The 122,137-nt window shown below is 55.4% G+C and overlaps 29 protein-coding genes across 29 annotated transcripts; 15 read left to right on the forward strand and 14 right to left on the reverse strand.

Moving 5' to 3' along the window:
- Positions 1–10,158: 10,158 nt before the first annotated feature.
- On the forward strand, positions 10,159–11,813 carry GGS23DRAFT_616568 (uncharacterized protein; the record flags this gene model as incomplete). Its single annotated transcript, XM_051520796.1, has 3 exons — positions 10,159–10,836; positions 10,896–11,213; positions 11,269–11,813. The coding sequence occupies 3 exons, from the start codon at positions 10,159–10,161 to the stop codon at positions 11,449–11,451; spliced, it is 1,179 nt and encodes a 392-aa protein (XP_051367863.1). The 3' UTR covers positions 11,452–11,813.
- Positions 11,814–13,341: 1,528 nt separating this feature from the next.
- GGS23DRAFT_339758 (uncharacterized protein) lies at positions 13,342–14,063 on the forward strand. The gene has a single exon (XM_051513022.1). It carries the CDS (start codon positions 13,440–13,442, stop codon positions 13,881–13,883), a length of 444 nt encoding a protein of 147 aa, XP_051367864.1. The 5' UTR covers positions 13,342–13,439; the 3' UTR covers positions 13,884–14,063.
- A 1,094-nt stretch (positions 14,064–15,157) lies between these two features.
- GGS23DRAFT_587180 (uncharacterized protein) lies at positions 15,158–16,353 on the reverse strand. The gene has a single exon (XM_051517473.1). It carries the CDS (start codon positions 15,759–15,761, stop codon positions 15,474–15,476), a length of 288 nt encoding a protein of 95 aa, XP_051367865.1. The 5' UTR covers positions 15,762–16,353; the 3' UTR covers positions 15,158–15,473.
- Positions 16,354–18,418: 2,065 nt separating this feature from the next.
- Positions 18,419–18,975, forward strand: GGS23DRAFT_339771 (uncharacterized protein). The gene has a single exon (XM_051513023.1). It carries the CDS (start codon positions 18,456–18,458, stop codon positions 18,750–18,752), a length of 297 nt encoding a protein of 98 aa, XP_051367866.1. The 5' UTR covers positions 18,419–18,455; the 3' UTR covers positions 18,753–18,975.
- A 5,817-nt stretch (positions 18,976–24,792) lies between these two features.
- Positions 24,793–26,237, reverse strand: GGS23DRAFT_339845 (metallophosphoesterase-like protein). Its single transcript, XM_051513024.1, has 2 exons — positions 24,974–26,237; positions 24,793–24,893 (listed from the first exon to the last, which is right to left on the reverse strand). Exon 1 carries the CDS (start codon positions 26,046–26,048, stop codon positions 25,044–25,046), a length of 1,005 nt encoding a protein of 334 aa, XP_051367867.1. The 5' UTR covers positions 26,049–26,237; the 3' UTR covers positions 24,793–24,893; positions 24,974–25,043.
- Positions 26,238–27,649: 1,412 nt separating this feature from the next.
- GGS23DRAFT_339868 (uncharacterized protein) lies at positions 27,650–28,350 on the reverse strand. The gene is made up of 2 exons (XM_051513025.1): positions 28,139–28,350; positions 27,650–28,084 (listed from the first exon to the last, which is right to left on the reverse strand). The coding sequence occupies exons 1-2, from the start codon at positions 28,263–28,265 to the stop codon at positions 27,690–27,692; spliced, it is 522 nt and encodes a 173-aa protein (XP_051367868.1). The 5' UTR covers positions 28,266–28,350; the 3' UTR covers positions 27,650–27,689.
- A 2,398-nt stretch (positions 28,351–30,748) lies between these two features.
- GGS23DRAFT_340115 (uncharacterized protein) lies at positions 30,749–31,614 on the reverse strand. Its single transcript, XM_051513028.1, has 2 exons — positions 30,986–31,614; positions 30,749–30,906 (listed from the first exon to the last, which is right to left on the reverse strand). The coding sequence occupies exons 1-2, from the start codon at positions 31,442–31,444 to the stop codon at positions 30,865–30,867; spliced, it is 501 nt and encodes a 166-aa protein (XP_051367869.1). The 5' UTR covers positions 31,445–31,614; the 3' UTR covers positions 30,749–30,864.
- An 809-nt stretch (positions 31,615–32,423) lies between these two features.
- On the forward strand, positions 32,424–36,035 carry GGS23DRAFT_600716 (uncharacterized protein; the record flags this gene model as incomplete). The annotated part of the gene is made up of 6 exons (XM_051519113.1): positions 32,424–33,668; positions 33,720–33,904; positions 34,014–34,102; positions 34,160–34,657; positions 34,832–35,239; positions 35,386–36,035. 6 exons carry the CDS (start codon positions 32,424–32,426, stop codon positions 36,033–36,035), a joined length of 3,075 nt encoding a protein of 1,024 aa, XP_051367870.1.
- Positions 36,036–37,360: 1,325 nt separating this feature from the next.
- GGS23DRAFT_340200 (cytochrome P450) lies at positions 37,361–39,860 on the forward strand. Its single transcript, XM_051513029.1, has 8 exons — positions 37,361–37,367; positions 37,450–38,007; positions 38,065–38,525; positions 38,587–38,647; positions 38,717–38,950; positions 39,021–39,072; positions 39,204–39,472; positions 39,586–39,860. Exons 2-8 carry the CDS (start codon positions 37,696–37,698, stop codon positions 39,709–39,711), a joined length of 1,515 nt encoding a protein of 504 aa, XP_051367871.1. The 5' UTR covers positions 37,361–37,367; positions 37,450–37,695; the 3' UTR covers positions 39,712–39,860.
- A 3,137-nt stretch (positions 39,861–42,997) lies between these two features.
- Positions 42,998–43,429, forward strand: GGS23DRAFT_600718 (uncharacterized protein; the record flags this gene model as incomplete). Its single annotated transcript, XM_051519114.1, has 1 exon — positions 42,998–43,429. The coding sequence occupies one exon, from the start codon at positions 42,998–43,000 to the stop codon at positions 43,427–43,429; it is 432 nt and encodes a 143-aa protein (XP_051367872.1).
- Positions 43,430–44,461: 1,032 nt separating this feature from the next.
- Positions 44,462–46,344, reverse strand: GGS23DRAFT_340067 (actin-related protein, ARP1 class). Its single transcript, XM_051513027.1, has 3 exons — positions 45,882–46,344; positions 44,943–45,713; positions 44,462–44,883 (listed from the first exon to the last, which is right to left on the reverse strand). The coding sequence occupies exons 1-3, from the start codon at positions 46,188–46,190 to the stop codon at positions 44,821–44,823; spliced, it is 1,143 nt and encodes a 380-aa protein (XP_051367873.1). The 5' UTR covers positions 46,191–46,344; the 3' UTR covers positions 44,462–44,820.
- A 949-nt stretch (positions 46,345–47,293) lies between these two features.
- Positions 47,294–49,676, reverse strand: GGS23DRAFT_340351 (MFS general substrate transporter). The gene is made up of 5 exons (XM_051513031.1): positions 49,222–49,676; positions 49,021–49,157; positions 48,495–48,965; positions 47,680–48,439; positions 47,294–47,599 (listed from the first exon to the last, which is right to left on the reverse strand). Exons 1-5 carry the CDS (start codon positions 49,271–49,273, stop codon positions 47,379–47,381), a joined length of 1,641 nt encoding a protein of 546 aa, XP_051367874.1. The 5' UTR covers positions 49,274–49,676; the 3' UTR covers positions 47,294–47,378.
- Positions 49,677–49,834: 158 nt separating this feature from the next.
- Positions 49,835–51,966, forward strand: GGS23DRAFT_340388 (putative monooxygenase). Its single transcript, XM_051513033.1, has 2 exons — positions 49,835–50,815; positions 51,014–51,966. The coding sequence occupies exons 1-2, from the start codon at positions 50,081–50,083 to the stop codon at positions 51,695–51,697; spliced, it is 1,419 nt and encodes a 472-aa protein (XP_051367875.1). The 5' UTR covers positions 49,835–50,080; the 3' UTR covers positions 51,698–51,966.
- Position 51,967: 1 nt separating this feature from the next.
- GGS23DRAFT_340366 (uncharacterized protein) lies at positions 51,968–52,837 on the reverse strand. Its single transcript, XM_051513032.1, has 2 exons — positions 52,484–52,837; positions 51,968–52,376 (listed from the first exon to the last, which is right to left on the reverse strand). The coding sequence occupies exons 1-2, from the start codon at positions 52,666–52,668 to the stop codon at positions 52,304–52,306; spliced, it is 258 nt and encodes an 85-aa protein (XP_051367876.1). The 5' UTR covers positions 52,669–52,837; the 3' UTR covers positions 51,968–52,303.
- A 2,463-nt stretch (positions 52,838–55,300) lies between these two features.
- On the reverse strand, positions 55,301–55,961 carry GGS23DRAFT_340457 (uncharacterized protein). Its single transcript, XM_051513034.1, has one exon. The coding sequence runs from the start codon at positions 55,836–55,838 to the stop codon at positions 55,440–55,442; it is 399 nt and encodes a 132-aa protein (XP_051367877.1). The 5' UTR covers positions 55,839–55,961; the 3' UTR covers positions 55,301–55,439.
- A 664-nt stretch (positions 55,962–56,625) lies between these two features.
- On the forward strand, positions 56,626–57,631 carry GGS23DRAFT_607749 (uncharacterized protein; the record flags this gene model as incomplete). The annotated part of the gene is made up of 6 exons (XM_051520101.1): positions 56,626–56,727; positions 56,782–56,916; positions 56,986–57,010; positions 57,074–57,130; positions 57,170–57,403; positions 57,501–57,631. The coding sequence occupies 6 exons, from the start codon at positions 56,626–56,628 to the stop codon at positions 57,629–57,631; spliced, it is 684 nt and encodes a 227-aa protein (XP_051367878.1).
- Positions 57,632–61,830: 4,199 nt separating this feature from the next.
- Positions 61,831–62,619, forward strand: GGS23DRAFT_340663 (uncharacterized protein). Its single transcript, XM_051513035.1, has 2 exons — positions 61,831–61,983; positions 62,060–62,619. The coding sequence occupies exon 2, from the start codon at positions 62,103–62,105 to the stop codon at positions 62,580–62,582; it is 480 nt and encodes a 159-aa protein (XP_051367879.1). The 5' UTR covers positions 61,831–61,983; positions 62,060–62,102; the 3' UTR covers positions 62,583–62,619.
- Positions 62,620–63,084: 465 nt separating this feature from the next.
- On the forward strand, positions 63,085–66,386 carry GGS23DRAFT_587249 (uncharacterized protein). Its single transcript, XM_051517474.1, has one exon. The coding sequence runs from the start codon at positions 63,655–63,657 to the stop codon at positions 66,100–66,102; it is 2,448 nt and encodes an 815-aa protein (XP_051367880.1). The 5' UTR covers positions 63,085–63,654; the 3' UTR covers positions 66,103–66,386.
- Positions 66,387–67,213: 827 nt separating this feature from the next.
- GGS23DRAFT_587251 (aconitate hydratase) lies at positions 67,214–70,289 on the reverse strand. The gene is made up of 2 exons (XM_051517475.1): positions 70,021–70,289; positions 67,214–69,791 (listed from the first exon to the last, which is right to left on the reverse strand). The coding sequence occupies exons 1-2, from the start codon at positions 70,186–70,188 to the stop codon at positions 67,440–67,442; spliced, it is 2,520 nt and encodes an 839-aa protein (XP_051367881.1). The 5' UTR covers positions 70,189–70,289; the 3' UTR covers positions 67,214–67,439.
- Positions 70,290–71,610: 1,321 nt separating this feature from the next.
- GGS23DRAFT_340714 (glycoside hydrolase family 3 protein) lies at positions 71,611–74,497 on the forward strand. The gene has a single exon (XM_051513036.1). The coding sequence runs from the start codon at positions 72,145–72,147 to the stop codon at positions 74,062–74,064; it is 1,920 nt and encodes a 639-aa protein (XP_051367882.1). The 5' UTR covers positions 71,611–72,144; the 3' UTR covers positions 74,065–74,497.
- Positions 74,498–78,405: 3,908 nt separating this feature from the next.
- GGS23DRAFT_340761 (chitin synthase I) lies at positions 78,406–81,745 on the forward strand. Its single transcript, XM_051513037.1, has 2 exons — positions 78,406–80,680; positions 80,761–81,745. The coding sequence occupies exons 1-2, from the start codon at positions 78,699–78,701 to the stop codon at positions 81,467–81,469; spliced, it is 2,691 nt and encodes an 896-aa protein (XP_051367883.1). The 5' UTR covers positions 78,406–78,698; the 3' UTR covers positions 81,470–81,745.
- Positions 81,746–82,756: 1,011 nt separating this feature from the next.
- GGS23DRAFT_587265 (sec1 protein) lies at positions 82,757–86,281 on the reverse strand. The gene is made up of 5 exons (XM_051517476.1): positions 85,523–86,281; positions 85,234–85,447; positions 84,753–85,138; positions 83,843–84,689; positions 82,757–83,763 (listed from the first exon to the last, which is right to left on the reverse strand). The coding sequence occupies exons 1-5, from the start codon at positions 85,563–85,565 to the stop codon at positions 83,109–83,111; spliced, it is 2,145 nt and encodes a 714-aa protein (XP_051367884.1). The 5' UTR covers positions 85,566–86,281; the 3' UTR covers positions 82,757–83,108.
- A 3,593-nt stretch (positions 86,282–89,874) lies between these two features.
- Positions 89,875–94,690, forward strand: GGS23DRAFT_600729 (uncharacterized protein; the record flags this gene model as incomplete). Its single annotated transcript, XM_051519115.1, has 3 exons — positions 89,875–91,219; positions 91,295–91,437; positions 91,646–94,690. The coding sequence occupies 3 exons, from the start codon at positions 89,875–89,877 to the stop codon at positions 94,688–94,690; spliced, it is 4,533 nt and encodes a 1,510-aa protein (XP_051367885.1).
- A 928-nt stretch (positions 94,691–95,618) lies between these two features.
- On the reverse strand, positions 95,619–97,340 carry GGS23DRAFT_340842 (flavoprotein). The gene is made up of 2 exons (XM_051513038.1): positions 96,567–97,340; positions 95,619–96,442 (listed from the first exon to the last, which is right to left on the reverse strand). Exons 1-2 carry the CDS (start codon positions 96,970–96,972, stop codon positions 95,907–95,909), a joined length of 942 nt encoding a protein of 313 aa, XP_051367886.1. The 5' UTR covers positions 96,973–97,340; the 3' UTR covers positions 95,619–95,906.
- Positions 97,341–99,460: 2,120 nt separating this feature from the next.
- Positions 99,461–101,710, forward strand: GGS23DRAFT_340894 (gamma-glutamyltranspeptidase). The gene is made up of 2 exons (XM_051513039.1): positions 99,461–99,907; positions 100,021–101,710. The coding sequence occupies exons 1-2, from the start codon at positions 99,608–99,610 to the stop codon at positions 101,377–101,379; spliced, it is 1,659 nt and encodes a 552-aa protein (XP_051367887.1). The 5' UTR covers positions 99,461–99,607; the 3' UTR covers positions 101,380–101,710.
- A 444-nt stretch (positions 101,711–102,154) lies between these two features.
- GGS23DRAFT_600732 (glutaredoxin) lies at positions 102,155–102,883 on the reverse strand (the record flags this gene model as incomplete). The annotated part of the gene is made up of 3 exons (XM_051519116.1): positions 102,155–102,345; positions 102,470–102,755; positions 102,857–102,883. 3 exons carry the CDS (start codon positions 102,881–102,883, stop codon positions 102,155–102,157), a joined length of 504 nt encoding a protein of 167 aa, XP_051367888.1.
- A 2,614-nt stretch (positions 102,884–105,497) lies between these two features.
- Positions 105,498–106,658, forward strand: GGS23DRAFT_340993 (MSF1-domain-containing protein). Its single transcript, XM_051513041.1, has one exon. The coding sequence runs from the start codon at positions 105,738–105,740 to the stop codon at positions 106,536–106,538; it is 801 nt and encodes a 266-aa protein (XP_051367889.1). The 5' UTR covers positions 105,498–105,737; the 3' UTR covers positions 106,539–106,658.
- A 700-nt stretch (positions 106,659–107,358) lies between these two features.
- Positions 107,359–109,977, reverse strand: GGS23DRAFT_340986 (alpha/beta-hydrolase). The gene is made up of 3 exons (XM_051513040.1): positions 109,524–109,977; positions 109,226–109,404; positions 107,359–109,109 (listed from the first exon to the last, which is right to left on the reverse strand). Exons 1-3 carry the CDS (start codon positions 109,717–109,719, stop codon positions 107,652–107,654), a joined length of 1,833 nt encoding a protein of 610 aa, XP_051367890.1. The 5' UTR covers positions 109,720–109,977; the 3' UTR covers positions 107,359–107,651.
- Positions 109,978–111,727: 1,750 nt separating this feature from the next.
- Positions 111,728–113,759, reverse strand: GGS23DRAFT_341023 (release factor). The gene is made up of 2 exons (XM_051513042.1): positions 113,508–113,759; positions 111,728–113,406 (listed from the first exon to the last, which is right to left on the reverse strand). Exons 1-2 carry the CDS (start codon positions 113,593–113,595, stop codon positions 112,190–112,192), a joined length of 1,305 nt encoding a protein of 434 aa, XP_051367891.1. The 5' UTR covers positions 113,596–113,759; the 3' UTR covers positions 111,728–112,189.
- Between the last annotated feature and the right edge of the window lie 8,378 nt (positions 113,760–122,137).

Consider the following 122,137-nt stretch of genomic DNA (forward strand, 5'->3'; position numbering starts at 1 on the left):
CAACTCGAATGATTCAGATGCACGACCCGACCGGGGAGGGAAGATGGTCGTGGATAGGAGATCTGGGTGCGAGACGAGAGGTACCTGTGGACTCGCGAGGGGGCCGCCTCGTTTCCCCCTGACGATATACGTACCAACTTCTCTCTCTCCCACACGCTCGATGGGCTCTTTTTCGCATACCAGCAAATCCCGGGGCTGCCGCAAGCGGTTGGAGCAAACCCCGAACAACTCAGCCTTGAGCCACTTATATTATCAGCCCTAGCTGTTATTTCGATGGCACAATGCAGCATTGCGTTCGCCGACCCCATATGCGCAGAGCGGGTGGTTCGCCGACATACCCGCACCTGTTCCGCGGGAAGATGCCTCTGGCAGCGATGCACCCGCCAGCCCGTTCCGGAGAGATGAGCCTCAGACAGACCGAGCAAGGTGACGAAACCTCGTCGAGGGGGGTCGCTCGACACTCCCGTCTCCAGCGACGCAACCTCACTTCCCGAGATAGACACTCTACCGCACCCAGGAGGCGGGCCTAAGCTGGGCGACGCATTAGCAACTTAAGTCCTGGCATCATCGGTGTCGAGAGGGGATCTCTAGGACTTCTTTCCACCAATTAGAAATCGGCCAATTGAGCTCCTCTTTTGGCATGGGTGATGAATTTCCCTGAGCGTGCGAACCGAGCGTTTCACGCTGGCGCCGGCGAACTCGCCTATAGTAGCATGTACACAACATGTATTTTGCCTGGTGGAGAGATGGCTAGCTGTTTCGACCGTTGTGCTGTCAGGCTGTCCGGGGCTGGCTGTCAAAGGCGAAAAAAAAAAACAAATAAGACGGGCTGATCCACAACAGGCTGGGTGGGATGTCTGAACCGGCGATCCTAGCCTACTTGGCGATACTAGACCCTCGTGTAAATCCTAGCTAGAGCTGCACACACTGAACATTGTAGCAGGTCCGATTCTTTTAGGCCTTTAGCGGGGAGACCTAAGTCTATGTGTGTTATTCGTTGGGCGCTTTTCTGTCTTCTAGAACCCACCCGTGTTGTCCACCTTGCTTTGAGGGTGCTACCCCTTGTTGCTCGTCGCAAATCAAAATCTAGTCGTCGATTTGACGATCTCGAATCTTGATTTCTGAATTTTCTTCTCCTTTCCTCCTGAGATTCGCGATGCGCAGGCTCTAACATCGTATCGCTCCCGTAGGGATGGATGGTATTGGTAGTTTGATAGTGTCCGGCGGAGTCCCACTGTTAGGTAGAGGGTCAACCTACCAGGTAACACCAAGTCGCAGAATTGCGTCCCCTGTATGGGACGAGAAATGAAATGCCGTCTCCATTAGCCCCCTCCGATTACACCGAAACCTCGTGTTGACGAGTTGAATATCACGGGCGCCAACAAAAAAAAACGAGGGGGTGAAGCAAACTCCCGCAGCATCATGACACGTATGACCGAGAAGTCGATCGATTCCCTAGGGTTCGTCTCCGCCTATCCCCTCGAGAACCGCCTGGTAGAACGAAGCAGGCAGATGGGACCCATCATCGTGATGTAAATCGGCGTGCAAGCTCGTGAGTGACCCCGAAATGAGCAATGCCGACATTATCTAGGTTCGTAGCTTGACGGAGTCTCGAATGGGCATGCAGAGCCGTTCTTTGGTGAAAAACTCGCGTAGGCAACCCCGAGGCCGTGTGAGCGAGAGTATATTGCGTGAAACCACCACACACTCTCTACCTAAATTGCGCCTAGCTTAGAGCGGTCGGAAATGGGTATCCGGTTGATTTGGTTGGTACGTCAAAAGCCACAGTCCTCTCATGCATCGGCTACGCGAGAATCGGAATCATGATGACCTACGACATAAGATTCGTCGTGGTAACACGTTCGCGGGATTGCTGCGAGGGGAAACCCGCTAACTAACAGACAGCAGCGTTGGCTGGCGGGTTTGCTTGCTAGATCGGACGATGCAGCTTGCCATCATCTAGTCGGTACCGGCAAGAGAAGCCACAGAGAGAAGACACAGCCAAGCGCAACGCTCTGGTCTTGTGCCGTACCATACCCGCAACCCGCGCGCACTGTGTGGTTATTGTTGTAGTGTGTAGTGGTAGTAGTAGTGGCGGCAGGATAGATCGTGAGACTGCCGGTGGAAGGGGGGTGGGGTTGAATACCTGGACTCACGATGGCACAACCTCCTCTCATTCCAAGGGATATTGATCCCGGGCCATCGAGTCTGGGACGTCCTTTGGGGATTTTTCTATCGTCTCGAGATCGGATTGGACGGGAGTGGCCGCGCGTGTACCACAACGCTGATCGTCGAACGAACTTGGATGTAAGATCTACTCATATGTAGTAGAGAGGCTGACAGCATATCGCAACCCCCAAGGGCGGAGCTAGTAACTTACCCCCGCCCCGCAACCGACTTTGGGCAGGCATTTGGACTGGAGATGCGTGCATGGCTTAGGGTGTGCCTCGAAGCCGCCTAAGTAAGGCCTCCTGGGTGTGCGAAACGGTGTGTACGTGCGCCGTCCTTGCGGCGATTGCGCTGTCTACCTACGCCCCTGTCTTTCCCATTGGCGGGACGGCATGCATGCCGGGCGCAGGTAATCGGCGACTCTGTAACGGGTTATAAAACGGGAGATGCTTCGGCTAGTTTTCCCGAGTGCGATCTCACGGCTTTTTCTCCTAGCGATACCGTAGTAGCGACCGCTATGTAGAAAGCCTCCGATGAGCCCGGCTCGGATTGCCAAGAGAGCTCCTAACGATAGCGGTCGCTAATCTATCGAAACAAACCAATCTGGATGCAAGATCTCCGAGGGAAATTTGGTCTAGCAGCATGGGGGCGCAGGCAATCTAGCCGAGAAGGAGGCCTGATCGATTGCACGCTAAGCCGCAGTCGAACGATTTGTCCACATGGTTCTCCAAATCTGACCAAAACGCCGGGATGCGATGGGAATCTAGGATTGGCCGGCCGGCGCCAACTGCTACTAAACACTCGCTGGTTGGGCTCGGACTTGTCCAGATCCACGCTTACACCTGCACGAGACATCTGCCCACCGCAACCTGTCCGGCTGTTGCGTGCAATGAAGGGCAATGCGTGGTATGGGGAATCGCACGTATTGCGTGGGGGTGACGTGAGACATCGCCGACATCGATGATGATTGCTGATGACGGTGATGGCCGGTCTCAGGCGGGATTACTACGCCCTTGTGCATGCATACACGCATACATATACCCAGGCATGTAGGTAGGTAGGTAGGTAGGTAGGTAGGTATGTATGTGTGCGCGAGCGGGCGCGTGAGAGTTGTCAGTTCTGGATGTGCGAGAGGGCGTGTGCGTGTGCGTGTGCGTGTGCGTTGCGTGCGTGTGTTGGCGAGTAGGGAGGATGGAGCGGGACATTATCGAAAACAGGGTGGGATCGAAGACGGGCGTACGAAGTAATAAAGAGGAAGATCGTATGGATACGTTAGGAAGAGGGTTGGAAGATCGAGGTCGAGTTGACGAGGTCATCTGTCATTAGGCGGGATACGAAGTGGAGGCAGCTGCTACGATAGCTCAGCCATTTGGCGCCGACCTGAGGTACCTAATCTAGGAGGAGATCTGTTAGGACGGCGGGTATCTTCGTTGCGTCAGGCGTATGTATGTATACACGGCTGCCGAATCGAAGGGGCTGGCCTGCAAGTCGTAAGCTCCCAGGCCGGAAGGGTTTCTACCACTCCCGCCCTACCTTCTTCCCTCCCTCGTCCCTCTTCCTCCTCTCTCTGCTTTTCTGCTTCGTTTCTTCTGCTTCTCTTCGCTGTCCAGAGCGTACCGTGGGATTCCTCTCCCCTAAGACGTGTCGCAGCCACGTAAATCTGGTTTCCGTCGAAGTTATACAGAGACAGGCTGAGAGTCGACACAAGACAAATGTGTTATTCTCCGATATGCCTGTCCCTGGCGGGAAGGTCTCACACGTGCCCCCAGAAACGTAGAACGCGGGAAAAAAAAAGGGAAAATGATAAGAAGGTGAGGGAGAGAGAAGAGGGAAGGGGGGAAAAGGGCAAGATTTAGCGGGTGCAACGGGTTGCGACCGCTGCGGCTGTTGCAACTCTACTCGCTGTAGACATGCGAGTGAGAAACCACGACTGCCTCAACTGATCATTGTTGAACTCATCCCCGCCTAGATTCTGTACTTGGATACCTTAGGTACCTCCTCTAGGGGGGTGACAATGCCTGAGGTTCTTGGATACAAGATACCCACCTACCTACCTACCTGCGAGATACTAACGTAGTTATGTGTGTCCAGCCTCCTAGTCTAGGCTATATCATATTATATCGTTTCCGCGCTTATCTAGCAGTAGCATCGCTTCCAGTGTTGTCTACTAAACTCGTACGTATTTGCGAGCATAGGTGCGATCCTCGCCTTGTGGGTCAGTTAGGAGCCCCAGGTTAGGAGGTAGGTAGGTAGGTAGGTACCTATGTCTTGTCTGGTTCCCACCTTGGTTGGAGGTAGATGGATTGGGTACCTACCTCTCAAGTACGATGTACGACCGGGAATACCTAGTAGTGCTGCTGTAATGGAATGCATCCAAGCTGTGATCAAGCTGTGATGCTCGGGTTGTCCTCTCTCCTCGCATCGCAACTACGGACGCAGGCCCGATGCTCAGTCTTGTCATATTAGGTAAGTACTTCACCGCATTAGATTAATTACCCTCCAAGTTGTTGTCTACAAATGGGCCATGTTACGTGTTGTGATCCGGCCCAGCGGCGGCGACGGCCTATGACTGTTCCCGCCCGCACGTCAGGGAGAGGGAGTGTTGTCCTGGGACTTCGGGGTTTAACCAACGCCTCAACTGGGTTTCTAGTCAGCTACCAACTTGCGAGACATTGCCGTCGAGGTAAAAGATGACGGGCGGTTATCATCTCCCGTCAGCACAAATCCCCCGAGATCTCTTCGCCAAAACGGTCTTCTAGAACGGTTCTAGCTGCTCTGGGAAGCGTATCCGATCAGGTGAGAAACGATGAACGGTACAACATAGTATTCACGCCGCGTCCTCCGGGCGGGGCGCAGACTAGATTTATCGAATTTGCGGACGACTACGTATTGCCTTTTTTTCTTTCCTTTTTCTTTTTTTAATCTCCCGTTGCGGAATTAGAAGTTAGGAGTGGTTCCACTACCGATGTGACCCGGGCTGCTTGCGGAGTTCTGATATATGAGTTCTGAGAATCCCACTCTTCCATGATTGGATGCGTAGGTAGACAGGCAGGTGAGCAGCAGGCAGTTATCACGAGTGTACGGTGACGAGGCCGGAATGATTATTGCCTCGACGAAGGCCTCCGGTACTCGACGTCAAGTCACTGGCAGGCAGGTAAGGGAAAACAAAAGTCAACATATGCTTAACCAGTGGCTTGGGACGATCTAGTGAGTTCATCTGTCCATAGCATCGACGCCCCTGCTAGAAAAAAAAAGGCGTTCGAGTCTGATCAGGTCGACAAGCCGGGTTGGGGCAGACTCGCGGGCTACATAGTTCCCAAGTTATTTCTATCGCCGCACTATACAGATCGCAAACACCTGATGCAAATTCAAGGGTCGGTCGCTGTTCTCACTGTTGCATCGACGGAGTGACGGGACGATCGAGAGTATCGATGCTTACGATGGTCTTTAAATAAAGGTCATCCGGCGATCACTCCGCTGAGAGAGGCAATAAGAATGGGAATAAAACAAAGACCGGCCAATTCTGGATAATAGGAGGGATTAAATACCAGGTGTCCAGGGCAGACGGGCGGAAAACACAAACATACCTAGGTGTATTTATGTACCTAGGTAGGCTGCAGAAGTCGCGCCTACCTCTAGGAGCCGCCGAGGGTTAGGTACCTACCTACCTATAGGGTTAGTGGGAGATCGGAGGCAGCGCCCTCTAACCTGCCTCCTAGATTAGGTACCGGTACCAGGGAGCAGCCCAGGTACCGAGATACCTACGTAGTCTACGTAGTTATACCTACAGATGGGTACGTGATGCGATGCAACAGTGATCCTTGCCCTAGGCTACTTGGATATCTCCTGCGCGCTACGACACAGGCACCTCATCGTCAGCCTGCATCTGGCCACGAAGTATAGGTACGCAGACACCCTGGGCCGGCAACATACAGCCGCCCTGGCCTGGTTCCTGTCAACCCAGGGTTAGGCACCTACGACTCCCATCAGACGAGGGAAGAGGTACCCGGGTACATCCCGGAGAAGGCAGATTTGGACGGGCGGGCTGCATGGGGTGGAGTGGATCGCTACAGGTAGGTACGTGGTACCTAGGCACGGTATTCAGGGATAGGCACCCTTAGGACGTGCGGCCCAAAGACGCTTCTCCACGGCCCCACCTCTTTTCAATGAGATCCATCTGCATCCACCAGCGGACCCTCCTATGCAATCTAAGCTGCGTACCTCGGTACGTGTGTCCCACTCTGCACTGTACATAAGGCACCTAGCCCATGGGCTGCCCGCCCGGACTGGTTACATTGCCCGCATCCGGTTAGTGCGGGTCGGCACGTCGGTATACTGTACACCCACGCCCGCCTGCGTCTCGCCCATCCGTGCGATGTACTATATACACGTATCTGTACCGAAGATACTGGGTACCTCCCTCTCCCTCCTCCTCCTCCTCCCCCCTGGGACAATGGATCCACCCGCGCGTGGACCCATGCAGCACACATGCTCGCCATGTTCTCTTCCTGTCTCTTGTCACCCTGCTCTGCTTCTCTCCTCTCGTAACCTCGAACCCCAATCCATCCGGTCCCATTTTCACCCCGGTCGCTGAAATCTCACGGCGCCAAAGCAGCAATGATGTTCGCCTGCCGCCCCATATGAGACCTGGCACTTCTGCTGATAGGATACCCGCAGATTTGCTCGCCGCCGCGCCCAAGGACGAGAGCGTAGGTACGTTGCCCGTTCGGCCTGGGCCTCTGCGAATACATACACCCACCGATCCGTGCCTACGTGTGCCTGTCTACATCACATACAACGACACATACAGGCCTACATACGATCCCATCCTCCCGGCCAGACCGGCCAACCAGCTCGCAGATATCTGGCTTACCTACATGCCTTTTCGTCTATGTACTAGCCCAGCCCTAGTGGCCCTGGGTCGGTGCGTCTACATACCTAGGGGAACCCGATGTTTTCAGGAGGACACCAGTCAACAGAAGCGACACCAGCCGTGCGCCGTCTCTGTCCGCGGATAATCCCTCTGTCCTCTCTGTCGCCTTGGGTAGGGATTGGGGAAGGGGAGGGAAGGGGGGCGAGTCCGTCCGCCTGGCCGCCCATCGGTCAGTCATCCGCCATCTGGATCGCGGATTGCGGACTGGGGATTGGAGCCGAGAGATCGTCAAATCGAGGACGATGTTCTTCGAGCGCACCGAATGGTACCCTCAACCCTCCCCCCCAATCAGGAACTCCCGGTATGCGGGACCCCTTCCCACCCACCCCTCCCCATTCCCCCGGTCACCCTACCGCCATCTCATCTTCGATCTGAGCTGCCAAAGGGTTGGCAACGATGCTAGTCGATGGGGTCTATCGCCACCCAGGGCCTGTAACTCTCACCGTCTACTATGTAACAGCCCTGGATCCCCAAAAAGTGGTGCCACCTTATTTCGCTGTGAGGATAATGGCGTGACCTGACAGGTTTCGGAGACTCGTCATTCCCTCTACAAAGTTAGTGCGAGGTATGGCTGCTGTACCGTACCCAAGTCTTGGGCATCGGGAGCGATCCGTTCGCGCTCAGATTCGCCCAGAAGTCCCATGCGACTGGGGCTAACTAACTGGTACTATACATACATACATGTACGCCTGAGAAACAAAAGAGATCGTCATCTCACTACTCCCAGGCGATCATACCCGGCTGTCCTCATCACCGTCGTGGACCTTGCTCGCAGTCGTGCAGGGTAGCGCCGTCCTGCCTCTCTCTCTCTCTCTCTCTCTCTCTCTTTCTTCTCCTTCTCTCCCTCCCCTCCCCCCCTCTCTTTCTTCTGCCCTGTTAGCATCTACCAACTCGCCAAAAGTAGCGATGATCATGTTTGCCCAGTGGACGTTGCAGGCGTGCGACGGCTGAGGGAAGGGGGCCCTGCCAGGCTGGCTGGACAAAAAGCCCCGGACATGACGATGACGATAGTGACAGCGATGCTGTCCCTGCTGCCGCCGCCGCCACTGCCACTACAACGACTATGTACTCTTACTACTTCTCAACGAGAGGGTGGGGAGGGCATGGCGGGACAGGGCAAAGGTAGTGCGTGCACCAATCGCGGGCAAATCTCTCTGCGCTCGCTGTCCTCTTCTCGCGCTCCCCAGGATTCTGTCACGACCGTGGACGGAGACCGCTGTACCAACTGACTGGCTGCGAACCCTGCCTTGTGAGATTCGCACCCTTGTCCTGATTCCTTTTCGTCCCCCGTTTCCCCCACCTCGAGTGACCCAGGTTAAAGTCTCCGTACCGTAGTCACTGTACATGCTGCATGGTAATGTACGGTACTGCTGTAGATACATGCGATAAATTGGTGGACAAGGGTGCCCGTTCCCTATGTACAGGTCCCTTCTTGGGGCATATTTGCCCATTCACGAAGCACTGCAAATCGCTAGACCGCGCTATGTATGGTACATCATACCATCATAGCCATGAAATTAGGAAGGGAAAAAAAAAGATACAGGCCTGTATCGGTCCTGGTCCCATCAATCTGCTGTGCTTGTTTTCCATAACCTCTTAATACAATGCATCGCCCGCGTTTTCGTCACTGTGCTTCTGGGTCTTCTTTTTTTTCTTTCTTTCTTCTCTCTCTCTCTTTTCTTCCTCTCCCCTTTCCTCATCTAGTCCATCTAAGCGTCACGAGGTCCCGAAGGTTGACCCCCCAGCATATCTACGATCAAATATCTTGGTTCGTCCGCGCTCTATTCCGGCCCACGATTTTGGTTGAGATCCTACCGACCTACATACATACATATATACACTTATACCATACCCATACATACATATACATCCATCCAACCCATCCCACCTCTCTACCCATCTTCCCGTCCCTCCGTCCATATACACGTTACCTATTCTCGTCTGCGTAGCGCGGCGCTTTCGGACGTGCTGCCAGCTCACTCGACGATTTCCCGTCACCTGACGCGAAAAGATACCTCGTCGCTTACCGTTGGCGATTCGGGACGGTCCATAAGTTCCCAGCCAGACTTGACAACGACACGCACATACCCGTGGGCCGAGAGCCAAATTCTAACCTTCGGAGTTCGCTCTTCGGACCATATCGTAGACCCACTTGTAGTGGCTACGTCAAAAAAAGGTGAGAATGCTAAGAATGTCGTGAAAGGGAAGAGAAGAGGAGAAGAACGGAACAAGAAGAAAAAAAGAAAAGAGAACACAACCCAACCAACCCCCCCCCCCCCTCCCCATGCCGCTACTCATCGTGGTAGTTCGGTCCGGTCCTGTCTGTATATACAACATACGAGGAGTCCCCTCCCGTCCTCAAGGCCGTCCAGGAGCAGACACACACGAAGCTTCTGCACCGCCGTTCCTACCAATCCCTTTCCCGTCTTGCTGCGTTGCGTGCTTCTGAAGTTTTCTAATCAATTCGGGTCCCAAGATACAGTTTCGACATCCTGACGCCACTCGTGCGTGTGCCGGTCAATAGACGGGACCTTTCTCTGGCCCGAGTCCGTGGGTTCTATGTCACCTTCAGTCTGAAGGTCCTCTCGTCCTCGCAGTTTTGTGGCACCAACAGAAAGCTGCCCCGAGTCGACTCTTCTCCCTCCACCCCTTTCACCTTTCTCCCATCTCCGTAAGGCGCGCAGCGCCGAAGACCTCCAACAACGCCGGCTTTTTTTCTTATATCGGCTACGATCGATCTAGCAAACAACGAGGGGAACCAACGACATCTCCGATGCGTGGGCAGTTCTAAGCTGATCGGTTGGAGAGATTGGTATCGCGACTGGCAGTAGTCCCGCTATGGAAGCGGGTGAATCTGGCACTAGGCAAAGGTCCGTTTCTTAAGTCGAGCTGCTAAGCTCCATAGCGCGTCTGGCAGAAAAAAAAAACCGTCTTTTGGAGCCAAAGTTGATCAGTATACCTTCTTTCGTAGTGGTTTCACCTCCGCTAGCAAGCTTGATACCTACAGCCAGCGTCTTCCGGAACCCACAAGGCGACTTGCACGCGAAGCGCCGACCATGGCCGCCACATCTCTGATAAACCCGGCTCCCGTATATCACCCTCACAAACCGCCGTTTCCTCCCGCCTACCACCAGCCGCCGTCGGCCATGCCCGGCATGATCTCGCCCGGGGAGAGCAGGAGAACATCTAATGAATCAGAACCCTCCCAGCGGCAGTCCCTCCCCTCCATATCAGAAGTGTTCTCGGGCGCTAAGCCGAGCCATTACTCGCCAACCACCCCTACGGCGTTGGCCGGTTCCCACAGCCTCCCTCATCCCTTTAGCTCTTCGGCGCCGCCCAGGTCGGAACCGCCGCCCGAGCCGCGACCAGCGCCGCCTTCGCACGAAGACAAATTCTTTCGTTACCCTCCGCGGCCGGACGTTGGTCCACCGCCGGGCCCGCCCAATTCTGTGTACGCATTCCCGGAGCAGCGCGACCCTACGAAACCTCTAGAGGCTGCGCCCAACAGCGGTCACGCAAACCCTCCGCCCCAGATCCCGTATCCGCCAGGCCAGTACCCGCTGCCCCCGGCACCCATCTCGCCACACCACCTGGGTCCTTCGCTGCCTCCCTACGACCAGCCTCGTCCACCGCTTCACAGCGACGAAGATTATGGGATGCATAGGAGTCGCTTCGATAACACGGCTCTAAATCAACACTTTGAGTCGTGGGGCTACCAGGATACTCTCCGCAAGGTTTGCCCCCCCTCCCCTACTGTCCGGCGCGACGCTCTCCCGACTAACATATCCAGCAGTTGTCGTGGACTTCGAGGACGATCTGCAACTTTGCAGAGGCGTACGGCAAGATTGCGATGGAGCAGCACGGCGGACAGCCGATCCCGGAACGGCTGCCTAGCGAGTCCGAGGTCTCGAGCATGCTCGGCAACGTAGAATACGCCAAGCACGCGCTGGAGAACCTCCGAGAATTAGTGCAGCGGAGTATCGCAACCGAGAAGGCCCGGGAAGGCGGGCGCGCCAAGGGCCCCTACGACGGAGATGACGATATCAGCATGTACGGCGAAGGTATGAACAAGCCGTACGGCCTTGCGCCGGAAATCAAGAAGCGGCGAGGGGTAAGTCATCCATCAAAACGCACGGTGATCATACAGAGCCACTCACCGCTCGTAGCGCGCCGCACCCCCTGGTCGATGTCATAGTTGCAACAGGATCGATACCCCAGAGTGGCGACGAGGGCCGGATGGCGCGAGGACCCTGTGCAACGCATGCGGGCTTCACTACGCCAAGCTGGAGAGGAAACGACAGATGGAGCAGCGCTCTATCCGACCGAAGACTGTGGAGGAGCGAGTCTGAGATGTCCGATATCCGACAGATCAATCTTCCCGCTTACGTTACAGGGCGACACGCATGAGAACGAGCCGCCAGCCAGTTCCTAGAGACCTTTGCAAGCTCGGACTGGGTGGTGGCACGACTTCCGATCGACAGCATCGGCCAGTCGATATTCGAGCGAAGCCAAACCCATATCCTACTGACCTTCGACAACTCCATACCTACAACTAACATCTCTCCCTCTCACCCTTTTCGACATATATACTACCTATAAATACATATATATATACACTTCTACGTTAATTATATACCCAATCTGGATTCTACCTTTTTTTTTTTCCCCCGCCATCCGGTCTCGTCCTCTACTTCGTTAGCTTTCGTTGTATATACCCCCCTCACCTGGGAAAAAGGATTCGGCAGGTCACGTCTTGGCATCGTTCGGCGTCTGGCTCCCCTCACTACGTTTGAATTTTTATTTGTCGTGGTACGCTTTCTGATACTGCTTCCTGGTTCGATTAACGGGATCCTGGTGAAAAGTGCTACGTGCTAGCTAGGAGTCGCATATAGGAGTTGAGCTTGGGTCGTTCTAAGGGGATTGGTACGAGAGCAGCAGTGTAGGAGATAGAACGAGCCCGAGGCGCGGACGTACGCATGGTATGGGTCCGCGGGAGGAAAACAAGAAAAGCGGGAGATTTGAGCGCACAATTTTTGGTGGTGATAGAGAGGGACGGGGTTCGAAGGGATTCATCATTCCACCCCGGCGATGACGACGCAAGTCCATTTTTGTCAGTCTTAGCACTGGTAGATAAGCATACAACCATTACCCAAAAACGCTTATTTTACCGGGTTAGACCTGCTTAAAAAATAAAATATCGAAAGAAAATAGTTTACGATATCGTTAGTTACTGAAGAAGGCGATGTCGGGAGGAGGAGGGGAGGAGGGATTCGTTAGGAGAGTGATTGGCCAACAGGGCTTGACCGGGGCAATATCAGACAAGCGACAAGTGAGCGATCGCTGCTGATCGAGACCCAAATTACAGAATAATCTTCTTCCCTTACGGGACCTCTTAGTACTTCTGGCCGGGGTCCTCCAGCTCCCTGCTGCTCCCTGCCATCCCTTTCCTCTCCCTGCGATTGGCGTCCACAGGAGATAGGTAGACGGGCGAGATAAGAGGTAAGAGGTTAAGAGAGGCAGTCAGCCACCTACACGGTTCACGGCCAAACGTGATGGTATATGGCTATCCGCTTGAAACGAACAGCGCATGCGGTTTCACCACGATGGAAACCCGCGTGCGACCATGGCATCCACAAACACGGCGGCTTGTCAGGAAGCGCATAGAGGAGATATCGCTGGTCTCGTACGCCCTTCGGCAGCCTTCATTTATCGTCGTTGACATTATTGCTTGGCTCGCCTAGAGACTCCCCCCCGTATCTTCCCGCTGCCCGTAGTAACACGACGCGGGGTGGGAAAAGAGGCCTCACCTATGTCCTTACTCGTACCATAGGACCAATGGTAGTAATGATCGGTTCGAGATAAGGATACCAGCTCGACATCCGTTCCCGGTCTCCTGTCTTTCTGTCTCTCTGTCTTTTCGCCTTCCCATCTTCTCCTTCCGGATGCCTTCCCCTGTTCCAGCTCTGCCTCTCTTCCTCCTCCCCATTTTTAACCCTAGAGGGAGACGAAAAGGGTACCTAGACAGACGGTGGGGCAGGAGAGAGATGTGGGCGGATGCGCTGTGCGTCCCTAACGCAGCGCGACGGCACAGGCCCGTGCCGCCGCTCTCGAGCCTAAAAGGACGTGCTCATATGACTTCTTCTCCAAGAAGGCGGAGAGAGCACGGGGGATGGGCGAGAAGAGAGCAGAGCCGGGTCAGGTTTTCGCGTGGGTGTATCAGAGGCTAGCTAGTACGGACACGTCGGCACGTAGGTATGCCAGTATACATTCATGGGCAGGGGGCGGGGGGCTCAAGGTCGTATCGAGTGTATTCTATTCGGATGAGGCGCTCTGGACGATGATGGCAGGGTGCAGTTCCTTTCTGCTGCCGTCTCCTCTCCTCGGCTTGCCCTCGACTCCCCTCCCCCGGCCGACGTCCCCAACACCTACTACATGCTTACACACACCCTCTTCCACGTCTATGCTTACACTCGCACTCACTCTCACACACACACAAGCACCCACGCGGCGGCCTTCTCTGCCGCTCTCCCTCTCCACAGACCAGAAATGCTGTGCGATGCGACATGTCAGATTGATGACATGCCAACCTCGATTTGACGAAAAGGGCAAGAAAAGAGAGGACAACAAAAACTTGCCTCGAACCCCTTTCCTCCCCCCCTCCCTCCTAGGACCTGCTGCTCTCTCTCCCACCCCGATGCCGCATATGGCGCCCCAGGGTCGGAAAGTACATCACATGTGTGTAGTATGTGTCTATGCACGCGCGCACATTACTTACTACTAGTTTTACGTGATTCTACCTACCTATATTCCAAACCATGCCGTGCCGTGTCATGCCGCCTACGCGTACTCTCCCTCCCCGGACTCTTACTCTCGACATGGCGGACCTGCGGCACGTGTGCTTACCTGCCTACCTGCCTGCCCACCAACCCAGAGTGCAGGCCGCGCGCGACGCATCCCATCGTGTCCCCCACCCCCGGGAAGCGCGGGAGCCTCTGTTCTCACTTCTCGAGCTCGTCCCGTTTGGTCGCTGGTTTGGTTGGGCGTACGTAGTAGCAGGGAACCGCGCCGTGCCTCACCTCACTGCCCACTAAGTAAACAACTAACCTACCTATCTACTTGCCTGCTTCCCTCCCTACCTCCTATGATCGTGACGGGTATCGGGTACGTTGCAGCAGCAGCAGCAGCAGCAGCAGCAGCAACAGAAGGGATCCGACGTGGACAGGTCGGCGAGGTTGGGCGTAGCAGGTGGACAGGCAGACAGGCAGGTAGGTTGCAAGCGAGCGGACAGCTAACCTCGATCAGCAGAGATCGGCTCGTGGGATCCAAGGTTGGGCAAGGTTGCGAGACACCTTTTCTTCCTGAGACCCTGAATCTTTCAACCTAACCTCCATACAGAATGCGGATCGGATCCCTCCCTCCTCTGCACACCACGATATGTACTTCTTTCTTTTCTCGCGTTCTTCCTGTTCATTTCCCTTTTCACTACCCCGGTCTTCCCGCCCATCCGGGTCCTCCCCTGCCTCTCTCGTCTAGAGTACGATGTCGAGTAGGTAGATAAGCGTGTAGGTGTGAGTTATTCGTAGTGCATGCCCGGTTTCCCCCCGTCTGCCCTCTCCCTCCCTCCCTGGCTCGCTTCTCGCGGCCCCCCTCGGCGGATGATGTGCCTGCGCGCGCGCGTGTGGCTGGCACGAACCGCGGGCCCCGAGGCCGAACGCACCAATTGCATGCCCACACGCGTTGGGCGACGGCGATGATGGAGGGACGGGAATCTTGTACCCTGGTGCGAGATCATCGTGCCCGCTCGCTGGTAGCTGGGCTAGCGAAGCCCAGTTCTCTCTTACTCAGGCACAAGTGCTTCGTTGCGACCCTACACTAGGCCGTACCCTCCACACATCCAACACGGGCATATACTCGTTCGTCCTTCTCTTGTTCGCTTCCCGCTGAAGGCCTCTCTTTAGATTCCCCTCCCCCTCCAATCCCCCTCCCCTGCCGTGGCGACTGCGCGTCGCGAGGCGTCCTGCAGGTTGCGCATATATATACGTATGTATGTAATGTATGCAATGTAGGTAGGTGGGTAGATATAGGTATATATGTAGGCAGGCAGGCAGGCAGGCAGGTAGAGAGACGTAAGTAGATGATATATAGACATGCATACGAATTATATAGGAACATGCGCCGAGTGACATTCAGATCCCAACCGGTCCACCAACCAGGCCGCGTCTGAAAGCTCGCGACGCCATTTGCACGACCCTCGCCCTTCACAGAACGGCCCAAGCCAGCGGGAAGAAGAAAAAGCCCGTCGAGTCTTTTTTCGGTTTCTTCCCCCCCCCCCCTTTTTCCCATTCGACCCCGGCCCCCCACCTCCCTCCGCCTACGTTGGGCGTCTGCCTACCCGGCAGCAAGCCGACCTACAGGACTGGGGAACGAGAACGCGAGTCTCGGCCTCCCTCACACCGCCGTAGGAAGTCCGTGGGCGGTCGAAGCCATGGGGCGCCGGGTGATAATCAAGCATTAGGCGTGGTGGGCCAAGCAGGGCTCGAGAATCCTGCAGGTGAGGGATAAGATTACCTAGGGGATGGGAGAAGAAGGGGGGCATCGGGAATAAGAGACCGACGAAGCAGAAAAAAAAGAAAGGAGAAAACAAGACCGGATATTTCATTCATGCTCGATTGAAATGAGAAATGATCCGCGGTTTTCAGCTGCTGCTGCGGCGGCGGCTGCGACGGCGGCGGCGCCCTATACGTAGGTAGTATGTGTGTGCGTATAGCCCAGAATGTGTAGGCCTGCACTATATTATAGGTAATACCTACATAGGTTTACAGGCAGGTCGCGGCGCCCGAGGCTCATATATATCTCACAACACGTCCAAGTCAAGGACCGACAGGGCGTTTCTCATGCGGGCTATTAATAACAGGTACCATCCATAATCCCATATATATCTACTAATATATGCCAGGTATAGGCATATAGGTATATACCTATGTAGACCTACACCACCAATCCCACCACATCTGGGTCCCTGGCCTCCCCCCCGCCCCGGCCTACCTCGCCCCCCTTATACATCCACATCTACTTAGATATATGCAAACAGAGATAGACGTCAACGTAGGCGTCGATATAGACTGGATCTCGCGGCCGGATCTGGCCGGACTCAGCAGCTACCTACGTAGGGAGGCGAGGCAGGCAAATGATAGCTAGGCACGATACGAAACACGATTCGAGATTGCCCTCCCTCCCTCCCTCTCACAGACGCCGGCAGCGCGCGCGCGCACGCGCAGCCTACTTCCGTGCCGACGCCGCACGTCACATCATCGTATACGCGGTGGCGCTGGCGCTGGCGCGAAGTCCTGCGACGCCGGCGCCGGCTGCGCGCCCGGGACCAGATCGCCAGGCAGCAGAGAGCGGGCGGGCGGGCGGGCGGCCCAGGCTGTCACGCCCCAGGCCAGGCCAGCCCACTCGCCGCCACGCGCGCGCGCGCCCCCTTTCCCCCTTTCCCCCTTCCGCTCTGCCGGCCCCGTCCGCGTGTGCCCCGTACGTACATCCGCGACGCATGGGGGAGCTGGATAGCTGCGTATACAATAGGCAGGCGCAGCGATGTATGCACGCGCGCGCGCGCGCGCGTTCCGGCTGATTGCATTTCCCGCGTTCGCTCGCCCGCAGAGGGCCTCTGGGTGGCGGTCCGGGTTGCGGGAGCGCGAACAGGAGGAGGAGGAGCCGAGAGGGAGGGAGGGAGGGGTCGATGGGGAGAGGCCCGTAGAACGTAGCTGGCCGGGCCCGGGGAGACAAGGGGGGGCGCAGATGAGAAGGGCGGCGCTACAGGAGCCAGGCGCCTCCGTCCGTCCGTCGCTCCTCAACTGATATGCATACCTGCCTACCTACACGCACCTATCTTTATCCTACGCAGCAGGCGTGTTATCCCGTTCCGCGCTGCGCCGTGGCACGAAAGTGTATCACCGACGAAGAGGAGGAGAGAGGGGGGGGAGTGAATACATAACTGCGCAAGGAAGAGAAGAGGTGTAAGGATGTAGGTAAGGGGCGCAGCGCGGGCTTGGGAGAATAAAAAAAAATCCAACCCAGTTCGCCTCCATGCAGCTAGGCGGGATCTGCATACGAACGCCCTCCCCCTCCCCCCTGTATGTACGCAGGCCGACAGATCTCGCTCACAGGCAAGTATGCGACGTAGCTCGAGCTAACCTGGCCAGCCAGCCCGGCACGCCGGTGGAGGCGGAGGGCGTATGTGGCTGTTATCTAACTACCTGCCTCGACATAATACCTACCTAGAGCGCCTAGGTAGCCACCCACGCAAGCAACCTGGCCTAGGAAACGATGTAGGTAGGCGGGAGAGGGAGGGCGAGCGAGACACAGCCAGCCCGCCAGCAACGAGGCCACGCCGGCTTCGCGTCCGTCGCTTTGCTTCGATACCTGCCTGCCTGCCTGCCTCGCCTACGCGATCTTAGATACCTACAATGCACGGCATGTGTTCACGTCCCACACACACCTCCGTTTTCCCAGCGCACGCGGGCGCGTACGCGTACGCGGGCACTGTACACAGGAGACACAACCCCCCCTCTACCTACCTACACCTACCTAGGTACCTACCTACCTCTTATATGAAAGAATCCCGTACCACCACCCTCCGCCTCTCGCCCGTCCTCTACCCGGCGGCCTCCCTCCCTCCCTCCCTCCCTCTCTCTCCTTGCCGCTGCGCTCCTACCACAGGTTCGTGGCAGACGGGACGGCACGGCACGGCACGGCTCGGGTGCGTGCGCGCGCGGGGGGGAGAGGGGGGGAACGTGCTACGCGCGGCCGCACCCGCCCAGCGAATCGCGTCGAGGACCACGGGTGTGTTAGAGACCTACCTACCTAAGATAGGGTGGGTAGGAAGGGGGTGTGATGCGGGCAGCGCAGAGGGCGGCGGCGGAGGCGAAGCTAGGGGACGCGTTGCCTGGCCGAGAAGGAGAGAGAGAGAGAGAGAGCAGGCAAGGGAGGCCAGACAGACAGACAGACAGGCAGACAGGCGGGCTGGTCGACAGTGACTGGCCGTCGGCAAGCCGCATGCGCGCCCCCCCCCTTTCCGGCCGCGCCACCGCTGGCTCCCGCGACCGGCCGCCGAGGCCCCCAAGGCGCGCTCGCCGGCTCGTCCCCGTCCCGCTTGGGAAGAGGGGGGAAAGGGGGGTGGACTGGCCTGGCCGTGGCCGCGAGATGCCGGCACCGGCCGTGCGGCTGCTGCACGGAGGTGCGGTGTCGTAGGTGGGTAGATAGGAACCTAGGTAGGTAGGTAGGCCAGGGATGTAGCAACGTAAGGACGGGAGAAAGCAAGACAGACAGACAGACCGACAGAAGCGGGCGCTACATGCACACTTTCCGATTCGCCGGTTTCCTCTCTGCTCTCCCTGTTTCCCTCTTCCCTTTTCCCTACTTTTTCTTTTTCTTTTCCGTGTCAAGCAGGACTCTTCCCCCCGTCCCTCCCCCAATTCTAGATACGTATGTGGCTTGCATCTCCCACATGCCTACATGCGAGACATCTCTTTTTCGGGGGGTGTCTTGGGTGAGGTATTACCTAGGTACTTACGTAGCAGAGGCAGCAGCAGCAGCAGCAGCAGCGTCGTCCGGGGTCTCAACACGTAATTCGTACCTAATAACAGGATAGGCCATGCGTAGGTACGTAGGTGGTATACCATGGATGCAGATGGCCAGATGGCCGGTACCGAGACCGAGAAAGCATTGTGGGTATGGATCCTGGAGCGGGTTTAGGGGGAGCTGGGATGTTTCGATGCGTTAGGGTTGTAGCGAACTCCGTCTCGGGTCAGGAAGCTAATCTCCCCATCCCCTTTTCTTTTCTTTTCTTTTCTTTTCCCCTCTCTTCTTTCTTCCTTTATTCCTCTTGACGTAGGTATCGGTGCATGGAAATAGTACGGGCCCGTTGTGTTATATAGGTAATATGTGTACCCTATAAAGGGCGGTTAGCAGCGAAGAGAGAAAGAGAGAAAGAGGGCCAAGTCGGTGAGTTAGTTGGCTGTCCCTTTCTCTGTCTCTCTGTCTCTCTCTGTCTCTATTCTCTCGATTAGGCGGAGACCGTTTCGGAGATTTTAGGATCGGGGTGCATGCCGGGTCGGGCATAATAGTAACGGGCTAAAGCCGTCGATCTCGAGAGGAAGAAAAGCATCATGTCTTCTTGCTTTTGCTTCTTAGCTACTGTATGGCCTGTCAGTTGACATGACGAGAACCCGGTTTCCTCTACCCCCCCCCCTCCCCCCTACCTTTTTTTTTCTTTTCCTTTTCTAACTCTTGTTGGGATATTCCCGCGACGATCTCGCCTATAGCGTTGTGTATCTTTTGGAGCGTTTCTTAGATTACTTGGTTACATAGCGCGTGTGCTGCGTGGAGATAGCCGAGTTCGCCTGGGATCTGATATTATTCTTCTACCTGTCTTACCTGTCTCGCCTGCTCATATCCACCGCTCCGTCGCCACCAGCCCTTTTTTTGCTTTTCTTTTGACTTGCCTTCTCCTCCTCATCCCTCCAATGCGGCCTCGTACAAATCTAAGACCCGGATCGACCCTTGATTCACTCTCCCACGAATTCGTGTCCCGCCCTACCCCGTGTGTCAAACGTGGCACCCGAGATAGTGTGCTTATGCTGGGTCGTGGGGCGGTGGTTTCAGAGACGGAAAAAGAAAGACGGGGAAAATCAGGTCATGGCGTTCTTGTGTCGTCCCCGCGCGCGTACGGGGCGGGTTAGGTTATTGCTGACACCTATTAGCAAGGTTACTACATGGCCGTAGTAAGGGGCTTTTTGCTTTTCCCCATACTTCTTCTTCCTGCCCCGAACTTATGCGATGGGCGACAGGAGACCAAGACGGGATCGTCTGATTCGCATGTAGTAAGGGGCACGCCTCGATGCCTCTTTAACCCGCACACGGGACGTGATGTGGCGTGGTGTATGACCGGCCGGCCCGCCGACTTCTCGCCCATCTTATCCAACCCCCCCTTCGCTAGCATGGACAGCTGGCGAGATGTCGCATAGATAGACAGATACGCCAAGGTACACGGCATGGCCGTACACTTATGATGCGATCCATGCATAGCCACTCCTGCGTAGCGCGCATCGCGAGACAGCAGCGTTCCCTGGAACGCGCCGCGTCTGCGTCTGGCCGGTGCCGCGGGATCTATGCGAGATGGGTTGTCCAGAGACAAATCGATGCTATCGCCCGAAGCGACCCGGGCCGCGTACGGTAGTTGGTTGAGACTTTGTCTGAGGCGGCGGGCCACGACGAGAGGAGAGAGAGATATAGATAGAGAGAGCGTTACAGGTAGAGAGAGGCGGGGGGAGGGGGGGGCAACCCAACTCAGCTCGTCCCTCGCGGTCGCACCGTAGGTGGAAACAATAGGAGGTAGTCGATAGAGGTAGAGGGCGAACCCCTACCGGTATAGGCAGGGGTCCGCTGGCTGACACCTGCTAGTGTCGACCAGAGTCCGTCTCCGTGGGTATCCCTCACTCGGTACCTCAAGGCGCCTACCTTGGGTGCCTACGGTGTCTCTTGGGATGCCTCTAGGTACTAGCAATTAGGTACATTAGGTGCCTAACAGGCCGGAGAGAGGTATGCTAGAGAGGTCTACCCGGAGGTAGAGGTAGGTAGGTACCTGACTTGGGATGGCGAGGCGCCTGTTGGGTCTGGCGCCGCTTGGTCTGGTGGGCTAGCTGGTTTCCTCGCCCGCCAACCTGCGCACCGACGTGCACCGACATAGGTAGGTAGGTTAGGTAGGTAAATACGGCGCTGGTGTGCGCATACGTCTAGGTAGGTAGGTAGGTAGGTTAGGTACCTATTCCGACTACGAGTAGGTGTGCCAGTCGGCATGTACACGCTACCTGGCTTCTAGAAGTGCAGATACCTCCTTCGGCGCCACGTGGTGTCTGCTGCCAGTTTGCCAATCGAGATCTGCCCAGATCCCCCCCAGATCCCCCACCCTTCATCTCGCAGCAGACCGCAGGTTGCTCGGCCGTTGTACCGGTACATGCGCATATTCCCCGTTTCAGGCCCCCCCCCCCCGACCACCACCAGATCCTTCGCCTGCGTCTTCGACAGCCGGCCTAGCCAGGGTGCGCGTCCGCCCCAATCTCATCTCACTTCCCAACCCCATCGCTCCCATCCCTAAGCCACGGCTCTGGGGGGGAAGGGGGACGGTGGCCTGATTGTGGAATCCTACGCGCCAAGCGCCCTCGCTGACTTGAGCGCAGCGCAGATCCCGTCCTCTCGTATAGTCGTCTGTAGCCTATTAGGCCGCCGGCTTATTCTGATTTTCTCCCTCTCTGTGTGTTTCTTTTTTTTCTCCTTTTCTTTTTCGCCGCCATCGCACATCACGTCTCCTGCGCGCAGTGGCTCTTCGTGCTGGCGGCGCAGCTAGCTACCTGCTTGGCGTAGCAACGCCGCTCTTCGGTGCCGGGCTACCGTAGGAGGACGCAAGCCGCATCGCCCGATCGCTGACCGGTCGCCTACTTGGTGCCGTACTCATACGCACTCCTGCGCGTGGGAAGGAATAGATTCCTGCGCAGGGCCATGCGTCTACCTCCCTACTTAGGTACTCTACATAGGCATATCTCGTAGCCCGTAACCCGCAACCACGGCCACGACCACCTGGCGCGCTAGGCACGTTCGAGAGAGAGAGGCGGTTGGCGAGTTCCGGTTCCGCAGCGTCCGGCTCCCCGATCCACGCCGCATCGGTCCAGCGATTCGACGTCGCCCATCTAGCCCCCTCCTCGCGTGATCTGGGCAGGCGGGCAAGCGCTGCCGATGGCCTAAGCCGGATTCGGCCAAAATATCCCCCCCTCCCCGCCCTGGGGTTGGTTGGGTAGGTACCTCTTAACCTAGGTAAGTATCTAATGAATACTCATAAATACCTACCCTTACACCTGTATTCTGTATTACAGGTACAATCCAAAGGTACCTAGCCTACCTGGCCATGAGGTAACATGTACCCAACCTCACCTCGCCGCCGCACCTGGTAATGTACTCGACCGCTCTTGCTTGGCCTGCGGTCCCGACCGGCTTCGGGCGGGTCCCACTTACATCGGCCTAAGCAATTCCTAGGCAAATTAGGAGTTGGGGGGGAGACCAGTCTAGACCTGCCGCTATCGGTACGCAGATACCTAAAGTATAGAGTACCTCACAGTGTACTCGCGTACCTTCGGCACCTTAGGTACCCACAGGTAGGTACCTAATCTACCCTCTCACCCGAGTGTGTGGCAGGCCCAATCGGGGCCCTGTGCGTACTTCGGTACCTCTCCAGGTCAGCCCGCACACCCTCCCCCCCGTCGGCCCGGGCGACGATGGAGCACCAGATGGACAATATGGATCTCGCCTACATCTAGGTAAAATAGGCATGGAGCATCCGCCTATGCTTTAGCGCGTACGGGGAGATTTCCAGCCTTCCGGTAATCGAGATCCCAGACCAACACCACCACACCGACATGTACGTGCACTGCTTACGGACCGCGCACATGGATAGCCCGCCCACCTCCTTTGGCTGACCTTGCGGGAGTCCCGTCCGGTCCCCCGAGACCGACAACCTGGCCATGGCGTAAAGACTTCGTATCTCTACGCGCTAGCCAAGCGGCGATAGTGTGTCAGTTTGGATACCGGTTGGCCCGTTCGAGCGACGAGCTACCTGACATCTGTCTTATCTGAGAGCCACCGTCGCCCCCCGCCGCCCTCCTTTCCCGCTTCGATTTGCCGTCTTACGCTTACGCTCCCTGTCTAGTCCGGTGGTCCCCCCTCCGGCTGTTAGTAGAGAAGGGGGGGAGGGGGGGCGAGCTGAGTAAGAAGAAAAAGGAAAGCTGGACGCAGGGGATCTAGTAACCAACAGACGCTCAGCTCGCTCGCGCGCTCGCTCTACCCAGCGGATAGTAAGGTCGGGGTCGACCCTCGGGAATAAAACCTCGCCCCATCCCACCCATCCCACCTACCGGTGTAGACCGGTGTAGACCGGTGAAAGGTGTCACGGGGCGCCGAGGAGGCACGTCGTCGGGCAGGCTCTTCCGCGCGCGCGAGCTGGCGGACTAGACCAACTGGACTGGCAGGGCCCGCCGCCTTCGTGCCTACGGCGCAGCGCCAACACGGGACGTACGCACCCCACCTGCTGGGCTATCTACTGAGGCCACCTACCAACAATGGCTGCGCGTACGCACCCATGCGTGTCGAGTCGAGCGCGCGCGGCAGGGCACGAACAACGCTCCCGCTCCAACCAAGGCCCGTTCTGGACCCATCCGCTGGGCTCTCGTCGACGCGAAGCGCCGCCGTGCGCCAGTCGGCGTCTCACTCGCGCGTCGCTAGCAGTAGCGGATAGACGACAGCGAAATTCGGTGAGGTCAGCGAGGTCAGCAAGGCCGCGAGGGGACGTATCCACCCATACACGCGTACACGTGTCCGGGCCCCTTCGCTCATCGTGCGCTGCTGCTTTGTCGACAGACAGAGAGAGAGAGAGAAACCTGGAAATAAAAACAAAAATAAGGAGGGGACCCAGCATCAGCTCAGCTTACCGGTCTGGAAACACACATCCGCCCCATCGCCCTCCCCAAGGCCTAAACGACCCTGGTTCTCCCTCCCGGTTGGGGACGAACTCGAGGCGGCGGCGGCGGCGGCGGAAGAAGACAGGAGGAGGAGGAGGAGGAGGAGGAGGAGGAGGAGATGCGAGGCAGACGAAAGAACCGCGCAGGCCAACTAGCTGACTGCGTCCCACATCGCTTCCCCTCGAACCTTCTTGCCCCATCGAGGGAAGGGTAGGGTAGGGGGGGGAGGGAGTGGTGGAGGGTGGGATGACGAGGACGTGATTCCTTCACCCCTGCTACTGCAGCATCTGGGTAGTGAGGTAGGTAGGTACAGGCAGATCGGATCTCGTTGCCCAGCTCGCTTGTACTGCCCGCTCCGCATTCCGACGCCCTGCTCCGAACCGAGGCGGTCCCGCTCCCGCCCCGCGCCGCCGGTGCTCCGCGTGAAGAAGGAAAAAAGGGGCGGATGGGCGTCTCTCGGTCTTATGTAGGTGAGGACAAGCTTGTTTTACGCGAACGTGCGCTCTACGTCATATCCATACGACCCCGGTACGGGGAAAACCCGGGGGCCCGGCCGTCGACGCTTCGGCCGCTTGCCCCTGTTGCTACCTCGGAGCCGTAGCCTCCGCCCTGGTTTTGCGAAGGGGAAGTCCTGCTAGACAGGCGGTCGTTTTCACCTGGTCACACGACCCCTCATCCACCGAGACTCATGGGCTAGTTCCGGGGCCCTGCCACTTAGGTGCCGAGGGGCACGCGAGCAGGTCGTCTCGAGTCGTCTCGTATGTCTGCGAGCACCCTCCCTAACGCCTATAGGTGTAGTAGCCAAACTCTAACTGCAGCCCCTCGTTTCTCCGGAAGGCCAGGAGGAAAAGGTTTACTCGCAGTCAGTACGCCGTCCAACGAGGTGTGTCCAGCTTGTTCAGGCACATGCATACATAAATGGACGGTGACTATACTGTCCAGTATCTGGATCTAGACAGGCAGTTCTGGAGACGGACGTAAATAAATGTCTACCTAATCGATCATAAACTCTGCTACTGTCCAGTCTGATCGGGATGTGATGTAATCGACGAAAATACAAGGCCGAAGCCGTATATGTACGGCAAGATCATGCCTTGTCCGCCTATGTCTATGCATGTTGAAGTTCACCCTCCTCACTACATCCGCGCCGGCGGGCACATTCGCCGTCTACTCCCGCCGTCGCCTCTATGCTGTTGCCTCCTCCGTAAGAAAAACTCTAGACACTCCTGCGCGAGACGGTCGGTTAGCAATTTCTCTTGTTATCTATTCTATATCGGCGGGGGGGGCACGCGCGCGGGCTACATACTCACATCTGCCGTCGCGCGAGACGGCTCTCCGGGAGGGAGGGGGTACCGGGGGAGAGGGGGTAACCGGGTTCAGCCCCAGCGCCTCCAGCGCACGGTAGTGTTGCCGCCGGGCGGCGGGGGGGGCCCGGGGAGGATCTCGCGCAGGAGGTCGTTGATGTCGAGGCCGCGCTCGTGCACCTCGCGCCACTGGCGCGGGTAGCCGAGGCTGCACTCCTCGAAGCGCGTGCCGTCGCGCCAGTCGGTCCGGGGCACGTGCAGGTGGCCCGAGACGACCACGGCGGCGCCGAAGCGCCGGTGCCAGTCCTCGGTCGCCTTGGTGCCGCACCAGAGGCTGAAGCGCGGCACCCGCGGGATGTACACGAGGTCCTCGCGCAGCGGCCAGTGGTTCGCGAGCACCAGCGGCAGCACGACCTCCTCCTCTTCCTCTTTCTCCCTCTCCCCCTCCGCCGCCGGCTGGCCCGCGTCGTCCCTCGGCTCCGCTCCGGCGGCCGTAGCCGCAGCCAGGGCGGCGCGCTTGCGCGGCTTGCGGGCGTCGGCGAGGCGCGCCTCGGCGCGCTGCACGAGGAGGCGGCACCAGGCCTCGCGCGAGGGGTGCGGGTCCGGGTGGAGGAGGAACTCGTCGGAGGCGACGGTGTCGGCGTCCTCGGCCCAGCGCAGGGCGTCGGCGCGGGCGACGTGGGCGGGGCGGAAGCTGTAGTCGTAGAGGGTGAAGAGCGGCGCGACGAGCGCCGGCCCGCCCTCGCCCTCCCACACCGCGTACGGGTCCTCGGGCGTGCGCACGCCGAAGCGCCGCGCCACCGCCACGCAGTGCGCGTACCGCGCCTCGCCGCGCAGCTGGCGCGGCCCGCCCGGCGCGCCGCCGCCCGTCGTGTACAGCTCGTGGTTCCCCGGGCACCACCACACCGCGCCGAAGTTCCGCGTCGCCGCCCCGAACGCCAGCTCCAGGTGCTCGTCCGTCTCCCCCACGTCCCCGCACAGGATCAGCCCGTCCCCCGGGTGCGGCCGCAGCTCCCCCAGCGCCGCCCGGTTGAACTCGTGCCCCAGGTGCAGGTCCGCGATCGCGTACAGCTTCATGGCCGCTGCTGCCGCCGCGCGCCGGCTAGCCAGCGCGCCAGGAACGAGGGGCCGTGGTGGGGAGCGAGGCCGAGGCCGATTCGGCTGCCGCCGCTGCTGTTTGCTGACAAAGCTGGGGCTGGAGAGCGCTTGCTACCGCTGCTCACGGCGAGGAGGCTGCTGTCCTGGGCACTGCTGTGCTTCAGGCTGTGATATTCCAGTTGTCGATGGCCGAAGGCTCAGTCTCGTGCGAAGCTATGCAGGGGCGTGTCGGGTTGGAAGGTGGAAGTTATTGTTATTATTTTACTTTAATTCTCTCACTCTGGTGGCGCGCGCTGTGTAGATGCAGGCAGTAAATAAGGAACCAGCCGTGGGATTTCTGGATGTCCGAAGGGCCAATTATATGCCTTTTGACACCCGGACTTTGTTTCGTCTCCCATCTGTTGCCGGGCTGGCGCTTACCGCGTACATAACAATGCCCGTGTATTTATTCAATGGCATACCTAGTTGATAAACAGGCAAAGCTGGGCCTCCTCGATAATAGAACAGGTGGTGTAAAAACAAATACACAAACAAAGACATTTGTATACCCACAGTATACACCCGCACCACACACGCACTGTGTGAACTTGTTGAGCTATGCTATAACTTAGGGAGCTGGAGTTGCGAGGGAGCAGATGAGCGAAATGACGAAGACTACCAAGTAGCGCTGTTAGGAATCGAACCTATCCTCCGTTATATAACCTAACTGATCTGGAGCAGGCTCGCTCTCTACTTAGACTCGGTGGCGTCGCCGGCTGGGAGCGTAGCAGCTAGTAGCTAGTAGTCGGGGCGAACCAAGACGGAGGGACGGGCTCGTAGGAGAAGAGAGAATATAATGCGAGGAGGTGGAAGGCAAGAAAAGAAGAGGTTAGGAGCAGATTACCTAGAACGAGGAAGCGAAGCAAGAGCCACTGATTTGGTTCAACTATTATACATCACACCCTTGGGCCCCTAGGCCCTTAAAAATGATGGTCAGTCTAATGATGTGGACGATGATGTCGATTGGTCTTTGTATTCGGTGTCGGAAAGCCTCTCTCTCCCTCTCTTGAGTTCCCCGAGCCACCTATGTACTTCTCGCCTTGGGACCGGTGGTAAATGATGGTCGGAATTAGAACCTATACTAAGGGGCGGAATACCTACCTATGTATAGGAGGGCACATAGTAGGTATGTAATCCTGAGGCGCCTTGATAAAGTTGATTTTATATCTGCCACCTAAGGAGACACTTCCCAATCCTACAAGGATATACTAAACCTTCCTATCATATCTCTTGTCGTTTCACTGCATGGCACGATTGCGAATAATACAACACACTGTTGTTTATGGACTATGTGAGAACTAGATATGGCGTATCGTATGAGGAATCGGGTGCTTCTTCAGGACCGTTCGTCTCCCCTTCTACTTCGGAGCAAGGCGAGCAACCCCTCATCGATTTCGATGCCAAGAAATAATTCCGTCTCCAGCGAAGAAAATAATAGCTACGTGTTCCTCCTGCTGTCGTTAGCTACTCTCCTACTATTCCGCCTGCTAAAAGGCGCCTAAGGCCCCGGCTTGTTCGCGATACCGAGCTAGTTGCTGGCCGGCTCCGTCGGCAGGATGAAATCGGCCTCTGCAAGATGAATTAGTTAGACGCGAACTCTGCTGCTTTAACGGGAGATGGTAAAGGGAACGGACCGCCGCTAGTAGGGGAGGGCCGACCAGTCGGGCGACCAGTAGGCAGTGGGCGGCCAGTGGGTTGGGGTCGATCAGTAGGACGACCTGGGCGGCCAGTGGGCTGGGGTCGATCAGTAGGACGACCCGGGCGGCCAGTGGGCTGCGGCCGGTCGGTGGGGCGTCCTGGGCGACTAGTTGGTTGGGGTCGACCGGTAGGACGTCCCGGGCGACTGGTGGGCTGCGGTCGGCCAGTTGGGCGACCGGGACGGCCCGTAGGTTGGGGCCGGTCGGTGGGACGACCAGGACGGCCGGTGGGTTGAGGCCGGTCAGGAGGCTGAGGCCGGCCCGTGGGGCGATCGGGTGCTAGCAATCGTTAGCCCGTGCCCGTCGTATAAAGCAAGGGAAGGGATCTCTCACGTCCACTGGGCCGCCCCGTCAGGCTAGGCAGAGCCGGACGGGAGACAGACTTGGTGGGACGGTCATCCTGTTCGAGCGGAGCTGCGGCAACGAGGCCGAGGAGCAACAGAGCGACGATTCCCTTCATGATGTAGATGTATGAGGATATTCGAGAAGAACTCGTAGACGTTGCGTTGCTGGATCCAGTGTTGCTTGCCACGATCTCTCTAATTCGGGTAGGAGGAACAAGGCCCTCAAGCTAGATATATATACACATCCCGAGCTCTCGACGGTCGACAAGGAGCCCCCCTCTCGAAGATCACGCCATGTCTACGCGAATCCATGACTGCTCGGGGATGAATGAGCCCCTCCGGAGAAGCGCTGGTGCCCGTAAACGATATCCGCCTCGACGGACGTCGACCGCCGCGGCGGTTCTAGATCCAAAGACGACATGCCAGCCACAACAGTCGTGACACATGGCCGAGACTGGTAAAGAGATTCAGGCACATCCGAATAAGCTTTGCCAAGTCTCGAGAATTCCCAAACCAGGCAGCATGCTGGGATTTTCGGACCCGCGGTTGGTCAATTGATGGAAGGGCGTCGACCTCGGTTTGGCCTGTTACCGGAGACACAGAGCCTACGCCGTAGCTTAAAGGGTCTTAGATTGGCGCCCGCAATTTCCGTCCTAATTATCCGTAGGTTGTCCCGTATTTGGTGCCACGCTGGCCGCGTCATCTAGATGGTGCAGAAGCGACGACGTGCCTTATTAGGGAGACTGACGCCATCTGTCCCTGTGTCGTTCGAGATGATGGCGATGCGAATTAAGTCTCTTGTAGCCTAGCCCACAGCGTCGCTATAGTGCCCAGATGTCGACAGCAAGGTTTGGGCAAGATGGGGTGACGATTTAGCCGTTTACCCTGTTGAGGTGTGACCATCTAGGATGAGCTTCACCCCAGAAACTGGAAGGCTGCCCGCGACGTATTTGGCGAGTGCGGGGACAAGTTGTCAAGTTCCAGACATGAGGCCATAACCATCGATCCAAACATAGCTCCCGACGGTCTGCCGGCCTAATAACCACGCCATGTCTAGGTTAGCCAGATGCACGTAGTTATGGAGCCGGGTGGCTATTATTGTATTTCGGGAGGCAGATCGTCGTTCGCGGGGCTGGATTTTCCTAGGGAGTATATTCGGTTTCGGAAATGCATCCGTCGTTACTATAACTGAACAGCCGAGCTGTCAACTCGGGAACACGCTTAGGTGTAGGTATGGCGGCTCGATAGGAACAAGACTTGGGGCCAGTGCGAGGAGACGGGCGTGTGAAAAGCGGCCGTCGTCGCTAGCCAGTCTGGACCAGTTCTTCTCCGGCTCGCCGTGCGTTGAGCTGTTCGGGGGGAAGGTTGCAGATCGCATCGAAACAGGTCAGCAACATTACGTATGCTAGTGTGTGTGTGGGTGAAGATGAAGCTAGGTGTTTGGTGAGGCGAGCGTTTCCGCACAGCTGGGTTGGTTGTAGGTGGTAGGTAGGTGGGCGGATACGTATGTGTGGCTGGATGGGTTAGGTGAATTAGCCACATGTGGCGTTCAACGCCCGCGTACATGCGACACATTTGAGACCCGGCCACCATTAACCTAGGTACCTACCTACTCCATACTAGATGTGGACCAGACGAACGCGCACGTGGTGGCAATACCGACAGAAGTCGTAGAACCTTCTTCCTTGCTTTCTCGATGACGAACCGAGATTTCCAATCCTGCTGGGTTGGAAACAAGGCGTGCCAGCGGCGACGAGATCCACTCCTGACGACCGAAGCCAAGGCACAGGTTTTGGGCAACCTGGTCTTGGTCCAGTTTGACAGTAGCGGCTGGGGGGTAATTGTGGTGGATGTGGCTTAGCAGACGCTACTACCACCCAATGTAGGCATTCATATTGTGCTTGTTGGTATACCACGGAGGACGCACGTTGGCAGGTATGCGGTACGTGCCAGCTGATGACGACATCATGTAGCGACGATGTTGGGAGTGCCCTGCGGGCTGTGGGGGTGAGGCACGTCGGTACCTTGGAGAGCATACCAGACGACGTACCTACTTACCCGACAATCTGACGTATGCATGTACCTTAGCTACCTACGCGTACCTAGGTACCTATCTCTAATCCGCACACCTCCACCAGGAGACTCGTAGTGTACTATAGGTCCTCAAGATGAAGCACATAATGCCCGTTGTTGGTGCCCATCCCCTCCAATCCCGGCCTCCGTCTCGTCTGCACAACACGGACCCCTGCAGGACAACAGAACCCGCGAGAATTCTCCTCGCGGACGAAATTGAGACAATTGACAATTCCCTGTCTCTCGAGCCCGAGATCCCGAGACGCAGAAGGACGGAGAACCGCGGGTTCGTCGGATTCAGTATCGGTAGGTAGGTCGAGGCCAGCTATTCCGCAGATATCCGTTATCGGTACGCCTGCGGACACGCTGCAACCAACCTCTGCCTGCCTGCCAACCGGTGCAGAGAACATCGCCTTGCCCGCTCTGGGTAGAGACGCAGCAGGGAAGCGGGCCTGGTCTGCCACGGCGTAGATGAACTACGAGACGATACGAGAACCATCCATGCAAGCCACGGGACCTCCGTGCAGGCGCACGGAAATCCGCCATCACCAATGAGACCGCGGCAACCGACCCAGGAGGCCTAGATCACAGCCCCTCCTCCCGCCGACCTAGCCTATGATCACAAGGTGGTGAAAAAAAGTCTCACTTCTTGCCATCGTCATTTCTGTCAGCAATCCGCATCACCTGCCTGGCCCCGTTCGTTAGCCACGATGCGGGCTAGCCAAGTCCTACTGCGGCGACATCGATGTTATGCATAGGGCACTTCCAGATAGCCTACCTGTTCCGGGTGGTCGAGACGGCGACATGTCGCTGAGGCATAGCCTCTTCGGGTCTTCATGCACCTGGTCCTTACCGCCCCCGTCTTCGGCTCGTGCGACGGCGAATTAGCGAGACGGGAGCGAGAAGAAATGCGGCAGCTAGTCGAGTTTGTGGGCGAGGACGCCGAATGAATGTGTTCCGCTGCTGTTGTCTTGTTTTGCCGTTGTCGTTTTGCGCGGCTACATCGGAGACCCCGCACCGCACACACAGACGGGGAAGGGAGGGGAGGGGGCAGAGTAGAGGCTGGTCGAACTATTTTCTTGCATTTTTGTCCGCTTGTGCACGAGAGGAGAGGAGTGAGAAAGAGTGAGAAGAATAAGCCGTTTTTTTTTCTTTCCGTGGTGCGGCAAATAGGTAGGTGATGCAGACGATAATAAGTAGGGCGTGCGCTTGCGCAAGACATTTTGGGATTCCTCAGGAATTACAACGTCCTGCTGTTCGGCTCTCGGTCGCTGCCAGGCATCGGAGATATCGAGAGATAGATCTGTCAGACTGCCCTGTCTCTGACAACTAGAACTGACTGGGCCGTCGGCGGGCTAATAGATAGCAATATATCCACGCGGCAGGGCAGGGTTGGCAAGTGACGCTTCTTCGCGCCACCACTTATAAGCCGTCGGGAATAGCGCTGTCACTCGAGTCTCACCCGCCCTTCCCAGGCGCCGGGCACCAAGTCCATCATCATACCTCGTTCAGCAGCAGCAGCACGTACGAGCAGCCCGGATGAGGTGCTAACTGGCTCATCTGCTAATCTGCTAATCCCAGTCCCATGCCGCAGACTCGATCGGGCAGACTGGATCGGGCAGACTGGCCGGCAGACTGCGGGAGGGTGGGAAGAAACAATCGGCCACACATCCGTTGGGCCATCGCCAGGTCGGCGGAGCCAGAACCGGGGTGGCCTCTTGGGAGACGATCGTGCCCAGCGTGTCCATCTGCCCACTCAGCCCACCCTGCGTCATCCCGCCGTCGCCCATCAGTGCCCTTCCTTTTGCCCCTCCTGGTCTTCTCGCTCTGCCCCGGCCCTCCCCTGCCCTTCTGAACGCCATGAATGCTGCGTGACACCGTCCCATCGTCTCGCACTGTCACCGGCCTTCTTCTCTCCCGGCGGATGCGACATATTAATACTCCCTGCTTATAAGCCCTCCTCACCATAAACCTGCCCTACTTACATACTCGCCTTTCTGTCAACTCCCCACGCACAGAAGTCATATCTGCATACAAACCTCATCCCACCAAAACCCCCCTCCCTGGTTTGTTTCCTCCCTTGCACTCATACATCTACTACCTACACTCAAACCTATTATTACACTTGGGACCATCAATCTTCTGCGCTTCGTGACATCACTGTCGCCTTGCTGTCGAACACCGGAACACTCTGCGACAATATGACGCAGGTCTATCGCGAGCGCGATGTGCGCTACACGAGGGAGCACAGTCCTTCCTCGTCCGACGACGACAAATACAAATCCACCACCGTGAGACGGTATAAAGTTAGTGGCGGAGGCAGGGTCGTGGAACACGATCGCGTAGACCGCTTCGAAGACGATGACGACCGCCGATCGAGACAATCGCACTCTCATTCTCACGCCGGCCGTTCGTCCGGCGACATGTTGGAAGTCGAGCGTCGCGTCGAGAGAACTTCCTACCCCGAGCGTCCGCGGTCGGCCCTCGATTCGCACGACAGATGGCGAGTTGAATTTGAGAGAGAGAGAGAGGCCGACCGAGACCATTACCCCGAGCGGCATTCTCGGACCAAGGTCGTCGAGGAGACGAGAGAGACCTCGTCGTCGCCTCGCGACTACTACTGGGAGCGCCAATCGAGACAGCCGTGGGACGAGTCCCGGGAGGTAGATGTTCGCCTCGAGAAACGTGTTGTACGTCGAGAGCCCGACGGCGACGTGGAGATCAAGGAGAAGGCTATTGAGGAACGCAAAGAAGATCCCCGCGACTACAAGGAACGAGACGTTAGGATTGAGCGCCGCGTCTACGAGGAAAGGGACCCCCGCGATTTTGAGGTCGAGCGATACAGAAGGGAGGTTGAGTACTACACAGCCCCCTCCCCGCCGCCCGCGGCTTCGCCCGTCATCGTTCGCCAAAAGGCTCCCGAGCAGAAGGTAATAATCAACGAGGCCCCTGCGCAGGCCCCCGTCATCCTCCCGCGCCAAGAGCCAACTGTCATCTTCCTGAGGGACGAGCGTCGTGAGGTCGCGCGTCGTCCCGAGCCGCGAGAAGAGGATTATGCCTACCACCGAGATGAGCGGCGCCGCCGCGACGAGCGCGCGTACGAGAGCGACGGATACGAGGAGGATTACTACGTGAAGCGGACGATAATAACGCGGGACCGTAGCACGAGCTCAGACCATCACAGAAAACGACACCTTGCCGAAGGCGCTCTCGCCGGCGCCGGCCTTACGGCCTTGCTGGCGGGTCGTGGCGGCAAGGATGGCGAGCACCGCGACCATAGAGGCCGCAAGGTTATTGCCGGCGCCGCCCTGGGAGCTCTCGGTACCGAGGCCGTGCGACGAGCGAAGAGCGCGTACGAGGATAGACACGAAGACTACGAAGACGATCATCGCCGACACCAGCACCGGAGTAAGTCACGTAGCAGGCTTACTACCGGCTTGGCTATCGTAAGTTTTACCCCTAACTGTCAAGACAAATCCGTACTAATTTGGCCGAAGGGCGCCGCTGCACTCGCTGTCGCTGGTGGACTCAAATACATGCAGAACAACAAGGTCGAGAAGGAAGAAGCTACCCGTGGACGTGCGCGACGTCGGCATTCCGAGGGCGAATATTCGCAATCACGAAGCCGGTCCGGTCGTAGCCATAGCAAGTCGAACATGGCCAAGGCAGCTCTGGCGACTAGGTAAGTATCACATTTTTCGTTTCAGAGTCCCCGCCGGACGCGATCGCTATCGACCACGTGGATCCTTTCCTACAACAACATTCATGTTACTAACTGCTGAATGTTTCAGTGCCCTCGCTGGCCTGGTGAAACATTATAGATCCAAGTCTCGAGGGAAGTCCGGGTCGAAGTCCCGGTCGAAGTCTCGTCTGAGAACTGGTAAGCGACAATCCCCCTCGCTTCCTCAAATATTTGCGACTGCTGACTCTCGTTCAGGTGCCGAGATCGCCGCAGCCGGGCTGACCGGCGCGGCGGCAGAGAAGCTGTGGGAGCATCACAAGGACAAGAAGGAGCGCGAGCGCGAGCGCGAGCGTCATAGGGACTCAGATGACGAGCACGAGCATCGCAGTAGGGGCCGGAGCTATTCAAAGAGCCTCTCCAGGTCCAGTTCGAGGTCTCACAGCCGCAATCTGCACTCGCGAGACTCTACGGCTGATAGAGAATTAGGACTGGTTCCCATTCCCGGCGTGGAATACGGCAGTGAACCAATTGACAGTTACGACTCCGCGACCGAGGAACCAGGACGCCGGCGTCGCGGCAACCATCATCGGCCGTCCTCCGCATCCGAAAAGGAGGCGAAGAAGAAGAGTCACAGTGCGCTTCGTAATGTCGCAGCCGCGGGGCTCGGCACCGCAGCGGCTATCGGTATCAAGAAGTATCATGATCGGCAGAAGAGCAAAGAGCGAGAAGAGAAGTCGAGAGAGAGCAGTCGGAGTAGGTCTCGGGACAGAGGGGGGAAAGATCTGGAAAAGGGATCAGGGGATCCAGAGAGAGGAGGAGGAGAGCGAGAAAGACCAAGAGCTAGGCGGTCTCGCGACCGTGAACGGAGGCGTACGGGACAACGAGTAACACCCCACGTCCCGAGCCGTTAACTAACCTGCGATATAGTTTACGAAGAAGCAACAGCAGCGGCGGCAGATCCGTACAACGGGTACGATGTCGAGGCGCCACCCCCCTCCCCTCCTCACCAGTCAGGCGGCTTCCCGCCGCCACCACCTAATACCTACACGCCACCGCCGCCGCCGATGGCGACGACGGGACCGACTGGGTTCACACAGCACTCCAATCTATCGACGACCAACATCGATACCTACGCACCGTACCCTCCCTACAACCCGCAAGACTACATCAACCTGCCACCGCCGCCGCCGGGTCCACCGCCGCCAGCGTCCCGCGCCGCGCCGGGCGCGCGGCCAGGCCCAGAAAACGTGAGTCCTCACCATCATGACAATGATCCGCCCTCCGGTGACACCCAGTCCCACCCTGATGCCTCCCGGAGCACGGCCACCGAGAAGGGTGCGTCTCCTTGAGTTTTCCGTCCCACCGTGTCCGACGCGACACGTGAGATCTTTTCCTGTCCCCCTCGATATCTGCCCCTTTTGCCTATTCTAACACCCGGTGACTCCTCACTAACCACCTCTCCCTCTTCCCCCTTCCCCTAGATGGTCTAAACCTACCGCCTCCCTCTCCCGCCGCCAGCGTTGCCTCGGCGCCCTCAGCCACCGCATCGAGAGTAAAGTTCGTCCCGCTCTCACCCAAGTCTTCGCAGACTCTACGTCGCCTCCGGCGTAAGCGTTCCCTCGACGAGGGGGTCTACTACCATCGCCACCACAACCATGAGCGCGACGCTGACGATGGCTCCCCTTCGCGCCGACATCACCATCACTCCGCATCTGACACCGAGGCCTCCGACCGCCACTCGCACGCGCACCACCGGCGGCAGCGGAGGCGCGAATATGCGGGGACTTATCGCGACAATAGCAGTGAAGACGACGTAGAGGTTCTCCCCGACCGGTTCGACGCGTCGGGGCGGCCGCTCGACGCTGTCGCCGCCTACAACAGTAGCAGCAACAGTCGCGGCGCCAGGGTCCCGAAACATGGCACGTTCGAATTCACGCCCCGCGACAACCGCGACGGGAACTGGCGCGTGCGCGGCGCATGGAGGACCATCGGTGGTGGTGGAGAAGGACGCGCAGACGGAGGGGATGCGGACGTTGGGGAGCTCGCACGGACGCTAGGGGGCCTGCTGCTACAAGGCGGAGGTGGAACGGGCTGGACGGGGGTTCTGGGACGCGCGCTTCAGGCCGCGTAGAGGAGGAAATGGTGTTGCATCTCTCGGCTCCTCTCCTTGTGTTTTTTGGTGGTAGCGGTGACGGTGTTGGCGTAAGCAGCGCAGCTTTGGGAACGAACGCATCGATGACGAGATACGACGCGTGACTCTTTCCTTCTTCTCTTTTCCAAGTTTTCCTTGTGTATTTCCTTCCAAGTCTCGGCATGACTTTTTTTCCTATTTCCTACAACCCGGCCTCGCTGTCGGCTATAGACGCGCTATGATGACGATGACGAGGACGGTTTCCCTGACCCACGCGTCTCTCCCCCGTCTTATCTGTGTCTACAGTCTAGAGTTCGTATCACGACTTTTGGGAATCTGGTTCACGGCGGCCGGTACGAACTATATATTACGATCTCTGGTATAGGTACTACTTGGCTGAACTTGATAGATGAACGAACTGAGATGTCTGAAAAAAAGGGGGGGGAAGAATATGGATAATGACCAATGACCAATGACGAAGTCTTCTATTTCCTTTCGGCTTTCCTGACGGGCCGCGTTTTGAGCGGGTGGATAGATGAAACAGGCGAATATACGTACGTAATGGACTCGATATGGCTGACGGCTTCGCTTGTGAGATCTGCGGTACGTGCTGTGTATACGCGTCCCCGAGCCGTGAGGGCAAAAGGAGGGGTGTAATACCTGATGCCTATGTGCGCTGACCCTACATTACTCCCAGTAAGCCGCCGTTTACCCCCGTACGGCTTACTGGACTGCCTTCTGCTGAGCGCTCCAGGAGTACATCGGCATCAGTCTCGGTTTGTATGTCCCACCGGGCCGAGGTCCAGGGGTCGGCACAAAGGCGAAGAAGGGGCCGGCCCGGTCGTTAGTAAGGGGTGTATCTCGCGTGTGTGCTCTACTCCAAGTGTGCTTGGTAGGGCTCTGCGTGGGTTTCCGCTTGTGCCTGATCTGGTCAATAATCTATCTGGATTGTTGAGTACAGACGAGGTTCGTTCACCGTGGAGATTGAGGGTTGGCATTCGGAAGTTATTGATACTGAACCGTCTTTCTTCTTATTCGTATATATGGTTGAGTGGCCGTTGGACGCGATAGTGAAAAGGCCTACACATCCATTTCTAAGGTCATGCAGCTGAAATAGTAGGGATTTGCTCCCGCGGGTGCGGTGTCCTACGGATACGTGTTCAATAATACGCCGTATTACTTCTATCACTTACGTGCGTTTTAGGTACGCCGAAAGCGCTCACGGTCCCCGCGGAAGGCGAGGCAGATCATAAATGGGCTAATTACGAATGGGTTCGTCGTGGCCGATCCGATAAGCAGAAGCTACCAAGAGAGAAAGCTGTCGCCAGGATGGTAAGCAGACCGTCGTCGGGTGCTTCTAAGGGCATTCTCTCCCCTCACGGCGAAGTCCCTCGATCGATGCTGACGTACCTAGCGTATGACACCCAATGATCTTCATTTTTTTCTGTCTCATGACTACAGAGGAAAAGGAGTACTATTGGTGTGCTCCTCTATTCCTTTCGTCACGGGAGAATGCAGATATCGACACTTCACATCAGCATAGACGACACCTTTACATATGGCCTCATATCGGTAAGGCCTCCGCTGAACGGCTCCGCTGGTCGTATTCGTCTTCTTCTAACCTAAGCTATTGCTGTCACCCAAGGGGAAACCTGTTAAAATGTCATCGACTATCGCCTCTTTGGGCCTGGTAAATGTCTGCGTGGCTTCCTCGGCCGTGCTCGTCCTGTGGTACATCGTCTCAGCCACGGCAGCCTGGTATCGTCTTCGCCATATCCCGGGCCCGTTCTGGGCCTCGTTTTCCTACGTATGGATGGTAAGGAGCATACTCACTGGCAGCGTCGGGTCAGACTTCCGCAGGCTTAATAGCTATGGGAAATTCGCGCGCGTCGGGCCCAATTCCATCGTGACGAACGATCCCAAGATTCTCCGGCGCATCTCCGCGGCTCGGACCAAGTACGTCAAGGATGAGGTTAGCACGACTGAAGCTGTGCTCTTCGCGTGGTGTATCGCTAACGACCTGCGCCAGTGGTATAGCGCCATCAAGGTCGCGCCTGACCACCAGACCATGGCGGTTTCGCTGGACAACGAGACCCACGACGCGCTGAAGGCGAAGACCGCGGCTGGGTATAGCGGCCGCGACAACCCCGACATGGAGGTCGCCATCGACAGCCAGATCGCGCACTGGGTGGATGTGATCCGCCAGAAACACCTGACTACGAGGGCCAAGTTGCGCAGCGTCGATTTCGCCTCGTTGTCGCGCAAATTCACCTTGGACGTCATTACTCGGCTCTCGTACGGCCGGCCGTTTGGGTTCCTAGATGCGGACGGGGACTTGTACGGATACATGAGGCAGATGGACGGGTCGATGAAGACGATGGTCCTGGCTCAGGAGATCCCCTTTTTCAGACGCATCGTGTTCTCTCCTTTCGTATTCGGCCTGATTGGGCCTAAGGCGACGGATAAAGGGGGCGTTGGGAAGATGATGGCGTGCGTCCCTGCTATTATTATCGTCACATCTTGGCCAAGGTCTACTTACATTGCCTGACAGGATCACGCGAGACATTATCGACGAGAAGTTCATAGACAAGACGCCCAGGGATGATATGATGGTGAGTCGTGGACTCGGCTTCTGGTCCCTCTTATCCCGTTCGCCGCGATCTGTCGTTGATTGATGGAAGGGATCCTTCATCCGCCGGGGGATGACACGAAAAGAGTGTGCGGACGAAGCTATGCTGCAAATCATTGCCGGGTCCGACACGACGGCTACCGTGATCCGTTGCACTATGCTATACATAATGGCTACCCCTCGGGTATACACACGGCTGAAGGCTTTAGTGAAGGACTGCGTGAAGCGGAACGAGGCTTCGACGCCCATCACGTTCGAGCAAGCCCAGAAATTGCCCTACTTGCAGGTATTATGCTCCCATATACCAGTTTCAGAGATCTTGAAGGAGTCTGGGCTAACCTTGTGATTCTTGGCAGGCTGTTATTTACGAGGGCCTTCGCATTAAGAACCCGATAACTTACGGACATTGTGAGTGACAAGCACTGCCTTTACAGCGATGTGCCTCCAACGTTTGCCGGTCACGTCACCACATTGTATAACACACAGAGACAAACTAAGGCCGCGGAACGAGTTACAATAATAGTACTGACACGAGCTAGATAAAAGGGCCCCTCCGGAAGGGGACACAATCGACGGCGTCTTCATCCCCGGAGGCACCGTCATCGGGGATAATAGCGTAGGCCTGACGTACAACGCCGAGGTCTTTGGCGAAGACGTGGATGTTTTCCGGCCAGAGCGCTTCCTCGAGTGTAGCGACGAGAAGAGGGTCGAGATGGAACGTGCCGTCGACATCGTCTTCGGCGGCGGCCGATGGATGTGCGCCGGAAAGACAGTCGCGTTCTTGGAGCTCAACAAGGTCTTTTTCGAGGTCCGTAATATTAATGCCTGCGTTGATACCTATTACCCCGGGTCAAGGTTCCGACCCCCGCCGTCGCTGCTCGCTCGCTAACAGGACGCGTCCACTCGCGCGTATTGTATTAGCTCTTGCGTCTGTTCGACTTCCAACTGGTATATCCGAACAAGGCGTGGGACGAAGAAATCCACTTCACCTTGTTCCACAAGAACATGTGGGTGAGGATCACAGAGGCAGATGCGGCCGAATACTAGGGGGACGGCCTTCTTGGTCGAGTCTCGCGCTGTCTTTCTGCGAGATATTCGATATTATTACACCCGGGCAGTCTCCACCAAACCTGTGTCCGGACGTAAGCGGCAACGAGCCGCGAAACGTGACGGCGAACACAACATCGTATCGCTCCAACATCACATTGCTAAGCAGACCAGGGGCAACATTGACACCGGTTGCCTAAAAACATGCCTAGGTAATACCTATAAGGAAACCCTAGGTAGGTAGGAACTCATGAGCTAGCAAGTATTAGAACCTACGTGCTCGGCGAGCCTGCGTGATATGTACACACCCTTGTCCAGTTCCGATACCGACCCTATTCCGACCGGGCACTCTCTTCATGGCTGCCCCCGGCCCCTCAGTCCCCCCGCCTCCAACTCCACCGCGCCCGTCTCGAACCGACGTAATCTGAAGTCCTACTATGTGCGTACGCGACCCGCGTGCTCGGAACTTGTTCGGCCGCAAAGTGTTTGCTTACCGCGGTCACTTGGGTGCTAAGGGGGAGGGGGAGGCCCCTGGGAGGCTCCGCCGCGGCAACGAGCCGGGCCAGGATCGCTACATCGTGAACGGGGACGGCGATCCGGGACCCTGGACTGTTAGTCTGAATCCCGTCTGCGCGTAGAGGTGTGTATGTGTGTGCACTCGAGCACGCCGTGTCCGTCTTTTATTCTCTCCTTTTTTTTTCTGGCTCGCTTTACTGTCGCGGAGGTAGCTATACATACATGTAAGCCTTACACCACTACATACGGATACGGGCTTCTGCGTTTTCCTTGCACATTTAATATACCTAGTGTGGGTTCAACGCGTGAGGCTGGTTCGGTAATTCAACGCCGGGTGGGAGGTATAGGGGTAGAAAAGCGCGCTGAATTGTAAGTATATTAATTAATATGTTGCCTAGGATATAATCTAGCGGAGGCACACTAAAGGGTGCTTGTCTGCTCGTAAAAAACGTGCGATGTAGGTAAGGGAAGGTTACTGAGATATTAATGCACTGAGGGAAAATGACGGCGCCGTGGTCTTTTTTTTTTCAAATTGTCACATAGGGGAGGGATTTCTCAACTGAAAAATTACCCGAATAGTTAAAATGTCACAAGTATGTGGTTATTTATTCATTCGGTCATCTACACCGAGATTGTGGTGTGTGGTAAATTGAGCGACGTATACCTACCTACGATAATAGGATTGGGATGTGACATTATTATCACCAACCAATAATAAACCGAAAGCACCGTTGGCGATGCAATCCGCCTTGCCAGTCCCCCCCGACTCTAGGACCATCACGGCACAATAGCATCGGTAATGGGGATGAGGGTGTCGACGGGGAAGGCCGAGCTAATATAAGAAGTAAGAATCCCTACGGAGATCTGAAGATTCAAGGATGATCGGCATGGCAACCATCAACGCAGATTGCCGACAGAAAAAGAAAGAAAAAGGGGGAAATAAAAGAAAATCGTTCTCCAAGTGCCGACTGCTAAAATGTCCGCGTGCGAAGTGCGCGAGGAGAATGAGAATAGCTATAGGTGGTGATGCGCGAATAGCGGGATGCGAAATACTTGCTGGTAAGCAGCGCGGAATTCCCTTTTCTTCTTTTTTTCTTCTGGCGCAGTTGACGTGCCTTGGCTTCACGGGTGGCGTCGTGACAGCCAGCACGATTCCTCCTGGAAGGCGGCGCGGATAACCGGAGGTACCTAAACGCTCATCATGGCAACAAGAGACGACGGATGCACAACATGATTCGCCTTGGGTCGTAGTAAGAATCTGACGCACCACGGGCTATAACTGACGAGAGAACGCTGAGGCTATGATCACGACCAGATGGCGAGATTTGGCCCTCCGCTGATGCCAGCCCCGTCACGAGCGAGTCGACATTGGCCGCTGCGCATTGCAGCGGCTCTGTGATCAGCAACTGGTACCTGCAGTGAGGCAATGTTTGGACCGACTGTCACTGGCTGTCGAGGTTGGTAGAACTGGGCTTGGCTTGGCCGGGGGGGGAGAGAGGCCAGGCTGGGTTGTCCTGAACCATCACGAACGACATCGACACGATGGCGTTGTCGGACGCTGTGCTTCTGTGTAAGTGAAAGGTCCTCACCTACCTACTTGCCGTCTTCTTCCGGGTTGGCTGGCTACCTGTCCATCCAGCCTGCCTTGTTTACCTACCTACTATCTCGTCCTACTTCCTACCTCCTCTTTACGACGCACTGCCGCTGTCACTATCGTCACCACTACTACCGTCACCACCACCACCACTACTACTACTACTGCCGCTACTTACCAGAGCACGACTGTCAGACTACCTCGTAGCCGAACGCAGGACTGCGTCAGAAGGACGACGGCTGGACGAGGAACGGGATGGCACCACCGCCGGGCCAGCTTTGCCCAACCCCCCCCCTGGTCTAGCGGGCGAGGGAGGAGAATAACTATGGGGTAATGGTTAGGTACGAGAAATTGAGCCTGCAGGTCTCATGATGCCCCCAAATGTCGTAGACCCGACCGATTCTGCCAGTCCCGGAGCTTCTGTTAGCTAATGCCATGCTCATCGCGTCCCATCACGCGGTTACCCCGGATTCCGCTACGACATCCCTTGCCTGCTAGGGGCGCCCACCTTACCACATCGTCGCCAAGACTGACGAGGCCACCAAAATTCTCCAGCCCAAGACCGCTGGAAACTTCCTCCATTTCCTGAGTTTGTGCGTAGCGTCCCTTTTCGTAGCTATCCGTCGACTTCGCCGAGCGAGCTGGATTTCCTCGCGTGGCCGTGAAAATTTTTCCTCGAGACGGGGCACTTCGGCCGGCGTCTGGGGATTTACCTAGGTGCTATCCGCGTATGGAGCAGGCGGTGCGCAAACCTAGCCAGCTACCCTACCCGATCACGACCAGCTTCTTTGTCTTCCCTTGTCATCCATCTCCCGATGCCACGTGCTGGAAAACTTAGAACGTCCTCGAGGCCACGGTGTAACTATGACAAAGGGGTTATGCACTCCTGCTCCCTTGTCCCTACCTCTCTCTCTCTCTCTCTCTCTCTCTCTCTCTCTCAGCGTGAACAATGGGGCGATACGTGGGTATATTAGGTCCTGCTCCCCGGGCCACTTCTAGAAGCCTCTCCTGCACTCCGAGCTAGCTCTCATCATTACGTACCAATTATCCATCGCGAGATCCTCCTCCTCCTGTGAGCCCGTATAGCAACGTCGGCGGGGCTTTACTTACCCTAATAAACCATATCGTACCTACCTACATCGCCACGACCCTCGCGGAATACCCACACACGGCACCATGTCCGGATACCTGATCAACGAGCCTCACCCGACGGTGTCGCAGGACACGTACGTGCTGTCGGGGCGGGGCGGCGCGGGCAACTTTATCCGGGCGCCGGCGACGACGCCGGCGTCGGGGGTGACGACGGCGGCGGTGACGAGCAACACGAGCAGCAGCAGCAGCAGCAGCAGCGCGCCGCGGTTCTACTCGGGGCGCGGCGGGGCGGGCAACGTGCACGCGGCGGCGGAGCGGCCGGTGCTGTCGTTCGACGAGGAGTTCGCGCACCAGCGGCACATCGAGCAGAAGCCGGTCGCGCACGTCGGGCGCGGCGGCGCCGGCAACATCTACAGCGCCGCCAAGGACAAGGACACCGACGCCTCCAGCCTGGCCAGCGCCAGCAGCGGCGCCAGCCTCACCAAGATATGGAGCCACCTGAGCGGCCGCCACTGAGGCAGACGGGCGGACGGGATACCCGCGTGAGCGACGCCGACCACGCGGCGGCGGGGGGGGGGGGGGGCGATCGGTTTGCGCGACGGCGCTGAGCTTGTGCTGCTGCTGCTGCTTTGAGCAAGCACACACACACACACACACATTCTCATACACACACAAACACACACACACCCTAGCAAGCGCGGCGTAACGGAGTTCCGGGTCAGATCGAGCCATTGCCGTCTCGTTGGGGGGCGGGCACGCACCTCGACGGCGACGTCATTGCCCTGGTCGACAGAAACACAGGACAGATTTTGATTTTCCCATAAGCGGTAGCGAGACAGAAAACAGAGGACAGGAAGGGGGGTTTGGGGAGAAAATAGATAGGATGGAGAGGAGCGAGGAGCGAGGAGCGAGGAATCAGTGAACGAACGCACGAACGAACGAACGAATGAATAAATGAATGAATGCTTCGCGCTGCTCACGTAGCCAGTCCGCCCGTGCCTCCCGTGCGACCACCCCCTCCCCTGTTTTTCAGAGGAGGACGGACGACGTGCCGATATCTGTCGGGCACTGTCGATCTATCTTGCTTGATGCTTGGCCGGAGCCGACGAGTGCTCAATCTGGGGCCAGACGGGTTCCCTGCGAGATCTCGAGACATTCGATAGTATACCGGCGCCCTTCTCCGTAGCATACGTACAGCTGCACCCCCCCAGGACAGGACTGGTGCTAGCCTACGAAGAAGCCATCGCGGGTACGGTCGCGTAGAAAATAGGACCTGGTTTAGCGGCAAGTCGTGTACGACGCCCGCCCTCCCCCACCCCCGCAATTCATTGCCCACCTACGCATCGTATATATGCACCCGTCGCGCGAGTCGACTCGGGGCAGTAAGAGTAGCAGTAGCGCACCACGGCACGCGCCGGCGTGATGCATCCATCTTCAACGCCTGGGTATCAAATTTTTCCATCTACGTAGAGGAGGACTGTAGGCTTAAACTTCCGCCGGTAATCTGACACACAAGCTGCCGCGTGTTTTTTTTCTCTGCGTCCCCTTCTCGTCGTCCGGCTTCCCGACCTTGACCCTCCTGCCTAGCATCGTGAATAAGATCCCCCCCCCTGTCGAGGCACCACCCCCTGTTTTCCAAGGGGCCGGCGAATCACCCCAAGATACCGTGTGTTTATCGTGCGCCAAACGTCGTCGCGACCGCGATTCGGGTGGCGGCCCCCTCGTACTGCTTCCTCGCGTTTCCCTCGTCTGCGCATGATCCATGATATTACATTCGGGTCTAGAGGCGTGGGGCGTTTTTCTCGTTGCATCCCCGGCGTCCTCCTTCTTCCCTTCTTGCTGTTGTAGACCGACACCTTATAAAGTGTATATGCTCTTCTACATCCCGCCCACCCCCGGTGGATGGCTTACGTCAATTTCTTGTGGATGATGTCCGGGTCCTCGTGCCAGTCGTCGATGCTAACCCACATCTGTTACTCCGAATCAGTACCGTTCTCGGCGGCAAGCGGATGGGGATGGCAAGGCATACCTTTCTAAACGTGCTCAGCCCCGCCAAGATGCTCCCTCCGATCCAGGTCGAGTACTTGCGCTCGGGCGGAGCAAAAATCTTGATGCGCATGTCCTTAACAGCAAGCTTCTTGACCTCGCTCAGCAAGCGGTCGCCGAACCCTTTCGTCAGGGTGCTGCCGCCCGAGAGCACGATGTTGGCGTAGAGCGCCTTGCGCAGATCCAGGTCGGTGCGGTTGATGGCGTCGGTGACGATCTGCTGGATGCCCGGATACTCGAGCCCGATGATCTCGGGGTCGAAGAGGATCTCGGGCGCGCGGAAGCGCTCCTGGCCCACGCGGAGGCGGTTGCCGTCGGGTAGCACGTACTCGGCCGTCTTGCCCTGCTCGAGCTTGGCGCCGGCCCAGTCCTTCTCCTCGGCCTTGGGGTTGAACGCGACGTACGAGACGGCCTCCTTGATGAGGCGCACAACCTCCTTCTCGGCGCTCGTGTGGAATACGTAACCGCTCTTGCGCAGCAGCGTCTGCATGTACTCGGTGACGTCGCGGCCGGCCACGTCGATGCGGCGCATCGAGCTCGGGATGGCAAACCCCTCGTACACGGGCACGGCGTGGGAGACGCCATCCCCCGAATCCAGCACGCACCCCGTCGTGCGGCCGCTGGCGTAGAGGGAGAGTACGGCCTGGATGGAGGTATAAAGCGCGGGGACGTTGAAGGTCTCGAAGAGGATCTGCGCGGCGGTGTCACGGTTCGCTCGGGGGTTTAGCGGGGGTTCGGTTAAGAGGACGGGGTGCTGCCGAGGGGGGAATAATGTTAGCCAAAAGGGTCGGGAAGACGGACAGCACGACGACACCACGATGTCGAAGCAGACAGAATATGGGAGTGCATCGCATTCACGCATATAGCACCCCGTATTTGCTCATTAATATATAACATGAAGGACAGCAGCGGAACCGCCTACCTCTTCGCTCATCGTCTTCAACCCCTCGCTGTAGACGTATTCCCATATCTTCTCCATGTCGTCCCAGTCGGTGACTATGCCGTGTTCTAAGGGATACCGGATCTTGAGCAGTCCCCTGAGCTCGGTGGCGGCCTTCTGGCCGATGAAGACCTCGCCTTCTAACGCGCCGGCGAGGACGCGCAGATGCTTGGGCCGGCCGACGAAGGAGGGGAAGTAGCACTTGGGCAGATCGTCTCCGGCGAAGCCCGCCCGGATGGTGCCAGAGCCATTGTCCAGTACAATAGGCGCATTGTGGAGGGAGTCTGCCATGGCGGTGGGCTCGGGCGGCGTAGGGCTTTCTCTCGCTCTCTGTGCTGCCTCGTCCACTCCCGGTCTCCCCTATGCCCGCTAACCGAATCCGTAGCCGTCACGCTCGACCCGCGGGCTGCTACACGTGCTTTCTTTCTTTGTATTATTTGGTACTGGTTCGTCTCTTCAGAGCCAGCGTGATGTCGGGCACTGCGCAATGTTGCTCCCAGCCAACTCTCGGTACGGCTCTAGTTGGGTGGGTTTCCCGGTGAATCGTCGGCTGGCTTCCAGGGTATTACGGAGCTGGGGCGGTAGGTAGATAAAATGGGCTAAGAAAACATGCGGTTGTCAGCTAGCGAATGCAAGACGCATCGCGGTCGACGATGCAGCTGGAGAGGTCGACGATGCGGCTGACGAGAGGGACGGAAGGACAGGAAACCGGCAGCGATCAGATTTTCGAAGCCACAAGCAGAACCAGAACCAGAACCCACGACGCGCCTTGTCGTTCCTGTGATGGTCACTGATTGTCACGAGCAGCTGCAGGGGCTAAGGCCAAGGGCACCGAGGTGGTCCGAGCGTCAAAATGTTTCGTGCACGAGCCACTAGTCTTTCGAGTTGCCAGCAACAGTATTAGGTACCTAAGGTACCTGCTCCAGCGAAGAACCTCAATCCCTCTCGTCCTCGCTACAATATCGATATCTACAGGTGCCTCTAGGTACGCAGCAGAGATGGTGTTAGCTCGTCGCCATACTAGCAGTACCTACTATCAACCGCTCCGCTCAGCGTGTTGCCGAGGAGAGGCATATATAATTGTACGAGGACAGTGCATTTCCGACAGTGTTAGGTAAGACGCAGCTTAGACAAGACGATTACACAAGACGATTACACAAGAGGGTTGGTTATAGGCAGGCAGGCAATGCGTATGTATTCTTAAAATCCACTTCTGTGCCGCTAAAGAGGATGCGCTGCTTCGTGTACCGTTTTTCTTCTTTCCATGCCGAATCCGCGAAGTACACATGCGAAGCCGGCGTCTGCCCATCACCAAAGATCGACTCAAAAAAAGACGAACCCGATCGTGACCTGAAGCATGGGAGAATGAGCAATTCCTATTGAACTCGGGGGCCCCAAAATGGACCTTGCCACCATAACCGTCCGTATTCTAACCAAAGTCCGATTCGAGACCTATGTTCTATGTCCTGATCCCATCTTCTAATCCTCGTGCATGAATTTGTCCAGCGTCTTATTCCTGGAGATGTAGCTCCGGATCCGCTTGCCGTACACCCACAGCGGGATCGTCAGCAAGTTGACGATGATGAAGGTGATTCCGAGCACGTTGAAGACGGCGAGGACGCCATCCTTGGCTAGCCAGTCGTTGACGAAGTAGGTCAAGCCAAACGTGACCAGGTTACGGGCGTTGATAGCCACGAAAGCTAGAAGGGGAAGACGGCAAGGTAAGCAAATGCTCCGTCATATTCAACGTTCGTCAAGGGGGGGGCGTGGGTAAGCATACCTTCTTCGCTGAGCTCCTTGTGCGAGTCAATGACATAACCGAACACGCTCGCGTTGGACAACGCCAGGCTCATATTCGCCAAGCCGAAGCACAAGACCGGTCCGGTCCAGTGCGTCTGGTAATGGATGGTGGCACCGAATCCGAAGAAGCCCACGACGCCGACGAGGAAAGAGATGATTATAGGCGGCAGTCGGAACTCGGGCTCGTAAATGCCGCGGTTCTTCTTGGCCAGGTATATACAGACCCAGTCGTTCAACGGACCAGAAATAACCTCGCCGACGAAGGTGAGGATGAACGGGGATAGTGAGATCAGGCCCGTCTCGGACACCGAGAAGTTGTACGGAGGCGCCGTGAAGATGACCGCATTCACCACGCTGAAGACGACGATCCAGGTAAGCGTGATTCCGTACAATAGGAATGCCCAGAGAACGGCCGGGTAGAAAAAGATGACCATGGGACGGAGGAAGATCTTCCAGAGAGGGGTGTCGGTGTAAATGCCGCCCCATAGCCTCATACTCTGCCAGAAGGTCTCTTTAGCTTCGGTCGCGGCCCCAGTTTCCACGTGTGAGGACTCTTCGCGCTCAGATGCCGTATCCTTCTTCTCCGAAGGATCCGCCTTGACATCGCGGCCTGCTTGCGCGAGGACCTCCACGGACAACGGCCGCCGGTATGCTGTTTCGGGGACGAAGAGAAGGACCAGAGGCAGGAGGATACCGAAAATAATGGCACACCAGATCAAGGTCCATTGCCAGCCTTGGCCCTACGTTCTCTGTCAGCGAGCTGCGCCGGCGAAAGGGTTCCCGGGGAGAACGAACTTCGATGATATAACCCGCGATCAGAGCGCCACCGCTGATGCCGCACAACAAGAACATGTTCCAGATGGCGATTCTGGTGGCGCGCTGGTGAACGTAGTATATATCCGCAATGGTGCACTGCACGAGAACCTCGTACGGCGCCATACCTATGCCGCTCCAGATTCGACTTCCCAAGAAGCTATTGTAATCCTTGGCGAGGGCACCCCATATGCTTCCGCTCAGCATGATGATGCTCGAAATCACGTAGACGGGGCGCCGCCCGATCTTCTTAGCGAGCGGGTTAAAGACGAATAGCGAGAGACCGATCATTAGGATGACCCAGGCCGTGGCTTGCGAGAGCGTATTGACCGTTATGCCGAGGGCGGCCGCGATCTCGACGAATCCGGGGGAAAGCATGGGCCCGTACGCGCCGACCACGCCGGCAGACAGGCCCACAATCACCAAAATGAGGTCCTTGCGCCATGTCGGCCACTACATCCCGTCAGTCAGTCAGTCTCCACGGAGCGGGTCCCGATCGAAGGCTTACGTTGAGGGGGTCGTTGGGAGAGTCGGAAGGCTGGGGAGACAAGATGACGTGGGCGTTCTTCCCAGTGCCATGCTTCAGCAACTCTCTGGGAATGGTTTGATACTCTGGGGGAATATCGGACTGGTCGGCAAGCACAACTGGATACATCCGTTAGCAGCGCTTTCCGGGCTTTGAAGCCGTGGGTGTCGAGTGGTGCCATACTCGTGCCAGGAACTAAGTCCAGATGCTTATCCTCTAGGAGTCCCCAAGGCATGGTGCCGGCGAGGTCTCGGAATGCGGTGTGGAGAGAAGGAGAAAAGAGCTCTGCTCCGAGTCACTTGAGAACAGAACTGGGGGTAGGACCTCATGCGCGTGTTTAAGGGGAAGGATTCCTCTCGAATATATACATATGTATATAATATCTTGCTAAGCATACCGACAATCCGAGCGTTCTCCTGCGACTCCCGCGACCATCGACGCGTTATCGAATCTATGCCAGGGTTTCGAGCGACTAGGTGCTCCTCCCTCAGGCCGCAGCATCAGGGCCCCCCGCCCTCGCCACCAGTGATAGTGCCACGAGGACAGATGTTCACAACTTACCGACCCCTGGCAGCTGGGGCATGAATTGATGCAGCATGGTAGCGCCGCTTAGATGATCTTCTAGTGATCATCACGGACCGCGGGCCAGTCGCGAAGGGCAGGTCTCGCAAGACAACTGCCGATATCCCTTTATGGATCCGAGATGCGGGGAATCCGATCCGACCCCGGCTAGATTGATGGGGAAATTGGGGATGGCTTCACGCCTCCACACTGGGGAACCGGGGAACGCGTAAGGGGAAGGGGAAAAAACGCATATATCTGCCGTCTGAACCACGCCAGCCATGTGGAGGCCGTAAGCATCTAACATTGGGGTAGCCTGCCACTAGCTTCACCATCCTCGGTGGCTACTTGGCACAGCACGCGTGATAAGCCCTTACTCAGCAGACGAGAGGGATCTAAAACGGGGGGGACGTCCAAACGAAATGATGAGGGAGATGAGAACGAGAGCCGGAAACCAAGCACCAGAGAATCCTCAGCAGACATGGCCGAATCACAGCAAAAACCCGCGCAGACCGGCATCAGCGTCATCATCGTTGGCGCTGGCTTCGCAGGCCTGACGGCAGCCATCGAGTGCCACAGGAAAGGGCACAGCGTCGTGCTGCTGGAGAAGTTCCCCGAGCTGAAGCTGCTGGGCGACATTATCTCCTTCGGACCCAACTCCTCCCGGCTGTTCCGGAGATGGCCCGGCGTGGCCGAGAAGCTGGAGCCTCTCAGCATGCGAGCCGACTCGATCGTGCTCAAGTCGTGGCAGGGGGAGACCGTCTACGAGCAGTTCTGGGAGCAGGAGACCAAGGATTTCGGCATCCGCTACGACGGGCACCGCGGCGAGTTCCACGAGGTCGTCTACAACCACGCGCGCGAGATCGGCGTCGACATCCGCCTGGGCGCGCGTGTCGACGACTACTTTGAGGAGGCAGACCACGCCGGCGTGATCCTCGAGGGCGGCGAGCGCCTCACGGCCGACGTGGTGATCGCGGCCGAGGGTGTGCGCAGCACGGGCCGCAAGATCGTGCTCGGGTTCGAGGACAAGCCCAAGGCCTCTGGCTACGCCGTCTACCGCAGCTGGTTCAGCGCCGAGGAGATCGCCAAGGACCCTGACACCAAGTTCCTCACCGAGGGCGGTGACAAGCACATCGCCTGGCTCGGCCCTGACGTGCACTTCATCGCCGCTTGCATGAAGGGAGGAAAGGATTTCTCGTGGGTGTGCACGCACAAGGTAAGTGATGACGAGTCCGCGTCTCCACGCCCCTCTCCTCCCCTGTTTTTCGTTTATATCCCCTGCCCTTGCCCCTGTTATCCCTATACCGATGAAATACAACAAAAAATACGCACAGAGCAACCCCCCCCGCCAAAAAAAGAAAACAAGTACAAGGGAATGAATATTTTTAGGAGGACGCTGACCTAAATGTCACAGGATGACCAAGATATCGAGGAGAGCTGGCAGCTCGAGGCGCCTCTGGAAGACGCGCGCAAGGTGCTCGAGGGGTGGGACCCGATCGTGCAGAAGATCCTGGACAAGACGCCGTCGCCGCTGATCGACTGGAAGCTGGTGTACCGGGACCCGCTGCCGACGTGGATCTCGGCGGGGCGGCGGATCGCGCTGATCGGGGACTCGGCGCACCCGTTCCTGCCGACGTCGATCCAGGGGGCGTCGCAGGCGATGGAGGACGGGGCGACGATCGCGGTGTGCCTGCGGGAGGCGGCGCGGGACGCGAACGGCGGCGGCCGGCGGAACGTGCCGGAGGCGGTGGCCGCGTTCGAGGCGCTGCGCTACGCGCGCGTACTGTCGGCCCAGAAGACGGGCGAGCAGACCCGCGACATCTGGCACAAGGCCGACTTCGCCGCCGCCCGCGCCAACCCCGAGAGCCTGCGCCTGCGCCGCGAGGCCTGGCTGCTCGCCTTCGACGCCGAGGCCTACGCCGCCGACAACTACGCCCGCACCGTCGCCGTCATCCGCCGCACCGGCCTCCAGGACCTGACGGAGGCCCGCCGCCTCCACGAGCCCGAGGCCAAGTTCGGCTACATCGAGTACAACAAGGGTGCGGCCGAATCACCCGCAGCAGCCGCTCCTGCTGCCGTCGCCGTCAAGGCTGCGTAAGGGATTAGGGGGGGATGAGAACGGGCACATCTGCATAGGTCTGTGTACTTTAGACAGTGGGGCGGGGGTTACTGGTTTTATAGAGACATCGCATAAGTTTATACAAAACTTACCCAGGTACATGACCAACTCGCGACTCAAAGGTACACAGGATTTTCCCGTGACAAGAAAATATATTTAAAACCTTCCGTCATGCATGAGTAACGCCTATGTTTAGTAGACAAGCCAACTCCTACTTTTCCTAGGCTCTCCTCCCCTGACTCGACCCCCTCCCGGTCCTTGGATTTCCCCCTTTTCGCCCTCCCTTGCGCGTTTCCACCTCGTCTCCACAATAATAATTAATATACTAAACCGGAACGCCATCGATGGGGCCTCCAGATAACCGATGTTCCTGAAAAAAGCACTCCGCCGATTTGTTGCTCACTGCTGGCGATAGAGTCCGAAAGGGGAGGGGGGGGTAGTTGATGTGTATGTACAGTAGAGGGTATATATATATATATGTTCATATGCAGCACTTCGTTCCGCCGAGTGGCGTGTGTAGATCTGTTTTAGATGTCGTTTTTGTGTGCGTGTGCCGACAAAGGGAATGATGGCGACGATATTGGTTTACATGCGCCCGTCGAGGGCATATTTGGCCACGAAGGGCCACGTCAGGAAGGTGCCCATGAGCGGGAAGTATCTGCAGCGTCTTTGTGTTAGTCTCTATCGCTACCGTCCGCCCCTCTTCCGTATATCTATCGCGAAGGGATCAGGGTAGATGAGAGTGGGAGGGTTGGTTGCACTTACACAGAGGCGACGCCGGCCCTAGACTTGACGATGCGGCCCCAGTCCGCACGCTGCGGGGCTACACTCACGGGGTAGGCCTCGGTCGGGCCCTCAACGATGCGGGCCGACTGGCGCAGGCCCTTGAAGGCTTGCCGGAGGATGGCGGAGAGGGGAACCTGACCACGGGAAGCGATGGCGGCCGACATTGTGTTTTATGGTGGTTTTGGTGGTTTCGTTGAGGTCGTTATAGAAGTGTACAAGGTGAGATGAGACTCGTGTGTGATTATACCACAATAAGAACTAGTGTACCAGATCCTAGATGAGAGAAGATTCCCAAAGAGACTTGGTCGTTTTCCGAATCGAGCTGAGTTTCGTGTGTGAAGATACCGTTCGACAATAGTGAAAGAGTTGCGATGCCCAAAACTTCTATACAAGAGTCCGGCCGGAGAGGAGAGGTGTTGCTATACCCGATGTAGGTAATACAACGAGGCCCCGAAGAGTGAAGAGAGTCTATGATGATTTCCGTGATCGATCTAAGTGTATGTGCGATGACCTCCTTTTTCTACCCACAGTCCCGGGGAGGCGTTCGTGGCCACTCTTATACTACGATTCTGCTCTACGGATTACGGCGGGCCACCGCCAGCAAAGCCTTTCACCCACATCACGTCACGCCCTGGGCCGAAGGCTCCTGACTCGCTTGCTATTCCCACCTCGTTGGCCCCGAAGCTAGAGTCCAGAGGTTTCTGGACGACGCCGAACATACGACGACAGGGCCGCTCTGAGCCTAGTGGGAAAATCCCAGAGGCGCGGGTCATGACTGCTGGGTGCTAGCCAGCTTGGGGGCGGCGGCTGCCATGGCGATAATGAGCGGGTGCGCGGGGACTCGTCGCTCTGGTACGCGACAATGCCCGAACGGGGGAGTCGTAAATAGCCTTCGCGCACGTATTCGCCGTCTGGTGCGGTGCCAGTCACGCCATGACGACCACCAACGCCAGCCGTCGGCCCGTAGCAGGCAGTCAGCGGGTGGGCGCCTCGCGATGAGGCGAAAAGGGATCGGAGATGAGAGGCTCAGACATCAGGTCGTCGGCCACTGCTTACGGCAGGCTGGCCTGCTGCGTGGTACGATGGGAATGGATTCGTCGTACGATCGGAACTCGCCGGTGGAGAGCCTCTCTCCCCTTTGGTGTTCGGGGATGGGGAATAGGAAGCCTGGGGCCAAGTGACCCGACGTCGTGGGATGGCAGGCCAACGCTAGGCCCGATGGGGAGTCGAGTCGGGGCGCGGGAAAAAGGAGCAGCCGGGCTCGACGAGACGGGCATGTACCTGCACCGCTACAACACTGCCAGTAAGGTACATACAGCCACAGGCGACCTCAATCTAGGGACGGGGCATCGATAATGCGCCATAGCAGCTTTCTTTTTGATAAGCAGCGCACGTAGAGCATGACGCAGCAAATGCGGTAGGCAACACCAACACGTGAGGCCGGAAATGACCTCAACACGTGATCGAGGCCTTCACTCCTTGTGTCCATGCGCAAGCCCACTCAGAACCACGAGCAGGACACCGCTCTATCGCGTAGTTGACATTCGACATCCCGTACACAATTGTCTCGTCCCCGCCTCGTCCGCAATCACTACCCTTTTCTTCGTGTCCCCTATCTAGTTTGCTAGAGCCCTTACCCCACCCTGCAGTGTGAAGTCAGCGCCTAGACCGAGACCGCTTCATACCGCCCCAGACCGCAGACCCCGACGCTTCGCAGTTATTACCCATCGTGCAGAGAGAGCCGTAGCACCTGAATGACCATCAGTCAGCTTATGCCTATGTGATGTCTCTCTGATTGTCCCTCTATAAACGGCGTGCCTATAATGTCCCTGGCTCGCCTCCCCAGCAGGCACGAAAATCCGATCCGTCCTATCGTAGGTATGCCACCAACCTCACAGCCCTCCCCCGGCCATAGTAAGGCTGAACCCGATATGCGAAGGATTATCCGAAGCGTATCACCACGGCGTGGCCGATACTTCGTCGTGTCCAATTACTGGGAATGTTCCATCGGCGGAAGGTCCCGAAAGATACCTATCAATACCACCCATGTACGCACAGGCTTAATCAAGGGGTTCTGAAGTGCGGGGGAAATCTCAAATCTTGGGCCCGTCGCGCGGTTCGTCGTCCTCGGCTATGCACAAGGGAGATTGTATCCCGAGACGTGCATGTTGGCGCCGACGGCACCGCGGCCGGCCTTCTGGCGTGGCTACATCACGTCTGGGGAAATGGTGCTAGCTGGAAAAGGCCGAGCCATCGAAAGGGTCCTTCTCGAATCTACCTACACATCGGCTGCTCTTTTAAAAATACGGCGGACACCCTTCTCTCTAGATTATTACGCTTCCCTGTTCCCCCCGGAGGGAATAGGAACTCTCCTCTGGTATTCTACCCAGCTCTCGAACTTCCCGAGAAGTTCCCAGTTGTCGAATCCGGATAGTTCCCGACGATAATCAGTCCTCGCATACTTCCTCCTGTCATTCAACCGGCCCCGCGGCGCTTTAAGGTGATCGGAAGGGCCAAAGGGCCGGGATGAGGTCGACGATGACGCGACGGCGTCTGTGAGTATGGTAGCGTTTTGAATCTCTCCGTGCTAAACATGGTGATATTGGAGATTTAAGATCTATGGAAGCGTCTATCTTTCCTGGAATTCCCACCCACATGCCTCCGATGGCTCCTACCCGGACTTCTTTGTCTCAGTTTCGCGGCCTCTTGGGTTTGCGAAGCAATACTAACCCTTTTCTTTCCACTTCGAAGACTCGGCAGCACTGTAACTTGCTTTCGGAGTGTCGTATCCCTCGTCCTCCCACTAGAGCTGACCCCCTCCAAATTGACCCGTTCCGAGCTGGTTTGTGCAACTGCCCCGCTTCAGACCCCTCCACGTTCGGCCCCCCCCGGCACTCTGGTCCCCCTGCTCCTCGTTATATTCATCTGCTTCTAGCTACTCTACATTTTCTACGTCTCCCTCATAAATAACCGCGCGCTTCGGTAGTATCTCCATTTTGAGATCAGATGTATTGCGGACATATCCTTGGCCACCCTTGCCCCAGCTGTCCAAGCGCTGGTAGCGAGAAGCTACTTCTGTGTGTGGACCCAAGGTCGTCCAGAAGAACGCGAGCTCAATGGTGAGTTGTCCACGCCCGTGCTTCGACCATGGCACAACTGCATATTCTGGCGAGAGAAACTCCCAGTTCGATGCGTTGTCGTCCTGAAACGAAAGTACGCCGATGGAGCTTGTCACCATGGAGATATCTGTGGAGATATCTGTGCCGCCAGAGCCCACCCTCTGGATATTAAATGCTGCCTGGCGAGGACGATCCGTACCCGAGCCTTCGATCATAGGTGGGAGTTATAAAGTGGCGTAGGATACTTTCGAGACTCCTCCCGTTTACAACTCTTCGGTCATGATGAGGTCTCTAGGGTATCTCCGGTGGATTATACCATGGCGTCTCGAGCACATGTTCGTAGATTGCAAACAGATTTTTGTGGTTGAACTGGAGCCACGGAACCCGTATTGTTGGATTTATAATATTCGTGTCAATGGCTGTGTTCCCACCCTAAGTTACGGAGCTGGAATCGATCCAAATGCTGGCGTGGACAGTACCTACGTCAAGTATTGTCGTCATTATCAAGTGGAGTTGTTTTGGGGAACCTGAAAAGAGTACAAATACTAGCATGCTTCCTTTTTTACGAACGTTGAATTTTGGGCTGTCGAGTTGCTACCTGATGGGAAGTGTCCGACATATATTATCTTTATCTTCTCCTGATGGCTGCTTTCGCATCCTCGCAAATTTGCGTCTTCAGCTTGTGTCGTCCGTGAATATTGCCTGCCCCGGTGACCATCTTTCCTCAACAGTTCGGCTCTCTGGACGTACATTATCTCCTCTTTGCCTACTCTGACTCTCATGGCATAGTATTTTTTTACCATCCAACTTCCATGTTGAAGACATCGCCTTGGGAATAGCTTGTGAATGCCCAGAACAAATGCTCTTTCTCCAGTTCCGCTTCACCGTCCCACTAGATGCCCGAACAAGTTGATGCCTAAGGCTGCGAGGTCAAGATGCAGAGCTGCATAATTACACACGAATTTCGGAGTGGAAAACGCCTCCACCACCTTCACCGACGATATGGAATGTCTCAAGCAGAATGGAGTTCACTCATCCGACCACAAGCCAGAGGGCGATCCAGCCTTTCAACAATACTCAGAGCAGGCCATGAAACTCAAACACGTGCCTTGCTCTGATCAGCAGCCGATGACCGGTCCGCCTGCCTCTGCCTGAAAGAACTTCAGACATCCACTCCTCAGGAAGTTCCCTGGCGATCCAGCCGGTATTTCCTGGCAATGTCGCCTTGGCGGCGGAGTCGATGGCTATGTCTGGGAGGTGAAGTATAGTAACCAAGGCCCATTCGCATTAGAGGTCCTAGGCATTAATTCGATTACTGAATCACTGAAATCCAGGAAATATCCTAACCTTTTTTGCTTCGAGCTCTGGGAAAACGAACCCCCTCCTGGTACGCGGCACTAGGCCCTTCAACGGGGATGCTAGAATTCTGCCATCCCCTAGATTATCGCAGCTGCCGCCGAGCAAACCACCGAATCGAGCCCATACGTACATGCGGAACCGGCCACACGTGAAGATGCCATCGCTAATATTTAAGCCTTCTCCGAAGATGGCCGCCGAGAACAACGACTGAGAACGGTTTCTGGAAGCTTGTCAGTCGCTTCCATTCCGCGCTTGCGGGACTGCTTTGGTTGGTCTAGGATCAGCGGTCAATTTCTTCGAGATCTAGAGTATAAAGGGATGGCTCCGCCGAGTCTGGATTTCAAGGAGGTCGGGCGTGAGATACAGCCAGACCAAGAGTACTTCGCAATTGTCTACGGGTCCATCCTTGAAGGTGACAATGGTGCCTGTACAATCACAGCTGGACTTTTTATAGCGGGCTGGTTTCAAGTTCGCGCTTTCGTCGAGAAAGAAGAATTGGGCGGACAGAGTGCTGCTAGATCTTTCGGAGATCGTGTTCCCCCGGCATTCAGGATGGAATATATTCTATGGCCGGAGAGAGGCAGAAAGACAGCTTGGGGACAGGGCCGCCAAACACGTTGATTCCGCGATGACCAATCCAACGACCTAGCGTTTCACGTCATACTACCGGTCATTGATCTCATGGGTCATCTAACCCGTGCGGTCCGCTGGTCGTCTCGCGGTTTTGATCGCGCGGGATATCAGGGTCACGGTCGAGGCGCTCATAAAATCAACCCTCTGCATACCTTACATGATCCTCCAGACTCTGGGGATCGGTTCGTACCTTCTCTTCAAGTGACCATGCCACTCCCAGAGCTCGACGTGCTCGATCCAGATTTGGACAGTCCTGACGCAAATCCTCACAGTGCTCGGCTTGCCGTTGCAGCATCCGACCCTGGGGCAGCCCATCTCCGTGGTGATTCGTGACGATCCTCCAGCTCATCTAGTGACGCACCTGGAATGCGTTCCCTAATCCTCTTCGTGCACGAGCACATGGATTCACTCACTCACAGTGTCACAAGAGTTGTCGGAAGGCAGTTGGCATCAACGCCGTGCTTAGGGGGCTACACCCATTCCTCGCCGTGATCACCTCCTCGGCGATGTCCATCAAGAAGAGCGTGTGTATAGGCCCGCGCATACTGATGTATGGCAGTGGGCGATAGTCAAGCACAGGCGTCCTTCTTGAGCCCAAGGCCACTCGACGGAGGTGACAGTGTTGGCGATGGCGTCCCTAGCACCGCGATTAGACCATGGAACAGGTTGCGCAGAACAAAAAGAAAAAAGAAGATTGAGGGCGACATTCTGGGGACTGGAACGAAACAGTGCTGTCTTTTCGTACCTACCTACCTTCTTAGCCAAGCCGCTCTAGCGCGCCCAGGGTGCGGGAGACACTCGCACTTTGCAGACCGAACTGAACGAAGCGCCGAAGGCATCAAGGCCGTTCTCGATGGGATTGTCTTTGATGATCTTTGACTGCGGTAGATCGTCGATGGCGGACGAATTGCAAAGTCGCGTTTTGTGACAATCGTGTTTCGTGACAAATGATCCATGCGGGTTGCGCCCCGCCAACCTACCTAACGACCAAAACCACAGAATTCGGTGGGATTGGTCAACCTAACGACGGAAAATCACAAATCCGCCACGCCAATCAACGTTGATAGTTCGCCTATCGCCGTCGGGAGCGAGCGTAAAGCAATGGAGATTCAACTTGAGCGAGGGAGTGCATGCGTGGAAGTTTAGCTGAGCTCCATCTCGTCGGTTAGGTACCTACGTGCCTAAATAAGAGAGAGAGCAAGCCGCATAGCGGAGAGAATGGGGGAAGGAAGAGGGGAGGAGAAGGAAAAATGAGAGCAGGGAAGATGTGAGAAGGGAAGCTGGGTGGAAATGGAGGAGGGAAGCAGTGACGATGAAGTGAGGCAACGAAGTCCAGCCATGTAGGTATAATATTGGCCATGTCACGGCAAATGGACGCCGGATTCCATTTAGGGAACCTGACCCATCCAGCCTTTGACCATGGATGTGCCCGCCACGACGCGTCATCTAGATTCATGCAGGGTAGCTCTCATCTAGGCAGTAGGCCATGAATCGGGATGGAGACGTAGGTAAGTTGTGGGTTACGGGCGATATGCGTCCGGGAATCACGGAGATTCAACTCTTTTCAGAGGTACCGTATCTTCGTCGGCAAGACACCTAATTTAGGACTAATATTAGTACTAGTCGGGGAAACTCCATATTTAGATAAAAGTATCACGTCTTATAATTATCCTTCGGATAGGATAATACCTCGCGGCTCCTGTGTCTCAAGCACTGACTGTCGTAGTCTACGGCGCTCGAGCCCGGCGCGAAAGGCGCGGGCAGCTGACCCAGATTCGAGGATTCGACAGGGGTGGTACACTCCGCAAACCCTACCTTATCCCGGGGGGCGCGAGTCCGTGGGGCCGCAGCAGATGTACGACCAGCTGCTGGCCGAGAGGGTCGGGGCGAGAGGGACGCGCCGGGTTGGCTCAAAGGGGGGGGGGTCACGTCGAATCGATGCGGATCCCCGCGGGTTTCTTGCGTCTGCTGTTCGGGCACAACCACAGGCGCGCGTGCCTCGGGGGATAGTAGCAATGTGGGTAGAGAGAAGAAAGTATACGCGGCGCTGCTCAGTTGGGATCAGCGGAAGGCCGGCCGGGATACGATATTAGGTAATGTGCGCGAGGTGGTCTCCTATATACGTCTGCGGTCGTCCAGGTCGGCTTCCAACCCCTCCTCCTTCACGCTGGCTATATCCACGACCGCCTCCCTTGCTTCCCACCGGTGCCGGCTCGTTCTGCGCCTGTTCCTTTTGCTGGATGATCAGTGTGAGAGTACATGTGGCACGATAGACTCCTGGGGGATCTGGGGGCTGAGATGTGTAGGTACGGCGAGCATGAGGAGAAACAGTGATTCCCGAGGCCGGTTGGCGGAAACCGACGCAGATTAACTTGCAATTCTTTTCGGTGCGCAAGGCTTCTGGCCCGATTGAAGAAGCATCGCAGTGGGTACAGAGCAAGATGTCCCCTCGCGGCATAGGGACGCGGAGCGGGTTTGGGTATAACCAATCTGTCTACGGAACGGTGATGAGGGGACCCCACATTTGTGTATGCGTATGGGGAAGCATCTTGGGGGAAATAACATTGTATTAATGCTGGAGAGACTCTAAGGTGTCTATAGAGTGTGGGAATATCAGTCCGTGGGCTCGTGATTCTGCGTAACCCGTTGCCTATACGTCTCGGAAGAGGATATACCTACACTCTGCGAATAGTCGAGGGGTCCGTTATGGGCACCGTAAGGAAGAAGGATGGCGATACGTGATTTGTATTACATGGAATAGTGTTTCAGGTGGAATTTACATTACTTCTCCGGTGTCGAATGAACCTGGCCAAACTGTACGTCGTACTCTCTCCCTTTCCGGATTCCTATCTCCGCGATACGCTCGACCCCCGGGGGCCATCGGGAGACGGTGGATACCACGCTGCGTTGATATTCTCGTGCCGCATCGAGATGTAGGCTAATGGTGCATAATAACTTGGATCGATACGACAACGGCCTACGTGTCTACTTAAGTCTCCATTTATGCCCAACCTCTGAAGCATGTCGGAGCTACCTATATTACCACTGGCTTCGGAATTAAAGAGAGTGGGCAATAAGCGAGAATAAGAATCTCTACAACGATTCGCAGCGAGCGTCGTCTGTTGCGGGGAAGAGACGTATCGTTTCTCATCCTTTGGCTCCTTTGGTTGGGTGCGCTGTGGGCGTTAATAGCAGCGGCCAACGATGAGAGTTGTGAACCCTCTCGGGTGGCGTCGAGGAGCGGGCCGATCTCTCGCATCCGACCTACCTAACGATTTAAGTGGTTACCTACTATTCCTTGTGGTGTGGTATGTTTTTATGAGTCCACCATTGGGGATAGGAACACTGGCGTAAATACGTTCGGCGGGAAATTGTTGACTCTGGCAGGTGAGTTGAAGGGCGACAATGTTCGGTAAAAGAAAGACGAGAATACGAGTATAATTCCGACCTCGTAACATGTGAGAATGTATTAGGCGCCTCCTCTTCCCCATTTGGTTATATGGGCTTTATATTATACCTGGGGCCTCTCTTTTTTTTTTTTTGGCTTCCTTGAGCGACACATTCCACATTCGGTCGAGGACACGGCACAGGGGAGTATTCCAAATTTATGTATGTACGGTGGTAGGATTGATATCCACGAGTTCCCGCCCATGTCGATTGCTCTGTCATATTTTAAAATGGATATGTGTTGCACGCTGGGTGACGCGGAAGCGCCAAGATGCGTTCGCATAACGGCACGGCATAGCCACACAGCAAACGGCTTCTCAGCTGCGTGGGACCCGTCCTCGGAGCGAATGGCCAGCTGTGGCCGGTCTCAACAGGGATTTCCCAAGTTCGCTTTGCTTGGGTGTTGCTTTGCTTCTCTTCTCTTCTCGTGTGCTTTTTCATGTCGGTGTGTTGGAGGGCATAAAGGAGGAGGTATCTCGGGGATTGGCGATCGGTATAGGAAGCAGATGTTGTTACCGCTCACAACCCAATCAGATGTTGGCGGTTGGTACGCAGGTACCTCGGGAGAGTGACGGCGGAATATATGATCCGCTTCCGGCTGCTGGCGCTTCCAGCAAACCTGAGCTGAGGCGAGCACGGACTATCGGTTTACCGCTGCCGCGCATTCTCGTCGATTTCACCGTAACCCCGTACCGAATTCCAGCACATTCACCTTTCACGCGCCAACCTATATCCTGCTCCTCTCTGCCCTTCTGCCACGCTTGCCACGCCCGCGACCCAGCGCCATCTCTCACCCCGTTGCCCAGCGAGCCGGCCTGGACGCATCGGACGTTGAGACTGCTGCCGCGCGGGAATGGGTGCGACCGCGATCTGGCACCGCCGGTAAGCTCGTGCATGCCGCGACAAAGTATCCCAGAATCGGTAAGCCCGATCGGCGCGCGACCTGATCCCGTCTCTGCCTTGCCTGGCGAAGCTCTTCCTCTCATCCTCCCGCCAGCTTCTTTTCTTCTCGTAACTACCTAAGATCTGCCCGGAATACCATGACGAGGAGGAATGCCCTGCAGTCGTGTCGGATCGGAAATCTCGAGGGTGCTAATTACCGCTGGTATGTTGTTGTCGTGATTATCGTTCTCGTCATCCTCCCCTGTTTCGAGTTTTTTTTCCCTCTCTTCAGTGTACATGCGTATACATATATTTATATATTCTTTTCTTCCCGGAGAGTCTCTTCCCTCTCTGGGACACGCTCCGCCTCTCTCTCTCTTTCTCTTTTATCTCTCTGCCTATCCGTCCATCTACCTACCATGGGAAACGTGCATAGCGGTAGGCTGGTCGATGATGGACAACTTGGTAAAAGGTCAGACTGCATCTACGGACCTTCTGGTTCTCAATCCTATAAACCCACCCTAAAGCCATACCGAGTTTTCCGCGACTCGGATGCGCGTCCTCGGCCCCGACCTCGCCGCGGCAACACAATGGTCTGCCCATACATTGTCTGTGTCCGTCGTGTCGGGACGGGATAAATTAAATGCTGCAGATCTTTCGCTTCTCGTTATTTATTTTTCGGGTTGTTATCGCTCTCTGCGCGTTCCGCTATTATTTTGGGATCCGGCCTCGCATCGCCGCCATGAGACTGGACCAAAGGCTGCGGTGCACAGGCCGGCCCTCTGCCACCGGAGGGTCCCCAACCAAAACAAGGACGGGGTGAGGTTTCGGATTCAAAGCCGCCGCGTCCCGCAGGTTGATGACTGAATTCATGAAAACTGAAAAGATCTGAGACCAGCCTATACTGCTATGCCCATCCACTTGCCCATCCGCCGTGGATAGAATCCACCGACACGGTACCGTCGTCCCTATCAAATCTGACGCTGTCTATAGGATGATCCCGCCCTACTCATTAACTGGAGATCCCTGTTGAGTAACCATACATCGGTCCGCAGGCATTATTATATAGTATCGGCGAGAAGGACCGCCATTGTCTATCCTCTCCATCTTAATCGATACTGTCTGCTTACCGTAACGCTTTCTGCCCCGAACCGGTCTTTTTTAACTCCTTTTGATCATCCCCCCCCCGCTTCCGTCTCTCGCCAACATCATCTTCTTCTCCATCATCCTTTCCTCTCTTCTCTGCTCCTAACTTCTCGTCTGTCATTTCGGTAAGTGCCTCTTTTTCGTCCCAGTCCACCGGTTTCCCATGTCGACGTGTCGACCTTTCCCGCTTCCCGTGCGGCGATACTCGCGTTCTACTCCCCACACATCCTGTCCGACTTTGTTTCGCTAAGAGCCATCTGTTATCCTCGCTGCCACCGTTGCCGCTACTTACTGTCCTGTTCTTCTGTTTAGGCGCTACGTTTATTACTATCTATTATTACATAATTTCTAGTTGCAGTTCCGTCTAATTGATGAGGCGTCTCTGTCGCGAGAAGCAATGACGACTAAGATGATCTGGTTTCAACATTTTTCCAAGCCAAGAATAATCAAAGTCTTCCTGCCCGCCTTCCATCCGCCGTCACCGTTGGCCGCCTATTGGGGCCTAGCCAAGCCGCCTTTCTGTGGCAGTGGACTTGCGAACCACGGCCGCCAGGAATCTGCGCCATGGACGGCAGTCATTACATCCTGCAGCAATGCCAATTCGAAGCATGCCAATCGACTATCCTGCTAGGCGGCCCCTACTGTACTACCCACGGCAAATTCTTTCCCAACTTTGCGACCGACGCATCCGTTCTTCATATCTCTGGCCAGCATCGGCAGCTAAGCAGTGATCATAGACCTCTACATCCTGTTATGCAGCGGTCATCCCAGCCTGCCGGGGAGTTTTCGAAGATGGGCTCCCCAGACAAGTTAGGCGACGCTATCACTGTGAAACCTCCTCTAACGGCGACGACGTCGGGCCGCGCCGGCAGCAAGAAGCACCTCCCTGACAAGCACGTCGCGAGGAAGACCACTAGCGGCACTACTGCTCCGAAGCCAACGCCGATTCTGACTGCGGCACTTTCTGACTCTAGATCGTCCGTCGTCGACGGCGCCTCCTCGGATCACCGGCCTGCAAAGAGACCGCGGTTATCAATCGATGTGGGTAAAGGACCAGATGCTCGTCATTTGCACTCCTCGTTTGCGGACAACAACTTCCGCGGGCCGTCCAGCCTCAAACCAGCCAGTATTGAAGAGCGCGACCCGAGATTCACGGAACCCTCGGATTTCGCGCTCCGGCCAAAGAAAGGAAACCCGGACCTGTACCGACCCAGCTCCCAAGATCGGCGAATGGTGCCTCCTAGAGAGCCTCAGTACGAAAACCCTCTTCGTAGTTCGCCCTATAACTACGTCAAGAGCCGGGGGATCTCGTTACATCCATTCGTAGACCTCACCGCGGACGATTCTGCACTCCATCCTTCCTCCGCTGCCAGGCAGCACGATTTGCACGGAAATAAGCGAGAAAGCTATGGAAAGACCTTGGTAGATCCTCGTACCTATGCTCAGGAATTGCGACATGATGGTAGGCCGATTGAGGTGCAAATTGGCTCAAATCGGGCCCAATCTCTTACAGCACACTTAGGCATCTCGACTGCCAAGGCTTCGATTGAGAATTTAAATGCTACGTCGAGAGGCGAGCCAAACCGCTGCCGCAGTGTCGGCTCTAGTTCGTTAACCCTCCCACACCCCAATAAGGATAACACGAAAACGATCCCTCGTCCCGAAGCCGTGTCTGTCTCTTTGAGTTCGCAAGCACCCCTTCCAGCTCTGCAGCGTAAAGCAACCAAGGACGAGCAGGAGCCCCCACAGCGCCCTCAAACCTCTGTCCCTTCGGAAGCCTCTACAGAAGCAACCCCCCAGAAGGAGCAAAAGCATCGGCCAGCTGAATTTCCAGCAAAAACGCCAGCGACGCGAGATGCCACGCCACATCCCGTTAACATACCTAAGAAGCAGGAGGCTCGAGAAGCGACTATCAAGGATGTTTCGGTAACAAGGATTCCTACCGGGAAAACAGACGTTGAAAGACACTCCAAGGAGATCAGTCCGTCAGCCGTATCAAGTCAAAAAGCAAAGGAGCCCGTGAATGGGACAGTGGGAACCTCCGGTCCAATTGTGATATCTCAAGGAAACGGTACGACTGCTGGGTCCCAGGACAATATAGATATTCCGTCATCAAAACCAGACATACTCCAGCAAGCCGCCCGGGATACGGCCGAGGAGACAAGCAAGGAGACAACCAGGGGGACAATCAAGGAGATTAAAAAGGGGATTAACAAGGGGATTACCAAGGAGACTACCAAGGAGGCTACCAAGGAGATGGCCAACGGTATAGATGAACAGCAAGACGCAAAAAGTCCAGGCTCCCCCAAAGTACAACCTGCGCCTAAGCCGCTAGCGACTGGGTTACGTGCCCCTTCGACGGAACCCATCATCGACGCGTCGCAGAGCGCTAAAGCTGGTGGTGTGGGAAAAAGGCCCGCTGGCCCCTCGGGTCTCGCGTCTCTGGTCCAGGGTCGAAGTTGGAGGCACCTTAACCCCGAGGAGAGACGTCAAGTGTGGCTCGCTAATCACGATCCTGACGTATTCGACGGGTACATATACGGAAAGGCCAACGAGCCTAACCGACCCGGCTCTAGCCTGTATGGCGTTCCCGACTATCTGCAACCGTCACGGCCAACACGCCCAGCAGCGCGATACGCACACATCGACCCACGAATCCACTGGGCGCAACCTCGTTCCCAGAAATGGTACCGCGAGAAGCAGGAAGAGATTCGTGAGCGAGGAGCTAAAAAATCCAATTTCGGCAAAGCAGCGGCTCGGGCAGCACAGAGAAGACGAGAGGAGGCCGACAACCCCCCGAGAATGGACCTTCCCGAACGAGTACGGAACAATCCCGCATGGTTGGCCGCAATCGACGAACTCGACGAAATTGCTGAACAATACCACCTGCGGAAGCGTAAGGAACACCAAAAGCGCATGGAACGCCGCAAAAAAAGGCAGGAGAAGGAGAAGCAAGGTGAATCGAACGGGGTAGCAAACAGCATTGACGAGATGGAAATAGATCCCTCTTGAGCGTGCGGGGCCAGAAGAGCCGCATATAAAATCTTGCGGCCAGGTTCAAAGGCAGAGGTAGACTTTGGGAGCTGGCACGACGGGCGAGTGCCTACTTACGACCCAAACTCCCCTTGTAACCTTGAGCTTTAGACTCCAAACTACCTCTCTTATGGACGAAATTAGAAACAGAAATACGGAGTAGGCTTATCGGGGGGGGGGGGGGGGGAGAAGATAGAAGAGGACGCGGCCGCATGCCATGTGGTATGTGCGAGACGTAGGTCTTCTGAAGGAGGGAGGAGGATATACCACTTAGCTAAACGGCAAGCCGCGAGATGAAGATCTTGCGGGCCCCTGCGCCCCCTCTTCAACGCCGCCTCTGGAAAGACACGCAGGGGCTTGGAACAGGGCAGCGAGCGCTTCGATATACGTAGCTAATGAATGAACAGCGTACACAACATTTGATCTCAGGCGCGTGCTTCGCGCTATCAGGTTCCCTGCCCAACTGCCTCGGCCACGTGCCGTGCGTGTCCTCGCCGTGCCCGCCAACTCCCGCCCCGCCAACTACGCGTCCTCGTCCTAGAGCAGCGGGCGTGTGCGTGTGTGCGGACAGTTAGCACCACGCCCAACCCTCCCCTGCCCCGGCGGCCCGCCACCCGCACACCCCTGCTGCCGGCCGTCCCCGCGCGCCGCCGAGCCGAGCCAGGACCGGCCGGTGAGCAGATCGCGGGGCCGGCGCCCCCCCGGCATATCTGCTTGCCTGCCTGCCTAGGGGCCTGCTCTTCCGTCGAGGTAGCGCGGCCGGGTAGGTGTGCGGGGGTCCGCGCGCGCGTATCAGTGTCTGCGGTGTCTGGTGTCTGGTGTCTGTATACTCGTCCACGGAGGGGCGGAGGGGACTTTGTGCTATCTTCGCAGTGCCAGATGTTGATACAGCGACTGATTACGGCATTGCTCTACTTCAGTTTCTTTGTTTTTTTTTCGCTCTCTTGTTTAATTCTTCTTGTCTTTTTGATCTCCGCGTGTCTTTTTGCCTACCCCGGGCCCTGTCGCCTTTTACGTCCACCCTTTTTCCTTCTCTTCTCTTCTCCACCCCTCCCCTCCGTTCCGCAGCTGGACTATTACCCCCTTTTTTCCCCCTCCCGCCTCCGCGGCCGGGCTGCGTCGGCCCGGGCTAATAACGTGTGTCTCTTCTGTTGTAACGCGTACCGGGGACATACATATGTCGTAGATATCTATGTAACCTAGACATGCGCCGTGCGTCGAACTAATGATCTTCTTCCTAGATCCCCCATCTCATTTGAGCTGGATTCCCCCGTCTCATTTCTGATCGTCTCATCTCGCCATCGGCACCACACTGCCTACTTCTTCTTCGACAGCAGATTCAGCGCGCTCCCCGCGAGTATGAACCCGGCCTGGTCGGCGCTGACCGCGTGCCGCGTGGGTATCGTGACGACCTCTCCGGTCCCCTTCCTCGTAACCTTGAGCGCGACGTCGCCGCGCCCGCCCGCGCGCAGCATGTCGAGCAGGCCGACGGTGTCCACGGCGTCGCCGGCGCCGATGCGATCGTAGTCGGCCTCGTCGGCGAACGTCAGCGGCACGACCCCCTGCTTTTTGAGATTCGTCTCGTGGATGCGCGCGAAGCTCTTCGTGAGCACTACTCGCGCGCCTAGGTACCGCGGTTGCAGCGCCGCGTGCTCCCGCGCGCTCCCCTCGCCGTAGTTGTGCTCCGCTACTACGATCCACGGTTGTCCCCGCTCGCGCCACAACCGCCCTAGCTCCGGGATCGAGTGCCGCGACCCGTCGAGGTCGTATGCCGCGTTGACCTCTCCCGTCTCCGCATTCGTCGCCGTGTTGAGCGTGTTGGCGCTGATGTTCGGTAGGTGGCCCTTGTACTTGAGCCACGGCCCTGCCGCCGAGATCGTGTCCGTCGTGCACTTGCCCGTCACCTTGACGAGCACTCGCAGCCCCGTCAGCTCCGACGCCGGGAACGGCTCGAACGGCTCGAGAAGCGCGAGCCGCTCCGACGTCGGCGAGATGGCTACGCTGACAGACGAGTCGGGCGCCTGCCTCAGCGCGCGGAACTCTTCCCGCGCTACCTCGAACGGCTGCGTAGGGATCTCGCGGCCCAAGGGCGGCGTGAAGCGGAACTCGCTGCCGGACGGTGTCACGAGCGCGTCGGTCATCGGGTTGAAGGTGGTCGTGCCAGCGAACGCCAGCGCGGTGACAATCTCAGGCGACGCGAGGAAGTTCATGGTGTCAGGGTTGCCGTCATTCCGCCCGCGGAAATTGCGATTATACGAGGTGAAGATGGCGTTCGGCGTACCCTTCTCGACGCCGTCGTGCCGCTTCCACTGGCCGATGCAAGGGCCGCAGGCATTCGAGAGCACGGTGCCGCCGGCATCTTTGAAGGTGTCGAGAGGGCCATCTCTTCGCAGGGTTTCCCTGATCTGGTCGCTACCGGGGGTTATATAGAAGTCTGAAGCGGGCTTAAGGCCGGCTTCCATCGCTTCACGGACCATACCCTCGACGCGAGTCATGTCCTCATACGAGCTGTTCGTGCAGCTTCCGATCAGGCCGGCAGATAGCTTTTCAGGCCACTTCTGCTCCTCGACAGTTTGCCTGAACTGGGAAAGGGGGGTAGAGAGGTCGGGGGTAAAGGGTCCGTTGACATGCGGCTCCAATTGAGATAGGTCGATGGTGATGATCTCGTCATACTTAGCGCCCGCATCGGCCTTGAGCTGGACGATGTCGGAGAATTTCTTCGCATTCGCCGAGACGTCGTGCCGATGGGTCGCCTCCAGGTATCGTACATGGGCTGGGTTGAAGGGGAAGATGGACGTCGTAGCCCCAACTTCGGCGCCCATATTGCAGATGGTCGCCATGCCGGTACAGCTCAGCGTCTCGACGCCGGGTCCAAAGTACTCGATGATGAAGCCGGTACCGCCACGGACAGTAAGCTGGCCGGCAAGGTTGAGGATGACGTCTTTCGGCGACGCCCAGCCGCCCAGCCTGCCTTTGAGCTCCACACCCAGAATGCGAGGGGCCTTCAGCTCCCAGGGCGCGCCGACGAGGGCCTCCACCGCGTCCGCTCCGCCGACGCCGATAGCTATCGTCGAGAGGCCGCCGGCGTTCGGCGTGTGACTGTCGGTGCCCAACATCATCAGGCCAGGGGCAGCGTAGTTTTCCAGGACACTCTGGTGAATGATACCGGCGCCGGGGGGCCAGAACTCGATGCCGTATTTTTTCGCAGCAGACTCGAGGAAATCGAAGACCTCCTGGTTCGCCTTGATACCGGCTTCGAGGTCGGCCTTGGCGCCGCGCTCGCCGACGATCAGGTGGTCGCAGTGGATGCTCGCGGGGATGGCAGTCGAGGGCAGGTTGCAGGTCATGAACTGCAAAAGGGCCATCTGGGCCGAGGCGTCCTGCATGGCGACGCGGTCGGGTTTGAGCTTGAGGTTGGCGACGCCTCGGATGTTGCGTCCGCCGTCGGTGTTGGTCAGGAGGGACTCCTCGGCGTTGTCGAGGTGGCTATAGAGGATCTTCTCAGCCAGGGTGAGGGCGGTGCCCTTCCCGAGCACCTCCTTAACCTTGCCATAGTTATGGACCAATTTGAGGTAGGGCGGTATGCGGGAGTTGGAGGCGTCGAACGTGGGCGTCGCAAAGGACCGCGTGCGAGGGAGACGGCTCTGGATTTGTCGAGCGACGAGTCCCTACGAGATACAGGGGCGAGATTTGGTTAGCAGGGTAAGTTGGCGAAGGAGAAGGGGGCTCGAGAATGTTAGAGTAAGGGTGGGAGCGGGAATGGGGGATGGAAGTGGGAGAAGTGAGGGGTGGAGGGGTCAAAAAGGAGGATTTTATGGTGCCGCATAGGTATAACCAGAACAGCAATGCTTCTGTACACAGATTGTGCACCACACATTCACACATACACGCACGTACTTGCAGATGTGCGCCTCGGCGGCGCGGAAGACGAACTGCCCTCATCCTCTGCAATTGGCATCGCAGGAGCAGGAAGAAGGAATACAAGAGAACACACGACAGGAATACCCCAAGACACGGAGAAGAGGAAGAAAAAAGACTGAAGAAAAAAATGTCGACATTTAACATGACAAATGAAGAACTCGGCAGTTCTGATTGGCCATCGCAGCCAGACGGGCGCTGCGATGCCGGAGGTGGGTCGCCCTGGGAGGAATCTGGGGTGCAGCCAGTGGTACAGTGCGGAAAGTCCGCAAGACGGCGCATTCCGTACTGTACACATAGGGTCTTGTATATGAGAGGTAGACGTCTCTCGTATCCTCTCGTATGGGAATATATGGGAATAACGCATAATAATTGACAGACTGCTCTGGTTACTACCTTAGGTAGGTAGTACCGACCTGTAGGTTAGGCCTTGGGTTAGGTACCTTTAGGTAACCTATTACAGGTATCTGAAGCTAAGGACATGCTGAATGCTGGTACTCATAGGTGTTACTATGCAAGTATGGAGGCGTGTAACTTTTCAGGTCAGCGAACAACCACCTATTTCTTCTCGTTCGTCGCCGGAGGGAGGCCAGCTCCCCCTATCTCTATCCCAGGTATTCGTGTCAACCTCAACACGCGCCTCAGGCTTTTGGACCATGCTCGAGGCCGATCGGGACAACCGGTGAGCGGAATACGGAACAAGGTGTATTCGTCGGTAGGACCGCGACCTCGTTGCCCGATCGAGCTTCAGCCTCCGTATATACCTACCTGCACCATACAGACCTACAACAGCACCGAGGCATCGTACCTAATGTCGATCAGATCACCACGGCGCTCCCTCGGTAATAATCAGCAAAACGCGCGCACTAGTTCCCAAGCCACCTCAGCATCCTCAGCGGCAGCGTTCAATGGTGTCACACGCACGGCCGCCACCTCAGACGCAGATCATCGCCAACAGCGAACAACCTGGGGAGAAGACTAGAAACCCTCAGCCGCTCCGTGGATCCCTGGTTGGGGTGGTCTAGACTCTCCCGTAAGACAGCGCCATAACAGCTTGGAATAAGAGCTGCGTACACTGTTATCCTTCAGGGGCGAGATCCGTTGATTCCACCGATCATGCTCTGTAGCACGCAGTTACGACACGAGTATTCCTACCTATCTCACCCCACGACCTGGTCCAATAGTATTTAGCAGACTTCGGCACATCGTCCAGGCCGGGACGATACAGACCCGCTCAGAAATAGCAAAGATAGAAGAAGAAAACGGGCGGCGGTGAAGTGATGGGGGAATGAGTTTCGAGATCTCATATCTCGAAGGAAATCAAGCTCATTAATACCCTAACCCAGTCGTCATCACTCACCGACGCCAAGCCGCCGTATTAGGATAAACTGCCGCCTGCCATCATGTCAGCTCACCCACTTGTCGCCTGGGTTTATCAAGCCTTCCATCCCATCCGGACGGACCTCACGCAATCAAGCAGGCAAGGATTGCTGTTCGGAACCGGGGAGCCTCATGTACGTCTGACGGTACACTAACTGTCCGACGAGCTGGGGAACGAACAGCCGACGTCCGAGACCAGGACGGTGGACCCCACGACATGCATCATGTACATACGTCGACCGAAGGGGTCGACGGTGGGCTGACTCGGGGTTTATAGACTGTGCCTGGGACCGAGCGACCAGGCTTCCACGCTGCCAGAATGCGACGTAGTGGATAAAATACCTGTCCTCACACCGACTTCAAGCTACATTTTCCATGGCTTAACGACCCCCGTTCAACGAATGTACAAGCTTGCCTCTGGCTCTCTGGCCGCAGACGTCCGCAAGAGGAGTCTATTGGTGCGGGAAAGAGATGGAAAGACTCGGCTCTAGCGCCCGAAGGAATAATTATGTATCATGTCGGTATGGTTGCACTGCTCCAACCATCACGCGGTAGAGAAGCTTGGCGCACGTTTGTCGGCTGTGTTTTCCCCGTATTCCAGAAGCGTGGACGGGGTAAGTAGGAGGAGTATAAACCCCACGGGATTCCCTCCCCCCAAGCCGTGATTGCCGTTGCTGGTCCACGACCAAACCACTCGTCACAAGTCATTCGGTACATGGAACCATGGGCTCCCATATCAGACCACGCAGAGCTCTCATCGCCCTCGTGGCAATCTCATCATGGCTATCAGGCGGTTGGTGCTCCGGGGCCCCACCTCGAGAGCCAGCGCACCAGTTCTCACTCCGCGGCCGACCAGCCACGACTAGAGCCGAAGGACTCCCGGCATACAGGGACGCTTCGCTAAGCATAGACGAAAGAGTCGAAGACCTCATCAAGCGTATGACGCTAGAAGAGAAAGCCGGACAGATGTTCCACACGCAGCTGCTTATGGGACCCAATGGCACGCTGGACCAAGGTGCGGAGGACCCCATCCGTCGCAACAGCACAGACTTCATGATCGGAGAGCAATTTATGACGCATTTCAACCTCGCCAGTTCCATCGACGACGCGCGGGAGACGGCCGAGTTCTACAACCGCGTCCAACGGCGAGCTTTGAACACGCGCCTGGGTATCCCCGTCACACTGTCAAGCGACCCTCGGCATGGCTTCACCGAAAATGTAGGGACCGGCTTCCAGGCGGCACGCTTCTCCCAGTGGCCCGAGACGCTGGGCCTCGCCGCACTCCGCAACCCCGAACTAGTGAGGAGATTCGCCAGGATCGCCCGCGAGGAGTACCTCGCCGTCGGCCTGCGCGTCGCGCTCCATCCTCAGGTCGACTTGGCGACGGAGCCGCGATGGGCGCGCATCGCCGGCACCTTTGGCGAGGACGTCGGGCTCACCACCGAGCTCCTGACCGCCTACATCCAAGGCTTCCAGGGCGACGCGATCGGCCCGCGCTCCATCGGCACCGTCACCAAGCATTTCCCCGGCGGCGGGCCGATGGAGAACGGCGAGGACTCGCACTTCCCCTACGGCAAGAACCAGACGTACCCCGGCGACAACTTCGACCACCACTTGATCCCCTTCAAGGCCGCCATCGCCGCCGGCACGCGCCAGATCATGCCGTACTACAGCCGGCCGATCGGCACCAAGTACGAGCCGGTAGGGTTCTCGTTCAACAAGGGCATCGTCACCGACCTGCTGCGCGGCGAGCTCGGCTTCGAGGGCATCGTGGTGACCGACTGGACCCTCATCACGGACTCGGTGCTGCTGGGGCAGCCGACGGAGGCGCGCGCGTGGGGCTTGGAGACGCTATCCGAGGTGGAGCGCGTCGCGCGCGTGCTCGACGCCGGGTGCGACCAGTTTGGCGGCGAGTCGCGGCCGGAGCTAGTAGCGCAGCTAGTGCGGGAGGGCGTAGTCAGCGAGGCGCGGGTGGACGCGTCGGTGCGGCGGCTGCTGCGGGAGAAGTTCGCGCTGGGGCTATTCGAGGCGCCGTTCGTAGACCCGGCGGCGGCGGCGCGGGTGGTGGGCAACGCGGGCTTCGCGCGCGCCGGCGCCGACGCCCAGCGCCGCGCCTACACGCTGCTGACCAACAAGGGCGGGCTGCTGCCGCTGCGCGCCGACCCGGCCACCCGGTTCTACGTCGAGGGCGTCGACGCGGCGGCGCTGCTCGCGCGCAACCTGACGGTGGTGGCGGCGCCCGCCGACGCCGACGTCGCGCTGCTGCGGCTCGCGGCGCCGTTCGAGCCGCGCCCGGGCGGCTTCGAGCGCCTCTTCCATGCGGGGTCGCTCGAGTTCCCGGCGGCGGAGCGCGCGCGCCAGGCGGCCGTGTACGGCGCGGTGCCGACGGTGGTGGACCTGAAGCTGGACCGGCCGGCGGCGGTGCCGGAGGTGGCGGCGGGCGCGGCTGCGCTGCTCGCGAGCTTCGGCAGCGGGTCCGACGCCTTCCTCGACGTCGTGTTCGGCGTCGCCGCCCCCGAGGGCCGCCTGCCATACGACCTGCCCCGGTCCGACGCCGCTGCCGCGGCGAACCTCGAGGATGTCCCGTTCGACACGCCGGACCCCGTGTTCCGGTTCGGGCACGGCCTGCGGTACGCGGAGTGAACGGGGGGGCGGAGGGCCGGGACGATGCGGAGAGCCGGTAGAGGCGGCCGGGTAGATAGGCCTAGCTTAGCTGCAGCAACGTCGACGTCTACTACTGAGGTGTCGGCGCTGGTCAATAATGCCTAAATAACCTTAGTGCTGCCACGTTCTCCTCGCCATCACTGATAGCCTCGCAAGTGACTTTCTGCCGTGCATTTTGAATGCGTTAAAAAGGTGCGGCATTTTCGGCAGCATATTAGTTCCCTACTTTCTAATTCGGCCGAGTTCACAATTTGCATCGCCATGGCTGTCAAAAATCGGTATCTGAGCTTAGCGCATTAGCGACTCCGGGCTACGGCGGCGGCACCGGACGCGATGTGGGGACCGGGCGGTCCGGGGGGCAGCGGATGCGGCAATCCCGGCGGTTTGGCGACGCCGATTGCTTTGGTCGTCGCGAGGGGATAGGGGATGCATCATAGGGCGGGGGTGCGACGGCGTTATATACTCGGGCGCTTCTTACGAGGTATTAGATAAGAGGGCAATGACTAATTACCTACAAACCGGCGCCCGTAGACGACTTGCTGACGAGCCGCGATAAGCCGGCTTTTCCCCCCAACACCTCTAGATACGCTGGGAATGCACAGCGATAGCGCAGGAGATAAGGACTGTTCGCATAAGCGACTCGACGCGCACGTCGCGGGACGGCTAGATGCGCGCGCCTGTACGCACTCGCGCCGAACAGACATCCCGGAATCGAGCGTTTCCCTCGGACAGGGATGCGGCGCTGCGGGAGCCCCTCGGATTTGAAACGAAGCGACGCGATGTTTGCTAATGCTGGCGTAGGACAGGGTGAGCGGCGCCATTGAGCTGCGGGCGGCCGCTGGGACGAGCAAACCGCAGGCCGCCTCTCTTTAATTGTATGCCTCGGGCTGGCGGGTGCTGTTGTCGTCGGATTATGGGCGGCGGGGGTGGTCCTGGGTCGCGCACAACGTGCCTGGCGGTATTGGGGGATGTCTTGACAATGGTGCGGTCTATTTATATACCTACCTACCTACCTACCTACCTACCTATACAAGTACGGCAAGCTGATACTTCGCCAGCGGGGGAAATATATCTACCTAGTACGGGCGCAGAGAAACCTCGAGTCGGTCCGGACGGGGCACCAAGTCGTGTCACGGGGCCACCTCTTCGTCCGGAGTCCGGGCCGTGGGGGGAAGGGGGCGGAGGTGACATGCTGAGGCCTATTCTGTTAGGGTAATAAGTACACAGGCTTGCCAGTCGCCATACGCGTAGCCTGGGTGCGGAGAGGGGAGATGCGCAGGCTCTCCCGACGGCCGCGGTATGATCGGCAGACCCGTTTAATGTAGGGCATATTTACGCCCACGACCGCTCGCCTAGTAAGTCGTCGCAACGTCGGCAGTAGAAGAGGGGAACTCCACGTCTTCTCCTGTTGAGTGCCTAGGAGGTAGGTATGCCTGGGCATGGGTGCGTACGTACATACTACGTACACTGCGGACTTGGCTGGCTTGAACTGACGCGCCATTCAGGATCGCGCGCAGCCCATTCCGCACGCGGCTCGCTGACGATTTGCTGACGACTGAGAGGGAGGGTAGCACCAGATGATGAGATGCAGCCATGCAGGACGGACGGGACGGGGATCATGACGGTTGGGTGTGGTAGGTATGTGTTGATCATATTGGGTATTATTAGGCCGGCAAGGAGGGGGCGCACATTGATCGGTCCTGTCGAGATACGTGCATGGTGTGTGCGCAAGTCATCTACTACCACTGCCTCCTAGGAGCTGAGCATCAACTGGAGCGCCAACGGCGTCGTCTAGCGCCATCGCTTCTGCAATACAATGATATATATTGACCTGTTTGGCCAGGAGGTGACATTTGCTTTATTCAGTGATACTCTCATACTCAATTTGCCGGGCAACCCCCGGACCTACCAGATTGATCCTATTGTTCATGTCGGGCATGCCTACTTACTTGTGCTTAGCGCTGGGGGCCGCATACCTGTGGATTTCTCTATCGCAGGTAAAATTAGGTAGATAGGAGCGCGGAGAATGCCACTCTCGGGACCACAATCATCGCCATTCAGGCACCCGCCAAACCGAGATTTTCGTCTATCGGCTTGTCTAGACTCAACGTGGAAACCGAGAGGCCTGCCCGCGACGTAGGCTTAGCTACCCCTGTTAGGTCGCTAGCTCGCCGCTGGCACCCACGGGTCGCGCTGTGGCGCCCAGCCGGATTTCACGATGCCGACCCTGCTTGGCCTGGGAATCAAGACTTGCCTGGCTTCGGTGGGAAATTGGCGTACCTATGAGTATCCTGTGGATAAGAACAACCTAACTCTCGAGTTGCATAGTGACAACAGACGCCTCGGCTAGTCAGGCTATACGAAGGGCGCCTACGGCCGGTTGCTAGCGTCACTGCTATCGTCATCGTGGTTCTCGTCGTCGTCGTTGGTGTCGTCAGCCGGACTGTGGCTGAGGGCAGCCGTGGCGAATTGGTAGGCGGTTTTTTTTTTTTTTTTTGGAGGGGTCCCTTTCCATTGTAGTCGGGTTGCTATTTTTGGCCATCCCAATCCCCAAGGCGTACCTGACAAAGGTCAATAACAAACGCCCTATTTCGCCCGTCGGGTTCGTAGTAAGCCAGTCCGGCTTAATTTTACGCGGCCTTGATCCTCGCCCTGCGCGTCCGTCTTTGTCCTCTCGACGGCACCGAGGCCCCCCTACACACGTACTCGTCCGTAGGCTAGATCTTTGTCGGCCGCTCGCTCACCTGCCCAGGCCAAGTGCTGATGGACTTGGTCAATCAAACACGTCGTACATGGGTCCGGTGGATAGCTGGTCTCATACCCGAGCCGTCGGAGGTAGGACTGGCGATGGAGGCGTCTCCTTGGGAGGGAGGGAGGTAGGTACAGGTAGGTACCTCCTTGACTATCTTAGGTGCTGGATAAGGCTGTCTGGAATGTCTGGCATTAGGTACCTCCTAGATTAGTTGGTGTAGGAGTAGCTGGAGGTGTCCGCCCGTGTACGTGTACATTACCAAGGTACCTTACGTAGGTACGTAAGTACCTATTCATCAACCAGCAGCAAACGACGTCATCCGAACACTTCCATTGCTGGTGGGGGAAGGAGTGTTTTGGCCCCTGGCCTGACTTTATGCCGCTGTACCTGTATACCTGATACGTTGGTACACAGGTACGTACCTATATAGGCGAGTGCTGTGGGCACTTTTGCGGGTCGCACCCGGCAAAGAGAGCCTTTCTATTCGCTGCTGCGCCTGCCTTGGAGACCTGAAACTGCATATCACCTGCCTCCAGCGAACCCAATATTGTTCCTAAACAACCTGGGGGGCAACGACAACCCTCGTTGTGCTGCCCCCCCTTCCCTTCCCAGCCCGTCGCAGTCAATCCTCTCCCCAGTCCCTTGAAATTATCGTCACCATTCTTTTCCCCCTTCACCTTCGTTACGTTCCAGTGCGAGTGAAACCTCGAGGTCTCTTTTCTCTCTTCTACCATTCTCGCACCGCATTCTCTGCCCCTCCCTCTTTTTCTGCGTGGATTCCCCAGTTCAAGGTCCGACTCCCCCTCCTCCCCCCCCCTCTCCTGGTCTCCCAAGAACCCGCCTTGTTTTGTCTTGCCTCGTCTTCGCCAAAGGAGGCATCTTCCAGACATTCGTCTCCAGCCCCCGGGTCCTCACTGGCCTGTCCCTCGAGCATCTCTTCCGCGACGTCTTACTGGACCGCCTGCGCCCTCTCCGGCTACTCAACTCTACCGACCTCTGCCGTCCTCGAGCAAACCGGCTTAGCTTGGTTGATTCCCCGACGTGTGCATCATATTATCTATCGCTCTAGGCGCCTCGGTCATACGTACACATCTATATCCCGACGTCCTCAGCATATCCACTTTCCGACGCTCTCGGTTCTGATCTGTCAGGGTCTGGGCTTGTCGACTCCGCAGCCAGCAAACCTCGCCCTCTGGTCCATCTTCTGGTCCGTTCGCCGGTCCATTCCAGATACGTCGGCTCTGTACATGTTCACGCTACATTCCAACCGCTAAGTCGGGAGACCTCTTGCGTTGCCGTCGCCCGCTTCGCATGATCAACTTTCGTTTGCTTCTGTCGCATTCCCGCCCCTTTATACCCTAACCACCTCGAGCGCCCACCCTCCAGTGTGGGCATAATTAATTGACCATGTCGTATAATCGATTGAGTATGCTATTTTCCTTCTCCTCTACCTCCCCCCCTTCCGGTAGTCCTCTTGTATCTCGATACTTATTCTTCCCCCTCCTCTCCCTCTCGCATGCGCCTCTTTCACTGCCCTTCACCACACACTCGCTATACTACTTGGCGTCACCTGTTGTCGTCGTGACATCCCCTACATATTGCCCTTCAGACGTACAACAATGTGTTGTTGCGCATAGATCAAGTGCTTTACCCGCTTTACTATCCCCCCGTTTTGTCAAAGAGAACGCAGGCGTTTGTGGCGCAGGCGGCCGGATACTTAGCTCGGGCAGGCAACTTGTTGCTTCTATTGATATATCGTTGCGCCCCTCCTTCCACCAGTAGAACGGCACCTGGACTTTAGGAGCGGCTCTAACCATCTTCTCCTGCTTGTTCTGTAGACGACGATTACTACGATCCTACGATGGACAACAATAGGATCGGCCGCACGCCATCGCCTGGCCATCCTATGCAGCAGGGGTACCAGCTCGATGATGCGCCATATCACCATCACCCGACATCTGCGAGTAACCTCGACATACCTGCTGGTCCAGGTCCAGGACGGTATACGCCGAGCGACAACCTTCCTCTCAATGCTGCGCATTCCATCGACAATCTCTCGCATAGTCCCTACGGTAGCCAGAGCCAGGGCTACCCTTCTGACTACGCGGTCAACCCCGAGCAGCATCACGATGCCTACTACAACCAGCCTTACGAGCCGCATCCCGCTTCGGCCTCTACACCTTTTGCCGATACACAAGGGTATGACTATGACGACCATGACCAGCGGCCAATGTTACCTCACAATGAGTCCTACCCTCAGGCTCAACCCCAAGAACCGTACACCGACGAGCCGCACCGTCAACAGGCCCCGGCCGGGGGTCTCAAGAGGTGGAAGACGGTGAAGCAGGTGACTCTGTACCGCGGAAACTTAGTCCTGGACTGTCCGGTGCCTTCAAAGCTGCTGAACCAGCTCCCTCACGGCGAGCGTGATGAATTTACTCATATGCGGTATACCGCGGCCACTTGCGACCCGAAGGACTTTTTTGACGAGAACTTCACCTTGCGCCAGAAGCTCTTCAGCAAGCCGCGGCACACCGAACTGTTCATCGTCATCACGATGTACAACGAAGACGACATTCTCTTCGCGCGAACGATGGTTGGTGTGCTGAAGAACATCGAGTATATGTGTAATCGGAAGGAAGGCAAGACGTGGGGCCCGGATGCCTGGAAGAAGATTGTCGTTTGTGTAGTGAGCGACGGACGTGCCAAAATCAACCCGCGGACGAGAGCGCTTCTCTCCGGCATGGGCGTCTACCAGGAGGGCATTGCCAAGCAGCAGGTCAACGATAAAGACGTCACGGCGCATATTTACGAGTATACGACCCAAGTTGGCATGCAGATCAAGAATGACGTTGTTCAGCTGATCCCCAAGAAGCAGCCGGTGCAGATGTTGTTCTGCCTAAAGGAGAAGAATCAGAAGAAGATCAACTCGCACCGATGGTTCTTCCAAGCCTTCGGCCGAGTCCTCGATCCGAATATCTGTGTACTGATCGATGCCGGCACCAAACCTGGTGGAAATTCTATCTATCACCTGTGGAAGGCGTTCGACCTCGAGCCCATGTGCGCCGGGGCATGCGGTGAAATCAAGGCCATGCTGGGGAGAGGCGGCAAGGAATTGATCAACCCGCTTGTCGCAACCCAGAATTTCGAGTATAAGATGAGCAATATTCTGGATAAGCCGTTGGAATCGGCCTTCGGTTTCATCTCTGTCTTGCCAGGCGCTTTCTCTGCGTATCGGTATATCGCCTTACAGAATGACAAGAACGGCCTCGGCCCCCTGGAGAAATATTTCAAGGGCGAGACTCTGCATGGCGCCGGCGCTGGCGTCTTTACCGCGAACATGTATCTAGCTGAGGATCGCATCCTCTGCTTCGAGCTAGTCACCAAGCGCAACTGCAACTGGATCCTCCAATATGTCAAATCGGCGACTGGAGAGACCGACGTGCCCGATACGGTGACAGAGCTGATCTTGCAGCGTCGTCGGTGGCTCAACGGTTCCTTCTTTGCCGCCATCTACGCCATCGCGCATTTCTACCAGTTCTTCCGCTCAGATCACTCCATTCTTCGAAAGCTGATGTTTTTCGTCGAGTTCGTCTTCCAGACTTGCAACATGATCTTTGCCTGGTTTGCCATTGGCAACTTTTTCCTGGTTTTCAAGATCTTAACGACGAGTCTCGGAGGTGATAAGCTGCTAAGGGAGGTCGGTGACATCCTGGGAGTGGTCTTCGAGTGGTTCTATGGTATATCCTTGATGTCTTGTTTTGTCCTGTCTATGGGCAATCGTCCATCGGGTTCCGGCAAGCTCTACACCGCCATGGTGATCTTCTGGTGTGTAATCATGATGTGAGTATACTTCTCCCTTCCCCTCCGTTCTTCCTCTTCCCTCAAATTAAAGCTTACAAATTCGCTAATCGTTGCTGTAGATACTTGACGTTTGCAGCCGTCTTTATCACGGTTGTCGCCGTCAATGAACAAATCCAACAGGGCTTCGATATCAGCGAAATATTCAAGAACAAGATCTTCTACTCGCTGATTGTCTCCATGCTCTCTACATATGGTCTTTGGCTCATCGCCTCGCTTATGATGTTCGACCCGTGGCACATGCTTACTTCCTTCATTCAGTATCTGCTGCTGACGCCGACTTACGTCAACGTTCTCAACGTTTATGCCTTCTGCAACACGCACGATATATCGTGGGGTACGAAGGGAGACGACAAGCCTGAGGAACTACCTAAGGTCGATACGAAAGACGGCAAGGGCAAGACCGACCTTCCTGACGAGGGAGACTTGAATGCGCAGTACGAGCGAGAGCTGGAAGTGTTCGCTAAGAAGTACGTGGCCCCTCAGAAGCCGCCCACCGAAGCGCAAAAAGCCGAGGAGCAGATGGATTATTACCGCTGGATCCGCTCGTTGGTCGTCCTTATCTGGATGGTCACAAACTTTGGGCTCGTTGCTCTAGTTCTCAGTACTGCTGGTCTAGAGAGGCTCAATCCACAGCAGGAGGCGGAGGCCGACGATGCCCGCGCAACTCTCTACATGACGATTATTCTCTGGAGTGTCGCTGGACTGAGCGCCTTCAAATTCATCGGCGCATGCTGGTTCCTCGTCGTGCGCATGTTTAGGGGCGTCTAGGGTTGTTTTCCGTGAACCTTTGATATGAATGAACGTTTGGCGAGTTTGGAGACGAAATTAGAGCAAGCGATCTGTCCATTAACCCCTCTTCACGCCTGTGACTATAGACCTGCCTCGGGAAGCTCAACCTTGGCCTACAAAGCTTCGACACCTAGTTTTTCGTTTGGACCGTATGGCCACTGCACAAACTTGCTGTTGTTTCAGCCTCGACACCGACGGCTGGAAAAATTATGTCCAATCCCCAACCCTTTCCCAAAATTTTTGATATACCCCCTTTTTTTTTCGGCGAGTTGACAACATCCCAGACTCCGAGGCGGGATAACTTTACCGCATCAAGATAATTTGCGTTGGAAATATGCGCATTGGGGCGTGACGTGAGACCGCGAGATGTATAATGGCAGCGGAGGAGTCATATTAAATCACGAATGCGATGTCTTTATTTGCGTTTTTTTCCCTCCTGGCGTTTTGCAAGTAGAGGATGTTTAGTGACCGACTCCATGAGTAAGAGAGGGGTTTCCACGAACCAACTCGTACGCGGATACCGGGCTCTAATCAGCCAAGGAACGACGGATCATAGCGAATTGATGTAACTGGATTCGGGAGCTTGAGGACGCTGCTGGTGGGAGCGTGAGGACTCGTCAGGTTATGGAATTTTTGGTGATAAGGGGGCACAGAGACGGGCCTAGCTAGCTCAAGGCTACTTAGAAGCCAGGCTGCCTCGAGGGATATAGAACCGCAGAGACGATACGAGTGATGGTGTACATAGGCAGCGCTCACTTCGGATGAATACCACCTGATGGGAAAAAAAATAAACGTCAGTGATACTACGGCGTGTGTCGTTGCTAATTCCTGTTTTCGCTTTTCACAATTTACCTGTGCATCGCCGCTCCCGCTGTCGGGGTGTGCGTATCTCGATACCCTACCCTGCAGCCCCCCGACTTGGGAGGCAGACCTGCTCTCGTGTGCGATATCAGTATGCGACTCTCGGATAGGCTCCGTCGCACGTCGGATCCCGCGCCGCCGGGCAGTCGCGTGGGAATCCGAGCGCTGACCCGCTGCCGTTCGGACCGGGGGGGGGGGGGGGGGGGGGGTCCGCCCCGGCACAGGAGCCGCGGCAGCGGGACGGCAAGGGGTGTCCGCGGAGGCAGGTCGTACGTCCGTCCAGGCCCCGTGTGCAGCCGTCGCGGGCGGATCCCACGCCCGCCTCTCCGCGCGACCCGCGCCTAGGGCGTAAAGCATTTATTTTCACAGCACGCGAGGCGCGTCTCGTTTCCGTCTCGGCGCAACGGTCGTTCCAATTCGTCCATTCAGCTGACTGAGCGCCTGCTTCTATCTAGCCGCGCGGAGCTGCTTTTGCCCGTGTACCCTCCGCCCCCGCCTCCGCGCCCCCCTGTTGCCTGCCCGCTGCTGCTGCCGCTAATACTATTACTGCTACAAGCAACCGCCGACCGCCGCGTACGGGCCCTGTCGCGCCAGGTACGAGTCTCGCATTATAGTAGGTAGGCGTCGTGCGTGCGACGCCTGGATGAAGCGCGGGTTGTTTTTGCCCTGGCGCGCCTCGCTTAGCGACCTATCTCTGTCCTCGGGTTCGACCACCCCTCTCCCTTCCCTTCCCCTCGCCGCCGCCTACCCGCCCCGTCTAAGGAACTTCCCGGCCGAGGCGCTCCAGCTCTTCCTGGATGAACTCGCGCGCGTTGAGCAGCTCCGTGCTGCCGTACACGACCCTCTTCTTGGCCCGGCCCTCCCCCGTCCGCTGCACCCACTCCTGCAGGTTGCCGTACTCGTCCATGCTCCCGCCGCCGACCGTGAACACGACCGCCTCCGTGAACCCTTGCCGCCGCTGGCCGAAGCTCGCGCCCGTCCCCGGGCCCTGCACCCCAAGCCCCGGCCCGGCCCCTGGCATCGATCCGGGCGTGCTCCCGGCCCCGGCCCGCACCGCGCTCGGCGGCGGCATGTTTCCCCGGGCGTTCGCGCTCCGCGGGTCGAAGTACAGGTAGTTTTCCGTCTTAGCGATGGCTGACGTCGCCGCCGCCTGCGGGTCCATGATCGACTCGACGATCTTGGTGAGGGTCAGATCGCGGTTCGCCGGTAGGAAATTCTTAATACCCCCGATCAAGGAGTCGAAGTTGGACGCGAGATTCGTTGGTACGCCGACGCCCGTCTCCTTCAGACGGTCTGTCAGCCGGTTTGATAAGGAGGAAAAGTGGCCGAAAAGGGCAGTTGAGCCGGACTGCGAGGCGGGTTGCGACGGACCGATGGTGGTTAATTGGGTCATCTTCGTCGTGGCGCGAACCCTGAAACGCAACAAGTCAGGCAAGTCGCAGGAGAGAGAGGGAGGAGAATGGGGAATCTATAAACGAAAACTGAACTTACTGCCGGATATAAGCGAGACAAGTAGTATTGACTCCCGCGGCTGCTAGGGCTTCTTCGAATTGAGTCCAATCGGTGCGACTAACTTCTTGCTCTGTGCTTAGGAACCAGATGATGAACAAGCGGAGCTTGTCTAACGGCTCCTGGCCCTTGGCGTTATCTTTGATGACCTCGAGTATCTGGGCCTTGGTCTGCTTCATGACGTTCTCTTCCATCTGGAAATAGTTATCCAGTTGCCGTTTTTGTATCCCTGTCAGCAGTGCCGCGAGAATGTTCATGTGCATATCCAACACGGCTTTTCTCTCCCGTAGCTCTGGTAGTAGTGTAATTGCGGCTTTCAGGTGTTGTGCGCTTGCGCTCGTATCATTCTGTAGGTCCTCTATCGACGATGCCCCGGTTTTCTTGGTGATCTCGGCAGCGTCGTCTTTGTATCGCATCAATTCCGCGTCGATATCCTCGGCAACTTGGGGAAATGGAACACTGGCATTCTTTTCCCAGAAGAAATCGGTAGAGTTTAAATCGTACGCCTTTTTTGTCGTCCCCTTTGCCGGATTCTCCTCATCTACCGGCGATTCGATAGTAATTCGGTTGAGCCTCATGTTCAGAACATCATGTACTAGAGATTGGTACGTCCAGGAGTGCGAGAGCATGGGGTTAAGGTCGACGTTTCGGTCGAGAATAATGAGGACAGGACGGGAAGCGGGGGTGCTGGTGGAGGACGCGGTTCGTGTATTCGAGGAGAAAAGGTTCTCCTTCGAGTTGAGGATATGATCACGAAGTTTCCGGTCGAGTTTCCCCGCGATCATCTCGGCGGCAGCTCCCTTGGGACACCGTATAATTGGGATGACACCTGAGATATCTTGAATTAGCGTGCACTCGTAGGTAGGTTGGGATTGCTCCATTCTCAGCGCACCCATAGTCACGGCGACGCTGAACAGGCCGCTAACGATCCTATCGACAACATGATCTAATTCCTCGTCCTTGGTCTTCGCGCTGTTTAAGGCCCAGTAGGTGTGCTCGTTTTGCATTCCCAAGCTGAACAGATCGGGCTCGGCGACTATAAAGTTGAGGTATTGGTCGAACAGCTGGGCGATGTGCTCGGCGGTGCCTGCGGCAGCGGTCTGGGACGCGAAGTCTTCTAGAAGGGGGCGCGGTATCGAGGAGAGGAAGTTGATATAGGCAGGGGTGTAGAGGCCTTTCTGAAGATCGTTCGTTATACCCTCGAGGCTTTTGGCCGTGGGCTCGACAAGGTAGATGACGGGAACGTCGTGGATGGGGTGCCGAGCCGCGGCAAGGTTCCTGAGCGAGCCAGATACGAGTTAGCAAGCCATGCCGCGGTAAGCCGTGTCGCGGCATTTCGAGCAAGGGCGTCGGGTTGGGGGAGGAGCTCGCACATGTGCATGGTGACGCCCATAGCTCGCAGGTCATTTACTCGAAGGACACTGCTAATTACATCACGGCCTAGATCGTCGAATACGAGAACTTTCCATATAGGTTCGCCCTGGGCTGTCAAGATCGGGCCGGCCGGAGCCAGGCCATTCGCGTGGGAATCGTCTTCATCCTTCTGGTCCAGAGTCTCATTGAGATTGAGGATCTTCTTGAGGGACGCTGGCGCAGAGGTTAGCCCTGTAATCCTGGGAGGCTGGTAAGGGAAGTGAGAGGTTGAGGTCGGGGAGGTCGAACCGATTTGGCGGTCGCGCAAAGAAGTGCCCTTGAACGAGGCCATGAGGACGGTGTTATCTAGTCGATATATCGGTATCTATTTTATCACTACCCTCTCTTCGGACGGGCACACGGGACACCTGCGCAGTGCGGTCGAACACGTGTTTGCCGTATCCGAGTCATGTATGTAGAGGAGGGCGGGGAGACGGAGAAGCGGTTCGCGGGTGGCTATGGTACGGTAGGAGTTGCCGCATCGCAGGTTGTCGAGCTCTCCTTCATCGATTGCCCACAGGTGCCGGCCTTGGTGTTTCGGCGTCGTATCGCGGAGTCGGGGTCGGGGCGAGAGAGAGGCGGCCGCAGCGGAGACGAGGACGGGGCAGGGGGTGATGTCGTCGGTAGAACAGAGCCGAATAACGCCGGCAGAGCCTATTCGCGTGCGTGTTGCGCTTGTCGGACGCAGGGTAGGCTGATGAGTGCTCGGCGGGCGGGATGTTGAAGTGTAGGTAGGTCGAGAGGGAGTACCTCAGGTACGTTGCCCAGCTCCGACAAATGACACGACTTGCAAAATTGAATCATGGCCTGCCAGGCTACCGCTAAGCCTCCTTGCCCGTACGAATTGCGTACGGATACCGTATCCAGCACTGTCCGACGGCGTTGGGGATTTGCAGTATATAACAAGTACCTACCAGTAGCATACACTGCTGCTGCGTACCTAATTTTAGGCGCCACTACAGGTACCTAAGGTCTGGCAACGTCGAGGATATGTGCCTCTCACCTACCTGTAAGCCTACCTGTAAGGGGCACGTGCGTAGCCTATCAGGTACCTACCCACCTAAGTACCTTACTCATATGCAGTCCGTAGGTAACGTGCCTGCTGTAGGTCCTGCTCCTGGAACACGTATAGATCTGCGCAGCTCACCGTGCTGCGGATGTAATGTTATCGTTGTGGCGCTGGTCCTCCATGCGATATCATACAGCCTGCGTCCAGGAGAAATATCGAGGGCCGGTCGTGAGGTTTCGTATGTAACAAAGCGCAACCGAATACTGCGTAGAGGTAGTGCCTTTGGTGGAAGATCTAGTGCTGGATCTATAGCACCTCTAGGTTACGTACCTAAGAATTAGGTACTCACTCATATTGCAATGTCTTATTACCTGCCCAGTATTAGCTCTGAATTTGGGCCACGGGGCCGACGGCATAAGAAGATAATAGCCCTACGTATAGATTAAGAAATTTGTCTTACAGGCACAGCTGAAATCGTACCTCGCTAGGTAGCAACACTGGAGGCGTTCAGGTGCTTCAACGTTCAATCGCCATGCCCGTGGCCATCAATATACCTAGGTTAGGAGGTACTTACTTAGTAAGGGGATAATCCCTTATGTCGCTAGTGCTGACCAGGTCAATGGATGTACTTACCTGGGGACCAGGAGGGAGGCACCTAATGCAACCCTCGGTAATTATGTTGGGTACAGGCAGGTAGTATATACATCAGGTAGCTACAGGCAGGTACCCAGGTACCCAGGTACCCAGCCTACCTAAGGTAGCAGAGACAAGCCCGAGATGAAGGTACCTGCCTAGGACAGGACGGGATAAATGAAGTACCTAGGTAAGGAGGGCCTACCAACCGAGGGCAGGTACATCGGAGCAACACGCTCAGTCATTTTGGCCCCAAGCGATAAGTGGGTACTAACTCTGCGTTGTTAGGCATAACTCATACTCATACTCGTAGAGAGAGGGTACTTGGTAGTTAGTACCTTGGTAGATGTACTTGTATTTATTTATGGATTTTTTTTTTATTTAGCTGTGCTCCCCCCCAAAAAGGCCTGCATCGCCTTTGCTCTCTTTATCTGCATTCCACCCATCACATCCCTTTCTCTCCCAACTCTACATCAACCTCCATCTACTCACTTCATCACATTCCCCCATCCCCTTCCCCCAATCCATCCATCTGTCTTCTCCCATCGCCACATCGCGTCGCTCTATCTAAAAGCTAGTCCACCTTCTCCCCTAATTCCCTTCCATACGCGTGACTGATTGCGCAGGGGACATTTCGCTGTTAATTATCTGCCATAGCTCGCAGAAATCGTGCTCATCGCCCGGTCGCTCGCTACCCGTCCTTCGGTCTCCCCAGCTAAGCTACAAGCGGGAGAAATCAAATCAATCACCCAAGCCAAAACCACTCATTCATCCGCTCACCCGCCCGTTCAAATACATCAAGAGATAGATTTCTTCCATCCCGTTAGGGAATTTCATTTTCTCTTTCTTCTCTAAGCCGCCGAGGAGACTACATAACGTAAATTATATCTCAATAATGGGAGCATAACGAGCCACTGTTGTCTTCATAAGAAGCGGCAACGGCAGCGGCAGCGGCAACAGTAGCAGCAGCTGATGGTGACGAGCAATTTGCTGGAAGTGGGATTAAACACCGGGCATTTATAAAGGGTATGAAAATAACATCAACCTCCCCTTCCCCCCCCCTTTTTTTTTCTTCCTTTGCATGGCATTTCCGCGCTATTGTTTGCGCAAAGATTGAAAACGCGAGAGAGAGAAACAGAGAGACAGCATGTATGTGTGTATGGTGCGCCCTGGTTGATCAGTCTGCCACGGATCTTCTCCACTGCACCCCGAAACCGGATTCTTGCAGCCACGTATTGGGGCTTCCTGGGGGGTTTTTTTCCCGCTCCTATTCCCCTCGCCTCCCTTCCCTTCCAAGTTGTTTTCCAGCAGGGGAAGCTCAGAAGGGCAATCCAGCAGTGCGAGAGAAAAGAAAGGAAAAAACACGGTGGCCGCAATCCTCACTATGGACCACAGCAGGACATTCGAGGGTGCAACTTGAACAATGGAAGTTCTAGTGACCAGTCAGCATCTAACAAGTAACTCCTAAATTCCCCGTCAGAGGGACGGAGAGTGAAAAGAAGCATAAGAGAGAGAGAGAGAGAGAGAGAGAGAGAGAGAGAGAGAGACCAGGCGCGCACAAGGGGGTGAGAGAGGGTGGGCGAGACTTTAGTCTCTTTCAGAATCTCTGACTTTGAAATATGAAAGCCTAGCAACACCAGTTCATCCCGATCTTAAAATGTTGCTAGGCTTTTCATCCGCAAAAATAATGGTTCTCTGGTTATTCTCACGGCCAAGAGTTCTTGAGCTTCCCCTGGAGAGAAGAGGACTGCCCTGTGTCAGTACGTCCACCCAAGGTTTGGACAGAGGCAACTTAGCGAAATCACATGCAACAACCGTTATTGAGCCGACTCTAGATATCGACAGCGAGCAGCATGCCCTCAAAACCTATGTTTACTGCGACTCATAACTTCTCCTGTATGAAGGACTTCTCAGAAGTCCTTGGCAGACGAATTACACAATGGCTGTATCTCATCTTTCTGCAGAGGGAATGCCGAGGACGTAAGCCTCCATGAGGGTTGCTCTAGGACTCCCGGGACCAAGACTGCATACAGGTTGCTCAAAACATCCAGCCCTGGGGGAACGCCAAAGCCCAAGTGGTTACGCGGACTCTCAATCTCATCGCCTCCACCTTCGACAAGAATACACAAGCCATCGATTATTCGATTGCTCGAAACTTCACAACGCCTCGGAAACGCTCTCTTTGTTTTGGCTGCTAGATAGTTGTTGCTCTGGAACTCTTCCTGTCTTTCGCGTTCCTGGCTCTCTCTCTCTCTCTCTCTCTATTTCTCTGCCTGGTCAATTTTTTTTTCCCCACGAGTGCCACCATCTAATTCCTCCCCTATTGACATTTGGTCCTTGGAGCCGAAAACTGATTTTCTCTTTCTGCAGGTGGCTTTGGATCTGCGGTCTACCCATACCTCTTTCGGCATAACCACGATCTACAAAGCCCCAACGGCCTCTTGCAGGATCCTTACTAAAAACACGCCTCTCCATTCTCACAGATCTCTCTAGGCAGACGCCCTCCACTATACCCTAGCCCCCCCCTTCTCCTCCTCTTGAACTCGGTACCGGAGGCATATTCTTAATTGCGTCTTCGCTCTGCAACGGGATATTGGCGTACACGGTTTTACTGATGACGCTATTTTCGGAGAGATTCCAACCAATTCTCGGTAACGCGGGTGAGTGATAACAGACAAGGCTATTATTCGGCTGCTTCTATTGCCCTCTTTTTTGCAAGGGGACAGGGGGACCTGCCTGGGTGATAATGCCAATCAAATTGGTGGTTGTGTTAATAAACTCACCCCATGGGGTCCTCAACCTTACTAATCATTCTTCCCTGGTGTAGGAGATCACGTGTATTTGTCTTGCCACATTCAACTCAACACGTGCCAACCACATCACGTGTAACCATCCTGGTATCATCACGTGATATCATCATCAACCCCTAAGGCCTTACTCTAGGCGCCTATCATTCGATATGGCTCAGGGGAATGGCAGCTGGCCTACTGATCAGTATGGCAATGGTATCGGAGGAATGGGCACGTCCGACGGGATCGGGTTGAACAACTTCAATTCCCAGCAATATCACGGCCAGCCCGATCCGTCTTTCGAGGATCCCCAGCAGTCATACCTAGGCCAGAGCAATTATCAATATGAGCTCCTCCATGGCAACAACCACTTGGGACTTCAAGGACAAGGGTATAATTATTACCAGGGCCCCCATTTCTCGAATACAGAGACCAACGGAAGTAGCATTCATGGTCCCGGGTCGCTTACGGTTCAGCAATACGCAGAACCCCAGTTCGGTGGATATAGCTCGCAGCAGAGACACTTCCAACCTCAGTATGCCTCTGAACAGCCTAAGGAAGGCCAAGTTCATCCCCCCCCGACTCCATATGGGCAGTCATGGCAACAGCCACTGCCACAGCCTCCAACACAATTCAACCAAGCGGCCGTCGCTTACGAGCATCACACTCCACAAGCCGTGTATCCCCACGGCCCTACGTTGCCGCCGTATTCCGGCGTTCAAGAACCCCAGGTCGTACAGAGGACGGCGCCCTACAGTGCCGGTCAGGGTGCTCCCGCAGGTATCTTCCGTAACACGCTGCCCAGTTTAGATGGACAGGGAGACTTCACCCCTGACCCCCCTCAGTATCGCGTACAACAACAGAGCGTAGACAGGGCGTACGGTGAGGGCAATGGGGCCCCTACTCCTTTCGGAGATGGGAATTCTTCTGCACAGCAAGCCTTCGCCGCGGTGCAGCAGCGCGTCCCTACGCTGCAGCCGCAGGGCCAGACACGTGGACGGATGCCAGTGACGTCACAAATTCAGCCTGCGGGTCCGGCAAATGGGGGAATCACTTTAGGGCAATATCAGACGCCGCCGACCGGTAACCCAGCAACGGTACCTGTGGCCGAGTCTCCTGTCGCTCAGGACAGCCCTCATACTGTCCAAAATGCGAACCCGGAGACGGTTGTGCTAGAACCTGAGGTGACCATAGCTGGTTCTGATGTGTGGCAGCGAGTCGAGGGGTGCCGAAACCTTTTCGTGAAAAACGCACCGAAGACCAGAATCGGACAGTTCGCGGAATTGCGCCCCAAGGATCCAGATGCTAAGGCTTCGGAAAAAATATTTGTCATTAAGCACAACGCAGCTCGAACACCCGTCGTCCCAGATCGTGGTTTCCGACTCCCCGGCGAAATACAGAGGGACCGCGACGAATTGTCCAGTCGGCTTCAATACTCAATCTCCGACTCCGAACGAGAGAGTATCAATCAGGATATAGCGCGACTTGATAACGAGAAAATCCTCATCGCTGATGGTAAGGAGAATGCGTGTGGGAACTCATGGCTCCTACACCCCCCGCCGAATAGCAGTAGCTAACGTGGTATTCTAGAGTCTAAGCCTGTCTCGCAAGACGCCAAGTCAAAAACTGTCCTAAAACGCAAATCCCCCATGGACGCCAATGCTAAGAAAACCAGTTCGTCAGGAGACAGCAGTGATGAAGATGAGAGCGTCACAGACATCACGGCTCGCAAGGTACGTTTCAATACTCATCGCAGTAGCTGGCCTCATCCCCACACCAACCTGATGGTGCCTGCATTGTCATTGCTGGGCTGCTCTCTCGGACTGATATTCACCTCGGTGACCATCGAAGAGGAAGCAAAGAGAGATGCCTTTTGCGCATTCAATATCCCCACCCCATTCAAGAGAACCTATACAGTGCTAACACCTTCTCCGAATATAGCTTGTATCAGCCAAGACGCGACCAGTGGATGCCTTGAAGGCTGTCGAGTACGACGTTGTTAAGATTCTCTGGCGCGATCCGAAGCTCCCTGAACTGCCACAGGATGTCGTCCTTAAGAATATCCAAGCATTCAGCGATTACATTCTAGCCCTGTGGGCCACAATCAAAGATTTTAAGAGGCAACTCGAGAGCCCAAACGACGTCGGCAACAAGACCACACCAGAGTCGCTTCAAGCTGCCCTCGATGCCAAGTACGACGCAATTCGAGTTGCCATCGAGACATCTGTAAAGTATGGCGACAATTTCACCATTACGCAACTTGGCATACAACTGAAGATGCTTGGGGCCCTCTGCATCCTGTTACGCCACCGCTTTCTATCAGAAGACTACAACGGCCCTCTACCTAAGGCTATTCTGAAACTCCTGTCCATGTTCATTACTGTGGACACTGAATTCCTCACAGACCGAGTCAAGTTTGACAAGCTGCGACAGAAGTATAAGGGCAGTTTGGACGAAGAAGGGAGAGGGTATCTCGATCTCATTTTCATGAATGCCAAAGAGCGCTCGGACTTGAAAGCACGTGAAGAACCCAAGAAGGTTGAGGATTCGAAGAAAGTCGAAGATACCAAGAAGGGCGACGACACCAAGAAAGTTAGCTCCAATATTTCCAGGAAAGCATCGGCAGGCGTCAAAGAGGGCCTATTGACCGCAAAGGCATCCCCCACGAAGAAGGAGGTGGGCCAGAAGAAGCCTACAACAGAAGTTAAGAAAATGCAACCGATCGACTATTCTGGCCTAGGGTCAGCAAGAAAGATCAGCAGCCTGCCGACCAAGGCGGTTTCTTCTGCTTCCTCTAAGAGATCTCGAGACGATGATGTTGATTCGCGGGCTCCTAAGAAAGTCGCGGTAGAAAGCACAGCCAGCGGCCTTCCGACTTCAACTGTTAAGCCGCCAGCCTCCATGGCTCAGACGTCTCAGCCTCCGTCGATGGCAAGCGTATTAACTCGTTCGAGGCCCATGGGATCGATGCTGCCGGGCAGGTCTCGAGTTCCAGCCAAAGCACCACCAAAGAAGCTGGCACCCCCGCCGCCTACCGCTTCCGCTATCGGCGATCTCCTTGCCCAAATCTCCAAGCCCAAGGAAACGCCTAAACAGCCCGAGGAGCCAGAGAGGGCCCCTGAAACGCCTGAGGAGAGAGCTCGTAGGCTGCGCAAAGAGTCGCGTAGGCACCTTCGCGTCTCGTGGAAACCGGACCATGAACTTGTCGATATCAGAACATTCGAGCATGACACGGCCGAAGACAAGGGCCGAGATCAGAATATGCTGCGGGATGCCCGCGATAACCGCTCCGAAGGACAGATGCTGAAGCAACGCGTCCAAGATAATGACGATGAAGATGAGGAGGAGAAGGCGAAGGAAGTTTCCATATCGGATTGGCATGAGCCTACGGCAGTCCGTTTCGGGGACGCCTTTCCTCCGGAACGGCGGGCTAAGATTTTTACTCCTCACGGTGGAGACCTGCCCGTCAACTCGGAACAGAAGAAGACGATGGATGAATACGAAAATCGCGTGTTGATGGCTATTTATACTAGTGTGGCAGATATCCCAGAATCTCCTCAGTCACCTAACCGGAACGGCGAGGTGACCCAGCACAGAGCCACATCCGTTCCGCCATCGGATGCCGCTCAGTGGCAGAAGTGTCTGCCGCCAACCACCACGAAGAGACAAGATATTCTTCGTCGGTGGTTGAACCCACATTCCGCCCCCGTTGCGGCACCATCTCCTCGCCTCGGCGGCTCCACGATTAATCCTCCATTCCAAGATAGTCTCCCCCAATCGCTGCAAGCGACACTCGGTTCGCTTACGAGTACTCTGACACCCTTGCAGTCTCTCCCTCAAATAGGCTCAGTCTCTCGCCCGCAAACCCAGGACGAGCGTGACGCGGAGGTCTTATCCCTGCTAACATCCGACAAAGTCAAGAACTGGACGAACCCGGAACCTTACAACCCCGCTCAACCAAAGACACGACGACGATACGACTACGCGGATCCCAAAGTGCAGAAGGACGTCGACGCAGTCGAGGATCTGTGTGCCAAATTCCAGGGCAAACCATACCCGGCTACAGAGCCACCCGACCATATCAAATCCGACCCGGCACGCGTACAGGAATGGTACGACGGTTACAACAAGGATGTGGCCGCAAAGGCAAAGAAAGAGGAGGGAGAACGCGCCATCCAATTGGCGCGGAATGCGTGGAGCGCTGGCCAGGGCACCCAACCCTCTCAATTTGTTCTCCAGACAAACCCGTATATCCCATATCAGCAGTATGCCCAGCCGCCGCAGTATCAGCAACCATCGCAGCAGGCTGCTCCTGACTACGCAGCTATAATAGCCCAGGTCCGTGCCATTCAAGCTGGACAATCGCTCAGCCAGCCGGCAGGTCAAACAGCTAGCCACGCTACCGGTCAGCCTTCTGTCCAACTCGGCAGTCAGTTTGCAAGTCAGCCTGTAAACCAGCCTGTGAACCAGCCCATCCAAGGCGCTACCGCAGCATCGACGACTGATCTGAGTGCCGTTCATAACATCCTGGCCATATTGCGGCAGTCGAAGCAAGCAACTCCAGCCCCGCAGACGGCCACGGCCACGGCCGCGGCCACGTCTCCTGCGCAAACAGCTTCTGATTACGGACAGTGGCAAGCATGGGCACAAGCCCAAGGTCAGGCTTACGGCGCCCAGACGCAAACATATGGTACTGCTCAGCCCTACACAGGGGCTCAGCCTCAAGCTTCTACTCAGGGTTACGGTGGTCAGGGCTACCAGGATCCATTCTATAATCCGCAACCAAGTTCCTCGGAGCCGCAAAGCGCGCAGAATCAGAATCAGCGCGATGCCAACCGAAACGGCCGCAAAGACTTCCGGGCCAACAAGGACAAGGGTATTAACCAAGCCCTCATCGGTACGAAGCCCTGCACGTTCTGGGCAAAGGGTCAGTGCGCCAAGGGCGACAAGTGCACGTTCCGACACGATCCCAACGATCTCAAGTAATCGTCTGGCGGAGTCACCGAGTCTTGGGGGGGGCTAGAGGCCCATCATACAACCTTTAATTGTACACTATCTCGTCCTTCTCCTCTTTCTCATTGGGCCATTTCCTGGAACCTTAACGCCCTCGTTTCGACTGGGCCCGGTCGGCGGCTCTCGTCAAATTTTTGGTTTACCTTCGGTTTCCCTTCCCCCCACACCTTGTTCATTTTTGATCTAGCCGACTCCTTTGCAAGGTGCGGCAAACGAAGCAAGATCCTATAGGGCCTTCCACCGCCCCCCGTTACCTCGTCAGCTGTGCGTCCCAAAGTAAACATACCATACCCTTGTCTCTGGAGAGAGAGAACGAGTGGATGTGTTTCGGTCGACACTATCGTAATGGTGTGGCGCTTGCACGCGCGGATTTGAACTGGGACGCGTGGACGACTTTGAGCTCACGATCAACTCCCGGCACGCATAGATTCGGGTTCCCCCCGCCCGCCTCGCCCCGCCCACGACACACGGGTACCTACTGAAAAGAAAAGGAAAGAAAAGGAGTTGGCGGCAGAGGAATAGGGGGACTTTTTGTGTTTTTTTGTGTTCTTTTTTTTCCCAAGGTGGCATGAACGGAGATGGCATCACGGTTTTTGCGTGGGAAACGAAATGATCAACATGCCAGACGCCATGCTTACTCCCCTGTGCGCTACCACACGGCAGGAGGTGTATACTATGATTTCCCTTTAGCTAGCAGTGTAAGACTAGCCTGTCCTCGCGGCCGGCAGCAACGCCCGGCGGTGAGTAGATAATCAACGAATCGATGAATCGAACGAAATCATGGCTGCTCTGTTATTACGTAGACCTCGCGGGTGCAGAGGTCGTTTTGGTATATCTGCCCCAGCTTTCGTAGTCGTGACTATTACCCAAGATGTGTCTCGTGATTAACCGAGCCGAGCTGCAGTGGGCGAGGCTAGACAAGGCGAGGCGAGCCGATAGCCAAGTAGAAATAAGGCGTCCTCAGAGAGGCAGACTCGATCTACCCACGTCCAGCCTCGGCGCGCCTTTAGCCCCCGAAACCGAGTCTGCAACGCTGGGGCTGGCTATCTACCGCCCACCTCCGCCCACCTCCTCCCCAGACCCATTCCTCCGGGCGTGCATCCATTACATTGTACCTGCATATCCGCATCGCACCTTACCCTCGACCCCTTACCCCCCCCCTCGCGCGACCGGTCTGTAGCCTGTCCCGTCACTCTAGCAGCCGGAGCCGGTCCTCGATGATAGCTACTACGTCTCGCCAGTCACGCATGGCGCCGTCGCCGCCAACGTCGGCGGCACCCGGAGCAGCGAGATCCGCAGGCCGCGGGCGCAGTACCTCGAACCAGCCGTCTCCCTCGTCTTCGGCCTCTCCCCCGGTTCCTTCTCTGGCCTCTTTCTGGGGGCCGGCGGCGCTGGCGTCGTCGGAGTGGGCGGTGGGGATCGGCGGCTGTGGCTTGACGCCCCACTCCTCCTCGAGCACGCGTAGGTGCTTCGTCGTGACGGGATGCCCGATGTTGACGGCGCAGGCGACGAGGATGCGCTTCTTGCGGCGGCGGCGCGGCGGTTGCTGGGTCTCCGTCGATGCCGATGCGGCGGTGGCGGCGGAAGAAGAGGGAGGCAGGATGTCAAGCTCGCTCCACGGGTCCCACGCCCGCACCACGCTCGTCAGAAGCGAGTCCGCGAAGCCGCCGACGATCTTGGCCATGGCGTCGGCGCTCAGGGGCGCGATGGCGAGGAGGTGTGCCCCTGTTGCGTTTGCGGTGACGGCGTTAGCTATGCTTGGGCTTAAAGGATCTCGCTTGTGGCTGAGAGGGGGAGCGAGGGAAGGAAAGGGGAAGGAAAAGGGATGGAAGGGGGAGGGAGTGCTCACAGCGTCGTAACTCGATGTGCATAACGGCGTCGCCGCGCTTCCAGGGTTCGCGCCATTCGTCGGCGTCGACATATACGCCGTCAACGCAGGGCAGCGAAAGCAGGGCTGACACCGGGGGCTGGTCGGCTGACTGGCCGGCTAGGAAGCGGGTGGCCGCCGGGGTTAGGATTATGCGAATGCTGAGGTCCTTGCTGCGGCTGCCGTCGCTCTGCTGCCGTCGCCGCTGTTGGTGCCGCGAGCCGAGGGCCTCGACGATGAGCGGCAGCTTAACGGTGGCAGCGGATCCGCTGGCGGCGAGCAGCAGGTGGGTCTTCCCGTCGAGCAGGGCGGCGCTTAGGCTCACGAGGGAGTTCTTGCGGCGGCGCTCGTGGTGGGGGTCGTGGGCGGAGGAGATGGCTTGGAGCATGGCTTCGGTTTCGGGCTTTCTTTATTTGCTTCTCTTACTGGTTCCTTGGTTTCCCTGCGACGAGTCGAGTCGGGAAGGGAACGGAATCCCTACAGGGGGAAAGAGGTTGGACCCGAGTTCACAAATAGGGCCCCTCGATGGGCAGGTCGGTACGCAGCGCAATGGGAGAGTATACGGTTGCGTTCTCTTTTCCTCTTCCGGAGTCTGGAATTGTCTTGCCAACGTCTATCGCGACGGAGGGACGGACATAGGATAACGCGTATCGCGAGCGGTCTCAGCACCTATGGGATACCTATTATATAGGGGACGAAGCAGAGGGTGACTCCGATAAAGGACGACGACCGGCCGGAGCCCCCAGAGACGGGCAGAACAGGCCTTGCGAGGTCGGGGAAGCAGCGCGCGGGTGGACGCGGGTCGGCTCCAACTTCCCTTTGCGGCTCATCTCTGACCAGGTCGGGCAGTGGCGGCGGTGGTACAGAGTTATGACGATGCTGCGAGCGTCACGCCACGCCGCCGCACCACGTCATACCCACGTCCAAGAGGCGTTTCTGCGCCACGGCCGGTTCGCCGTCGCACGTAGGCTCGATGTGCCGGGTACGTGGCCCGCTGCCCAGGCGGCGCCCGACGTCGTGTACCGCTGTCGACGTAGGTACCTGTGCGGTACTCGAGGCGTGCCGCCCGGATCGCATGACATCGGAATGCGGGGTAACCCTCGCAGGGGAAGGCGCCGTTGCTGTAGGTAGGTACCTTCTTAGGAGGTACCTAGGCACTTTTGGTGCCTGTAGGTACCTACCTACAAGAGGGTTAGTACCTTGGGTACCTGCACCTTAGGTGTCTAGGTAGGTACCTAGGGATCAGTAGGTTACTTAACGAAGGATCGGTTCGATTCCTAACAGCGCTACTTGGTAGTCTTCGCTATTTAGCTCATCTCCTAGGTTGTGTCCTGATCGCTGTTGCACGCCGACCTACCTCCTATACCTCACCTATGGATAGGCCTATATGTGTCCCTTAGCAGAGGCACGATGCCATCATACCCACCGGATGCAGCGACGTACAAGACCCTATGCAGGGACGGCGGCCCCCTTTGCCCACGACTGGGCGGAGGGGAGGAGTAAACTGCAGGCCAACCTACGCTCGCTGAGCAATGGATCATCTAGGGCCCTAGGGCCCTAGGTACCATATGAAAATGGCTCTGCTTTGTGCTGCTATACTTCGGAAATCAAAGTATCACTACTGCCACCACCACAGGATGAAGGATGTCGTTTCTTGCGAGATGGCCGAGGCTCTTTGCCTGAACGAGCACCCGAATACCCTCCTGTGTGAGTGGCCTCTCTCTATATTATGCCTCGTTACACAGCGCCGTCGGCCGCCTAGCAAGATTCCTCGAATAAAAGTCCCTAGGCCGGAAGGAGGGGGGAGGGGGGGAGGAAGAGGGCTCGGCATCCCGGGGCTTGAAGACGAGCTCTTCGGCGGCGGAACTCTTGTCAGACGGACCGACGTAGGCTTACGGAATCGTGGACGGGTATGAAGAAACCGGCTTCTGGTAATGCCTGGCATTGACCGGCACCTTGCCCCCCGTTCCCTCTTTGCGATACCCCCTACATAACCTGCAAGTACAAAGCACAGCTAGCTGTCGATATCTTCTTGTCCTGCCTGCGTCCCCGAGATCTATCCTCCTTACCCTGGCCATTCTTTCTCACCTAGCCCCGAACTAGTGCCACCGATGCCGTCGCGGACGGCTCCGAAACTCGGGCCCCGATGACACGACGCTGAGAGAGGACACCCAATAGTCGACGACCTTGGCGCAGAGCGCTGTTCAGCAACCTGCTTCTGTTACTCGACGTAGCGTAGCCTCCCACGTCCGCTTCGAGTGAATCCCAGCCCTCCTATTCCGCGCCACATCGTGGATGCTGTGTCGCCAAGCGCTACCCTATTATAAATACCTATCGCCCGATAGGACCTAGGTGCCTATTACGCCCTGGCTCTGCCGCCCACGTAACCGCCCGTCCCGTTATCGCCCCTGGATCCCTGAAGGCCCCGAGACCCTGTCCATACCCTACTTACACCCCGCCCGCGCATCGGAGCGAGACATTAAATCGCCGCTCCGCCGCGGTGTAGGAGAAGAACGAGCAATAGAAGAAGAACTTCGTGTTAAGGAACTCTAAACTTATTAGCGCTCTTGTTATTCGCTTCGACCGCCGCTCACGATGCCTCTCACCACAGCCTCCGTGTTCCCGCCGGAGTCGCATGTCTTCTCCAAGTTCGCGAGCCGCCGCAGCGTCGTCCACAGCACCAGGGGCATCGTCGCCTGCACCCAGCCGCTGGCCGCCAAGTGTGGCATAGAGGTTCTCGAGGCTGGCGGCAACTGCGCGGTACGTCGATTCTTCTTCGGGCGATTCAAAAAAAAAAAAAGAGGGGCGTCGCTGACACCTCGGCTTGCTCTAGGATGCGGCTGTAGCTGTCGGTATGTTGTTGTTGCCGCGTCCCTGATGATTTCGCCATCCGTGTCCGGCCCAAAGAGAGGTAAGAAAAAGGGGGGCTAGAGCGCACGTCGCTAACAGCCAGCTGGGGCTTCGCGCGAACAGCCGCCGGGCTCAACGTGACCGAGCCGTGCTCGACCGGCATCGGTGGCGACATGTTCTGCCTATTCTACAACGCGACGGCCAAGAAGGTGTCGGCGCTCAACGGATCTGGCCGCTCCGGCAGCAAGTACACGCTCGAGGCGATCCGTAGCGCGCTCGGCCTCAAGCCCGGCGAGCGCGGCCGCATTCCCATGAATAGCGTCCATGCCGTCTCCGTGCCTGGCGCCGCCGCCGGCTGGGTCGACACCGTCGAGCGCTTCGGCAGCGGCAAGCTCTCCCTCGCTCAGATCCTCGCCCCCGCGATACGCCTCGCTGAGGAAGGGTTCCCCGTCTCTGAGGGCGTCGCATACTTTGTGAGTTTGCACCCCGGCCCCCCCCCACCCCTACCTAGTATATATATGTGCATGTATGCCGTATGCATACGTTTTTATCCGCACACACGACTGAGACGCCGGCGCGATCGCAGTGGGACAAGTCAGAGGCGCAGATCCGGGGGGCGTCGCTGAACGGGGCCGAGATGCTGAAGAAGGACCCTGGGGCTACGGGTGGGGCGCGGGCCCCGCGTGCCGGCGAGATCATGAAGAATCCGACGCTCGCGCGGACATTCCGCACGCTGGCCGCCGAGGGCAAGAAGGGGTTCTACGCGGGGCGCGTGGCCGAGGAGCTAGTCAAAGTGGTCCGTGACCTCGGGGGCCTGCTCGAGCTCGACGACCTTGCGCACCACCTCGCGACTGGCAGCGAGCCTGTCGACGCCATCTCGCTTCAGTTCCGCGGTCAGAACGTCGCGCAGCTGTTCAAAGACACGGTCCTGCGCGATGGCGGGGCCGGTGGCGACGAGAAGCTGGACCTCGGCATCGAGCTCTGGGAGCACCCACCTAACGGCCAGGGCATCGTCGCGCTTCTGGCGCTCGGGATCCTCGAGGCGCTCGAGGCGGCCGGGCGCATCCCGACTTGGACCCCCGCTGACTTCAACACGGCGCCGTACCTGCACGCGGTCATCGAGGCACTACGTATCGCGTTCGCCGACGCGAGCTGGTTCGTGGCCGACCCTAACGTGGAGGCGGTGCCGTCAGCGGAGCTGCTATCGCGCGAGTACCTGGCGCAGCGGGCGGCGCTCTTCGACCCGGGGCACGCCGCAGCGCTAGGCACGCTGCCGCACGGGTCGCCCGCCCTGCGCAGCAGCGACACCGTATACCTCGCGGTGGCTGATGCTGGGGGCAACGCCATCTCCTTCATCAATAGCAACTATGGCGGGTTCGGCACCTGCATCGTGCCGCAGGGGTGTGGCTTCACGTTGCAGAACCGGGCGGCTAACTTCACCCTCGAGGAGGACGACGGTGCGGGCGCACGGCCGCCCAACGTACTCGCGCCCCGCAAGCGGCCCTACCACACCATCATCCCCGCGGCCGCGACCAACCTGCACGATGGCAGCCTGCACAGCGTCTTCGGCGTCATGGGCGGCTTCATGCAACCGCAAGGCCACGTACAGGTGCTGCTGGGGCAGGTGGTTGGGCGGCTGAGCCCGCAGCAGGCGCTGGACGCGCCGCGCGTGTGCCTCGGCGGCGTGGGCGGCGCGTCGTGGCTGACGGGCGCGGACGACGGCGCGGCCGGCGCCTGGCCCGTGTACGTCGAGGAGGGCATGCCGGCGGAGACGGTCGAGGGCCTGCGCGCGCTCGGCCACGACGTGCGGCTCGTTGCCGACATGGAGCGCGCCATGTTCGGCCGTGGCCAGATCATCCGCTGGAGCGTCGACCCGCTCGACAGCGTTGGCGTCTGGTCCGCCGGCAGCGATCCCCGCGGCGACGGCGCCGCGTACCCGTTGTAGCCTGAGGGGAGGGGGGGGGGGCTCTTGCGCAGGCGCGAGGCCGTGATGTCTCGATGCTAGGGAGAGAGACGTGAAGGGAAAGGCTGCCGGGGTGAGAACGGCGACATCCTTATCTTACGTAGCCACGCGATGTCTAACTTTTGTTACCGCCATAAATAAAGCGACTACGACCCCTGTCTCGAGACGGAAGTATGTCAATTTCTCCTTTTTATTGTACGAGCCAGTCATCGGATTGTAGGAACTATGCACCCCTTTGTATATTGACTGCGTATTCACCACTCGTTGCTATCGTAAGAGCATGTTTCGCATGCTGCTAGGTGATGAATGCCCGTCCGTTCGCCTACTTCCCCTCCTTTCCTGTATTCATCATGTTTTTCTATAGAAAAATAACCCACTCTTGGCTATCGGATATAATAGGGGATGGCAGGGTTATGTTTCCTTCCCGAGATAACGCCTAGAGATACCGGAGGTAGGTATATAATAAGGAGTTAATATTCTAGCAATGCCACTTAAACCGGATTGGTGTACTCTCTACCTTCTCCATATCCGGAGGATCGTGCCGAGGTCAGACGTGGATGATGAAGATCTCATCTCGTGGTATCATTAATTGGTTATATGACCCAGCCGTTCTCGATGTCGAGCACGGAGGGGAAGTATCTACGTTAGGTGTTGAGTCTCTGAATCGTACAAGCCGGGCTCTCCCTTGACGAATGACTGCCCATTCCAGGCAGCTTAAGCCTCCCACGGGCCACCGTATATACACTGATCCGTTCGGTTAGCTGCTGGCGTTGCCGTTGCCGCCGTCGCCGTTGCTGCCGTCTAAGGGCGTCAGGAGGTTCTTCTCGATGAGCATCCTCGCGAGCGAGCCGTCCTGGTGCATGGAGACGAGGATGTCGCACCCGCCGATGAATTCCTTGTCGATGTAGAGCTGCGGGATCGTGGGCCACTCCGAGAACTCTTTGATACCTGCGGAACAGAAACACACACCTGTCAGCTTTGGCTCGACATTCTAATCCCATCCTACCTCGCCTTCTTTGCTTTATTTCCTCTCTCCGCCTTCCCAAATACAAAGGAGCTGGGAACTGGGCACCTTGTCTGAGCTCGTTGTCTTCCAAGACGTTGAAGGCGGCGAACTTGCTGGGGTCGACGCCCTGCAGGCCGAGAATCTGGATGCTGGCCCTCGAGAAGCCGCATTGGGGCGTTTCGGGGGTGCCCTTCATGAACAGCACGACGCGCGACGAGGCGACGGCCTTCTCGATGGCTTGCCGGGTGTCGTCTGAGAGCAGTCGCTTCTGGAAGGCGGTGAGGAAGGGAGGCGGCCGGAGGCTGTAGGCAGCTGGGCGAGCCAGTGGCCGAGCGGCTGCGCGGCGGAGGGTCTGGACAGAGGAAGGGTGAATGAGGACGGTTAGTGACTCGGACGCTTGGCCTCCGGAGGGGATTAGAACGAGAGCTAGCGAGAGCTAATGGACGGACGTACCGCCGAGAACAAGGGTCGGGAGAACATGTTGAGGTGTGGTCTACATGCGACACGAACTAGGCAGGCGGGTGTGGGAATGGCGTGGTGGTGGTGGTGGTGGTGGTGGTGGTGGACAGACAGGTTTTGTCGAGGGTTTGGATGAACAGGAGCTGGCAGAAGAAACGAGATGAACGATTTGGTGATGGATTGTTCGATAAAACCGCGCCATGGATGATGTAAGTGGGATGTTGGCGGGGCCCGACTCCCATTGGCCTCGGCCCAGGGCAGCTTACGCCACAGTACGTACCTCGATTGCAAAGGGAAGGCCTGTGCGCCACAGACAGGTCATAGTGTAGGTACATCTAGAGGTACCTGTTGTGATTCTTTGTTGTGTAGGAGATGAGCTAAATAACGAAGACTACCAAGTAGCGCTGTTAGGAATCGAATCTATCCTTCGTCAAGTAACCTACTGATCTGTAGGTACCGCCTAGGGTAGTTGTAATATAGGTACCTACGACCCTAAATGTCTCTCCAAGAGACCTGGCCCAGCATTCTACATCATCAGTGTGTCAGTTCATTAGACCGAGGTCCTTATAGCCTCCCCAGATCGCCTTCTGAGAAGATATCTACACCTATGGGTATGTCAATTAGGTACTTCGCCCCATAGATGCTGGCAATTTACAGGATGCTCCCGCTCCAACTCCCTACCCACGAGAGAAACGTGGATATCCGAGTATAAGGTTGGTTATGACTCCGCGGCGAGTCTCCCACTAGGACGGCGAACTGCCGTAGGTGCAATGTAACGTACGATGATCACGGAGGGAGTCTAGCAACTGGAAAGACGGCAGTGGGCGCGAAGATCTCGAAACCAGGACAGCGCCGGTTGGTTGACCAGACTTGGCCACCAGCCAGCGGAAGATAGTGCCGATGCGTAGCTTACATTCTGTCCAATATCTCCGCTTGATAGCCGTTCTCGGCGTGGGGTTGTTCTTTGTCTTCGCGGCTCGGGGCCCTGCTGTGGCGATGGCATGGACTATGGCCACGCGCCTCCAAACTGACACGACCCCATATCGCCCAGCAACGGGTATGGCCGGCTGTGAAGGCCGGCTCTGACGAGCAGAAGGACTTGGGAGAACCAAAACGAGAGCTGACAATCCATCGCATGGGTTGCCTCCGCTTCCGACCTGGATAATCCGCAGAGGGCAGGAATGGCATGACTCGTGCTCTCGATGCCGCTCCGCTGCAGAGGACGGCCGAGGGATGAAGGCCGGAGAAGCACCTTATTTGCATGCTCCGTAGCAGTGAAAGTAGAATTGATGATGGGCGATGCAAGGGAGGCAGGTATCGTGTGTGTACCGAGCACGATGCACCTGTGGGCCAATCAAGATCGGCACGCAAAGGCGAGACAAAGCCGCAAATGCGAAATGCTGATTGGCGGGCGGACGTCGGGTTGGGCAGCCGCCGGCGGTCCAAGCTTTCCCCCGCACTCTGCCAATTGGAGGATGTAGGTACAGTAAGTAGGTACTTAGCTACATATACGTGTACAGACAAGGAACAAGGCGACGCTACAGAATGGGATGGAATCGTTCGCGTCGAGTTACCTCTAATCAAGGTTGTAAAAAAGAAAAAGAAAAATTCAAGTTTAGTTAGAATGAAACTTAACTTAAGAATAGAGTTTAAAAATAAAAACGCAACCTAATTTAACTTCTATATAAAATTTAACTTTACTTTACTTTAACTTAAAAATTTTATTTTTAATTTATAAAATATATATTTTAAAAGAAGTTTTTAATTATATATTAGTAAGTTTATAATATTTATTCATTTATTTAAACTACTTTTTAGTATATGGTAATATATTTTAATATTAAATATAATTTAATAATAAGAGTTTTATATTTATCTATATTTATTTTAAGAAATTATTTTATAAATATATATTAAAAGTATTAAAATTTTAAGGAAGAAAAACTTATAAAAATCAAAAGAAAACTTTAAAAAAACCTTAACTTAAAAACTTAAACATTTAAAAAAAAAAACCTTGCCTCTAATTCACACCGAAGAGGCAGAGCGGGGCGGAGCCGGCCAAGAAGAACGAGAATAAAAAGTGACGAGGGGAGAGGAGGAAAAGCGGGAGCGTCGAATGTTCTACCATCGCTCCTCCCTCCCACGGTCTCGACCTCGTCCCACTAGCCGTCCACTAACATCCAATCGTCTACGTAAGTACGTGGTACGGCCGGTGCACACATCACACTACTGCTACGCGGTACCGGTACGCAGTCCCTCGCGTGGTCAGGTACCTACAAAACCCAAGCACGTAGGTACCTCAATACATTCACACGCACCGCGCCCGCTGTCCGTAGTGCCGTACCTGCTGCACCGCACCTTGCCGTTGAGATCGTGGCCGTTGCTTCCGTCCTGATTCCGACGGCTCTCTCCTGCTTCCCCTCCTTGCCCTCGCCCTCGCCCTCCTCCTTTTTTCTCCTTCTCCCTCCCTCCCCCCTAAAAACTGCCCACCCGCCGACTCCTCGCACACTTCCCTACTGTTCAACGCACTCGTCGACGCATGCCTAGAGCTTCCATCACCTCATCCTCGGCCCATCGGCGCGAGTACGATTGGATCCGCCAAGACTGAAAACCCCCCCCGGCGAAAAAAAAGACACCCCTCCGAAGCCCTACGGATTCGAGGCTACAGCAGCACCGAATCCGATACGGGTAACCCAGCCTCATGTCGATATAAGCAATCTCGGGCGCTAGGCATCGCGCGTCCTTCTACGAATAGAAAAGAAGAAAAGGCTTGACAGGGCCTGCTCGCCACAGTCGGATATCTAGGCGCTCTCGCCGCGTACTCGCACCAACTAGCCTAGATCAGTCCCTGGGATCGCGCGCGTAGCCTACCACGATGGTCCTCACCCATACGACCAACCACACCTACGCCCACCCGTTCCCGACCGTCACTCTGGCCTTCTTCCTGCGCTACTATTCCCCGCACCTCAATCCCTTCTCGAGCCATGTCCTCTCTACCGATACCATCTCCTCCCACGTCGACCCCGCCACCGGCCGTCTGCACACCACCCGCATCCACCTGAAGAAGTCCCGCATACCTACTGCCGTAGTGAAGCTGCTGCCGGCTAGCGTCACCGGCGGCGGCGGCGACAAGTCCAGCTATGTCCTCGAGACGAGCGTCATCGATATCAAGGAAGGCTGGATGAAGACCGAGAGCCGCAACTTGAACTTCACTGGCGTCCTGAGCGTTGTCGAGCAGCAGCAATACTCGGCCACCCCTGCCGACCAGCCCGCTTCTCCGACGCCGCCGCGAGGAACCGCCTCCGTCGGCGCGCACCTGCGACCGCTCTCGCCGAATACCTTCGTCACCACCACGCTGTCCTACCACTCGATGCTGGGCGGCCGACGACACGACAAGCCAGACATTGTCGCTAGCCATGCCGCCGCCGCCACTGCCACCCCTGATAATGGTAGCCCGCGCCGGATCGGCGATTGGATCTCCGGCTGGGGCGCCCGACGCATCCAGCGCAGCATCGAGTCCATCGCATCCACCAAGACTGACGACCAAATGGTCAAGTCGCGCGACGGCATGCGCATCGTCCTCGAGCGGTTGCGCAACAACGGCGTCGTCGCCGTGCTCCGCGAGCTCAGGCGCCGCGAGGGTAAGGCGGGAGTCTTCGACCAGTCGTCCCCTTGAGTATCGGGTCTAAGCTCTCCTCCCCCCCTCCCGTATTATGAGAGGGGAGAGCGACACAACGAAAAGAAAAAAAAGAAACCCAAAATCAAAATCGAAGACGACAAAAAACACTGTATAATGACATATGTCTAGGCTGCTGGGAAAAAATAACTTTTAGCGTGGCGTTAGGGCACCGCGGGCTCGACTCGCCGGATAGTAGGACGAAGGATGACGAAGGGCGAAGGAACGCTTCCTCGTTTCTTATTTTGGGCCACGGCGATGGTGGCGACGTGCTGTTGTATGGAAGACGTGGAATGCGACGGGATACGTACGGCTACGGAAACCCAGGACACCGTCGGGTGGGCGAGGCGCAAGTTGAGCACTCGCTCGTCTTCTCCCACCCTCACCCTCTTTTCGACTCCCCTCACTTGCTAGCTGAAGACGGCGTCGTTGCGTGTCCGTGTGTGCGAATGCGTCATCGGACGGAGGGATGCGTGGTATGCGTGTACGTGTGTATTGTATGTGACCAGTGGCGGCGGGATCGGGCATAGGAGGCGGTATGCGGCGCGGGCGGGAGGAAAGGTGGAGGGAGCTATCTATTAGTTGCTGCCGACCCGGTCCTCGTCGCCTCGAGAGTGGCTCTCCTGGCTCGACCGACACGTTCGTTTGGAGACACGGGGATACGGAAGGGGAGGGCGTGCCCTTGTAACGTGATCTCGAATTGCCAAGTGGAAAAAAAAAACACACACACCAAAGTTGAATTGATATTCGATAATGGAAACAATGTGACTTTAGATGAGAAGAGAAGAGGGGATAGTCGTAAAGAGAAAAGTTCTTCGTATACCCACGGATGTCTGCTTGTATTTGAGATGCCTAACGTAGCCTCAGTTGACCAACTCGTGTCTCAGTCCGTCCTCCAACTAGTTGGCTGGCTTGCCATGTACCACGAAGTTACCTATCCTTCTGTATATGCATGCACCCACACGTGTCAACACCATTCACAGATACCGGCGGGACGACCAAATATTGGGATTCCTTATTCCAGTGATTACCGCTCTGGGTTAAGTGCCGTACGCATGCATTCCCCAAAACGCATATTTACCTATAACCCACGAGAGTTACCCCCAACATTCCCTACCAGAAACTCACCAGCACCACTACGGCGCCGATAGCCGCCGACACCGCGGCGCCGCTGCCGGGCGCCATCTTGGTCGCCGCGCTCGTGCCTGGCGTGTTTTCGGCCCCGGCGGGATTCGTGCCGGCGCCACTGGCGTTGCCGGTCGTGGCGGGGCCGGTTCCGGAGCCGAGGGTGTCGGCGGGCGGCTGCGGGTAGTTGGGCTCGATGGCGAAGGGCGCGACGGACGAGAGGCTGTCGACGCGGCCGAGCAGGAACTCGAGCTGGCGGAAGGCGGCGCTGGGCGCGTACTGGGGCACCATGTGGCCGGCGAGGTCGATGCTGACGTACGTGAGCCCGCGCTCGGTGTGCGCGACGCCCGCGACGCCCTGGGCCGCGATCGACGACAGCCGCAGCGGGTCCGTCTCCGCGAAGATGTCGCTTGCCGACCCGAGCGTGTGGTGCGGCACGAAGAAGGGTTCCGCGGGCACCTCTCGGAACCCGAGCTGCCCGCCCCACGTCGTGTTCTGGATCGCGAGCAGCGTCCCGTTCGGCAGCAAGATCATGTCGAGGGTACCGTGCCCGATGATCACCTTCTGGGTCGCGTCGATGACGTGCGGCAGCACGCGCCACGAGGACGGGTCGGACGTATCTCTGCCGTCGACGAAGACGTCGAGCTCGGCGCACTCCGCCCACTCGGTGGCTGGGTCTGCGTGGATCGCACGCTTGACGTCGTCGCGGTCGAAGTAGACTGTTCCGGCACCCTCGGGCAGATAACCCAAAGTTCCCGGGAAGCCGAGCACGTCCCACAGTAATGGGCAGGTGGTGGCGACCTGGTAGACGTCGAAGCAAGGGTTAATGCTAAGGGCCTCGGTCAGAACCACCTCCCACAGGCTGCTGCACTCCTCGCTCACGCCCTCAGCATAGTTGGGCGGCTGCGGGCCCGGCGGTGGATACGTGAGATACCTCTCGTTGAACTCGGCGAAGCCGCAGGTATCGTGCAAGCCGTGTATGTAGGCGCTGAAGGAGTCATTGAAAGGCATGAGGTTGCGGTGGTAGTCGACAAAGGGGACTGTCGTGGTAGAGGTCTGAACCACGTCGTCGCTGAGAACCGGGTCGTAAATGAGCAAGCCGCTGACGTTGAAGTAGGCCGGGTCGTTCGCGTCGAGCATGGCGGACGCGATGTAGGGGCAGTAGAGGCCCGCGTACGACTCGCCAGCGATGTATACCTTATAGCCCTGCAGCGAGAAAGTGTCGATAAAGTTGCGCCAGAAGCCGAGGAATTGGGCAGCTACATCCTCCTCGCTACGAGCCGTGACGGTGCCGCGCGAGAAGCCGGTTCCGACCGGCTGCTCTACCCAGACCACGTTCGTGAGGCGGTTCCAGGCCCAAGGGTTCGGCACCGGCTTGAAGGTGCCATATTGCCACGTGAATGGACCGTTCTCCTGAAGCAGTCCCTCGAAGGACGAGCAGCCGGGCTATAGGGGGGCATACAGGTTAGCCACGCGACACTACGCAACGAACTTTGCTACCATGTGTCTCTTTCCGGCGCAGGGTCCCAAAGGATTGGCTCGTCAAAGAGGGAATTACTTACACCACCGTTGAGCCAGAGCAGAATCTCCCTCTCGGTCGAATTGAGCGCCGACGAAGGAAAGAACCAGAAGAAGAGCTCGTTGTTCTCGTCCGGGAGGTCGCTGATGGGGAGGTATCCAGCGTAGGACTCGCCGACGTCAAAGTCGACATCGGGGATTCCGGTGCCATTGACAGCGAATCCTGTTGGCGAGACGCACAAGATGCACCTGTTAGATACTTTCTTCACCTATACACGCTTCCCGTACGTTGCTCGCACAGGCAGCAGTAGGAGGAGAGGAATTAGGGAGGAGGGGCCGTACTGGTGGTGTTCTCGTTCGCAAACTTGGGCTCGGGAAGCTGTCGCGTGGCCAAGTAGTGCGCCAAGAAGCCGTCGCGATCGGAGGCAGCCGACCTCTTCGGCGCCGGGTCCTTTTTCCCCACGTGCTGGTAGCTCCTCCGGGCATCCACGGCCGCGGCGGAGAGCAGCAGCCCGGAAGCGAGTGTCGGCCAGCGCATACTGGCAAACTGACTCAGCCCGATCAATTGAACGACTGGTTGGCTAGCGAGGTATCACCCATGCAGCGCACAGGCAGCGACAGGTATGTGAAGTCGTCGTGACCCAATTGGACCGACCGATAGCTTTCGTCCCAGAAGCCGGGGCTCTAAGGTCAAGAAAAGGAGAGTCGCTTACTTGCTGCACAGAGACTCTGGGTAATGCGACGACAGCAGAAGAGAGGGTGAGCAGGTAATTGGCTAGGTACCTGTATAGGTGGATGGGCGGCCGAGAGTAACAGAGGAGAGAGGAAGGGAAGAGAAGGTAGGAGGGAGAAGAGACGGAAGAGAGAGGAGAGAGGAGAGAGGGAGAGAGAAGCAGAAGGTGAACACACTTCTCGTTGCTCTGCCGTCGTCGATCACCCTACACGCAAGCCCAGCCCAAATCCGGGGTCGCTGGGCCGACAGAGGGCGAGAAGGATCAGCGGGCGAACGAGGACTGAGCCGGGGTTCGCAGTGATGGGTCTGGTTGGGTTTGCCGATGCCGCCGCCGCTGCTTCTGACGCCTCCCCTCTCCCCCGTGCCACTGGCCCTCGTCATCCCCAGGTGGCTCGCGCCTCGCTGCTCGCTTGGCCCAGATAGGGAGCTGGTTTTTTGCCAGATAGCAACGGCCGGGACCCGCGGCGGCGGCTGGCCTCCGATGCTACCCTCGTACTGCATCACTGCATCGCGCCCACGCCCGCACGCGCACACGCACACGCACACGCACGTCCACGTAAATAGCCGGGTAGGCGAAGGAGACGGGCCATCGCAGGCACGGCGCCGGCAAGGCGCGCATGTATGTGTGCAGAGGAGGAAGAGGGGACGAGGGAGGGAGAGAGACGCAGAGAGGGAATGCAGAGGAAGAAACGGGAGCGTGCCGACGACACGCCCGGTACCTAAAGGTACCGACTTACCCTCCCCTGCAGACGCGTCTCTAGCCGTAAGAGGTAGGTGCACATTCCGGTCGACTGCGTTACGTCGGTATGACCTCGCTGGAACGTGCAGCGCATGCCTGCTCTCCAGTAGGTAGTCGGTAGGTACCTGATTTACCGGCACCACGAGTTGAATCACCACAGGCAGCCCACCTAAGGGTACCCGTAGGTACCTGCCTGGGTACCTACCTACCTACCTATAGTCCTGGTTAAGAGCACCCAGCGCGTACGGTGTGCTGCCTCGTCGCCGCTGCTACGGGTGGTTTCAGTACCTATAGCCCTAAGTGTATGTAGGTAGGGAGGTATAGCCAGGTACCTACCTGGTCCTCGCCCGGCTTATCTGCGCTGCGGGGGAATTGGCCCCACACACCACACACCACTTGCTTTCTCGCTCTTCGCTCGTTGAGGAAGCTGAAGATACTGCCGAATCACTTGCACGAGACGGCGGCGCTGCTCTTCCCGCCTACGGCCGCGGGATCAGAACCGGCACCGCACCGCATCGCGCGAAGGGGCAGATAAGTGTAGGTACCTAGGTATAAAATAAACATTTGCCCGCAATGAAGACTGGTTGCAGTTTGTGCTGACAGGAGACATCATCACCTCTCTCGCCTCTATCGCACCGGTGCCGGCTCTCCGCTGTACCTACCTACCTACCTACCTACCTACGACTCCCTATCGACGATGTCAGATTTCACGTATTACCCGCTTGCCCATCCTCCGTAGCACGTACGCGGCAGAGCTGCTAGGTCGTTACGGGTATGACGGGGCGGGGCCCGGCCGCGGGAAGCTGTTCGCGCCGTCATTTCAAGCGTTCCGGCCAGCTACCTCGGGAGGGGGGGAGTGGGAGGGGCTTGATACGGCAAGTTGCTAGGACACCGCTGCACATTTGCCGGGCCGTCGGGGTTCAAGATAAGACGCCGAGACAAACATTCCGGTAGGTATTAGCTATCGCCATCTGAGAGAATATGGGTACCTAAAGTACCTAGGTACGTAGGTGGTGATGCCCTGAGTACCTACCTATGTTCGGGATTGTCCTTTTGGTATATAGAGTAAGCCTAAGGTATAGCTTGAGGGGAAATAGTAGACTGCTCGATACCGACCGCCTCAGACTTAGGTAGGTGTAGACGTTCTTCGGATAATGTGTAGGCGTAGGAATCCCACGGTCCGTACAGTGCCTACACCTGCTAATCAAGGGGATGTGACAATTCAACCTACCGTCCTCCCTCCTCCCATCCTCCCATCGAAGCTTTAGGGGGAGGGTCTGGACTGGCGCAGATAGACGCGCGTCGGGATCACCTAGGTTGAAACTCGGTAAGACGTCTGTGTTACGGTTGAATGATACCTATATGTGGATTCCCTCACGCGACGTCTGCCCTCTCTCGTTCACGGTACACGCGTATATGCATGCGTGTCCTCCCCTCCGCCGGTATACGCCTGGTTTCCGTCGTAATTTACACTGCACCGATGCCTCGTCGGGTGGCGCCGAGGTCCCGTCATCTCCGGTATCGTCACCACGGCCCTCATCGCTTCGCCTTTTTCGCGCTCTTGCCCGTGGCCGTCGCGGCGCTGGCCTCCTCCTCCGCGATCAGCGCCTCGATGTCGCGCCTCACGAGCCACTCGCGCGCGCTCTCCATTACGCGGTTCAGCGTCTCGCCGCCCTCGAGCACGTCCGGAAGGTTGTGCACGTCGAGGCCGCTGCGGTGGTCCGTGCATCGGTCCTGGCTGTAGTTGTACGTGCGGATCTTGTTGCCGCGCGTGAGCTTGTCCTGGCTCAGAACACTGTCGCGCAGCGCCGCCGCCTCCTCCTCGCGCTGCTCCCGCCGCCGCTGCCCCACGCGCGACCGCAGCACCGTCCACGCCACCTCGCGGTTGCGGTGCTGCGACCGCGAGTCCTGCATCGACACCACGATCCCCGTCGGCTCGTGCGTCAGCCGGATCGCGCTCTCCGTCTTGTTCACGTGCTGGCCCCCCGCCCCGCTCGCTCGCATCTTCTCCTCGCGCACCTCGCGCGGGTCCACGTAGAAGATGCTGTTCGGGTCGTTGAAGCTCTGTTCGTTCGGCATATCGTTCTCGTCCTCCGGGAACGACGGCAACACCCACACCGCTACCGCGCTCGTATGCGTCCGCCCGCTCGCCTCCGTCCAGGGCACCCGCTGCACTCGGTGAATACCCGCCTCGCTCCGGAACCGGTCGTACGCCCCCGTGTCGAGGATCTCGAGCACCGCCTCTTGCAGCGGGAGCTCGTTGGCCCCGCCCACGGACGTCTCCGCACCGTCGACTGTCTCGTACTTGAGCACCTTGACGCGTATGCCCTCTCGCGCGCAGTATAGCTTGTACATGCGGAACACCGCGTCCGCGAAGTAGCGTCCCTCCATACCGCCAGGGCCCGGGCGCACCTCGAGCAGGCAGGGCATGTCGGCGAAGGGGTCGCGCGGCGTCAGCGACGCTGACAGCGCGGTCGCGAGCGTCTCGGCCTTGGCCTTAGTCGTCGCCAGCTCGTCACGCGCTAGCTGGCGCAGCTCGGCGTCCGGTGATTGCAGGAGGCTGTTGAGCTCTGCGATGGAGGACTGGGCGCTCTCCCATTCCTTCAAGGCGTTGGCGACGGGCGAAAGCTCGCCAGCGCGCTTCGCGGTCTCGGGGTCGAAGTCGTCGGTGAGAGAGCTGGTAAGTTTCGCATGTTCGGCGGCGATGTTGCGAGCACGCTGGAGGAGGACGAGCGGCAGGTTCGTCTGCGCATCTTGAAGACGAGAGTGTTAGGTGGCCAACCGCCGCGAGAAGGCGGGCAAGGCAGAGCGTAGGCAAGGGCAGAGACAGGTATAGATAGGTATGTTGGCGCACCTGTACTAGCTAACCGCAAGAATTGGCGATTCCGGGGCTGTACCAATGCTTGGATACAGCGGCGGCACGCCCATTGCGCAGTCCACATACTTGTCGACCATGAAATAGGCAAGGAGGAGGTGGGACGAGGCGCTACGAATTTATATCATTTGAAGGTTATCAGCGAACAAAAAAAAAAGTCTGACGGAGACGATACGCAGATCGTTGCAGTGCCTAGCTTCTCGGCGTGCCTTACGTCCGACCTGTATACGGTGCACCATTAGTGCGTATCCGACAAAACGATTTTCGGAAATCGAAAATCGGTTTTCGCGAATTGAAAATCGACCGAAACGTAAAAGTGGGGCTACCTTATTGACCTACCATAAAAGTCATCGACTTCAATTATATATTATTAAATCAATTAAAGAGATATAATTAAACGGCCTTTATATTAAAATAAATGAATGCTTAATTTATAAGTGTATATAAGTTACATATTACGTAATATAATATCTAAAGAATTATAAGCAGTTAAAAACAGTTAATATTATAAAAGTTATTAACTTTTATAATATATAAGAACGTTAATAAAGAAGATATAATTATAATTTTTTAATATTTAAATAAATAAATGCTTTATTTATAAGTAAATATAAATCATTCTTAATATAGAATAAGGCTTATAAAGAAAAGCGTAACTAAAGTAGATTCTTATAATAAAAGTTACTAACTTTAACCTTATATTTATAAATTAATTTGCAAGATATAATAAAACTTATCTAATATTTAGATAAAGAAGTACTCAATTTATAAATAGATATATGTTATTATTTATATAATGTAAGGTTTATAAAGGAAAACGTAATTAAAGTAGATTATTATAATAAAAGTTATTAACTTTAACCTTATATTTCTAAGTTAACTCAAAAGATATTGTAGTGGTGCGGTAAGACATGCCCTCTTGATGTATTACGTAATACGTTACGATAGGCCTTATGCCTATATAAAGTAACCATAGCTTCCGTAAGTACGGGACATGCTATACTTATTATCGAATTTATTACATAACTAGATTACTATTTTTATTATTTTTACCTTAATTAAAGATTCGTTTTTACCATTAGATTCGCCGTTCTCCGATTAATATATTTATTTTAATTATAGGCGCTTAAGTTACTTCGTCGTACCGCTATGGCCGAATAAGTAACTTTTACGTTTTACTCCTTTTTTCCCCTTACCTTTTATACCTTCGGGCTAGCGACTACTATATCTCTACGACTAAGGGGTATAGCTAAGATACGATAACTATATTAAATTCCTTGCCTTTCGATTAATATAGCGATATTAGTTTTATCTATCCTAAACTATCGTACGTATTATAGTCTTCGGTAGAATATACTTTCGAGTAAACCTATCCGGGTTTCTAGCATCGCGTACGCTTTACTCCTCCTTAGTAACGACTACCTTATAACTTTTTCGACCCCTTAACCTTTAGTTTACGAAGTTTCTATTACGCTACTAGGATTTAAAGGATACCGATCGCCGTCGGCGTTACTATTTAATCCGCGAAGTAGCCCGCGTTTTACGTTAAATAAAGTATCCCGTTTTATGGTTATTTATCTACTATAGGAAGGTACGTATAAGCCCGGGAACCTTTATTACGATACTATAACCGCTAGGATATTACTTAGCCTTTAATATTTATAACATTAATAAGCTATCGATATTACGATATAATACGACGATTAAACCGCGTTTATATCGATTAAGATATTCCTCGTATCGTTATTTACCTACTTATACGGAGGAACCCGTAAGCCTAGGGAACTATCGTCGTAATACTACCGCTACTAGAGATAGTACTTAGCCCTCGATACTAACCGCTTCCTCGAACCGCTAATAGCATAGTATATCTCGTACGAATAAATAAAGCTCGTAGCGATTAAGGTAGCCTCCTTATAATTATCTACCTATTATATAAAGGATATACGAGCGCCTTAATATAAATTACGATAACCTATACGACCCGTTACTCCCTTATTAATATTAAAGGCGGATAAAGGCTAATAGTAATTATACCTTAGCCGACCTTACGATAGCTTTTTTTTCTCTTTAAACCTATTAATCGATATAGATTAAATATATAGATACTAATAACTTATTATACTAAAGGTATTTTAAGATACTTAGGCACGGCGATTCGACGATATAATATACGATATAATATAAATATTTATATTAATAATATAAATAAGAATTAATAAACTAATAACTATTAATAACCGATAGTTTTAAAGAGAACTAGGAATTAATATTAATAGGACTACGTAAATATAAAGGATTAAGGAAACGGAACTAAAGTCGAGCTAATAAGTATACCTATATATAAGCTAGCCTTATATTATTAACTAATAATTAGTATGGCGAGAAGTATTAATATAAGCGTAAAACGGCGCCTAGCGATAATACCGTTAATATTATTAAATAACCCCCGATAGATCGAGACCGGCTTATAGCTATAACCGGTATCGTATCTAACGCGATTCTTTATTCGGGATTTATCCCTTATACGTATTATCTTAACGAAGGTTATACGTTAGGAATTCTAGACCTTAATAAGAGGGATTATCGTCGATTTATTTATAATAGTTAAACTATTAATTTAGGAAATACGTATCGTACTTTAATTAGGCGTTAGCCGATTAAAGAAGCTCGTATAATACCCGGATTCTATCGATCGGAATAGTATAATAAATAGTAATATATCTATACTAAAGGAAAAGTATTAGGACATAGATAATAGCTATTATACCTTTACCCTTATGTTAGATAATAAAACCCTTATTACTTCCCTTTCTATTTTATACCTCGTACCGATAGATTAGACGGAGTCCGTAGCTAGGAAACGGAATAAATCGCCGTTAAAACCCGAAGTAATAAAGATTAAATTATTAGTAAAGACCTTAAGAGTCGATATTAGTTTTCCGCCCCTATATCCGCCCGAGGAGGAAAAGGACGACGATAAAACTCCTACTTAGCTACCCCTTACCCGCGGTTTTATACTTATCCCGTTAATCCCTATAGCATTATCTTAGAATAATAATAACGGGGCCTTTAGTAGCTAGAATATACCGGTAGCTATCCCGATTATCGTAATACTAGCTATTAGATTTCCTAACCCTACCGATTACCCTAGGCTTAAGTTTAATAAATATAATATAACCTAGTAACTAGAAAGGATAGATCGATTATTTAACCGCTACCGTATAAGCGACGACGATAAGATTAAAGAGATCGGCGAATAGATTACGATTAAGATTATTAGGGAGCGTATTAACGACGTTACGAAGGATTAAACGATTTAAAGAGTTATCGTTATAGCCTTAAAGTACCGTTTTAAGATTACCGATAAACTAGGCTAAGTTAACGTTAAACGTAAACTCGTATAGCTAAAACGAAGTAACGTAATTAACGATCCTAAGGCGATCTTTACGTATCTTATAAACTATAAACGCCTTTCTAAGCTCGTAAACGATAACGGAAAGCTTCCTTAGAAAGTAAGATACCTAATCGATAAATTCCGGATATCTTTAATTATAAAGTTCTATAAAACGGGAGACTATAATTATAATAGGATCGAAGATATCGATTACCGGATTCTTTATACCTAGCTTTATAAGTAGGCGGAACGTCGTATAGTAGTATAAATTACTAATAAGGCCTAAGCCGAAGAACGACGATAGTAGAAAACGGTAACTTTCGAAGAACCCGAGAAGCCTATAATATAAATAGTTTAGCGATTAGCGACTCCTAACCTTTAGATACTTCTACTACCGCTTTCCTCGTAGCCTAGACCCTTTTACGGCTACCTAAGTACTAGTTAGGAAGCTAGTATATAAGCCTTTTACGACCGACTTAACGCTTTAGAGATAAAGATAACTTCGTAGAATTACCGTTAGGAAAGTAGCTCTTATAACCCTAAGGATACGTACGGCGTCGATTAATAATATTAATAAAAAAACCCGTTCTTAGTAAACGCGGTTCGGAACTTAAGTCTTTATAACCTATAAATTAACGGAAGGACCTTAGTAAGTTTTAAACGTAATATTATATTAAACTACCGAGGCATACGTAATAAGATTCTATTAACCTAGACGAATAACTATAAGGAATTCGAATATTAATTTTATAGTATTTTCGATCGGCTTTATAACTATAGCCGCTATTCGTTACTAATAAATATAACCTAGAATCGGTTCTACCATAGGAATAGTAAGCGACTATATTACTTCGAGAACGGAAACCCGGATAAGCTAGAGTTAACGCTAATCCTAGGATCGATTATTACCTAAGTTAAGCGTAAAGGAGAACCGATCGCTTATTATATCTTATTTTACGTATATTAAAGTAAGGAATCTCTAAAGTAAGTACGTAAGATAGTATATTACTACTTAGCCGGAAAGCTAAAGCTTATATCCTTTAACCTACGATACTTTAAAAACGAGGAGGTAGTATTAAAGCAAGAAGAAATACTAAGAGCTATATCGGAGATTAACGTTATTTAAATAATCGAACGTAAATATAGCTACGAATTATACGAAACGGAAATCTTAGGTTATAATTAAACTAAGGGTTTTATCGACGACGAAGGTATTTATTATTATAAGGGTATTATTAAAACGAACCTAGTCGAAGTTAACGTAGTTAAGCGAGCTAGAGGTTTTAACGGCGAATATATCGAAAGAAAAGTACCCGATTAAGAGGATATAGAAGTTCTATCGTTATAGCCTAGGCGTAAACCGACTAAAGCCGGTAAAAACGCTACTTCGAATATAAACGACTTAGCTAAGAAGGCGAAGACTATTAACGAATTATTAAGAGAGTTTTAGCTAGATAAGATTAATAAGAATAATAGAAAACGCTTCGAGGTTTCGTAGGACGACTTAATTAAATTTATACCCGGGTTTTCGGAATAAGTAGTTAAGTACCTTACGATACGCGCTATAGAGATTAACGAAGGTTAGCTTAAGGTTATTAAGATTATAAAGGAATAAATATAAAAGGATCGGGAAGAAAGCGTTAAGATACCTAGCGTACCGTAAACTACCGCCCCGTTTATTAACCCTTCGAATAAAATAACGGTAAATTCTATTATCGTAAAGGATATTAAAAACTATATCCGGCTTTTCCCTAAGCTAGTAATTAACGTAGGACCTAACGAGAACGAAGCTCTCGTATCTACGGTAATCGATATAAGGATATAGTTTAATATAATCGTAGAAAGCTATATAAAGAAATAGCGTCTCCTTATAACCGGTACTAAGGCGATATAGCGAGGTTTTAGATCCTTTATAAAGACCTTATATATAGGAATAATCGACGGTTTTATTTAGTTTATCGATTATTACTTTCGCTTATCGATTTACGTCGTTAAAGATAGGTTCGTTAGTTATTTTTTATTACTTAATATAAACTTTATTTTCTAGTTCCGTATGAAACTCGAATTCGACGGAAGTACCTTTATAGGAACCGTTAACTTTAGCTCGGTCCGGATAATAATCCCTTTCGCTATTAACTTAAGAAGCGATACGTTACTAAGCCTTATATTCGGCGATTAGGAAAACTAAATATTATTAATACCCTAGGTTACTTTAATGGTATATATAGGCCTAAAAACGCGTTCCTAGCCGAGTACCTAGAGACCGACGCTAGCTTTTAAATTAAAATTAATTATGCCCGCTTTTATAACGACGATATAAAGGTAATACTTATCTCCGAAGCTAAGGACTTATCGGCCTTCGAACTTAGTTTAGATAAAGGAGATAAAGCGATCGTTAGATTAAGCGACGAAGAATTCTTTTACGTCTTTAGTAAAGCCGTTACGAAGGTAATTCGATATACGACGTAGGAGTCGAAATAATATAAGCGAGACCTAGCCTTTATTTCGGAATTAGCTTTCTAAGTTAAACGTACGTTTTTAGTTAATACTATATATAAGCTTAAGTCGCGTAAAGTTTAACCCGTAGATAACGTACCGTTAGACGGTTAAATACCGTTAGGAATATTCGATTAAAAGGATTAAATAATAAGGGAAGTTAAATCGAAGTACGAACCGCTAGAGGTATTATAGCGCGATAAACCTTATAAGAATATTATACTAAGATTCGCTAGTAACCCCCGAGGTATTAAATTAATAACGGAAAGACTTAACGTTATTAAAATAGGTTTATTAAATACGGAATTAACCGATTAAGAGAAAGACGTATTAATTAAGATCCTATACCGAAAAAAGATAGCCCTAGCCTAGGATTTCTTTAAAATCGGAAAAATTCGACCTAAGGTTTGCCTCGATTATAAGATTAAGACGGTACTATATAACGCCTGGTAGGCTAAGGGTATCCTTATCTTAGTATTCCTTAAAGAACGAGTAATCGAAGTCTTACGTATACGACTAAAGAACGAAATCCTAGAAGAGAGTTACGGTCCTTATCGAAATACGTAGTTTATAATCGAAAAGAAAGATAATAATTTAAGATTTATTAACTTTACGATAAAACTTAACGCTTAAATTATTCGCGACGCCTTCCTACCCCGAAATAAAGACTCCTTTACTTAAGAATTCGCTATATATTTAATCCTTATAATCGTCGACTTTTTCTTTAGGTACGACTAAGTAACGCTAGCGGAAACGAACCGTAACCTAACTACGTTTACTACTCCTATTAACCTTTTACGTATAACGACTCTATTATAAGACGCGACGAACTTAATTACCGCTTTTTTCCGAGCCGTTATACGAATTCTTTACGATTTAATTCCTATTAAGTACGAGCCTTTCTTCGACGACGTTAATATTAAAGGACTAGTATCGAAATACGATAATTAAAAGGCTTTTCCGGAAATACGACGCTTTATCCTAAAGTACTTAGAGAATATCGACGCCGTTTTCCTAAACTTCGAATTAGCCGGTACTATTATTAGCGCCGTTAAGTTTACTTAGTATAAAAGTAATACGATAATCGTCGGATATTTATACGGTATAAACGGTAGAAAGCCCTCGGAAGCGAAGATAGTTAAGATCTTAAAGTAGAAGTTATATAAGAATATAAACGAAGTAAGGTCTTTTATCGGTATTACGGTTTTCTTTAGGATATAGATCGATTATTACGCCATAGTCGCTAAACCTCTCCTAGTATTAATACGTAAGGAAGTATACTTTATCTAAAGTATCGATTAATAATATACTATGGATTCGCTTAAGACTATTCTTATTAACGTATCGGTATTAATTATTTTAAACTATACTATCAAATAATTAATCCGAGTAAAAGTTAACGCATTAAGAAACGGTTAGAGTTACGTATTAGGTTAGGATAACGATAAAAGTAACTTTAGACCTTCGAAATACGAGTTAGAAATCTAGAAAGGGGCGGAGTTAAATTACGACGCGACGAAACGAAAGTATCTAAGAGTCGTTAAGTCCTTACGAAGGCTTCGAAACTACCTTTATAGCATTTACTTCGTACTTAAAACCGACGCTAAAATATTAATCGCTTAGCTTAACGACGGATTCTTTAGTCTCCCGGGCGCTATTCTTATTAGGTAGATAGCCTATATTAAAATATTTAGCTTCGATATTTAATATATACCCGGTAAAAGATATTCCGCTACGGACGGTTTCTTACGTAAACCTAGCGGCCTAAGTAACGACGACGACGATTAATAAGAAGGCGATATAAAGGACTTTATTAATATATAGCTTAATATAATATACGTAAATATAGTCGTATTACTTAACGTCGTCGAGTAATCTAGCGATAAAGCCTTACCGTTATAACCGCTAGAAGAATAGTCGATAAAGTCGTAAGAAATAGTAACGTTTCTTACGCGATTTTAACTACTTAACCGATTAAGAGATAACCGATTAGTAGGGTATTAGAAGCGGTAGACCTAGTTTAAAAAGGAAGCGCTTAAATACGTCGTTTCGGAAGGTATCTTATAAAGGAAGCCCGAGAAATATAAGAATATACGACGAGTTATCGACTAGGAGAAACTACGTAAAGCTATAATTAAGGATTACTACGAGGATTTCGGCTATAGGAAACGTATTTCGACTTACGATCGGATAGCTAAACTATATTACTAACGCGGCATATTCGAATACGTCGCCCGAAAGGTTAAATCGTATCCTAAATACTAAAAAGGAAATAATACCCGGAAAGTCGACCCCGCTTTATATAACGAGCTAATTAACGTTCTTACTTATTAGGTAATAAACGTATAATATATATTAATAAATAACGGATTTATCGTAATAATCGAAGCACGAAACGAATTATCCGGTTTTCTCGAAGCCCGAGCTATTAAAAAGATAGATTTTAAAACGATCGCTAAGTTCCTTTAGGAGTAGATATTCCTATAGTACGGCGTACCCCTAGTAATTAAGTATAATGGTAATTCCGAGAATAAAAAGGAGGTCCGTAAAGTAACGGAATTAATCGGTATTAAAGTTAAAGTCGGTACTACTTATTTCCCGTAATCCTAAGGTATAGTCGAGGTTAAGTATAAAGTAATTCGCGAAGGCCTTATGAAAGGTATAAACGGTAGCGATCGGGAATAAACGAACCTATTAAGGGTAATCGTATAAGTAA

The sequence above is a fragment of the Durotheca rogersii genome, assembly GCF_024521655.1.
Source record: "Durotheca rogersii strain YMJ 92031201 chromosome Unknown GGS23scaffold_36, whole genome shotgun sequence".
Lineage (NCBI taxonomy): Eukaryota > Fungi > Ascomycota > Sordariomycetes > Xylariales > Xylariaceae > Durotheca > Durotheca rogersii.

Bases quoted from the DNA above. Each gene is read 5' to 3' on its own strand.
- GGS23DRAFT_339758 (XM_051513022.1), top strand. From the start codon at position 13,440: ATGATGGCAGGGTGCAGTTCCTTTCTGCTGCCGTCTCCTCTCCTCGGC.
- GGS23DRAFT_587180 (XM_051517473.1), bottom strand. From the start codon at position 15,761: ATGAAATATCCGGTCTTGTTTTCTCCTTTCTTTTTTTTCTGCTTCGTC.
- GGS23DRAFT_339771 (XM_051513023.1), top strand. From the start codon at position 18,456: ATGCACACTTTCCGATTCGCCGGTTTCCTCTCTGCTCTCCCTGTTTCC.
- GGS23DRAFT_339845 (XM_051513024.1), bottom strand. From the start codon at position 26,048: ATGAAGCTGTACGCGATCGCGGACCTGCACCTGGGGCACGAGTTCAAC.
- GGS23DRAFT_339868 (XM_051513025.1), bottom strand. From the start codon at position 28,265: ATGAAGGGAATCGTCGCTCTGTTGCTCCTCGGCCTCGTTGCCGCAGCT. The intron at 28,085-28,138 runs GTGAGAGATCCC...AACGATTGCTAG, and splicing joins GACGGGGCGGCCCAGTGGAC to CACCCGATCGCCCCACGGGC.
- GGS23DRAFT_340115 (XM_051513028.1), bottom strand. From the start codon at position 31,444: ATGTCTTGCGCAAGCGCACGCCCTACTTATTATCGTCTGCATCACCTA. The intron at 30,907-30,985 runs GTGCCCTATGCA...GGGGCCAGGCAG, and splicing joins AACAGGTAGGCTATCTGGAA to GTGATGCGGATTGCTGACAG.
- GGS23DRAFT_340200 (XM_051513029.1), top strand. From the start codon at position 37,696: ATGTCATCGACTATCGCCTCTTTGGGCCTGGTAAATGTCTGCGTGGCT. The intron at 38,648-38,716 runs GTGAGTCGTGGA...GATTGATGGAAG, and splicing joins CGCCCAGGGATGATATGATG to GGATCCTTCATCCGCCGGGG. The intron at 39,073-39,203 runs GTGAGTGACAAG...GACACGAGCTAG, and splicing joins CCCGATAACTTACGGACATT to ATAAAAGGGCCCCTCCGGAA.
- GGS23DRAFT_340067 (XM_051513027.1), bottom strand. From the start codon at position 46,190: ATGGCAGACTCCCTCCACAATGCGCCTATTGTACTGGACAATGGCTCT. The intron at 45,714-45,881 runs GTAGGCGGTTCC...CCCCCTCGGCAG, and splicing joins TGAAGACGATGAGCGAAGAG to CACCCCGTCCTCTTAACCGA. The intron at 44,884-44,942 runs GTATGCCTTGCC...TCGGAGTAACAG, and splicing joins GGCTGAGCACGTTTAGAAAG to ATGTGGGTTAGCATCGACGA.
- GGS23DRAFT_340351 (XM_051513031.1), bottom strand. From the start codon at position 49,273: ATGCCTTGGGGACTCCTAGAGGATAAGCATCTGGACTTAGTTCCTGGC. The intron at 48,440-48,494 runs GTTCGTTCTCCC...CAGAGAACGTAG, and splicing joins TCGCGGGTTATATCATCGAA to GGCCAAGGCTGGCAATGGAC. The intron at 47,600-47,679 runs GTATGCTTACCC...TTCCCCTTCTAG, and splicing joins CAAGGAGCTCAGCGAAGAAG to CTTTCGTGGCTATCAACGCC.
- GGS23DRAFT_340388 (XM_051513033.1), top strand. From the start codon at position 50,081: ATGGCCGAATCACAGCAAAAACCCGCGCAGACCGGCATCAGCGTCATC. The intron at 50,816-51,013 runs GTAAGTGATGAC...TAAATGTCACAG, and splicing joins CGTGGGTGTGCACGCACAAG to GATGACCAAGATATCGAGGA.
- GGS23DRAFT_340366 (XM_051513032.1), bottom strand. From the start codon at position 52,668: ATGTCGGCCGCCATCGCTTCCCGTGGTCAGGTTCCCCTCTCCGCCATC. The intron at 52,377-52,483 runs GTAAGTGCAACC...AAGACGCTGCAG, and splicing joins AGGGCCGGCGTCGCCTCTGT to ATACTTCCCGCTCATGGGCA.
- GGS23DRAFT_340457 (XM_051513034.1), bottom strand. From the start codon at position 55,838: ATGATCGAAGGCTCGGGTACGGATCGTCCTCGCCAGGCAGCATTTAAT.
- GGS23DRAFT_340663 (XM_051513035.1), top strand. From the start codon at position 62,103: ATGACGAGGAGGAATGCCCTGCAGTCGTGTCGGATCGGAAATCTCGAG.
- GGS23DRAFT_587249 (XM_051517474.1), top strand. From the start codon at position 63,655: ATGGACGGCAGTCATTACATCCTGCAGCAATGCCAATTCGAAGCATGC.
- GGS23DRAFT_587251 (XM_051517475.1), bottom strand. From the start codon at position 70,188: ATGTTAAATGTCGACATTTTTTTCTTCAGTCTTTTTTCTTCCTCTTCT. The intron at 69,792-70,020 runs GTACGTGCGTGT...TGTATCTCGTAG, and splicing joins GCCGAGGCGCACATCTGCAA to GGACTCGTCGCTCGACAAAT.
- GGS23DRAFT_340714 (XM_051513036.1), top strand. From the start codon at position 72,145: ATGGGCTCCCATATCAGACCACGCAGAGCTCTCATCGCCCTCGTGGCA.
- GGS23DRAFT_340761 (XM_051513037.1), top strand. From the start codon at position 78,699: ATGGACAACAATAGGATCGGCCGCACGCCATCGCCTGGCCATCCTATG. The intron at 80,681-80,760 runs GTGAGTATACTT...TCGTTGCTGTAG, and splicing joins TTCTGGTGTGTAATCATGAT to ATACTTGACGTTTGCAGCCG.
- GGS23DRAFT_587265 (XM_051517476.1), bottom strand. From the start codon at position 85,565: ATGGCCTCGTTCAAGGGCACTTCTTTGCGCGACCGCCAAATCG. The intron at 84,690-84,752 runs GTGCGCTGAGAA...AAGATATCTCAG, and splicing joins CAGCGTCGCCGTGACTATGG to GTGTCATCCCAATTATACGG. The intron at 83,764-83,842 runs GTAAGTTCAGTT...GTTGCGTTTCAG, and splicing joins TGTCTCGCTTATATCCGGCA to GGTTCGCGCCACGACGAAGA.
- GGS23DRAFT_340842 (XM_051513038.1), bottom strand. From the start codon at position 96,972: ATGCTCCAAGCCATCTCCTCCGCCCACGACCCCCACCACGAGCGCCGC. The intron at 96,443-96,566 runs GTGAGCACTCCC...CAAACGCAACAG, and splicing joins GCACATCGAGTTACGACGCT to GGGCACACCTCCTCGCCATC.
- GGS23DRAFT_340894 (XM_051513039.1), top strand. From the start codon at position 99,608: ATGTTCTGCCTATTCTACAACGCGACGGCCAAGAAGGTGTCGGCGCTC. The intron at 99,908-100,020 runs GTGAGTTTGCAC...GCGCGATCGCAG, and splicing joins CTGAGGGCGTCGCATACTTT to TGGGACAAGTCAGAGGCGCA.
- GGS23DRAFT_340993 (XM_051513041.1), top strand. From the start codon at position 105,738: ATGGTCCTCACCCATACGACCAACCACACCTACGCCCACCCGTTCCCG.
- GGS23DRAFT_340986 (XM_051513040.1), bottom strand. From the start codon at position 109,719: ATGCGCTGGCCGACACTCGCTTCCGGGCTGCTGCTCTCCGCCGCGGCC. The intron at 109,405-109,523 runs GTACGGCCCCTC...TCTCGCCAACAG, and splicing joins TGCGAACGAGAACACCACCA to GATTCGCTGTCAATGGCACC. The intron at 109,110-109,225 runs GTAAGTAATTCC...GCCCCCCTATAG, and splicing joins TGCTCTGGCTCAACGGTGGT to CCCGGCTGCTCGTCCTTCGA.
- GGS23DRAFT_341023 (XM_051513042.1), bottom strand. From the start codon at position 113,595: ATGTGGACTGCGCAATGGGCGTGCCGCCGCTGTATCCAAGCATTGGTA. The intron at 113,407-113,507 runs GTGCGCCAACAT...CTCGTCTTCAAG, and splicing joins CTTGCGGTTAGCTAGTACAG to ATGCGCAGACGAACCTGCCG.